At 42.2% G+C, this 144,179-nt stretch overlaps 4 protein-coding genes across 6 annotated transcripts; 2 read left to right on the forward strand and 2 right to left on the reverse strand.

Moving 5' to 3' along the window:
• Positions 1–7,438: 7,438 nt before the first annotated feature.
• Positions 7,439–40,732, forward strand: Gabrr1 (gamma-aminobutyric acid type A receptor subunit rho1). Of its 3 annotated transcripts, none has more exons than XM_048354603.1 (10): positions 7,439–7,801; positions 20,136–20,189; positions 23,238–23,344; positions 25,598–25,665; positions 26,517–26,740; positions 29,814–29,896; positions 33,944–34,084; positions 35,039–35,191; positions 37,466–37,662; positions 39,102–40,732. In XM_048354603.1, the coding sequence occupies exons 1-10, from the start codon at positions 7,680–7,682 to the stop codon at positions 39,393–39,395; spliced, it is 1,443 nt and encodes a 480-aa protein (XP_048210560.1). In that variant the 5' UTR covers positions 7,439–7,679; the 3' UTR covers positions 39,396–40,732. The 3 variants fall into 3 exon arrangements, with proteins under 3 accessions (XP_048210560.1, XP_048210561.1, XP_048210562.1); XM_048354604.1 differs by having other exon boundaries at positions 20,139–20,189; XM_048354605.1 differs by lacking the exon at positions 20,136–20,189.
• An 8,656-nt stretch (positions 40,733–49,388) lies between these two features.
• Pm20d2 (peptidase M20 domain containing 2) lies at positions 49,389–62,836 on the reverse strand. Its single transcript, XM_048353847.1, has 7 exons — positions 62,325–62,836; positions 60,126–60,274; positions 57,208–57,350; positions 55,797–55,951; positions 53,682–53,817; positions 49,793–49,900; positions 49,389–49,583 (listed from the first exon to the last, which is right to left on the reverse strand). The coding sequence occupies exons 1-7, from the start codon at positions 62,796–62,798 to the stop codon at positions 49,429–49,431; spliced, it is 1,320 nt and encodes a 439-aa protein (XP_048209804.1). The 5' UTR covers positions 62,799–62,836; the 3' UTR covers positions 49,389–49,428.
• Positions 62,837–83,313: 20,477 nt separating this feature from the next.
• Positions 83,314–105,906, forward strand: Srsf12 (serine and arginine rich splicing factor 12). Its single transcript, XM_048353849.1, has 5 exons — positions 83,314–83,454; positions 92,751–92,872; positions 94,102–94,209; positions 94,360–94,501; positions 105,014–105,906. Exons 1-5 carry the CDS (start codon positions 83,390–83,392, stop codon positions 105,381–105,383), a joined length of 807 nt encoding a protein of 268 aa, XP_048209806.1. The 5' UTR covers positions 83,314–83,389; the 3' UTR covers positions 105,384–105,906.
• A 2,909-nt stretch (positions 105,907–108,815) lies between these two features.
• On the reverse strand, positions 108,816–112,937 carry Pnrc1 (proline rich nuclear receptor coactivator 1). Its single transcript, XM_048353848.1, has 2 exons — positions 111,997–112,937; positions 108,816–110,634 (listed from the first exon to the last, which is right to left on the reverse strand). The coding sequence occupies exons 1-2, from the start codon at positions 112,534–112,536 to the stop codon at positions 110,191–110,193; spliced, it is 984 nt and encodes a 327-aa protein (XP_048209805.1). The 5' UTR covers positions 112,537–112,937; the 3' UTR covers positions 108,816–110,190.
• Positions 112,938–144,179: the final 31,242 nt, after the last annotated feature.

The following is a 144,179-nucleotide window of genomic DNA, read 5'->3' on the forward strand; positions in this document are numbered from 1 at the left end:
ATATGAACTAAGGTTTATAGTATTCTGGTTTGTTGACACTGCACTTTCCACATACTCTTAGAGCTTTGATGGCTCTATAATTTGGAGGGCTCCTCTATAAGTAAAGGCATTAAAGTATAGCAATTCAAACATGTCCAACAGCACCCAAGATATCTGTGGGAGATGCTGTTCTCTTCTCATTTCTAGTTTTAGACTAATGGAGGGAAAAAAATCCAAAATCCAAGTTATCTGATAGCATAGGAGTTTTCCAAACAGATTGGTCTCTCTCTCTCTCTCTCTTTCTCTCTCTTTCTCGCGCTCGCGCATCACGCGCGCGCTGGTCCAGGGGCTTGAACTCTGAGCCTGGGCACTGTCTCTGAGCTTTTGGGCTCAAGGCTAGTGCTTTACTACTTGAGCTACAGCTCCAGTACTGGCTTTTTGTGGTTAATTGGAGATAAGAATCTCACAGACTTTCCTGTCTGGTCTGCCTTTAAATCATGATCTTCAGATCTCAATCTCTCAAGTAATGTCTTAAGGAGCTCAAAAATAAACAAGTAGTGAGAAATGCTTCAAAGGAAAAGAGGTTGGAATGACAGTGACATCTACTTATGTGTGTGTGTGTGGGGGGGGGTGTCAGGAAGGGCTTCTATGAACAAGCAGTGTTAAGTCCTAAAGAATGATCAGAACACTGTGAAAGGGGTGGGCTAAACTGAGCTCATGGCAGGGCCAGGTGACTATGAGACATTCAAGTCCATGTTACATGTTGTCTAGTTAGGCAGGGATTGGATAGCGACTATGAAGTCTACCTTGTTATGCAGCTGACAGGAATAGAGGCTGGAATCCAAGTCATTGCTACCTTTCTTGAGATGGAAAGCAAAACTGGGGGATTCAATAGACTACCAACGGTGGCCTCATGGTTTTATCTAGGTAGAAATGGACTCATGTAGAGATTGATTTTCCTGCTCCTCATGGTTAAAAGCAGACATAAAGCCATCCTCTTGTGGAAATGAGAACAAACGTGATGGAAGAAGCTCCTGTGTCATTTGCATTTAATTTCTTCTCTTTGCCTCCTAAGGCCTGAACTACAGTAAGCATCTCACATTAAGACAAAATGTGAGAAACTTCATCTTGTATCCCACAGCAACCTTTTTCATCAATCTGGAATACTCACAAAGATGAAAAAAATAGAGAGAGGGAGAGAAGGAAGGATGGAGGGAGGGAGAGAGAGACAGAGAGAGAGGGAGAGAGGGAGAGACTAATTCTTACTAAGTAGGTCAGGATAGCCTTGAAATCATGATCTTCTGGCCTCTACCAAATGCTAAGACTACAGATGAGCACTAGAACACTTTATTCTACCTTATTTTTTTCAATCTTATTTATTGGTGTGTGAATGTAGCTATAGTTTCGATCTTACATGTCACTCAATGGTCCATTGTGTTAATAGATGCTTAGTCCTCAGCCTATGCTGCTATTGGAGGTGATAGAGCTTTTTAGAAGTGAGACCCAATGGGTGGTCTTTAGGTTATTGGTGGGTGTGCCTTTGAAGGGAATTGTGAAATCATAGTCTTTTCCTCTCTTTTTACTTCTCAGCCATGAAGTGAGTGGTTTTGTTCTTCTAGTCCCCCTTCATGATGTGCCACCAATGGCCCAAAACAACAAGGCCTAGTGATCACAAGCTGAAAACTTGTCTCTTTATGAGGTGACTGTCTCTATTGTTATAGTAACCAGAAGCCAACAAGATTATATGTATTGATTACAGCAACAGCTTAAGTTACAAGCTAGGTCAAACCATGATGCAGCTACATCAGGAATGGTTAGATAACTCTTGCAATCACTGTCTCATCAAATCCCTTTCCTTTGGCCTTTAACTTGTCCAAACCTGAAAGGTGCAGTTCAATGCTAGGAGTCCATGCTTAAGCACTGAGTTCAAAGCCATTATTTAGTTGATTTCTGCCCGAATCATTATATCTCTCCATCTAGTAGTTTTAGATTTGATGTTTTCTTGTTTTCCTAGAAGTGTTATTCACATCGTGAGGTTATTTACTTGAGCTGATTCTGTTTTCTTCATGTGTATGCTTAGAGCTATGAACTTTCCTCTCGGCACTGTTTTTTCTGTATGCCAGAGGTTCCATTGTGATGTATTTTCATTTTCATTGAACTTTCCAATTTCTTACTTAATTTCTTCTGTGCCCCAGGTGATGCTGGATATGAGCCAAAGGGGTGAGGTAACAGCTGGTGAGCACCTAGAGTCATTTTCTAAAACACTGTACACCTCATTAAAAGACAAAATTAACACTGATCTTGGGAGCATAAAAGGTTCAGTTTGCATTGTGAACCACAGTAGAATGCATAGGTAACAGAAAAAGTGAAATAGAAAACAGAAAGTCAGGAGTCAAGGATAAAACAGAGGACCTAGAACAAAAGTCAAAGGTATGGAAAAAGCACTCAGAACCTACAAACGAATTGGCAGACTCAGCCAAGAGATCAAATTTAGGAATAGATGGATTGATAAGGGAGGAAGTCAATACTAAAGGTGGGGTTGGGAATGTGGCTTAGTGGTAGAGTGCTTGCCTAGCATGTATGAAACCCTGGGTTCAATTCCTCAGTACCACATAAATAGAAAACGCCAGAAGTGGTGCTATGGCATTGAAAACTAATTCAGTAAAAATGATAACAGAGAACGTTCCCAATCTTAAGAAAGAAAATCTCAGCCACCTGACCGAAGCATACAGAACCCCCAGAAGACAGGATCCAAGAAGAAACACTTCTTGACACATCATAGCAAAAACATTAGACTTGAATAGGAAGGAGTTTATTTTAAATGATGCAAAATCAAAGAAGGGGCTATATTACAATGGAAAAGAAATCAGAATCTCTGCAGATCTCTCCACACAAACTTTCAACTCAAGGAGAGCCTGGACTAGTATAATCCAAGTTCTGAAGATAAACAACTGCCAACTCAAAGTAGTGTACCCAGAAAAGCTATCATTTACATGAAGGGAAGTATACAATTTGAAGAAAATAATCAAAATCAAGGAAATACATGAGACAAAAATCACTAGAAGACCAATTTAGTAAGTGTAGGAAAAATAAAGAAGCAAAATACAGGAAATCAAGAAAATGACAGGAAACATGACACATCTCTCTATAATAACTCTAAACATTAATGGGCTCAATTCCCCAATCAAAAGAGAGAGAAAAAAGATTGTATCAAAAACCAAGATCTATCCAATTATTTTTCTCCAAGAGACCCATCTCACAGTCAAAGATAAAAACAAACCATGAGTGGAGGATGGAAAAAGATCTTCCATGCAAATGCACCATGCATGAAGGCAGGAGTAGCCATATTGATATCTGATAAAATAGACTTCTCATTAAAATCAGTACAAAGAGACAAGGAAGGTCATTCATAGTAATAAGGGAATGACCCATTAGAGGAAAACACAATGGTCAATATCTATGTACCAAACAACAGAGCACCATGTTGGGGTTCAGCCTTGGCCTTGAGGGGGAAGGGCAACGGAGAGGGCGCCCCAGACGCCGCCCTTCCCCCAGCCCTGGGGGAATGCGGAAGCAGGCCACAATTCTCTGGGCCCGGAACCAGAAGAACTGGCTTTGCAACCAGCCCCCAAACTTTCTCGCCAGCCCATGTGCCCCCCAATCTCGCGGGCTTTCACCCCCGGGGTGGCGCTATCTAGGTGACGTTAGCTCATGATGGGGTCCTATGACAAACTCCCAGCCTATCGCCAGCTCTCTGGTTGATGACCCCTTCTCTTGTCACCTTCTACTATATCAGCTACTAGCCCCTCCCTTATTAAATCAGATTTGCTCTTGAAGCATCTCCGAGATCCGCGTATGCCTGGTTTTCTTCATGGGTAAGGAGGGGGTAAAGCGATCTCGTATGGCCATGTGTACCTGAGGTCTTTCCTGAGCCCCCCACTCCACTCTGGCCTTACCTGTGGGTCGGGTGACCAGGGAGAGGGTGAGAAAGGGAGCGGTTAGAGCAGAGCAGAGCCTGGATCTCCGCACCAGGGGAGGCAACCCGAGCCTGGCAGCACCAAAATAAATTAAGCAAATACCTCTGGACTTACAGAACAGGATAGTCCCAAACACAACAATAGTAGGAGATTTTAATACCCTGTTCTCACCAAAGAACAGGTTCACCAAACAAAATATAACCAAAGAAGCCTCTGAACTAAATGACACCATAACTCAAATGGACTTAGCAGACATCTACAGACTATTCCACCCAACAGCAACCCAATTCACACTCTTCTCAGCAGCCCATGGAACATTCTCCAAAATAGACTGTATTATAGTACACACAAAGAACCTAAGCAAGTACAAGACGATTGACATAATTCTTTGCATCCTATCTGAACACAGTGGAATCAAACTAGTTCTCAACAACAAAACATGCTTCAGAAGTCACTTGAACACATGGAGGCTGAATAACACACTACTGAATTACACCTGGGGCACAGAAGAAATTAAGTAAGAAATTGGAAAGTTCAATAAAAATGAAAATACATCACAATGGACCCTCTGGCATACAGAAGAAGCAGTGCCGAGGGGAAAGTTCATAGCTCTAAACACACACGAAGAAAACAGAATTAGCTCAAGTAAATAACCTCACAATGCAAATAAAATTTCTAGAAAAACAAGAAAACATCAAATCTAAAACTACTAGATGGAGAGATATAATGATTAGGGCAGAAATCAACTAAATAAAAACTAAAAGAAACCATACATAAAATCAATGAAACAAAAGGTTAGGTTTTTTTGGACAAAAGTTAATAAAATTGACAAACCACTTGCAAGATAAAAAAAAAAAAAGAGGAGAGGAAATTCAAATCAATAAGATCAGGAATGCCACAGGAAACATTACAACATACATCCAAGAAATCCAAATGATTATAAAGGACTACGTACTTTCAAAACCTATACTCACTAAAGTAGGAAAACTTAGCAGAAATGGATGAATTTTTAGAAACATACAAATTGCCAAAACTGAGCCAAGAAGATATAAACAGCTAAACAAGCCAATAACGTGCAACAAGAAGGAGGAAGTAATTAGAAATCTCCCAGAAAAGCCCAGGCCCAGATGGGATTCACCACTGAGATGTTTGAATATGAACTAATTCTATGAGATGTTTAAATATGAACTAATACCAGTACTCCTCAAGCTTTTCTGTGACATAGAAGCAGAGGGAGCAATTCTGAAATCATTCTATGAAGCCAATATCACACTCATCCCCAAACCAGGTAAGGATCCAACAAAAAAAAAAGGGAGCTACAGACCAATTTCTCTTATGAACACAGATACAAAGATCTTCAATAAAGTATTATCCAACAAAATACAGAAACAAGTTTTAAAAAAATCATACATTATGACCAAGTAGGCTTCATTCCACAGATGCCAGGCTTGTTTAACACATGCAAATCAATAAATGCAATTCACCAGGTCAACAAAGCCAAGGACAAGAACCACAAGATCATCTCAAAGATGCAGAAAAAGCCTTCGACAAAATACAACATCCATTCAAGTTAAGAGCTTTAGAGAAACTAGGAATTGAAGGGATGTTCCTTAAAACAATAAAAGCTACATATGACAGAACAATAGCCAACATTATGATAAATGGGGAAAAACTAAAACCATTTCCCCTAAAATCAGGAACAAGGCAAGGATGCCCACTTTCTCCACTCCTCTTCCATGTAGTTCTGGAATTCTTATCCAGAACAATAAGGCAAGAAAAGGACATAGAAGATTAATATAGGGGAAAAAAGAAAGTAAACTATGCCTATTTTCAGATGACAGGTAGCAGAGAGACTTGACAAGTGGGACCACATCAAAATAAATAGTTTCTACACAGCCAAGGACATAGTTACTGAACTAAAAAGGCAGCCAACCAATTGGGAAAGGATCTTTACCAGCAAAACATCAAAGATATAATATTGAATATTAGAATTGAATACATGAAGCTCAAGAAACTAATCCCTCCCTAACTTAATACACCAATTACTAAATGGGAAAGGGTGCTAAAAGACTCCTCCAAAGAAGTAAGAATGGCAAAGAAACACATGAAGAAATGCTCATCATCCCTGGCCATAAAGGAAATGCAAATCAAAACAACCCTGATATTCCATATTTTGAATGCAAACAACAACAAATGCTGGCTGGGATGTAGGGAAAAAGGAACCCTACTGCACTGCTGGTGGGAATGTAAACTAGTACAACTACCCTGGAGAGCAGTCTGGAGGTTCCCCAAAAAACTAAACATAGACCTTCCCTACAACCCAGCCATACTACTCCTTGGCATCTACCTTGAATATCATGAGCCAGGATATGATAAGGACATCTGCACATCCCTGTTCATTGCTGCCCTAGTCACAACAGCCAAGATATGAAAACAGCCCAGATGCTCCACAATAGATGAGTGGATCAAAAAATGTGGTACCTGTATACAATGGAATTTTACAGTCATTAGAAAGAACAAAATAATGGCATTTTCAGGGAAATGGGTGGAACTAGAACAAATCATGTTAAATGAGGTAAGCCAAGATCAGAGAAACAAATAGCACATGTTCTCCCTGGTATTCAGAAGTTAGATCTAAATTGCACAAATCACACAGGATTCTAGATACATACAATGAGACCAAAAGAGGATAGTCTTAGGAGAGAATCACAAAGGTGCTATACCCCACCACCTCTTCATATATATATATATATACACACACACATATATATCTATTGAATGAACTCCAAAGATATGGTAACAAAGGACTTTTTCTTAATTTGTTTTTTCTTTTTCTGATAATTCTATATTCTTTACCTTATATGTGGTGTATTCACATACACATCTGTGGGAGGGTGGGGGGAGGTCAGAGAATCCAAGGAAAAAGAGTGAAGAAGTGCAGCAGTGGAGCGCACTGAACATGGATGAAGTTGAACTATGCAACTCGGGGGTGGAGATGGGAGGGAAAGAATGGGAGAGAAGGAGGGAACAGATGACACTATATGAAAGGAAATGTACTTAGTACCTGACGTGTAAATGTAACCCTGCTTATATCACTTCTAAAATAACAATAAAAGTAAAGTTAAAAAAGAATAAACATAAAGGACCCTCTTTCCCACTTGCCTCTCAATTTCAGCCTCCTGGCCCATTCAGGTACCAGTGGGAGAGGTTAAGAGAGTCCCAGGAAGATGTGGGGGCAGGGAGCTCACCAAATCCAGCCCTCAGCAAAGCAAATAATGGCCGGAAGCTTAAAATAGATCAGGGAGGAGCTTGTTAGCCTGGCATGCAAAACAGTGCAGCACCTCTGGCCCGTTTTCATTTTGAAAATGCGTTAGTAGTTTTCACTTCCTTCTATTCAATGGACCAGATAACACAGACTTTCACCAATATATTCACTACATTTCATGAACTAATTTAGCCAAAATAATTGTTCCACAGGGACACAGGAATCCAACCTCAGTTCAGAAAATCCCTGCCATCTGACGTAGGAGGATTTATAGGTTTAGTGGAAATTGCTTTCTCCTGCTCGCCAGATTACATACTGCTGGTTGATTTTTTTTTTTTTTTGCACGAGTAAACATCCTTCTAATAAGGAACAGACCAATAATGTCTTAGGAGAGAAAAAAAAGAGCATCCGTTTCCTTCCTGCGATTTCTTGAGAGAGCAGTTTGGATTGGGAAATCCATGCGGGCTGTGCAGAATATGAAATTTGGCATCATCCTTTTGTGGTGCGGATGGGTCTTGGTTGCTGAGAGCCGAATGTCTTGGCCAGGAAGAGAAGCTCAGGAGATGGGTAAGAAAGGCAGGTGAGTGGACTCTGGGTATTGGGGATCCGTGGGAGACAGAGGGGTGCAGGAAAAGTGAGCACAAATCAAGCATCATTTCCAGCTTCCCTGTGTTGTGAGGCCTTTTTCGTTCTTTCCCTTTATGCCCTCCTCCTCTCCTTTTAAGAAGTTAGAATTATGTTTTCCTTTATAATGATGTTAGGTTGAATAGCATCATCCTCATAATAGTCTTAACTGCCTTATTAATTGTTCTGGGTGAAAGGTTTTTTCAGCGGGGGGCGGGGAAAACTTATGTACCATTTTCTAAAAAAAGAAAACCAAGGACAATTCTTTAATGGCTGCACTAATCGGCCAATTCTCAAATCACTAATGGGACTTACATCTGCGGGGACAATTTATTATTTCTGATGATGTCTGTTAGATAGGTGGGTCTCTTTTCAATCATAAAAAAAAAAAACTAATTAAAGACAAACCACCTTTCCAAGCTGTAGGGCTAGAAGGATCATGGACAGTCCTCTACCTGTAAGCTGGGAGGGGCAGGGGTGAAGCTGCCAACTTAGTACGTGCTGTCTGGTTCGTACCCACCGCAGAGCGACTCCCACAGGGAGCAACTCCCCTTGGCTCACCCTGCACGAAGGCCTCACCTGGGGGTTCCTGATTGGCCAGTGAGGCCTCGCACATCTGCTTGCCTGCATCATTCAATAACTAGGATGCTGGGACAAGCAAAGCCAGCACTCTGCCTTTACTGTTAAGGAGGGAAGGGAGTCCGTTGAGTTTAGTGTAGCAGCCTTTGTTCCCAGTGCAGCTCCAGCTTTAGACAGAAACATGATTTGGGGATGTTCAGTAACAGAAAAGCAAATCCAGCTTTGGTAAGTTGGGGGCTGTGGGTCTCCTCCCTCAAGGCTCCTGCCTCCTGGAGTCTGAGAGAACCTTCTACTGGAGACTACGGAACAGCTGGCTGTAGCTCACAGTACTGGCTCTGGCTGATTCTGTAACATCACAAATGTAGTCACTGGAATGGTAGTGGTGGTAATCAGTCCTGGTGCTGAAAAGGACCACTTGCTCAATTGCACTTCTAACATGATAGTTGAAAAGAACTAGTGTTTATCCTTGTCTTAGTCCCAGAATTAGAGAGTAAAATATACATGCTTTTTTTTTTTTTTTTTTTTTGGCCAGTCCTGAGTCCAAGACCCAGGACTGGCCAAAAAAAAAAAAAAAAATTGATTTTCAAGCCAGGTGTCAGTGGTTCACACCTGTACTCCTAGCTACTTCAAAGACAAGGCCAGCATGAGGCCATCTCAGGCAGGAAACTTTGCCAGACTGCCTTTCCATAATGACCAGCAAAAAGCAAGGCCCAGAGATCTACCCAGTACAACCAAAAAGGAAAAAAAAAAAAAAAAAAGGAAATAATCACTGTATCTTTCAGCATTAAAAGAAAGAAAGAAAAAAGGAAGAAAGAAAGAAAGAAAGAGCTCTTTGAAGGTTCAGGGTATGTAAAAGTTTAGGGTATGGGCTATTAATTGGGTCCACTTTTCATTTTTGAAACTTAGCCAAATATATCCAGAGCTTCCTACATTCTGTTCTATAATATGCCCCTGGAAAATGCCAGTCAGGCTCTGGGAAAGCAAAAGGATCCTACTGGAAGTCCAGAGAACCTCTGTCCTGTGTTCTCTCTATGCTAAGATTTATATTTACTGTGAAGGCTCAGAGGATCTGAAAGGTCTCAGCAGATTTCCACTTCAGAGTAATCTGTTGCTTGCACACTGTGGTAGATGAATGGGAAGAGTGCAATCTGCTCTATACCTGAGGGAGGCGAAGATGATGAAAAGCTGAATGAAATATATAAATGGTAGAAGGAGCAGAGATGGGGGAAGATGGAGTCGAGAACTCTGAGAGAGCTTGGATGGCCAGGGTTTGACTGGCTTCTGGGTAAGAAAACAGTTTAAAGTGAGTGTCTAGCAGACATTTGGATTGTGTGGTAACCAGGTGAGCAGGTTTGAGGATTAAAGAATACACGGAACTGCATGCACTCATAAGATATATGGAGCTACCTGCCCAGGCACTGCAAGTGATGTAAATTAGTAGCTCAGGACACTTAAAGGGAATCCTCAGAGGCAGTAGTAGGTGAGGTACCCAGAGCTGGCATGTCACATGAAATAAGAACAGGATCAAAGATAGCCCTCAGGGCTAGGAATGTGGCCTAGTAGTGTGCTTGCCTCACATACATGAAGCCCTGGATTTGATTCCTTAGCACCACATATATAGAAACGCCAGAAATGGCACTGTGGTTCAAGTGGTAAAGTGCTAGCCTTGAGCCAAAAGTAGCCAGGAAGCCAGAGATAGTGCTCAGACCATTAGTTCAAACCCCAGGACTAGCAAAAAAAAAAAAAAAAAAGACAGACCTCAGAGAAAAGCAACATTTAAGGAGTTAGAGGAGGAGAGGAGCCAGGAGAAAGGAAGGATCCACAGGTATAATCATAGCTGCTTATGAGGCTGGAATCAGGAGGATCAAGATTTGAGGCCACTCCTCACAAAAATTTTGCCAGACTTCATCTCAACAGAAAAAGCTGTCATTTCAGCTATGTGGAAAATATAAAAAGGAAAATCACAGTATAAAAAAGGGGACCAACTGGGTGCTGATAGCTCATACCTTTAATCCTAGCTACTGAAGAGACTGAGATCTGAGGAACACGGTTCAAAACCAGCTTAGGCAGAAAAGTCTATGAGACTCTTTTTTTTTTTTTTGCCAGTCCTGGTGCTTGAACTCAGGGCCTGAGCACTGTCCCTGACTTCTTTTTGCTCAAGGCTAGCACTCTGCCACTTGCACCACAGCGCCACTTACGGCTTTTTCTATATATGTGATGCTGAGGAATTGAACCCAGGGCTTCATGGATAAGAGGCAAGCACTCTTGCCACTAGGCCATATTCCCACCCTATGAGATTCTTATTTCTAATTAAGCACCACAAAAGCCAGAAACTTAGCTGTGGCTCAAGCGTTGAAGCATTAGCCTTTAGTAACAAAGCTCAAATACAGTTCCAGGCCCTGAATTCAAGCTCAGGACTGGCGCGCGCGCACACACACACACACACACACCACAAAAAAAAAAAACAAAAAAAAAAACAACAAGAAAGGATCAGGTTCAGGCTAGCCTGGGCAAAAAATGGGACCCTACCTCAGAAATAACTAGTGCAGAAAAAGCCAGAGATCTAGCTCCAATGGTAGAACATCTGTGTAGTAAACAGGAAGCTGAGTTAAAACGCCAGTACCTCCAAACAAACAAAAAATGTTAGAGAAAGAGGACTCCGTGAAAGTGAAAGCCAGGAAAGCTGAGAAGTGAGCACCGAGCGGACAAAGCAGAGTGAGAGATGCAGAGATATTTCTGTGATCATTACCTGGTGCTTGTTACAGCACAGTGACTTCGCAGCGACTAAATCCCTGTGAGACTGGCCCCGAGAGGAGGCATCTCAGTGGATCAGGGAGGGTTCTCAGAAGGACAGGGGATCAACAGGGGCAGGTCATACCAAAGTCAGAATTAAGTAGGTAGAAGATATAGCAACCAAGTGCCACTAATGACATCAACAAGAGACTGATGTAGTCGGGCACTGATGGTTCCCATTTCTGATCCTGGTTACCTGCCAGGCCAAGATTGGGAAGATTGCTACTTGAGGTCACCCCTCTCAACAAAGCACTGGATGTGGTGACACCTGTCTGTCATCCTTGTTATGTGAGAAGCCTAACACAGGCAGTTTGCACCCAGATGAGTGGCCAGGCAGAAAGCAAGACCCTATCTCAAAAATAGCCAGCAAAAACCAGGGCTAGAGGCATGGCTCAGTGGTAAGAGTGCCATCCTAACATATGTGAGGACCAGAGATCCACCAAAAACTAAAAATACGAGAGAGAGAGAGGAAAGAGAGAGAGAGAGTTGTAAGAAACCTGTGAACTGAAAGTATACTAGGTAAAGATAACAGAAACTTCAGTTAGTAGCGTTTTCTTGTCCCTTTGTTATCCAGAAAATTTGAACTATTGAGTCCTCACTCTGCTCTTCGGTCTTGTCTCGGCCTACCTACTGTCTAGCCCTCATCCTATAGTTTTCTAAGGCCTCTGCACCTGTGGCTCCCATGTTCACTGTACCCTTCTCTTTCTTCTCATTCTTCCTCATTTCTCATCTTCCTCTGGGATTTAGCAGAGAGGTTGCCTCCTCTGGCAAGCCCTCCTGCCCCTTGAGAACTCTACCTGTACCAGTAAAGAGCTGCTGGACATAGGGCCAGGCATGGTGGTGCACACTTATAATCCCAATGGTTTGGGAGGTAGAAAGGGGAGATCGCCAGTCAAAAATGTTACCATGACCTTATTACAAAGAACAACTTGAAGTGGTGATACAAACACCTGTTAATCTCAGCAAGAGGTAGAAATGGAAGGATCATGATCTGTGGCTGGACCAGGGCAAAATCAAGACTCTAACCTCCCCCTCCCAATATAAAAGGGCCAAAGGTGTGACTTAGCAGTAGAGCATTTGCCTCATGAGCACAAGGCCCTAAGTTCAAATTCTAGCACTGCCATTTTTTTAAATAACAGAAAGAAATGTTGCACATAAATATGTAAGTGAATCCTTACCTTTGCTATTCCTGTACTCATTCATTCATTCAACAATTGTGTCTAGATGCTGTACTCTGGGCTTATGAGAGCAAGGTAAGCAACATAAATCTCCTTTTCCCTCAATGGCTGGCAGCTTAGCAGTAGACAGACACACATCAAAGAATTCTTCCAGAATGTTAGCTCTTAAAGGGACCTTTGAAAACTTTCATTTAAAGATGAGATAACAAAGCCTGAAAAGGTACAAAAACTTGTGCCACAATCCCATTCCCTCCACTTCTCCACTTCCTGTGCTCTCCCACCATCATAAAATGGAAACAGAAAGCTTTTGGGCAGATAAAAAACTCAAGTGGACTCACGAGAAAATAATTTCCTAACTTAAAAGCAGTTGAATGTCAGTAGATAGGAAGAGTTGGTAAGTCAGAGCCGGGCTGGTCCTGCCTAGCTGCTCCCACACCAGCCATTGTCTGATCCTTTCACACCAGCAACAACTGTGATCCCCCTTGGATGTGCATATCTCAATGTCAGACAGTGGTCATGCTTCTTATGAACCAAGGACCTCAGAGAAACAAACCAACAGTGTGTATAGATGCATACCCATGTGCATCCACATGAATCCATCCACCAATCATCCACCTCTCTACTCATCTATCCACCCATCCAATCATCCATCCATTCACCATTCATCCATACATCTATTCATCTATCCAATCCATTCACACATCCTTTCATCCACATATCCATTTATATATGAAAGAAACATTAATTTTAGGAAATTTACTTTAAGAAAGAATGAGGCTGCTGAGTCTGAAGTTGCAAGGCAAGCTAGCAGGCTAGAGATTCTGGCAGGAGTTGATGTTGTTTTGAGCTAAGAAGCAGTCTTGGAACAAAATTCGTTCCTTGGGAAACCTTTATCTTTCCTGTTCAGGCCTTCAACTCATACCATGAAGGAGAATCTACCCAAAGCTTATTTAAATGTTATGAAGGCTGAAGTTTGGGTCAGGCCTAAGCAAAAGCATGAGACTCTATCTGGAAATTAACTTTTAAAAAGGCATAAAGGTGGGTTGGGAATATGGTCTAGTGGCAAGAGTGCTTCGTATACATGAAGCCCCGGGTTAGATTCCTCAGCACCACATATATAGAAAATGGCCAGAAGTGGCGCTGTGGCTCAAGTGGCAGAGTACTAGCCTTGAGGAGAAAAAAAAATAAAAGAAGCCAGGGACAGTGCTCAGGCTGAGTTCAAGGCCCAGGACTGGCAAAAAAAAAGGCAAAGGTCTAGGGGCATGGCTCAAGTGGTAGATCACTTGTCTAGCAAGTACAAGGACCCGAGTTCAAATTAAAACTACATGCAAATAGTCTGTGTGGAAGCCAACACCTATCTCACACCACCTTCAGCTAATTGGACTGGAGCTGTAAAGTGCCTTTCACCTCTCACACATTCTGCCTTCTTCTAGAATAGTCTTGAATTCTCTCAATGCCATCTTGTAACTCAATGCCTCATTTCCCAGCAGAGGACACAGATCAGGAGAGGAGAAATTTCCACGTCTCCCTTAGTCAGAAAAGCAAGTTCCAGACATGGTGCTGACTTCCTAAGTGAACGGTGTCACCCAGGAGCCATAGCAGAACCTGGAGACCAGCCTCTGTTCAGCCTTAGCTAGACAGCAAAGCAAGTGCAGGTATCTGATTCAGTCTTCTGTCTGAGTTCCCTTCTCCTGTGTCCACAGAACAGCTGCACCATCCTAGCTGTTCCTTCCAGTGAGTTCTACATGGTAACCTTTGCCCTTGTTCTGCCTCTTCTGAGCAACTCCTTTCCAGCATCTGCATGGCTCCCATCTCCTCAAGCCTCTGCTTGATTGTCATGCTCTCTGGGAAGGTTCTCTATAGAACAAGATCTTCAGCACCTACTACTAACCCCTCACTGCTTAACACAGCCCAGAAGGCAGGTGCCTCCCTGCTAAGATGGAGCCTGGGTATACATGTTCCTTAATAATTCCATACTCATTTACAGTAGTTATTCTAGGCAAGCCAAGAACCCATCACCAAACTCCAAGCCTAGTGTGTAGGTTGCCTCCTAATAGTGAGAATGCCAATGTGATCCAATGCATGCATACTTTGGGCATTGCTAAATGCTCACCATGCTAGACATGTCTGTGTAGATTCTTAGTCCACCAGGAGCCTTATCCCCACTAGGAGCTGTTCTGTTTGAGGACAGTTGTGCATGTCAGACCCTGGACAATGCACCTGGGACCCTGTCCAGAGACTTGGGAACAGTTTAGGAGATCTTGCTCAGTCCAGACAATGGTTGATATTACTGACCTGATCCAACCCTGCAATGTTCCAATGTTGCTTCTGTAATCAAGGTTCTAGAACATGATCAGAAATCTACGTGGAACATCTTTTCAGCTGTTTCTAGGATTCTCTTTTATCCTTTAGGAACATGAAGACAGTCCTGTCTTCTGGCCTCGTTCCTATAATACAGATTTTCTGTACTACAGAATCCTTAAATTTCTCACCTATCTTGGCCTAGGGCTTTAGCTCTGTTTTTTTTTGTTGTTGTTGTTTCTTTTTATTTATTTATTTAGTGTGTATGTGCTAGGCCTGGGGCTTGAACTCAGGGCCTGAGCACCGTCTCTGAGCTTCTTTTGTTCAAGGCTGGCACTCTACCACTTGAGCCATAGTGCCACATCTGGCTTTTTTTGTTTATTTGGTATTGAGGAATTTAACCCAGGGCTTCATGCATGCTTGGAAAGCACTACCGCTGAGCCACATTCCCAGCCCAACTTTATAGCATTGTCTTGAGCATGTGTTTGAATCTAGCTACCACATTTCATATTGGTTGATTTAACTTTGTGGAACACATCAATTTGTTCTCCTTCCACATTCTGTACACTTCTTTGTAAAGTCAACTCTACACCCTGCTTCGGGCTTTATAGACTAAGACAAATGACCTGAGGGGTAGTCACAGAGTGCCACACAGGGTGGCAAATACCGATCCCAATGAAAACACATGAAGAATCCAGTGGGAAGAATCCAGTGGAAAGGAGAAAAAGCAAGAGTGCTTCCAAGAGGAAAGATTATTTATCTGGAAGTCCATGGCAGTGGCTGTGGAAGACCCAATGTGAAGACTGGTGGGAAAGATGGTTCTAGATGGTCAGGACATAGGAGCAAAGAATAGACATGAAACAAGCAACTGCAAGAAGTTGGGACAGGTAAGAATTCAGTGTGTATCCTAAAAACTTAAGAAAAGTGAAGGAAGGAGTGGGTTGAGAGAGATGGTTGAGAATGTAGAAAGAGGTAACATTGATCGAAGTGCATTCTATTCATAAACTGCTTTGTTAGATGGTAACATAGATGGCACAACTAGTTAAAGATGATGATGATGATGATGATGATGATGATGATGATGATGATAAATTGGGACAGAGTGGCAGGGAGGTTGGAAAAGTGGGTGGGAGGCTTATAATTGTTCTTCTTACATGCCCAGCGGCTGTAGCCACTTTGGGGGTTTTTGATCGTGGAAGTGAGACATGGCACAGTTGTGATTTTCATTTCAAGGCATGGGTATAATGGTTGGGCTAAAGAAGGAGGCCATGGCAGGAAGCGACTGCTCCCTTGTGAGAAGTAGTAATGCATATGGCAATAGGGATGGGCAGGGCAGGATCAGGAGGGAGATCTTTTGGCTGAATGGGATGGCCTTGGCTGACTTTATGCACATGAATAAGTGCACCCTTCTGGAGATACATTGCCAAGCAGTCAGGCTGGGGCTACACAGGCTCCCATGCCCTCAGTGGTCCTAAGTGAGGTCAGAAGGAGAGGAAGGAAGCAAGGACCATGCCAGGACTACACAAAGGGTTTCATTAGCCAGTCCTTGCTTCCTTGTCACAAACGAAGGCCTCTTGACTCATGCTGGTAATCTCAAATACTCAAAAGGCAGAAATAGAAGAAAAGTTCAGGACTTGTCAGAGTTAGCCAAAAAAAGAAAAAAAGAAAAATACAAAGAAAAGAAAGTCGCTCAAGTGATAAGTGCCTAGAATGTGTGAGACCTTGGGTTTGATCCTCAGTACTGTGGGAAAGTTGTTTGATTTTGCTTTTTGTTTTTCCCCTGCTGAAGGTTTTTAGTCCACTTTTTTTTTTTGCCAGTCCTGGGGCTTGAACTCAGGGTCTGAGCACTGTCCCTGGCTTCTTTTTGCTCAAGGCTAGCACTCTGCCACTTGAGCCACAGCGCCACTTCTAGCCTTTTCTGTATATGTGGTGCTGAGGAATTGGACCCAGTGCTTCTACCACTAGGCTATATTCCCAGCCCTCTAGTTCACTTTTAAAGTCCTCACTGTATGTTCCTTAGTAAATTTATGAACTCTCATTGTTTACTTTTTTGTCTAAAATAAAACAAGGATTTTTGTGCGTGTGGTGGGGGAGTTTTCAGCTAGCCACTGGTGGCTCATATCTCTAATCCTAGCTACTCAGGAGGCTCAGATCTGTGAATCATGGTTGGAAGCCAGTCTGGGCAGGAAAGTCCATGACACTCATATCTCCAATTAACCAGCAAAAAGCCAGAAGTGGAGCTGTGGCTCAAATGGTGCCAGCATGAGTGAAAGAGCTAAGGGACAGCATCTATGCCCTAAGCTCAAGTCCCAGTACCACCATACATACATGCGCCTGCTCACACATGCACGCACACACACACACACACACAAAAGCATATGCGCATGCACACACAAACACACACTGTGTCTACCTTCTCTGAGATTATTATTTTGTGTGTGTGCATGTCAGTCACGGGGCTTAAAGTCAGGGCCTTAGTTCTGTTCCTAGGCTTTTTTGCTCAAAGCTAGCACTCTACCACTTTGAGCCACAGCTCCACTTCTGGGTTTCTGGTGGTTAATTAGAGATAAGAGTCTCATAGACTTTCTTGCCTGGGTTTCAAATCTTGATCCTCAGATCTCAGCCTCCTAAGTAGCTAGGATTACATGCATGAGCCACCAGTGTCAGCTTCAAGGAGATAATTTAATCAGCACCTTGAACTAGTATTTTGCAGGCGCTCTGCTATTGGCTGAATGAGCCCCTTGTCTCCATCCTCACAGGCCTCCATCCCTCTCTGCCATCTACATCTAACACACGGGTCTACAACAAGCTCCTGCTCCATAGATCAGAAGTTTTCTTTTTGTTTTTTTTTGGCCAGTCCTGGGGCTTAGACTCTGGGCCTGAGCACTGTCCCTGGCTTCTTTTTGCTCAAGGCCAGCACTCTGCCACTTGAGCCACAGCGCCACTTCTGGCCATTTTCTGTATATGTGGTGCTGGGGAATTGAACCCAGGGCCTCATGTATATGAGGCAGGCACTCTTGCCACTAGGCCATATCCCCAGCAGATCAGAAGTTTTATTCTAGCCAAAATGAAATGGGAGTTCAAACAATACACACTCTGCTCATGCCTATAATCCTAGCTACTCAGAAGACTGAGATCTGAGGGTCACAGTTCAAAGCCAGCCAGGGCAGGAACATCCATGAGACTTTTATCTTCAACTAAGCACCAGAAAACCCAAAGTGAAATTGTGGCTCACAGTGATAGAGCACTAGCTTTGAGCAGAAAAGCTCTGGGACAGTGCCCAGGCCAAGAGTTCAAGCCCCACAATGGAAAAGAAAAAGCACACTATTGTTTCATTCAGAAATCACCAATGTTATCCTAAATTATCTTGAGACATGTCTATTCTTCCTTTATAGCCTCCTGCTGGTTTATTCAATAAACACATGTAGAACACTGATTTTTGCAAGTTCCATGCTCACTTCTATGTGAAGGAAGCTCAGACCTTCCACACCTAACCACATTTCTGGCAGTGGGAGGCAAATCATCCAACAGAACAGTGGTCCAACTTGCCTTCATCCCTCCAAGTCAAATTTTCTAGGTCTGACTGCTGGCTGTATCCCTTTAGAAAGTTATTTAAGTCCTCTATGTCTTAGTTTCCCCTAGTAGAAATAATGGACACTGGAAAGGCCTACCTGACAGGGTGTTGTAAGGCATAACTCCAATAAATACATGTCCTATGGGGTAGATCACCCCGCAGATTAAGTAAGTATTCAGGTAGGGTTCACTTCCCTATTATTTGTTTCATGTTATATTTATTTTTTAACTTTAACACACATATCTGTGGCTGGGAAAAGGATGTTGGTGACATGAAAAACAAGAAAAATATTATAACTTGAATTTAAAAGCCAGTAACAAACAGCTCTGTCTGACTGTCTCTCTCTTTCTTTCTCCCCTTTAAGGATATATATAGGAAGGCAGAGATTATTTCTCAATTTCTTCCATCCCCTCCTTTAGTCTTAATCTGTTTTTCAATTTTTATGAATATGAAATAGACACATTTTCTAAAATATTCATTAGCAATAACAGAAAACACTTCCAAGGTCCTACTTCTCAGCGTCCTCTAGGCTAGACTCAGCTTGACAGGGACATGGCAGGGCGGGACAGCCCTCCCGCAGTCAGCACGCAGCTCTATTGCACACTGGCCCATGAGCTCATGTAGCTTGCTTCCTCATCAGTCTCCTTGTTCAGTCTCTTATTTCTGTAATCAGGTGTTCAGGCTAGGGCAATGCATGCCTTCCTTGTGTTGAGAGTTCACTGGAGCCAGCTTTGTGTAAGGTGGCTCCTTCCCCACTCCTGCTATGCGTGTGCCTGCCCCTGTTCTACTTTGCAACAGATGACATAATCCCCATGTAATCATCCTGATGTGTGCATATCTAGCCAGAAACAGCAGTGCTTCACTAATGATAATGGACTGCAAGGATTCCTCACAGAGAACAGGCCAAGTTCAGGGTGCCAACCTGGCACTCAGATGTCCCCATGGAGCAGGAAGCCACAGATCTTCCTACACAGAAACACACAGGTCCTTGGCATGGAAGAAGGAAGCAAATAAACAATAAATGCTTTGGTCTCTCCTCCTCCTGTTCCTTCTCTCCCCACTCCTGTTCCTCCTCCTGCTGCTCCTTCTCTGTTTTCTTCCATGCCAATAGACAGAGGGCAAGGATGCCCAAGAGAAAACAGTTTACCTGGCAATCTATTACTCCTCATAGTTGATGAGGGATTCAAGTTGTAATGTCAACCTTCAAGAACCCTCTAAAAAGCTAAGTGCGAGGGCTGGGAATATGGCCTAGTGGTAAAGTGCTCGCCTCATATACATGAAGCCCTGGGTGCGATTCTTCAATACCACATATATAGATAAAAGCCAGAAGTGGCGCTGTGGCTCAAGTGGTAGAGTGCTAGCCTTGAGCAAAAAGAAGCCAGGGACAGTGCTCAGGCCCTGAGTCCACGCCCCAGGAATGGCAACAAAAACAAAACAAATAAACAAATAAAAAGCCAAGTGCTGGTGGCTCACACCTGTAATCCTAACTACTCAGGAGGCTGAGATCTGAGGATCACAGTTAGAAGCCAGCCTGGGCAGAATGTAGGATGTCTGTGAGGCTATTATCTCCAATTAACCTTCAGAAAAAGAAAAAAAATCCTTTAAAAGAATAGAATCAATTTCAGGCCTAGGTGGAACATATTTTAAGACAGGGCTCTTCAAACTAGACTAAGTATTTAATTCTCCTGTCTCATCTCTTCACAAGGACTCAGAAAATGCTCAGAGAAAGGCTAAATGGACTTTTTGATGCTTCTTTTTCACATTTATTTTGATTCCATTTGAAACAAATATGGAGGGTAAAGATGCTTTGTTGATTTGAGTACCCAGACTGTCTCTAGAACGTGTCTATTTTTTTATTTTCATAGTAGACCTCAAAGACAGAGACGAGAAGCCCATGAAGATGCCCACAAGCAAGGCAGGTATGGCCATAAATGCACGCACCATTCTAAAGATGTTGCTTCTCTCCCTACTTCAATCCTAGTGATTTTTTTTTTTTTTTTGGCCAGTCCTGGGCCTTGGACTCCGGGCCTGAGCACTGTCCCTGGCTTCTTTTTGCTTAAGGCTAGCACTCTGCCACTTGAGCCACAGTGCCACTTCTGGCCGTTTTCTGTATATGTGGTGCTGGGGAATCGAACCTAGGGCCTCGTGTATCCGAGGCAGGCACTCTTGCCACTAGGCTATATTCCCAGCCCGAGGAGGAGATTCTTAAAGAGCTGTTTCCATCCACATGGAGAAAGCTAAGACTAGTGATTTTCAGCAGTGTTCCCAGGCCCCGCTCCCAGAGTCAGGAAGCAGAGGGTGAAGGGCAAGAGGAAGGGATCCCATAGGAGGGGCTCTGGTTCAGCTGGGTGAGCACTGTGGGTAGTGGTAGGGACTGGTACACCCCCCCTTCCTCCTTCACATCCATGGGCAGCTCAGTCCTTAATCTTCATTCACTGGTTCAGATCTTTCCCTGGGCAACCACTTTCTTTGCTACTTTAGGCTTCCTTCCTAAGGCTCCATAAGGCCTTCTTCCCTTTTGTTTTAACACTTTATGGTCATAAAAGTGCTTCCCACAGCTGGCATGTCAGTTAACTCTACACATCCAGTCCAGTCATCAAGCTTGAACTTTAATTGGTCGGAAAATCATGCTCTGAGAAATGAGTTGTGTAAATGTACACAGCAGGCAGTTGCAGAATAGAGACAGTAGCTTTTTCCTCAATGCTAGAAAGTTTCTTCAGGAAAGAAGATAGCAAAGGACAGAGAGGTGGGCTGAGCTAATGACAAAGAAGAAGTGTGTGCTTGTGGATGAAAATGCACTAGGGCTTTTCAACATTTCTCTTCTGACTACCATCCCTGTCACCTGCAATAATATCACCTGCAGTAGTATCTGGGACTCTGAACCTTGTTAGGGATGCAAATTCTTGTCCTCTTCCCAGAGCTACTGTACCAGACCCTGTAGGGGCCATGGAGGTTCAGGAATCTGGATGATAATGAGCTTCACGGGAGATGCTGGTGCACACTCACGTTTGGAAACCATTATCCTGGGGAAAAGGAAGTATGTGTTGGGTTCTCTACAGAGGAGATAGCTGATCAGCAAATGAGCGATATTCAAGGTTGCTGTTTGTAAGGGCAAAAGACTGGGGGTAAACCCAAACTTCTACCTCTCGGGGACATGGTTTATGAAATATCCACTCATGGACCACTGCAGTGTAAAAAGAATAAGACAAGCCAGTTACTTGTGGCTCACACCTGTAATCCTAGCTACTCAGAAGGCTGAGATCTGAGGCTTGCAATTCAAAGCCAGCACAGGCAGGAAAGTCCATGAGAGTCATCTCCAATTAATCAGCAGATAGTTAGAAGTGGAGATGTGGCTCAAGTAGTAGAGTAACAGCCTTGAGCAAAAAAAGCTTAGGGATGATGCTCAGGCCCCGAGTTCACGCCCTAGTACTAGAACAATAACAACCACAAAAAGATTAAGGGACTTGGTGTGGAAACAAATCCAAGGCTTATTAAGTAAAGGAAAGGCAAGTGGCCATAAAAGAGTTCATAATTGTGTGCAAAGAAAAGAGCTAAGAATATTCCTTTGTACTTACTTATTTCTATATAAGCAAGTCTGGACAGATAAACATGAAAGCAATAAAAGAAGTACCTGTGGATGAGGGAAGAGGGTGAATGAGCACATTAAAAAAGTGATGCCTTGCAAATATATTACCTATTTAGAAAAAAATTAAATATAAATAGCCATAGAGGCACTCTAGAAGCTGACTTCCATGGAGACAGGGTGAGCGGCTTTTGAGAAGGATAAGTCCATTCTCCTGTCACGGAGTGGCCAATGAAGATCAAGGACACTAGGTTCAGCCACATCCACTCATTCCCCCCAGCCCGGCCTTCCCCCAAATGCCTGAGGTGCCTTAGGGGAATTAATAAGACAGACCCATGCCTGTGATCCTTGCTACTCAGGAGGCTGAGATCTGAGGACTGCAGTTTTCTGAAGCCAGCCCCGGCAGGAAAGTGCACGAGACTCTTATCTCCATTTAATATTTTTTTTTTAAAGCTGGAAGTGGAGTAGAGGTGCAGAACCCTGAGTTCAAGCCACTTGACTGGTTACAAAAAAAAAAAAGCAGTACCAGCAGCTCTCAGTCTTGGTTGCTTATTAAAAGCCATTTAGGAAGCCACCCCTGGGCTGGGAATATGGCCTAGTGGTAGAGTGCTTGCCTTGTATACATGAAGCCTTGGGTTCAATTCCTCAGCACCACATATATAGAAAAGGCCAGAAGTGGTGCTGTGGTTCAAGTTGGCAGAGTTCTAGCCTTGAGCAAAAAGAAGCCAGGGACAGTGCTCAGAACCTGAGTCCAAGGCCCAGGACTGACCAAAAAAGAAAAAAAGAAAAAAAAAAAAAAAGGAAGCCACCCCTATCTCTAGAAGTTGCCATCAAGCCCAGGGCCTTGCACAAGCCAGGCAAGAGCTCTACCACTGAGCTCCTCCCCCAGCTTTTTTTTTTTTTTTTTTGCCAGTCCTGGGCTTGGACTCAGGGCCTGAGCACTGTCCCTGGCTTCTTTTTGCTCAAGGCTAGCACTCTGCCATTTGAGCCACAGCACTACTTCTGGCCATTTTCTGTATATGTGGTGCTGGGGAATTGAACCCAGGGCCTCATGTATACGAGGCAAGCACTCTTGCCACTAGGCCATATCCCCAGCCCCCTCCCCCAGCTTTGAGAAGCTTTAAATACAACCAGTTTCCAGGCCCGATTCCCAGACCCCCCAACATCAGAGACTTGAGACTGGATTCTGCTATTTTAAAAACACCTGTGTCATCTTGGATCATCTGGGTTGCTTATCCAGAAAATGGGAAAGGAAGAGGGGCTATCCAGTGGATAAAAGAAGAAAATAACATTCTGGGAAACTAATCAAGAGCAAGTCAGAATAGAAACATTTTTCATCCCTTTTGCTTGGAACATGTGGTCAACCTGTTTTTTCTTCTCACAGCCCAATTCTGAAACGAAGTCCTGACATCACCAAATCACCTCTGACAAAGTCAGAGCAGCTGTTGAGAATTGACGACCATGACTTCAGCATGAGGCCTGGCTTCGGAGGTAGGAGAGGCACACTCCGGTGCGGATACCTTTCCATCTTTCTTTTCTTTTTTCCTTCCTTCCTTCCTTCCTTCCTTCCTTCCTTCCTTCCTTCCTTCCTTCCTTCCTTCCTTCCTTCCTTCCTTCCTTCCTTCCTTCCTCCCTCCCTCCCTCCCTCCCTCCCTCCCTCCCTCCCTCCCTCCCTTACTTTCTTCCTTCCTTCTTTCTTTTCTTTCCTTTTGTTCTTGGTTTTGAATCCAAGGCCTCATACTTGTTCATCTTGCTTGCTGGGTGCTCTACCTCTTTTTTTTTTTTTTTTTTGCCAGTCCTGGGGCTTGGACTCAGGGCCTGAGCACTGTCCCTGGCTTCTTTTTGCTCAAGGCTAGCACTCTGACACTTGAGCCACAGCGCCACTTATGGCTATTTTCTGTATATGTGGTGCTAGGGAATTGAACCCAGGGCCTCATGCATATGAGGCAAGCACTCTTGCCACTAGGCCATATCCCCAGCCCAGTGCTCTACCTCTTGAGCCACATCTCCAGCCCTGCTTTCTAATAGTTGTGTTGGAGACAGAGTCTCTTGAACTTTTCTCTCTGGGCTGGTTTTAAACGGTGTCCTCCAGATCTCAGCTTTCTGAGCAGCTAGATTCTAGGTGTGAGCTACTGGCTTCTAAGATATCCTTCTGTCTGTCTGTGGTCAGGAAATTAAGCCCAGGGATTCTCTGGCTTTACTGATCAGACTTGTCCTCCTTGCCCTGTGTTCTGCTGAACACATTCTTAGGAGTGCCTATGGGCGGGTGGCCAGGCTAGGCTAGCCTGTTGTCCTTGAAGGCACTTCTGAGAAGGAGGACTCGAGGTCAAAGACCAGGCAGCCACAGCCCCAAACTGCCCCTCTGAAAATTCTCGGAAATTCAGTCTGAAAACCTTGAACTAAATTTGCTCTCACTTGGGAGCTGGCAGATGAACTCTGGGTACATGTGTGGGGACAGAACGTGGTCTGCTGCATTTAATTAAATGAAAATAGCTTGAGAAAATAATGACTGTGCAGATGAAGCTAAAGCCCTTTGAAGCTTAGCCTGTGGCTGCTGGGTTTCAGCCCTCTTAGTGTCAAATAGGGTTTTCTTCCTTATGGGTTTTTTTTTTTTTCCTGGAGAAAAATATTTGTTTTCCAAATCATTCTCATGTTTTAAAATTTTTTCCCCTGTCAGCCTTGCCCTCAAAACAAATAGGCTCTCAAAGGAGTTTCTGTTTACTCCATGATGGGCAGCTGTTGGATCCAACCCACCTTTCTCTCCATGGTGTTTGGAGTATGCCATGCCCAACCTGTATCCTGAAAACAGCGAGGAGAGATCAGGAACCTGCCATCTTTATTAGGATTTCTCCCTCCACCTATACTTTTTTGTTTTGTTTTGTTTTGCTTGCTTGTTCTAATACCATGGCTTGACCTCTAGGCCTTGCACTCTGGCTTAAAGCTGATGTTCTGCCAGTTAGCCATGCCTCTAGTACAGATTTTTGCTGGTTATTTTGGAGACAGAGTCTCATAGGCTTTTCTGCTTGGACTAGCTTTGAACCATGAACCTTAGATTTCAACCTCCTAAGAAGCAAGGATAACAGGCATGAGCTTTCAACACCAACCTAATAAAGTTTTTTATGGCCCAGAAATCACAACCAATCTAATGTTTCTAAGGCCATTGTGATATATACGTTTCCCCTATATGCTAGTCTATCACATAGCAAAGATGCAGGTGTGTGGATCTGACCAGTGACTTTCGGTTCTGGGTGCTATTCCCAAGCAATACCTTTCCCATGGCCACACAGAGCTGCTGGCTTCCATGATGAAAGAAGGTCAAATCAAAAAGGGTGCAAGCAGAAAATAAAACAAATGCCCTCATCTCAAGGATGTAATGCCTTGTATCAGACCCAGCTTTTGGCGTAGGTCTACATCATAGCTTTAGACAGCATTTGGAATCAAAGAAGAATGTCCTATAGTAACACCATCAGTTCAGAATAATCTGGATGATTCATAAGAAAACACTTTGTTAAAATTATTATTATTATTTCTACTATTAATATTAATTTGCTGGGCTATTCCAGGCAGCCAGCCCATGAGTCCAACTCTTTTATCTCCGATTCCCATAGTTCAAGTTTGCATGGCCCAAACCTCCCAATCTGACATGACTCTGAGGTACTAGGAGAAATGCCTCTTTCTCCTGCCTCTTGTAGAGTAAAAGTTCAAGGGGAAAGAATCCATGCTGTCATTGTGCCCTGTCCCCAGGCCCAGCCATCCCTGTTGGCGTGGACGTGCAGGTGGAGAGCTTGGACAGCATCTCAGAGGTGGACATGGTAAGCACTTCTCTGACCAGGGCTGTGGGCAGGGAAGGAGACTCAGACCACCCATCCCTCAGTACAGCATGAGTTCTACATTTCTGAAGACACTCAAGTCTCACAACTCTCCTGGGAGGTGAAAATTCCCACACTTGTTTTAGAGATGGCTCTGGGAGCGGTGTCACACTCATTGACAGGAGACAGAGTCAGATGTCAAATTTGATCACCTCCCCTCCCCTGTCTCCAGTACTCAGGATCTCACTGATGGGATCCATTCTCTGGGAAAATGCTCTCAGAGGTCATCTGCAGGGTAGGAAGAATGTCCCACCCACTTTTCTTTGATCTGCTCAGATCAAAACCAGAGCATCCAGTAACACTTAACCTTCAGGACTTACAGGTTTGGGTCCTCCAAGAAACCAACCCAAGACAAGCTTTCTAGCCCAGTGGTTTATTTGGGATATGATCTGGATGTGATCTAGAATAGACTGGGCAATGAGATGGGGAAAGGAAGGAAGTAAAAAGAGCCATCCATGCTCACAAACCTGTCACTCCTGTAGCCATTGTCCCACTGGGTTCGCCAGGGACTCAGCATGAGCATGATGAAGGGGTATGGGAGCTGGTCTGTTCACCCACCCACTCTTCCCACCCCAGCTGTGGGCTGCTAACAGGCATGAACCCTTGAAACTGTCAACTTGAGCCATAGATGTTGGTGGCAGGAGGTGCCCTGTGCAGAGTGAATGCCAGGGGAAGAGCCTTTGCTGCAGTTCTCCTACATCTCCCATGGGGAGTAATCACCAGGTGGATAGGGGTGAGGAATCTCCTGCTGACTCTGTGCGTGTGTCTGGGGTTCTCTGTCTGTCTGCCCCCAGGACTTTACGATGACCCTCTACCTGAGGCACTACTGGAAGGATGAGCGGCTGTCTTTTCCAAGCACCAACAACCTCAGCATGACATTTGATGGGAGACTGGTGAAGAAGATCTGGGTCCCTGACATGTTTTTTGTGCACTCCAAGCGCTCCTTCATCCATGACACTACCACGGACAACGTCATGCTGCGGGTCCAGCCTGATGGGAAAGTGCTGTACAGCCTCAGGTGCGGGGAAGGGCGCGTCCCCCTACCAAACCCCCTACCATAAGCACTGGCTGACAACAGCCACTGTGCTTTTGGGCTCTGAACATCTAACTTCTAACTCATCAGTAGCTGTCAAATTTGGTAACATCAAGGAAAACTAACTTTACATATGAGCAGGCATTTTAAAGAGCTATTCAATCTTGAAGGTACATCTGGAGAAATTTCTCAAGCTGATATTTATAGTCTATGTCCTATCCTATATGTATTATTATTGCGTATTATTTTGGCATTACTAGGGACTGCAGTCAGGACCCAGAGCATGCTAGGCAAGTGCTCAAATCAATTGATCTATGCCCTAGTCTATGTTTTAATTTTTTAAAATTTGGTGGGGTTTGAATTAGGGCTTTACACATGCTAGGCAAGTGCTCTACTACTTGAGCCATGCCTCTAGTCCTTTATGCTCTAGTTATCTTTGAGAAATGTTACTCAGTGTAGGAATTTCTTATATCTTTGATAAGAGAGTAAAATTCCTGCATAATTCGTTATTTCACTTTTGTTTTACTAACATAAACAGAAATGTCAACCAACATTCATCAAACCTATACGCATTTGTCAATCATGTAAATGAGACAATGCTTACAACATATTCTCAGAGTCAGATTTGTAAAAACTCCTAGTGGTTTTTTGTGTTTTTTTGTTTCCTGGTCCTGAGGTTTGACCCCTGGGCCTGGGCACTGTCTCTGAGTTGGTTGTTTTTTTTGTAAAATGCTAGCACTCTACAACTTGAGCCACAGCTCCACTTCTGGCTTTCTGTGGTTAACTGGAGATAAGAGTCTGAAGGATCATGGTTCAAGCCTGTAATCCTAGCTACTGAGGAGGCTGAGATCTGAGTGTAGAGGTACATAGCCAGCCTCAGCAGGAAAATCTGTTGACTCTTTTTTTTTTTTTTTTTTCCATTCATGGGGCTTGAACTCAGGGCCTGGGCACTGTCCCTGAGCTCTTCGGCTCAAGGCTAGTGCTCTGATACTTTGAGCCACAGCTCCACTTCCAGTTTTTGAGTGGTTAATTGGATATGAGTCTCACAGGGTAATTCTTAGGAATGAAGATTCCAGGGAAAACCAACTCAACATGGCTTGGGGAGAGCTGCACCTCTGGATGCGTCCCCCATGATGGCATTTTGAACCTTGGGAATAAAAATCCCAGAACTCCACTCTCCAAGATTGGCATCTAATTGCTTAGATTCCAAGCCAGGATGGGTTGGGGGATTGTTAGAAATATTCCTCTGGAGGGCAGGGAAAGAAATTTAGCTTCAAAATCTTTGGCTCCAAAGATAACACTGTGCAACTGAGGCAAAGACAGATCGGAGCATGTGAGGTATGAAAAAGAGCAGCCAGGAACCCACAAACACTGTACTAATGAAGAGCTTGATTGGCAGCACATAGGAACAAATGTGTGTGTGTGTGTGTGTGTGTGTGTGTGTGTGTGTGTGTAGCTTCACATTCCCTTAATAAGCTGCAACAATTAGTAAAAAGTAAAAGAAAAGGAAAAGCAGCTTTACCCCTTTGCCCTTGTCTATTCAAATAATTATTGTGCTCTGCAAAGAGGACAAAAGTATCTTAAAGCAAAACATCCTGGAAAAATAATTCTTGGAACATGGTTCCTCTGGGCACAAAAAAATGTTTGCAAAGGCCAGTGTTCTCGAGGGTGGCCACCAATCTTGAAGGGAACATCTGGAAGAACTCATTCTCTGAGGGATGCTCAAACATCTGTGCCATACTCACTTATATTTAATAAGCAGACCAACCTTGAAATGTCTGGGCCCAGCTGATAAAACAGTGGAACAGCAAGAATGGGATGAGCAAAGGTCTTATGATCCACCCAATCTCAGACTCCAAAGTAGCTTGGATTGTAGAACTGAGCCCCTGGCACCCAGCTGAGACTTTTCACCCATGCCTAATGATCTGAATTTGTTTGTTCTTTGATGCAGAAACCTATTTTCTCATGTAAATTCTGAAACAAAACAATTAGATGCTAGCAAGTGCTTGCAAACTGTATAATGGATCTCTCCATGGTTTCCATTGCTATGATCACCCACTAAAAATATTTATGCACTGATAGTGTTAGAAATATAAAAGTATCAACATGAAGCCAGGTCCTGGTGGCTCATGCTTGTAATCCTAGCTATGCAGGAAGCTGAGATTTGAGCATCATAGTTGAAAGCCAGCCAGGGCAGGAAAGTCCATAAGACTGTTATCTTCAATAACTACTCGGAAAAAGGTAGAAGTATTGCTGTGGCTCAAGTGGAAGAGTGCTAGCCTTGAGAAAAAGAAGCTCATGGATAGTGCTCAGGACCTGAGTTCAAGCTCCAGGTCTGTTACAAAATAACAACAACATTGCAGGGGAAACCAAATTTAGCAACTGGCATGACACACTATGGTGTACAATATTAAACATAAATGAAATCAGTAAAGAATGGAAGAAGTTGAATTTATTTAAAACAAGAGAAGCTTGCTCCTTCTTTTCTTTCTCTTCACTCTCTTTTTCTTCTGATACTGGAGTTTGAATTCAGGGCCTGACACTTGTTCATACAGCTTGCTTGCTTGGCTTGCTTGGTCAGCTGGTACTCTATCAATTGAACCACACCTGCAACCTGGCTTTTTGCTAGTTAATTAAAGATGAAGTCATGAGGACTTTTCTACCAAGACTGTCTTTGAACTGTATTCCTCCAGTTCTCAGCCTCCTGAATAGCGAGGATTACAGGTGTGAGCCACCAACGTCCAGCCTAGAGCTTCTTTTGAGAGACCTTATCATAGACTAGGGCTTTTATTTCACATAGTTACATTGATTGACACCAATTTTTCTTTAAAATACTTCAATATGCTAGAGTCTGCCTCATATAGATCCTTAGGTTAAGCAGAACTATCTGATCGTAGTTTAAAAAGGAAATCACTAATGGGCTTCTTATGTAAATTCTGGAATTACAGGAAGGAAGCAATTGTGTAGGAAGGAAGCAGGGATCTTTTTTGCTTGCTTTATCATGCTGTACTTGCCTGTGGCAGGCTCTGAGACTTGGATTTTGTGTTTCTGCTTCTAGGGTAACTGTGACTGCCATGTGCAACATGGACTTCAGCCGCTTTCCTCTGGACACACAAACGTGCTCACTGGAGATTGAAAGCTGTGAGTAGACCTGTGCTCAGGAAGCTCGGGCCCTACCATGCAATTCCAGCCTCTAGCTCTCAGTAGCAGGAACAATATTCATTTGTAGCTGTGTTTTTAAAGTGATTGTTGAGATTGAAGATACATAAGGGTAATTTTAAAGTTCAGGAACAAATTGAGACTAAAACCTGTTCCTGTCAGGGAACTTTTTCATTCCTGTGGCAATGGTTTGAAACTTTCTAGATATCCAAGAATTTTCACAGAGATTCATAGGCCGACTGCTTGGGGAGGGAAAGTAAACAGCTAAGAGCCCTTGGCCTAACTGCGCATGCCTGTTCCTACTCCCACGCAGACAACTCCATCCAGAGGGCTTTCTTTTCCTCTACTAAGCGCCATTTCTGCCAAAAAAAACAAAACTCTTGGCAACATAAAGCGTGGCCACGTCTATCCTATAGAACTGCCACTTGGAGTTTATGTGATTGTTGAGGTTCTTATCTCACAACAACTGGAAATTACCATGTGACAATTTTGGATATATATCTACACACTTTGAGAGTATTAACAAGGTATTTATACAATTGTATTGATAGTAACACTATTCACAACAGCTAAAATGTGGAAACTGGCTCAGTGATACCATAAGCACAACCAACAAAGGGAAAATCAGACAAATTAGACTTCATGAAAATATAAAAATTTATTATACCAAAGGACACCATCAACAATATGGGAGGAAATGTTTACAAACCATATATATATAATAAGTGATCAACATACAGAACATGAAAAAAACTTTTAAACAGCATCAAAACAATCTACTTAAGACATGGCAAAGGGCTTGAATCAATATTTTTCAGAAGATGCACAAATGGCTAAGGTGCACATGAGAACATGCTCAACATCACTAACTATGCTCTGTGAGCATGGCTCAAGTAGTAGAGCACTTCCTTAGCACGTGTGAGACCCCAGGTTCAATGCCTGGCTACATGCACACATGCGCGTGCATGCACTATTAATCAAATGCACCATTAATGCAAATCAAAACTATAATGAGGGCTGGGAATGTGGCTTAGCAGTTGTAGAGCACTTGCCTAGCATGCATGAAGCCCTGGGTTTGATTCCTCAGCACCACATAAACAGAAAAAGCCAGAAGTGGTGCTGTGGCTCAAGAGGTAGAGTGCTAGCCTTGAGCAAAAGGAAGCCAGGGACAGTGCTCAGGCCCTGAGTCCCAAGCCCCAGACTGGCAAAAACAAAACAAAACAAAATTATAGTGAGTTCCCATGCCACAGTCATTAGAATGGCTACTATCAGACAGCCAGGAACCAGAATTGGTGAAGCCATGAAGACATAGAAACCTTTGGAACTTTGTGCACTGTGGATTAGAAGGAGTGTAATGTTGCCTCTATAATATTTTAAATACTCAAAATAAAATTACCATGTGAAGCCAGGTGCCAGTGGTTCACACCTGTAATCCTAGCTACTCAGGAAGCTGCAATCTGAGGACTGCGGTTCAAAACCAGCCCAGGCAGGAAAGTCAGTGAGACTCTTATCTCCAATTAACCATCAGAAAACCAGAAATGGTGCTGTGGCTCAAGTGGTAGAGTACTAGTCTTGAGTTGAAGAGCTCAGGGACAGTGCCCAGGCCTAGAGTTCAAGCCCTACGACTGACAAAAAAAAATTACCATGTGACAATTTTGGATATATATCTACACACTTTGAGAGTATTAACAAAGTATTTATACAATTGTATTGATAGTAACACTATTCACAACAGCTAAAATGTGGAAGCAATAATGTTTACTGATGAATGAATAGACAAGTAAAATATGCTATGCACAATGGAATATTATTTTCTCTTAAAAGCAAGAGAATTCTGTCACAAGCTACCATATGATGGTAGCTTGAGGACATTATGCTGAGTAAAATAAGGCAAACACAAAACACAAATACTGTATGATTATACTTAGTCAAAAGTCACAGACAGAAAGTAGAGTAGTACTTGCCAGGGTAGGAAGTGAGGGGACACTGGGATGGTGGAAAGGATTCTGATGGTGACAGTGGCACAACATAGATTTAATACCAATGAGCACTGAAAAATAATTAGGATGGCAATTTTGAAGTTATGTATATTTTATAAAAAAGAAGCAATAGCACATATCAAAACCAGATCCCAGAAAGAGCCAGGTAGAGGCAGAGGCAGAGTAGCCAAGCTAGCTGTTCCATCCTTCATTCGCCAGTGTCTTCTCCCTTCCCCTCTGTCTACCTGAGCATTGGCTCTGACAGGCATAGTCTGGACTCCCCTCAGCTCCAGCTCACCCACACTGCTCCCTGGCCTTGGCAGTACTTGTAGTGTTAGAAGCCCAGTGCCCACTGTTGATTTAGAGCACCTTTATAAACCAGCATAGTAGTGCATCAGATGGCCCCTGGCTCCAGACATCTGGGACCAGGCAGTGTGTGGATGCCAACCAACACTGCACATAACAGGGGCCAAATGGACAACTGTTGGGCACTGAATGTAAGGCAAGGGTGTGGAAAACCCAGAACCAATGGAGGGACTGGTTATGTCTGGTGGCTCTGCACCTGTGCTGTTACTTTCCCTTCATCAGATCTCCTTGAGAAGGTTATAATCACCATCATTCAAAGCAGTGGAGTGGTTCAGCCATGCTGAAATACCAAGTCTTCTTCCCAGAGAGTCTTGTTTTTCCCCATAGCTAGGGAGCTTCTGCCTCCATTTGGAACAGAGCTCCTTCAGATGGAGGCTGTCAGAGTTCTACAGAGAGACAGAAAGGCTGAACATAACAAGATCTATGCTGCAAAACATTGGCTTGTGCATTGGGGGCTGTCTGCAGCACGATCAGCAGGGCAGGTGAAGGTTGTTCCAGGAAATCTCCATTCTGCTCTTAAGGCCTTTTACTTAAATCCATTGTAAATACTAATCACGAATACTGCAAAGTATATTCACAGACTTCTGTGAAGTCAGATTGAATAACAACAGGGCACTATAGCCAAGATGGCCCAAGGACTGTACCACCCATCACACAGGTGAAGGGCTAGGGGGCCACAGAAAGGATGGTTAAAGGTGGGCAGAGGGGGACTGGCAACTCCACTAGGTTCACCTCAGTTACGGCTGGGGAATTGGAGAGTTTGTGTAAGTCGACTATGAAATAACTTCACCTGAAGTGGGAAAACAGGGTAGGGGTGATACCAAAATGTGCTAATCACGGAGTCATTTTGACTTGACTCTGGGTGGCAACTGGCAGCCTGAAAAAAAGGTCTTTTCTGCTCCCATTTCTTCATGGGTTCTTCTTACTATAATGCAGACCATAAACCTAAGAGTAGGTAAAGGTATTTGCTATCAATCAGTGAATCATTATACTAGGAAGAAGAAAGAAAGGAGGGAAATGAGCTAGAAGCCTGTAGCTTGCATCTATATAATCCTAGCTATCTAGCAAGTTTTGATCTGGAGAATAACAACTTGAGGCTACCCCATGCAGAAAAGTTCACTGGACTCCATCTCCAAAAGGTAGCAGTAAAAAGCAAGGCTGGAACAGGGCTCATTTGGAAGCATAAAGTCCCAAGTTCAAATTCCAGTACTGCTCCCCCTCCAAAAATTCAAGAAAAAAGGAAAAAAAAAGAAATGTGCAGAATGGGTTATAAGACAGAACCATGTGACATTTGCTATTATCTCAGCATTTCTGACCTACAAAATAGCCATATCAAGACTAGGATTGTATGTAGGGCTTGCCTAGCGTACACAAGGCCTGGGTTCTATGGTACTCATGAGAAAAACCATTGGTTTAACTTAGTGAAGACAAGCTGGGTTGTGGGGCAAGCTTTTTTATAGGCATCCTGAGCCTTTTAACTTGGGAGTTTGCTCAGATGGCTTTTGGAAGACTGTGGAGTAGAGTTGTGTTTCTGCAATTGGCTTTGCTTTGTTTAGATGATGGTTTATTTACTTACACTATGTTAGCATAATCCGGGTAGAGTGGGAGATGAGGACACATAGCTCCTACATTGCCCACTGACAGGTCAGTCTTACCCATCTGATGCTGGCTCTCATTTTTCCAGATGCCTACACAGAAGACGACCTCATGCTCTACTGGAAAAAAGGCAACGACTCCTTAAAGACAGATGAGCGGATCTCCCTCTCTCAGTTCCTCATTCAAGAATTCCATACCACCACCAAACTAGCATTCTACAGCAGCACAGGTGAGGATGGGGTGTGGCTGTGTTGCGGAGCCTGCACGAGTCTGTGGCAGTCCATCCTGTTTTAGGAAAGCTATGACTTGGTTGTTAATGAACAGAGCCCAAATCACTTGCATTTGAAACCAAGACGGGAATCCCAAGTGAAATCTAGTGGGATACAAGCTTTAGTGGAAGTGGTAGGGTTGCTGTAGCTGTTGTTGTCGTTGTTGTTACTGCTGCTTTTTGCCTTAAGAGCCTTGATTTCTAACAAGCTCCCAGGTAACAAAGAGGCTGCTGAGCTATAAATTGTGTTATGACTAACAAGAAATCAAATATTATGGATCCAACTCTGATGCCCTACAATAGATGAGTGGATCAAAAACACATGGTATCCATCACAGTGGAATTTGACATAGCCATTAGGAAGAATAATACTATGTCATTTGCAGGGAAATAGGTGGGTCTAGAACAAATCATGTTAAATGAGGTTACCCAAGCTCAGAGACATAAACAGCACATGTTTTCTCTCATATGTGCAAGCTAGCTCTAAAATACACTGGGACATGATAAATTAGATAGGACTCTAGACATTTACATACAATGAGACCAAAGGAGGATACTTTTAGGAAAGGAGCACAAAGGCACAATACCTTTGTGCATTTTGTCATATAATATTTATTTGAAATGAACTCCAGGAGTGGAAACAAGGTTTTTTTCTTAAAAAAAAAAAAAAAGCTTAAATGACCTTCTTTAGGGGTTCACTTTGTGCTTAGGAGGATGGCTGAAAAAGTTTTGAGATGGATTCCCGCAGGTGGTGTGGGTTATGATACATGCCCTTCTTCCCTGCTTTTCCTCACTTCCACTCTGTCACGTTATGTATAGTTTCAGTGGACTCTCTAAGGCATTTATGAGTCCCTGAGTAAAACCTGTTTTATGAAAGCTGAGAAGCACACTCTCTTTTCTCCCTCTATTCCTCAGGCTGGTACAACCGCCTGTACATCAATTTCACGTTGCGTCGCCACATCTTCTTCTTCTTGCTCCAGACCTATTTCCCTGCCACCCTGATGGTCATGCTTTCCTGGGTGTCCTTCTGGATTGACCGCAGAGCTGTGCCGGCCAGAGTCCCCTTAGGTAAGGGACATTTCAAGTTCAAGTACACTGTCCAAGCATCAGAAAACATAAGGAATTCCTTCCACATAGACATCCTTCTTTTACAATTGGTCCTTTCCACATTCTAATTTGAAAATTCTCCAGGGTATTGATTCCCAGGGGAAAATCTCATAATGAAGACTCTATATAGGAGAACAGTTTCCCATCAGTGTCCATCTGGACACCCCAGCTTTAGTCTTGTTGGAGCCACATCCGGGGTGCAGAACCTGCCCTTTGGATGTTTTCTGTGCCCATCTGTAGAATGTATCATAGCCTATAACAGAGCTTGTTCTCAAAAGGTGCACCAAGGGACTATTTATCTGAGAGAATTTGTTAAATGATGTCTTGGGTTTCATCATACCTGAAGAAGAATTGGAATGGCTGAGGACCAAGAAACTACACAACACACACACACACACACACACACACACACACACACACACACACACACGTCTTGGTTATAGGTCTTGAACTTGGGGCCTGGGCACTGTCCCCGAGCTCTTCGTGCTCAAGGCTAGTGATCTACCACTTTGAGCTACAATGCCACTTCCAAGAAACTAATTTATTTTTGCCAGTCCTGGGGCTTGAACTCAGGGCCTGGGCACTGTCACTGAGCTTCGTTTTTGCTCAAGGCTAGCACTCTACCTCTTGAGCCACAGGACCACTTCCAGGTTTTTCTGTTTATGTGGTACTGAGGAATCGAACCCAGGGCTTCATGCATGCTAGGCAAGCACTCTACCACAAAGCCACATTCCCAGCCCCAAGAAACTACATTTTTGAGTTCTCCCAGTATTTCTTGGGTTAGAACCAAGAATGGCTACTTGCCATTAACTATGTCTTATTTATTTGTACAAGTGCTGTTGCTCGGACAGGTCAGGGCCTGCAAGGGAGTGTGTGATCCATCAGGTTTTAGTGAAAATGGATTGGATCTAGCCCTGAGGGTGACCCTAATCCCCTGTGAGTTGATGTTGGCCAAGCAAATGTTCTGAGCTTAATTTGAAATTCTGGGCAAATTTCCACAGACAGATGCCCTATCTTCTAATAGGTATTCTGTAACTTGAACAGCTTGTGTGCCAAGTAAATATGCATTTTAGTTTGAAACTCTCCTTTCCACAAATGAAGTTAACACCATCATCCTTGGTAAAATTGTGGGGTGGCTTCTGGGGAGGCCTGACAGGTGATAAAAATAAGTCAGAACTACAAGACTCTATAGCAGCTGTTATGAGAATAACTGAATCGAGGACTGGGAATGTGGCTTAGCAGTAGAGTGCTTACCTTGCATGCATGAAGCCCTGGGTTCGATTCCTCAGCACCACATAAACAGAAAAAGCCAGAAGTGGTGCTGTGGTTCAAGTAGTTGAGTGCTAGCCTTAGCAAAAAGAAGCCAGGGACAGTGCTCAGGCTCTGAGTTCAAGCCCCAGGACTGCTCCCCTGCCCCCCCAAAAGAATAACTGAATCGAAGCCAAGCACCCATGGTTCATGCTTATAACCCTAACTAACTCAGGAAGCTGGATCTAAGGATCAAGGTTTAAAGCCAGCCCAGGCAAGAAAGTCCTTGAGACTATTTGCTCCAAGTAATCAGCAAAAAGCCAGAAGTAGAGTTGTGGCTCAAGTGGTAAAGTGCTAACCTGAGCTAAAAGCTCAATGACAGTGTCTAGACCCTGAGTTCAAGCCCCAGGACTGGCACAAAAAACAAAAACAAAAAACCGAATTGAAAGAAACGTCTTAATGCTGCAATGTGTGAGGTCCTCTGCAGAGGGCTAAAGCAATGCAATGATATGATGAGTACTCGGGGTCTACAGAGGGGAGAATGTGGACATGATAAGCAGAGGACCAGAAAATTATAAAAGCTGAATCTTCCCCAAGCACTGGTGACTCACACCTATAATCCTAACTACTCAGGAGGCTGAAATCTGAGGACCAAAATTTGAAGCCAGATAGGACAAAGAAATCCAAGAGACATTCCCAATTAACCACCAAAAAGTCAAAATAGAAGTGTGATCAAGTGATAGAGTGGTAGCCTTTAGTGAAAAAGCTAAGGGACAGAGAGCCCCAGGCCCAGAGTTCAAACCCCAGACTTGCTTGACCTAAAAATAAACAAATAAAAACACCTGCTAAAACGTGAAAGTTGAGTAGTGTTTGCTGGACAGAGGGGAGGGAGGGAGATCTTCTAGTACCTGACAGCCAGACACAACACCATCTTCTATGTAGTCAAAACCAAACACATGCGTTCATTGCCCTCAATGTTTGTTGTAGGCATCACAACAGTGCTGACCATGTCCACCATCATCACAGGAGTGAATGCCTCCATGCCCCGCGTGTCCTACATCAAGGCCGTGGACATCTACCTGTGGGTCAGCTTCGTGTTTGTGTTCCTCTCGGTGCTGGAGTACGCAGCCGTCAACTACCTGACCACCGTGCAGGAGCGGAAGGAACGGAAGCTGCGGGAGAAGGTAACATACAGGGCCTGGTGCTGGCACTGTGGGCAGGTCTGAGCCTTTCTGTAAAACTGGGCCATGATACCACCTCCTTCACCCACTTCCTGTGAGGAGCAACCAGAATGGTGTGTGTTATAACAGTATGACATTTACTCTGGACTACATCTTCTACCTACTCTGAACCAGGAGTTGATCAGCAAATTTAAATGAGACATCGTTTCTATGGTAGTGTTAAGAGTTTAGTGAAAAAATATCAGGAAGAGGGAAAGGGAGGAGACAACTGAACATTGTGGACCAAGTTATTTATGAATATAGAGATGCAATGAAAGAATCCCTCAGGAACAAACTCCCCTTGTTCCAGGGGATTTTCCTTCAAATGTGCTCTCATCTGTCATCATTTGTCAGGTTATCTTTACCTTTTCTTCCTCCCTTCAGTCTGCAACTTGATGGAGATGGCAATCTCCTCTAGATTGTGAATATTGGCTAGATATTGGTATAGTATCGCATGAGATACCAGGTTATAGAATTTATTTTTGTCGATAGGTTTGGTTTTGGTAAAGCTAGTTAGAGATAATTTTTCATTAAAAAGATAAAATCTAGGAAGTAGAGCACTGGCCCTGAGCAAAAGAGCTCAGGGACAGTACCCAGGACCTGAGTTCAAGCCCCATGACTGACAAAAAATAAATAAAATATAAAATCTAACTATATAGTAGTAATCTATTACCCAAATAGCCACCTTTCCAACTACCACTCATGATAATGTGATCTGTAAGCATGTTTACCAAGGGCTTGGTGCCAGGCATGATAGCATATGCAGTAAAGCCAGTATTTGTGATGCTCAACCTCAGATAGCAAGGAAGTGCCTGGTCAGCTTGAGCTACACTGTGAGATGCTGTGTCAAGAAAAGGATGGCAGGAGAAACTAGAGTGCGTGTCAGTGGTAGAGTATGTATTTAGCATGCAGAAGGCCTTGGGTTCAATCCCCAGTAGTGGGTGAAAAAAAATAAGAAAGGAAAGGAAAAAGAGGATGGGGAGGAAAGGAAAACACAAACAACCCTTCACTGGAAGTGTCAAGTCCTCCTCCTTTAGGTATTTATGATCTTATGACATTGTGCTATTTGTTTTTTGTGAGTTGATATAGAGTCTTTAGTTGAACAAAAGTTGAATCTACTATTTTAGATTGTGTGTGTGTGTGTGTGTGTGTGTGTGTGTGTGTGTGTGTTGCTGGCGATCAAACCCTGGGCCTTATGGGGGGTTGCTAGGCCAGTGGACTGACAGAGTAACTGTTCGTAATGACACCATGATCATTTTAACTTGGAGACTAAAACCACAAAAAGACAGTCTAACACACACACACATACACACAAACACACACACACGATACCATGCTTCTGCAGGTTTCTGCGTGAGCAACAGTGCTGAGCTCACCTGGGTGTGTGCTTGCTGTCTTCGCAGCTCCCCTGCACCTGTGGGCTGCCCCAGGCCCGCGCAGTGATGCTGGACGGCAGCTACAGCGATGGCGAGGTGAATGACTTGGGCAGCTACATGCCTGAGAATGGAGAGAAGCCTGACAGGATGATGGTGCAGCTGACTCTGGCCTCAGAGAGAAGCTCCCTGCAGAGGAAAAGCCCAAGAAACAGCTACGTGAGCATGAGGATCAACACCCATGCCATTGATAAATACTCCAGGATCATTTTTCCAGCAGCATACATTTTATTCAATCTAATATACTGGTCTGTTTTCTCATAGATGCCTGTAATTCTGTAAGCCTCATACTCTTCCTGGTATGCACCAGAGAAATACCTGTAGGATGAGAAAGAATTAATGGTTAAAAAAAAAAAAACTCAGTACCCCCCTGTATTTTTATTATCTCTTGTATAGGTTTCCAAGGTTGCACTGACAAGACGCTTTTTGTGTATTGAGAACCTACTGTATATATAGCATTATACTAGGTGCTTCAGGAATATGTTACTATAGCAACTGATGCCATTATCCAGGGAAAAGCAGAATAACTGGGCTGTGGGTGCATTTGTTGTCCAACCTCTTTTAGACCTCATATGCTAATTCACATGAGTGATTTCCTTCATATGAGTGTCATTATAGTCTCTGAACTGGATGAAACTGAGCAGTACCTAGAGCTCATTTGCATGAAATCAGCATGGCCCTACATCTCCACCCATGCTTCTGTTCACGGCCTACTACTTCTTTTTATCTTCTCATGTTTAATGAAAGGCAATAATACTCATATGATTTTTATTTACAAGCTGCAATTCAAAGGTCTTACCTTTCATAGGAGAAGCTCTTTGAATTGGTGAAATCTCTTCTGACTTTGCTAGACATTTCTCTCTGGTAGTAAAACTTTGAAGACAGGATATATGTCTGTTATAGAGATCACTAGGGTACAAAACTGTGTTAAGTCTTCCATTTTGTATAAGCATCTATTTCTCCCTTGGAGCAGGTCTTCATTCAAAGTGACATGCTTTTTCAGTAATGTAATATCATCACTGCGCAACTTAGGGAAAGCCTAATTTGTTCTGCATGGCCATTTCAAGAAAATGTATAATCTGGGACTACCTTTGTAACTCATGAGAATAAGAAACACTCACAAAGTTCCTTAAGAGAACAAAAACATCAAAAAGCAAGAGAAACAGGAAGCTATCACTGGGCATCCGTCTGCATTTGTCCTCAGGGAATGCCAGTTTTCTATGAACCAGAAAACAGGGTCTCCTCAGGATTTAGAAGCCCCTGTGCCAGGCAGGGGCTGCCCAGTGGTAACTGAATATCACGGCATGGGTTCTAATTTGATGTATTATTTTAGAACAGAGTTCTTAATGCTGTGTATTTACATACTATCTAGATCAACCCCAACCAAACTTACCCAAACAAACTTACCCAAACAAATCTGTTATTCTTGAAATGTACTTTATTAAACAGAATTGTATACACAAAAATGTCTGTTTCATTTTGAAGTTACCTTGACTGATCATGAATAAATACTAAAATCATGAGAAAAAATACCTATAAACATAAATCCTAGATACAATGCAAATTCCCCCTTTTTGTTTTCTAGTAAAAGTTCATCAAAATAAGTTATGGGTTTTTTTTTGTTGTTGTTTTGTTTTTTGCTAGTTGTGGGGCTTAAACTCAGGGCCTAGGCACTATCCCTGAGCTTCTTTTGCTCAAGGCTAGCACTACCACTTGAGTTACAGCACCATTTCTAGCTTTTTCTGTTTATGTGGTGCTGAGGAATTGAACCCAAGGCTTCATGTATGCTAGGCAAGCACTCTACCACTAAGCTATTTCCCCAGCCAAGTTTGGCTTGTTGTTGTTTGTTTCTGGTAAACTCCAGTAGTAAAATTAACAACATAGATGAAATCATTTGGAACCTTAAGATATATTATTTTATAAACATTGCTTTTTCCATTCATATGTTATAAACAATCTCAAGCTTCTCATGAATATGGTTGCCACTGCCTTCTTCCTCATCACCAGAGCCTCTGAGTGAGTCATGGGGAAGGTTTGCAGGGCATGCTATCTACACTTCTAACTCTTTGTTGGGGACAACCCAGTATTTGAGCTAGCATAGAGAATGCTCTAGTCTGCTAGAACTTCCATAACAAAGCACCACAGACTGGGGAGCTCAGACAAAAGAAACATCACAGTTCTGGACACAAAAGTCGAAGGTGAAAGTACCAGTAGATATGGCTTCTGCCGAGGCCTCTCTTGGGCACTGCCTCCTTGCTGGTCCTCCTAATAGTCATTCCCTGGTACCATCTGTGTCCGGATTTCCACTTCTCTCTGGTCAAATTAATTCCACCTAGTTAAAATGACTTCATTAAACCTCAGTTACTTAAGGGTCCTGTCTCCAAAACATAATATTTGGAGTTAGGGCTTCAACATGTACATTTTGGGGGGTGGAGGGAGGGCATAACTATTCCATAACAGATGTCCATGGAAACTATTTGCTTAGTAGCACATCTAATATATCTTACAGGTGCTTATTCTCAAACTTTACCCCATAATCACACAAGACTGGTTTGGGAAAAGCTTATGAGCATTGACAGCCACAGTTGTGATTTTAAGGAATGATTAAACTCATATTAAATTTCTTTGCTACTTTTTCTAGCAATCCTCTAGTGTCATTTATAAGTATCTAATACTAGTATTGCTGGAAATAATTTTCATTAATATATTTCTCAAGATGCTACTTCACTTTTTTATTATTGATAGACAGTAGAGAGAAGAAAAGAGAGACCTACACAATGTGTTTAAGAACTTCAAATATGGGCTGGGGATATAGCCTAGTGGCAAGAGTGCCTGCCTCGGATACACGAGACCCTAGGTTCGATTCCCCAGCACCATATATACAGAAAACAGCCAGAAGCGGCGCTGTGGCTCAAGTGGCAGAGTGCTAGCCTTGAGCGGGAAGAAGCCAGGGACAGTGCTCAGGCCCTGAGTCCAAGGCCCAGGACTGGCCAAAAAAAAAAAAAAAAAAAAAGAACTTCAAATATAAAATAACTCCCTCTCTACTAAGGGATAATTTTGGATAAAACTCCATTACATATGAAGCCAACTATAGTACTTTATTATTACTGGCATGAACAAGAACACTTGGTTCATAGTTTTGTCAGATAGGAAGATGCCAACTGGCCATATTGAATTTTTTTTTTTTAATGCTGTAAAATACGCGTGACTAAAACCATGTCAGCTACCTGCTTGGTGGATGAGAAGACATTTCCTAGCACTGCCAAAAGGAAAGCAAAAAATACCCTAGGACTCATGTCAATGGTCCCAGTTCCAAACTCCCAGGAGAGCTAGGTCCAAGCATTTCACTGTTAATGGAAGCTTTCTCTCAAGAACTGAGCGAAGGCAGAAACTTGGGATGAGTATTAGAGCCATGGTGAAGATTTTTCTTGGTAGTCTATCTTGAGTTTAAGAATGACCAGAACTAGAAGGATCTTCAGACTTAAAAAAAAAAAAAAAAAAAAAAGAAGGCTCAACACTGGCTCATCATAAAAGACATACTTTTGTGACATGAAGGTGGAGAACTGAAAATGAGCTGTCTTCAATTTCGCTTTTATTAGCTGCTGCTAATGGAATGAATGGGTTTTGTTAGGCCACCCCCTGCCCCCAGGCGCTGCTTTCCTCCGGGAGGTGTGCTCCCCCAGGTCTCGGCCCAGCACCCTGTCACCCAGGTGACCCGCACCCCTGGGGGCCTCTTCTCTGAAGTCACACCCTGACTTTTCATGTGGCCTTTGTGGTGGCCAGGCCTCCTGTGCGCCCACATTCGCCCCAGTTCTGCCTGTCTTTCTAGATGTGGCCCCCACCAGAGGGTTCCCCCGCCTCCTTGGCTGGTCATGTCCCATCCAGCTTCGGGGACTCCTGAATTGGGAATCTGACCCTTACTCTAAAAGAGAACCGAGTGGACAGGGATGCCTTCCATCCCGTAACCCCTTTACAGTCACCAGACTCCCTCCCGGCCTTCCTCCTTCGACGGGTGCTGCGGGTCAGGCCCTTGGGGTGCCTCGAGTGCTCTCTAGGTGTCTGTCCTCTCACTCAAGGACTTCATAGTCAGTCGGTTAGGGCTTGGACTCAGGGCCTGAGCACTGGCCATGGCTTCTTAGCACTCTCCACATTCCCAGCCTTAAACCCAGGACTCTTGATTATAGTACTCTAAGACATTTGAACAATTTTTGCCATCACAATGGTAAATGGTAAGAAGTTCCATGAGCCCAATCCATGATTTGGCCAGCACATGTTCAGAAAACAAAAGGACAGGCAGAAAAGGACCAAGGTCCCAATAGTCCCTTCAAGAACACCCTCAGTAACTGAGCTTCCTCTACCTGGGCCCTACTTCCTAAAAGTTCCACCACTCTGATGCCCACATGAACTTTCAGGGCTTACTCTAGATTCAAGACAGCAAACTTTTATTAATCAAATTAGCTTTATTGTCATTTTAGGGGAAGAAATTTGTGCTTTGTGGATTAATTTCTAAACTCTTGTAATTTTTTCCCCACTAGATTATTTGAATCCTTTTTTGCCCAACCTTAACATTCTGGAACAAAGATATCACACTTAAGCCAAAAGTTAGTGGCAGAAGGGTGCTAGGCATGTTTCGACAGGCCTGCAATCCCAGGATGCTGAGAAAGATCATAAATTGGAGGGTTGGCTTACCTGTCCCTCCAATTATCATTTTCAAAAAAGGAAAAAGTGAGCTTGGTGGGACTGCTCACATCTGTAATCAGGAGGCTGAGATCCTTACTCAGATCAAAACCAGCCTAGGCTTAGTCTTAGTTGCCTATCTCCAATAAACTACTCAGAAAAGGCTGAAAGTGCTGGTGACTCACACCTGTAATCCTAGGTACTCAGGAGGCTGAAATCTGAGCAAGAAAGCCAGTCTAGGCAAGAAATTCCATGAGGCCCCTATTAACCACCAAAACAAGCCAGAAGTGGAACGGTGGCTCAAGTGAGAGCATTAGCCCTGAGCTAAAAAAATAAAGGCAAAAAAAATAGCCTCAGAGACAGCACCCAGGGCTTGAGAGTCAAGTCCAGGATGGGCCCCGGGCGGGGTTGGGAGGGGACAGTGGCAATCTCAGAAATTGGGGAACACAAATTCAAATATGTTTTGCAGAAAACACCTAAAGATAAAAAGCCAAGACAACCACTGCTACAGTATCCTCTTGCATCTAGGGACTGGCACTCTGCTACACATGCTCTCTTTCTCTCTCATATTCATACACACATACACACAAACACTGGACCTCTTAAAAATGACACAATCTCCTAGAGCGTGTTTTGTCTGGGATGTACCCAACTGTGGCTACAGATAACTGTTCCCCTCTGAGGAAGTATTATGGCTGAAAAATAACTCATGTTCCTGTTTTCACTGCACAACTGTCAGAGGGTAGTGGAGTGTGGATGCAGAAGCTTTAGGTTCACTCCTTCAACAGTGGCACTCCTCTCTTCTCAGGCAGTGAACACACTTGAGATTCTCACATCCTGTAATCCCAGCACTCCCAGCACTTGAGTGGAGGCAGAGGAGGATCATGAGTTTGAGGCCATCCTGGGCTACATAGCCAAACTCTGTCTCAAAAAAAAAAAAAATAGCTTAAGCCAGGCACCAGTGGCTCATGCCTGTAATCCTATCTACTCAGGAGGCTGAGCCCTGAGGACCTGAGGTTCGAAAGAAGCCTAGACAGGAAAGTCTGTGGGACTCTTATCTGTAAGTAAACACTAAAAAGCTGGAGGTGGAGTTGTGGCTCAAGTAGTAAGCATGCTAGCCTTGAGCAAAAGAAGCTTAGGGACAATGCCCAGGCCTGAGTTCAGGCCTCAGGAACACACACACACACACACAATACTCTCTGTGTCTAACTTTTACCATTAAGACTGTCATTCCTCAGCTTCTGAGCCTAGTAAAACAAATACTTAAACAAAAGGACTTGACTATTCTTATTAAAAATCTTGGGGGCTGCGAATGTGGCTTAGCAGTACAGTGCTTGCCTAGCAAGCATGAAGCACTGGGTTAGCTTCCTCAGTACCACATAAACAAGAAAAAGTTGAAAGTGGCGCTATGGCTCAAGTGGTATAGTGCTAGCCTTGAGCAAAAGAGCTTAGAGACAGTGCACAAGTTGAGTTCAAGCCCCAAGACCAACGACAACAACAAAAATCTCATAATGGAAACAGTATATGGCATTTATATAGGTGAAAGGCAAGACAACACCTATAATCCTGATGAACTAATTTAGAAAGTACAATGTATGAGTGTATTGGGTAGCTGGATTTTATCTTTGTGTATTTTACGTTTCATTTAAAAATAAGACAACTGTTATTAAACATACTGATGAACATTTTAGGTTTTTCATACTTTAATATGTATCTATAAAATATTACAAAACGATTATAATTTGATGGTAGCAGAGACTGCTTACTCAAAGGTATTAACTTAGGCATCAAAATGCATAATTCATTTATGTAACTGGCCTATAAAATGCTTGCTTCAGTAAATACAAAAATAAGGACCTCATCATTCCTCAATCTTATGAAATTGCTAGCTGGCACACAGGTAACACCTCACAATGAAAATTTGATACTCTGAAAGCAAATCTATGTAGGGTATAGACATCAATTAGATAGGATATTTATGTTAGAATTTTTGTTATAAATAGACTATGTAAGACATTAATTCATGTTAGAAATGTAAAACAAAAAACTATTATAAATGAGAGTATTAAAAAAACTTCATATCCGTTTCTTCTACTTAAACAGACTCAAGTGAGTCAGCTATTTTAAAACATTTTAGGAAGACGTTATCATTTCTAAGATGGTAGCTAGCTTTCACTGTTTCCTGGGTACTGATGTGGTTGAGGGGAGGTGTGTCCTGGAGGAACTCAGGGCCTCTTCTCTGGGTGCTGAGAAATATGCCCTTCAGCAAATGACATCCAACCCAAACATGGCATTGTAACAGGGAAAACTGCAACAGAATTACAAAAAATACTTTTGTGAGATTGTAGGAAATCACATGCTTTATGCTTACAGACGTATTCACAAAAATATGAGATGCTCTAGTTTATCCTAAACTGCCAATCTTATGAGAGCTACAAAGATGAGTTGTTAAAAGGGAAGTTTCCTGAATAGGTCATATAAGAACTTAAGAGTAAAAAGCAGTCCAAAAAGTTTTAAATAAGCTAGAAACTAGCTGCACACTCTTACATGGCATGTAGCAACTTAGTAGTTAATAGTATAGGTCGAACAATACAAATCCAAAAGTCTGAAATCCAAAATGTTTCGAGTGACATGATACAATGTGAGGGAAATGCTGGACTTCATGTGACAGTCCACATTTAGGTACACTAAAAATACTGTAGAAAATTATCTCCATGGTTGGTGTACAAGGTACAAATGAAGGATAAAGGAATTTGGTGGTTAGATCTGGGTTCTGTCTGTAGATATCTGGATATGCAATTAAAAAAAAATCCCAAACCAGGAACATTTCTGGGCCCAAGTATTTCAGGTCTCTAACACAGGACAGTTTTATACTGGTTTCATAGTCAAGCCCGCTTAAAGTTATCACTAAGAAAAACTATCTTTAGATTTAGATTATACTTAATATCTTTAACATAAATGTGATATTTGAGGAAGAGGTTTTCACTACAGTATGTGAATAAAGATTACTTTTGTAATAAATAAATATAATAATTTTTTTTCATAAAAACAGATCCCTCAAGCAGGGCTACCTATACCACTAATTTAGGTAAGAAACTAATTCACTACATTAAAATCTTATCCTTTTAAACTTTGAGAGCTTGTTTGGTGGTCCTAACAGGGGAGCACAGCTATTTGGATGCCTCTGACCAAAGACCAAGCTTCTTCTGTTGAGAAAAGCTGTCTTCTTCAATTGAATGTGCAGCTTTGGGAGGAAGGGGTCACTCCCCTAGCCAGCCAGATTAGCCAAATCAACCCTGGTGACCAAGTGGGTTTAACAGACATCATAGCTGGATCACCCTTGTATCTACTCATTTTAAGCTTTGCACTAAAGCCAGCATAGGCTTTTTAAAGAAATAAGTCTGGTTTTCTTGTATCTGAAGTAAAACTATCCCTTTTCTATTCTAAGTTGTACAAGAGATAGGTACAATTATAAATTTTGAACTTGTGATCATGATCTATCCACAAAACTATCTTAAACTTTGATGATTCTCAGCAAGGAAACAGTATTTACTCAAAAAGTATTGCACAGCCACAGGTGAGCGACTATCTATCTTAGATACTTAAAACACCATATGTGGGTTTTTTTGTTTGGTGCCAGTCAATCCTGAGGACTGATCTCAGCCAGGATGCCTTCCCTAAGCTTTTTTTTGCTCAAGGCTAGCACTTTATCTAGCACTTGACTAACAGTTCCACTTCTGGCTTTTTTGGTGCTTAACTAGAGATACATAAATAAGAGTCTCAGACTTTTCTGCCCTGGCTGGCTTTGAATAGTGATCCTCAGAACCCAGCCTTCCTAGTGTTGTGCCAAGTCACGAGACCACCACCAAGAAAACCACCGAGACTCAGACATTCCGAAATGCAATAGCAAGGCAAGACTTTATTCAAGCGGAGGCGCGGCCTGGGCCTTGTCCTACTCACCTACACAGCGGAGGTTAGGAGGCCGCCCCCAGCTGCGATTACACAGAGCTTATAAAGGTAAAAAACAAAGTTACAGCAATCAGGTGTTTAAGCAAGCAAGATTACGAGTACAAATCTGATTGGCTCAGGGCTCGAGGCATTCTAGGGGTGGTTAGAATTAAGCATTCCCAGTCGTTAGAGTTCTTGACCGGCTGGACCCTAATAAGCTTGCCCTGGGTTTGCTCACAGGGCCTGCTTATCTCAGGTTTACGTGGTAAAGTGGGGTTTGCGTGGTAAAGTGGGGCCTAACTTCAAAGTCTGGCTCTTCATTTCTCCCCTTCACTAGTAGCTAGGAATATAGGCATGAACCACCAGCACCCAGCTCATATGTGTGCATTTTAAAGACACTGATTTTAAATATACAATCCAGTGGGGGAACAGATAGATATAAAATCACAGAATCTATTAAGTGACAATAAAAGACCATCAAATATACTGGAAGAAAGACTTGTCTCCTTCAAAAATAATACATAAAATCCTAAATTTAGAAGTCTTCCTGGTCTGTCAACTTTCTGAAAACAAGCATCCATCGTTTAAGAATAGGAGCTACATCTGAGCACAAGGATGCTAGTTTGTAATCCAACCTGGGAGGCTGAGGCAAGAGGATGTTAGCCTGGGCAACAGTAGCAAAGCCCCATTTTGTTTTTTTGTTTATTTTTTTTTATTTTTTTTTATTATTAATTGAACATAAATTTTTTTTACAAGGTGTTGTGCAAAGAGGGTGCAGTTACATAGTAGGGCAGTGTGTACATTTCTTGTGATATCTTACAACCTGGCAAAGCCCCATTTTGAAAAGATAGATTAGATAGATATGTAAACAGAATCCTTATCTAAAAGGTGACAACGTTAACAATCAGGCACTTCCTTCCTCTTTTCATTCCCTAATCCCCAACTCCAATTTCAAAGACCAACCAACAAGGATAATCTAAAAGCTAAATCATTATAACAAATTTAGTACAGCCATTCAGGAAACTTTTGAAGTATGAGGGTAAACTACAATGAAGATCAGCTCCAGTTGGTTCCTTCAGACATAGGAACTGACCCCTATATTTCTGCACTTATTTACACATTTAGTGTGATAGAGCTCCACTGACTCACTGATATATAAAAAGTAAAAGGCAGGATTACACAGGAGAATCACAGTCTGATCTTACGCTACACTGTTACTATAAATGAAGAAATTTCTAAGCCAAAATATGTAATCAGATATTAGAAACAAACTGTCCTTACACTTAGAACTTAAATTTTGATCTTTGAGAAGACATTTACTACATTGTATCACAAAATCTGCACTTCACAAGTGTCAATTTCAGATGTCAAACTTACTGGATTTTAATCACAGCACATAGATTTATAAAATGTCATTACTGGTAATTCATGTATCATCCAGTTTAAGAAATGGCATCATATACCAATTCCAAGAATATTACAATTCCATCAAGTATAGATCTGCAAATTTTTTCATTCAAATTATGAGTTACTGTGTTTTCTCCACATTGTCCTTATTATCAAGTATAAAAAAAATCTGACTCCTTTAAAATTGAGAGAAGCATGTTTCTTCCATTAAAAAGGTTAAATTAAAAAAATCATTTCTTAACGATTAATAAGCACTAAGACTTTTTTATTCTACTGCATTTAAAAACTGTTCTTCTTGAAGTTTCAATTTAAACTCCTCTCTGATTCTTTCCAGCAACTCTGGTTTAAAAATAATGTCCAATGCAGTCATTGCCAGAGCTTTGGCCACACGCAAAGTATAGAACTGAGCATCCTGTGATCCTAAAAGGAAGAGAAAATAAATTAAAATATTTCCATATGTACTAAGAATTTATTAATTCCTTAGTTTACCCCTTAATAAACTGTCTCTCCACTGCCCATCATAACAAAGTATTTTCTATGTGATGTTAATGAAATGACAGGCTGAACTAGTTACTAGCTACTGATAGGGAGAGAGGCAATGTACAGGGCAGACATCTAACTACACTTACCTGCAGCTTCAGTGTACTGTTCAGTATGATTCAAGGCATTGGATCCAATGTAAAAATATGGATGAATTCCAGGAACCACAAAGGTAACATTTCCAAAGTCAGTAGATCCTTGAACACAATGAAAAGCATACTTTGTTACTATTTTTTTTTGGGGGGGGGCCCTAGGTGCTGTCCCTGAGCTCTTCAGCTCAAGGCTAGCACTCTACCACTTGAGCCACAGCACCACTTCTGGTTTTCTGGTAGTTAATTGGAGAAAAAAGTCTCATGGATTTTCCTGCCCTGGCTGGCTTTGAACTGTGATCCTCAGAGATCTTAGCCTCCAGAGTAGCTAGGATTTCAGGCATGATTCACCAACACCCAGCTGGTTAAATACTTTTGAGTGATGAAATCAAAACCATAATTCTATACTTAGTTAAGTTCTGTACCCTGTCAGGGCAGGCATAAAGACTTCTTGGCCGGTCATCCATGTCCTCAGGCCCTCACTGCCTCTGCTGCTCCTCCAGTCTCCATAGCGCTTACTAAGGTCCTAGACCGGCCTTGTCTATAGCTACTCCTACTTGTCCTCCAGTAGCACTGCACTGTCACCCTTTCTTCCCTTCTGTAAATTCAGATGGCCCCTTCACATTTATCTTGGAGGTAGACTCCTTGATCTGACCACAAAATACTAGTTATTCAAGATTCAATTCCAGGCCCTTCCTTCTTCTCATGTCATATTCTTTCTCAAGATTTCGGCCATTTGTATTATTTCAAATATCCACCAACTCAAAATTTATGACTAGTCCCTTCTAAGCTTCATGTTTACACATCCAGTTGCCAACCTGATTATCTCTTTTTGGTTGTCTTCCTGGTGGATCAAATTGAACATATGAAAGTGCTTGTTCTGCCCTACTCCACCAATCTACAATACCTCTCAAATATCTCAGAATCCTAACATTTCTCAGCACCATCACAGTATCTGTCCAGATCTACACTATCAGTTCTTCCTGTCTGAACTACTTCAGTGCTCTCCTAAAGGATTTAGCAACATCTGCATTTATCCAAATGTTTTCAGTCTTAACATGATCTGACATCATTCACCCTTTTAATCTGACCTTACACTACACTACTACTTCTTCTATACCACAGCTGATCTGTACTCTCAACAACCATGCTCTCTACCACTTCAGGACTTTTGCACATCTATCCCCTTGTCACCTACTATGATTTTCTAGGGAAGCCGGACTTCACTTCTGGTGAGGTCAAATTCTTCTAGCAGAGACTTCCAGGGTGTTATCCTTTTTTCTGTCACACCATTTTTCAATTTGTTTTCTATTCATTGGTTTATTTGGCTAAGGTATATCTGAAAAACTAGATTATGAACCTTGGTCAGCTAAGAAATGGTATTTTAACTACCATTATGCCTAGCTTCCACATGACTAATGAATAAAGCACAGTAATAGCAAAGCCTTATGCTCATTCAGGATAGTTGTTGAATGTTTGGCATGGGTCAAACACTGCAGGCAGACTACACAAGAATAAGTGGTAAGGGAATGAGAACAAATATGTAACCAACAGCAGCTAACATTTCTCTGGAATTACTATGGTCCAAACAAAATTCTAAGTGTCTCATACATATTCCCATTTACTTTTTTGTTCTGTTGTTTTGTTTTGTGATAGGGCCTCACTATGTAGCTCAGGCTAGCCTTAAACTTGAGATACTCTTGCCTCAGCCTCAAAGTATTATATGTACACTATGCCCAGTTTCTTCACTTACATTTTGAACAGTTCTCATTTTTACACAGAACTAAACCAAAGCTTACAGACCTCAAATAATGGTTCAGCTCATAGCTAGCTACTAGTCATGTGGTAAAGGCTATGGCCTGACTCTGCAGCTCTGTAAAAATGTACTGCTTCTGAAAATACTAAGCATTTGGTGCTAGAAATGGCTCCAGACATGAGATGTGCAGCGAGGTTACAGCAGTGAACAGGATAGAGAAAAGCTGGCTACATATTTTAACATCTTACTCACTGAGCTGGACCCTACAGTCCGCAAATCATACCCAACTACAATCACTTTTATTGTTTTTGTCTATTATATAAACCCCATCCCTGGATAGATCTGACAATGTATCTTCTCTCATACAGCTAGACTGCAGAAACATGCTAGGGTAAATATGCAGGACTATGAAGACTACCTTGACAATAAATTCATGGTCCATCTTTAGTGCTGAACTGAGCTGCTGATGTTGTTCAGAATAAACATACAACCTCTCTGATGTCCCTGGTAGCTCCCTTTCAGTCCTCCAGCCTGTGCCTAAGCTACAACATCTCCTAGGAAGATGTCTGAGAACTGCTATCCTCTTTCCAGAACACGTGTCTATATCTATTTCTCTCAAGGATTGCTTTAAAAAAATCTTTTCTTTCCCATATTTACACCTATTCTATTTTCCTTTAAGGCTGTCTTTGGAAAGAGAATCAACTTGCTTCACCAATTACTACAGTAGGTAGAAAAGTGAGATCTAGCCATCTGGTTGCACCAGGCTTTAATTATTCTCCACCAGACCAACTGAGTTTCTAACTGCTGGTCCAATGACCACTAGATCATACTTACTTTATTCCATATCAGCAGCATCTGACATGACGTATTCTCTTTCCCTTTAGAATTCCTCCATGACAACTTGATCCTAATTATTTGGCTTTCTCTGACTACAGTTCTCCTCCAGATCCCCGCCTTTCCCATAACCTTACTTGCTGTTGTTCCCACTGTTTCATCTTTGTCTTCTTCCTCTATGTACTGGGAAAACTACATCAATACTTAGGTTTTCAATGACCTCCCATACATTGACAAATCCTTAATTTCCAACCTACATGTCTTTTAGGGTTCTAGATTCAACAGGTCCACTTAGAATTCCTAGATTTACTATGCTAATACTTTATACCAACTCACTCAACTCTAAACTGCTTTTTCCCTTGGAAGTCTTTATCTCAGTGAATGACAATGACATATTAGGGATGAAAAAGGACTTTGTCAACGTTTTATTTTAGCAGATAGATTTCTAACTTGAAAAATATTAACACATTCTCATAAAAGGAAATGAAAACTTCAAATATAAGTAAGTTCTAATAGCTATTTGTTACTCTGTAGAATCTAAGAGTGTCCCAGATAACTAAGTATTTAGCAACCTGCTTACTGCAAGAATGAACACTCTATTTTCCATTTTAGTTGCGTACTTAAAAGTTAAATTTAGGGCTGGGAATATGGCCTAGTGGCAAGAGTGCTTGCCTCGTATACATGAAGCCCTGGGTTCGATTCCCCAGCACCACATATATACAAAATGGCCAGAAGTGGCGCTGTGGCTCAAGTGAGTACTAGCGAGCAAAAAGAAGCCAGGGACAGTGCTTAGGTCCTGAGTCCAAGGCCCAGGACTGGCAAAAAAAAAAAAAAAAAGTTAAAATTAAGCTGGGCACAGATGGCTCATGTCTGTAGTCCTAACTACTCAGGAGGCTGAGATCTGAGGACTGCAGTTCCAAGCCAGCCAGGACAGGAAACTCCACGAGATTATTATCTCTAATAAACTACTCAAAAAAGCTGGAAGTGGCGCTGTGGTATAGCACTTGCCTTGAGCAAAAAGAAGCTCAGGGACAGCACCCAGGAATTCAAGCCCCAAGACAGGAAAAAAAAAAGTTAAAATATAACAAATTTAAACTCTACATTATTTATAATATAAACCTAAAGTAGATGGCTATTCCTAAAAATAAGTTTGCTAGTAAGATATTATATAAGTTTCTCTAGAGTTCATTGGTTTCTATAAAGTTTTTGAAGCTATCATTAAGAACCTCCAAAATTGTTTCACCAAAGATGGCATTTCCCTTCTAAACAGCTCAATATATAACAAATGAACTTAATTACCTGAAGAGCCACTCAACATTGCATCTTCTGAAATGAATTCTATCCCCAGCTTTTCTCCATTCTCCATATAAGCTTTCCACAGGCTTTTATTGGGGAGAACATTGTAATAATCATGCGCCCCACCTTTTATTTCTACCTAATAAAATAATTACAAAACAAATTTTGAAATAAAAAACTTTAATTCACAAAGTTAAAAGTGGTAATTTTCTACTAAGAAGCCTTTTAAGCAAGAGTACTTTGTCTCTAGATATAAACTTTCTCAAATATCTTACCTTAAAACACACTTTTAATACTAAGAGTTCCTAAACCTCTCTGCTTTATGTTACATATGCACACACAATGTCACCAAGCTCTAAACTAGCCAGCAACTATTTCAGTCACCTCTGCGACTGAAAGATGTGAGGAGAGCCCAGAAATTTCCACTCTGATGCTAGAGGGCTAAAACCACATACTCTGAGGAACTCTGCTCCAGCTTTCAGTCTCCCAAAGAAAAAGTGCATCTGACATCTACATACAAACTGACAATGACACTAGTGCCTGGCATGAAAAGGAACTCTGGGAGAGATACAGAAGCTTCAGAGCAAAGGGCTGACAATGATTCTCATTCATCAATATAAACATGTGATGATATAGAAGCAGTGTACGTATACCCACTTAACACGGATTTATAGTTAGTTTCACTTAACTCAAAATGGGCACTGTATCCCCAAACTGTTAGCAAACGCTAGTCATAAAATAGTACAGTGTGCATTCCTTCTACTTTTGGCAACATCTAAGGTAGACTCAATCCACAAGCAAATCAATCAGCCAAAAAACAAGGACTATTAAAAGATTAAATAGATTTAAATCTAATAAGGCTTCCTTTAAGGGAATGGTATACACTTTAAAGTATTAGGTAATGGCAATAGTTTGTTTGTGTTTCATAAATACTTACAATTAAATAAGTACCGGAATAAATGCTTTGTCCTGTAATGCCTATGTAACTTCACAATTTTACATTAAATCTATACATATCTTTGCTGGTAAGTACTGGCATTGCAAGGCTTGTCCTTGGCTCCTACATTTGTCCAAGTCTGTATCTAGTCATTATAGCACAACAGGAGAGTTAATATTCTAATCTTTGCTGCTTACATTTCCCTGAGAGCTTTCATCCCTGTCCTTTACATACCCGAAAGTATGATCATACTTCAATGCTCAATACAGGTGTACAATCTTCCATAAAACCTTCCTCCTCTTCCTTCAGACCACTATTTCCTTCCTCAGATCCTTCCCGACTCCACCCACCCTACTCTTAGAACAGTATGCACACACTGACTGAGAATCATGGCTACTTTAAGACACTGCCACTACCTGCAGGCCCTTTTCTTGAAGAACAGAAAAATACCGAAGTAATACATATGTAGGCCAGGCTCTAATAAGCATTATCTCACTTAACCTCTCACAAGAACCCCATCATAGGTTATATTGTTATCCCTATTCTTCAAGGGAGAAAATGAAAGCCCAGAAATATTAAATAACACTTCTAAAGCTTCCCAAACTAGTAGAAGTGCAAGGTGTAAGACAGGCCAAGACCCATCTTTCCAACTAAACTACGTGCGAGATTCCTGCCCTGTAAAATCCTGAAACTATCTGATTTTACAGCACACATAGGATTCTTAGCTGTCACATTATAGTTTTTTAAATTAAATTTTATTGACAAGGTGATGTACAGAGTGGGTAGTTACATAATAAGGTAGTATCACATTATAGTTTAAATCAAGAAAACGCTTGACTGTGTCTATTTTAACTTCATTTCAGCAAGTCCTGAGTATTTTTATCACTATGTCACCAAAAAAGCAAACAAAAAACTTCTGTACCCAACTTACTGTAATTGCTGTTAAGTAAGAAGAACTATTGTAAGCAGAGTAAAATAGCATTAGCTAGTCAACCAACTCATTTAACACATGCAAGACATCACCCATGAAAGCAAGCCTCTGAGACAGATCCCCAGCAGCAAACACAGCAATGGCCACCAGTACCAAATGGGAGATGCAGGTTAGGTTCAGATCTAACAGTATAAGCAGCCCCACTCCACATATATAACTCTAATTATAATTAACTCTGAAAAATTCTTACTGTGCACCCTGTAGCCAAAGCCGCAGCTCTGAAGCAATCTTCTGCCTTTTTGGTCAAAACCTGAAGTTCTTTCATTGAGGGTGCACGGAAGTAATAAAGCAACTCAGAATAAGAGGGAATGATATTGGGTTTTACACCACCATTTTTTATTACACCTATAAAAAGAACCAAATTATTGGAATTAAGCTTGGTGATAATTTTTGTTTTGTTTTTGTTTTTGGGTTTTTTTTGGCCAGTCCTGGGCCTTGGACTCAGGGCCTGAACCACTGTCCCTGGCTTCTTTTTGCTCAAGGCTAGCACTCTGCCACTTGAGCCACAGCGCCACTTCTGGCCGTTTTCTATATATGTGATGCTTGGGAATCAAACCCAGGGCTCCATTTATAGGAGGAGGCAAGCACTCTTGCCACTAGGCCATATTCCCAGCCCTTGGTGATAATTTTTTAACTTAATATTCCTATAGTTTTTCAGTCAACAATGACAGGAACCCATGAATATTTTACAGGGCATTTAGTTATGGGAAAATACTTTTCATATAATTAGAAACAAACGCAGATCAAAGATCACTAAGTACTAGAAACCTTCAAAATACACATTTACTTCTAAATATACGGAATGAAGATTCATCTTGTCAAAGTAATAAAATGATACACAAAATCTAATTTCATATGATCTACATTAAAATATCTATTGTTCCTTTTAAAGAACTTAAGGGGAGGGCTGGGAATATGGCCTAGTGGCAAGAGTGCTTGCCTTGTACATGAGGCCCTGGGTTCGATTCCTCAGCACCACATATACAGAAAATGGTCAGAAGTGGCGCTGTGGCTCAAGTGGCCGAGTGCTATCCTTGAGCAAAAAAGAAGCCAGGGACAGTGTTCAGGCCCTGAGTTCACGGCCTAGGACTGGCCAAAAAAAAAAAAAAAAAAAAAAAAGAACTTAAGGGGAAAAATTGATAAAAGTACAATCACAAACTGACTTCAACTTACCAAAAAATCAGGCAAAGAATAGACATTAAACAATTTGCTAAATCATAAATAAACTAAAAAAGAAATGTGTGCTCCTAATACGTTATTAGTATATTTATATTATGGTAGTAGTACACATAATTTTTTTTCACATTTCTTTTTTATTCCTAGTCCTGAGGCTTGCACTCAGGGCCTGAGCACTGTCCCTCAGCTTCTTTTGCTCAAGGGTAGCATTCTACCACCTGAGCCACAGTACCACCTCTGGCTTTTTCTGTTCATGTTGTACTAAGGTACTGAACCCAGGAGTTCATGCATGCAAGGAAAGCAATCTACCACTAAGCCACATTCCCAGCCCTTCCAATCCTTTTTTTTTTTTTTTAAATCAGATAAGGTAATTATACTGTGTTGAAACATGTCATCATGTTATGGAAAGTATTAGACATTGCTACCATGAACTCTCCAGGTTGGTTTCATTTGATGCCGTAACACAGACAAATTGTTGTAGGCAAGAACAGCAGCATCCAAGGCATTGACTCCTTCCCAGGGGTAAGCAGCAGCATGAGATGCTTTCCCGTAGTATTTCACAGTCACACTAGGAGGCAAAAAAAATGACTGAAAACTACTTTCTCTGAAGTCTAATAACTATTATTCCAAACTAACTCACAGAACTGTGGAGATGGCTCAGAGGTAGAGCTACCTTGCCTAACATGCACAAAACATTACAAGGAACTTGTAAGACTTCAGGATAATTATTTCATATATATAATATAGTATATTATACATGACATATACATGTATATATCTTATACATGTATGTGATATGTAATATATGTATATTCATATATGTACATAAGATATATATTCATACATATATATATCTTATCACCACCATCTTGAAACTAGAATTTCATCAAAACTGTCAATATTACAAAATGGAAAAGTCCTACATGAAAATAGCTTTAGTACCATTTTTTTCCAAGTTCAAATCTATATAACTAAAGAACAGGGCTGGGAATATGGCCTAGAGGTAGAGTGCTTGCCTAGCATGCATGAAGCCCTGGGTTCGATTCCTTAGCACCACATTTATAGAAAAAGCCAGAAGTGTGGAGCCATGGCTCAAGTGGTAGGTAGAGTGCTAGCCTTGAGCAGAAAAAAGCCACGGACTGTGCTCAGGCCATGAGTGCAAACCCCAGGACTGGCAAAAAAAAAAAAAAACCCACAATAAACTATTAGAAAAAATGCTAGTGGTTGTTTTACATTAGCCATAGTATTTTTGCTTTAAATAGCATATTTAAAACAAAAAAGAAATTATTTTCAAGGAGAATTGTTTATAGTTTTTAAAAAGCAAAGACTAACCCTAGGGTGCTGGTGTCCTATGCCTGTAATCATCACTACTCAGAAGGCTGAGATCTAAGGATCACCATTCAAAGCCAGCCAGGGCAGCAAAGTTGGGGAGACTCTTATCTCTAATTAAGCACCAAAAAAAGTTGGAAGTGGAGCTGTGGCTCAAGTGGTAGAGCATTAGCCTTGAGCACAAAAGCTCAGAGACAGCACTCAGGCCTTGAGTTCAAGACTATCACCAAAACAACATCAACAAAAAAGAAAACAGTAACACACGCACATACGCACACACGCATGTGCACACACACAAAGACTAGAAACAACATATTAAGCTAAATTCTTCAGGAAGAAAAATCTTCCTTCAAAATTTAATTTAGAGCTGGATGTGGTGATGCAACCTGTAATCTCAGCATCAGGGAAGCAAAGGCAGGAAGATCTCAAGTTTGATGCCAACTGGAAAAATAATTTATGCAGGTAGCTATTTATGTAATTCATCCAAACAGTATTGAAAGGATAAGCCAAACACTAAGAAGAGGAGAGGACTGGGGCCAAGAAAGCTGATCAAGACTAAAAAGCTTAAGTCTAACTCTTGCAGTCTGAGAAGCCTGTGGACAGCTACAGGTCCCTGCCAGAGTAGAATTAGCAGGCATTTCTAATCCTTAATGTTTTCTTGAGCTGTTCAAGTATAATTATATTACCTCTGAACCAAAGCTAATTAAGTCTTCCAATTTTCAAAATGCCAATTCCTAGTAAAGACAATAAACATACCAAACTGTTAAAATGGCCAACCTCTAAAGCAAAACCCTGGTGAGAGATGAGACCCAAAGACCATCAACTGCTGGGATGGTTCTGCTGTTACTGCCAAGTTTCTAGGCTACACAGTGAAAGTCACTTAAGTCGCTGGGCAGTATAGACTAGGAGATACTAACTAGACCAAACAACTATGATGGTTAAAATTTCCAGTGTAAAAATTCAAGCCACTTCAATGATACAAACTTCTAGGTACCAAAAATGTGAGCTCCTCAACAGAAGGGAAAAAAGACAATATGGCAACAGGAAAATCTGAAAGGTATAGGATGACAAATTCTAATATATCTGCAGCTACTCAGATTCTATATTCTGAACTTTTAGGACATAATTTAGACTCTGCAAAGAACCAAATTAAAATAGATGAACTAGAGAAGTATATTTCTTCCCAAAATGAATAAAATTGTCGTCTAGTAATCTCAATTACAAAGAGACCTCCTTATCAAAGGATAGATGTTTTCTAGAAACCAGATTACTCTCAGAGTTCAAAACAAAACTTGAGCTGGGTGGGTTGGTGGCTCACACCTGTCCTAGCTACTCAGGAGGCTGAGATCTGAGGACCACAGTTCAAAGTCAGCCTGAGGAAAGTCCATGAAACACTGATATCCAATTAACCACCAAAAAGCTGGCAGTACAGCTGTGTTTAAGTGGTAGAGCACTAGCCCTGGGGGTGGGGAGGGAAGCTCAGGGACAGAGCCCAGGTCCTGAATTCAAGCCCTAATACTAGCACATGCACACAAACATACACATACAAACCAACAGAATATGAATATTACATGCTGCTTGTCATTCCTGTGCTTTTTAGGCACTCTTTTAAATTATAAACACAATTATAAACACAAGAAATCTCTAGTTGAGGGAGCTCCACCCAATGTCATTCAATGTAAATAAAGACATAACATCATTATCTTTCAATTTACTTTTTTTTATTTTTTCAGCAGGTAAGGGGAAAGGGTCTCAGATTGCTAAGGCTGCTCCAAACTTATGGCCTAAGTGATCTTCCTATGTCAGCCTCCCAAATAGCTGGAACTCTGAGGGATGGGGGATGAAATTGCACTCTGTTCTTCCTCCTGAATGCTGCAATTACAAGCATACACCACCACAGTCAGCTCAGTTTCCTTCTTAAATGTGTAAGTGTGGAGTCTTAGCCTCTGGCTTCGATATCAATGCTATCTACATCTGTTTTCCTTGTTTTCAAGTCTTCAACTGGATTACTTACTCATGTTCAGCCACATCCGGTAGATAAGCAGCATCCTCTTGGGATGGATGGGCCATAAAAACAACATCAAAGTCTTTAAAAGCACCTGCTTCAATTAGGTCAATTTTGCCACCACCATCTTCTTCTGCAGGGGTACCCAGGACAATTATCTACAAGGAAGTAGCTATGTCAGAGCCAAAGAACAATAACAAGTCCTAGTAGGGAAATATCAAACAGGTTCTCATATGTATTCACAATCTGCACTGAAGCCCTTAACTATGGACAGAGGTTTTGTTCATGGAAATTGTTACAGTGGGCATAAATATGTAGTGCTAAATTAATCACAAAATTTAATATACATTGGTATATTGATTTGGTGCAAAGTATATAGTAGAGACAGTATAGAAAGTTTTCTCAAATATTGTAACTCAACTGTATTTAATGACAAAGATGAAAAAAGCTGACTACTGCCTACTTAGTTCTTCAAACTTCATTAGGAGGTATTTGTTAAAGCTTGTCTATGCGTAAGCCTTTTTCATAAATATATATAAACATTCCCAAGCACCTTACTGGTAAGGAACTTTGAATAATTTGTTAGGTCCCCTCACAACAACCTTGTGAGGTAGGTGAGTGGTGGGATTTGATTTTAGGGAGGTGGTTCTGGGGAGTATGGTGAAGTGGCTTGCCCTGTGTCTCAGAGGTAATCTTCAGACAGAGCTGGGATTATCTCAGATGGATGGCCTGACCTTCAGGTTCCAATTCTGATTCTACTGGATTCAATTCTGAGCTACCTTCTTTAAAAGTCTTAACTCAATCCTTTATGGAGAGCATTAAACAAATCTTAATACCCATGGTTAAAAATGGCCAACTAGTACACAAACTTACTAATTCGATTCCACCAGTTCAACCAGGCAGATTTATTGGTCACCAAACACCTAATCAAACAAAAGAAAACTTTACAGAATAAACATTTCACTTTGATATTTAAGGTTAACTTCTTCAAACAGTTTTAAAAAGGAAAAGAAAAACTGTCAACTAATATACTTTCATGGTAATGTATAAAAAGAGCACAATGAGACACGCTTGAAAAAGTTTTGGTTTGCAAAAGAGTCTACTAAAATTCCATTTTCAGGTAAGACAACTAATTTATCTTTTCTGAGAACCATTTGAAATCAGAAGTTGTTGTCTCTTTCCAAGACCATCTTTCTTTCTTTAGAGCTAAAAAGCACCCAAACTCTTAAATTAAGCTGCTCTTTACTAGATCTTTGGCCCAAGAAATCTTGTTTCAGAACTTTTCATAAACACGGTCAAATCTCCATTTCTTCAGGATTGACTGCAAAGGCAAAAGGACATGCTCCCAAAGAAAACAAAACCTGACCAAACACAAAAGCAAGTCCCCAGACACAGAAAAGAGAAGGTAGCTTAAAAAGAAAAAGCCCCAAGAGAAGGAACTGTTATGATAAAACAAAAAGGTTACTGAGGTGGGAAAATGGACTAAAGAGTATTAAAATACATCATTTGTCTTCTCCTTAACCTGAATGGTGACGATTGAATCTTAGCTCACAGTATGAGGCATATCTGGAAAGACAGAGTAACACAAGATTAATCTTGCCTATATCAAACATAAACGACATCCACCAGTGTAAAGACCTGAGATTATGTCTTGTGACATAAAAATGAAGACTTCAGGATGAATTCATCTAACTAGTATGCATGCATTCACTTCTGCACTATTTTCTAGAGGTACATTTCTAGAGGTCTGGAAGTCCTGAAGACGGAAAACTGCCTACCAAACACCAAGAAATATCCAAACTGCTGGACCCAAAAAGATTTTTTTGGCGTCTATAAATGAAGTGTTGTAGGATTTCTTGTCCCAAAAAGGCAAAAGCAAAAGCAAACAAGAAACCCTAACTTTCTCCAGAGATCGCACAACCCTGCCAGCAAACTGCAGTTGCCTCATAGTTACCAAAAATAACTGGCACTGAAAAGCAGGCTTGGTTCTACGTTCTAGGCTAAGCGAGGCTCGTGAGATGGAAACAAACTGCAGGACGTCGCTAGTCCACCACACGGACTCCAGACCGATCCCGACCCCGATCGACCCAGGCAGAGGGGAGGGCCGCGCACGGAGCACCGAGCACGGTCCCCGGGGCCCGCCCGGCCACCGAGCACCGGCCCTGGAGCCCGCCCGGCCGAGGTGCATGGCCGCCCGGCCCCGCTCACCTTCACCGGCGGAGACGGTCCGGACAGACCCTCCAGGGCGCCCCGCAGGCCCAGCGCGGCCGCCGCGCCTACCTCGGCGATGAGGTTGTGGCCGCACGCGTGGCCGATGTCCGGCAGCGCGTCGTACTCGCAGAGGAAGCCCAGGCGCAGCGCGCGCGACGCGGCGGCCGGCCCGCGGGCCCCCGGCGGCTCCCACTCGGCGCGGAAGGCCGTGGGCAGCTGGTAGTGCGGCTGCACCGCCCAGGAGGCGGCTGGCGGCTCCTGCTCGAAGAAGCGAGTCAGCACGTCGTGGGCACGGTGCTCCTCGTACGCCAGCTCCGGCTCGCTCCAGATGGAGCGGCTCAGCGCCCCGAGCCGTTCCGCCGCCTCATCGATGCGCTCGGCCGCGCGCAGCTTCAGCAGGTTCAGCTGCTCCACCTCGGAGCGGCCGTCGCACAGGCCGCCCTCCACCGGCCGCTCTTCTCCCGGCCTCATCCTACCCGGACCCCCAGAGCCCCAGCCGTCCGCTCACGCGCCAGTCGGTGCACTCTGCTCCTGCGCCGGCGCTCGGTGGCCGCCGGTCCCGGAGCCCCGCCCCGGCCCCGCCCCCTGTGCTTCGCGAGTGGTCCTCCGCTGCTAGCGGGGCGGGACTTGCGATGCACCTGGCAGGTTCTCGTTCTCTGGATGAGGTGTGCATGTTCCAAAGTCTATTACTTTCCCATATTGTTTATTTCCCTAAGCAGCCGAAATGGACAGTTTTGAAAAACACTTTATTACTTTTTTCTAGAAATAATAATAAAAAAGTGAAAAGGTTTTTAGTTCTTAAAAGATGGTGTCAATCTACACGGTGTACCTAAAACACTGGGCTATAGACTCAAATACATGTAAGTATTCAGTGCTGCCCCTACTTTTTAAAAGCTGCCACTATTTTATGAATTTTCTCTTTTCAAATAAAAACTAATGTCTTAGAATGCCACCTGGGTTATATAGAAAGCTCTCCATATGCATTAGATATTATGTTATAGGCCATCTGCATAGAGTAGAACTCATAATTCAATCTCTCTTCTTCCTTCCTTCCTTCCTTCCTTCCTTCCTTCCTTCCTTCCTTCCTTCCTTCCTTCCTTCCTTCCTTCCTTCCTCCCTTCCATCTTTCTCTTTCTCTTTTTCTTTCTTCTTTCCTTCCTTTCTTCCTTTTTTTCTCTCTCTTTCAACTCCGGACCTGAGAGCTGTCCCTGAGCTCATTTGCTCAAGGCTAACACTCTACCACTTGAGCCACAGCACCACTTCAGGTTTTCTAAAGGTTAATTGGAGCTAAGAGTCTCCTGGACTTTACTGCCAAGGCTGGCTATGAACCGCCATCCTCAGATCTCAGCTTCCAGAGTAGCTAGGATTACAGGTGTGAGCCAAGAGTGCCTGCTTAAAATGGGTTTTTAAAAATCTAAAGCCATTTAGCTGGGAGCTATATAATCCCATCAGCTATAATCTTAGCTTCTTGGGAGGCTGAGATCTGAGGATCAGTAGTTTGAAGCCAGACTAGGCATGAAAGACTATCAGACTTTTATCTCCAGAGGTGTGGCTCTAGTGGCTGAGTGGCTGCCAGCCTTGAGCTTGTACAGCTAAGGGACAGGGCTCAGATCCTGAGTTCAAGCTCCAGTACACACACACACACACACACACACACACACACACACACACACACACACACACACATCCATAACCATTTAGAAGTCTGAGGCGAAGATGTTTTAGTTTGAGGCCAAAACTGAGACGCTGTCTCAAATAAAATAAAAATTAAAAAGATTTAAAACGTGTAATATAGAAAACCAAAGAGTTAAGCAAAAGATTTATATTAATATTCATGCTATTTCTGTTGAGAAAAGTTATTTTGAATAATAGCAGTTTCAAAATAAAATATATGACTAGTTTTATTTAGAATTGTAATTGATGCTGAACTCAAGTAATATGATATGTACAGCTGATATTACATCATAACCAGGTTTTAAATTACCCATTGAAGAAACTGAAGATGTCATACTCTTGTTTTTCTCCAGAGTAAGACAAGATGTCTAAAAAACCATTTTCAGGGATACTAATGTTAACATTGTTGAGGTTTATATTCTGAGGTTTCCACATATTGAAAACTTCAGTTCTTTCTACTTTTCCATCTCCTTCCTTAATTTGTCACAATGGGATTGGGTAAGACAAGAGTCAGATACAGGGCTGGGAATGTGGCTTAGCGGTAGAGTGCTTGCCTTGCGTGCATGAAGCCCTGGGTTCAATTCCTCAGCACCACAAAAACAGAAAAAGCCAGAAGTGGTGCTGTGGCTCAAGAGGTTGAGTGCTAGACTTGAGCAAAAAGAAGCCAGGGACAGTGCTCAGGCCCTGAGTCCAAGCCCCAGCACTGGCAAAAAAAAAAGTCAGGGATAGTGCCCAAGCCCAGATTGCAAGCCCCATGACCAAAAACAAAAACAAAAACAAAACAAAAAAAAGAGGAAAAGAAAGATACATCTTTTGAAAATAAGTGTAATGGAAGCTAACATGCAGGAAGTCTATAAACTTCCATTCTTACTACTTTATATGTGAATGTAGCATTCAAACTTGAAAATACTGCCTTTCTCAGTGAACACCTTATCTGAAACTCTACTCTTCAGACATAATAAAAATGTGAGATTAAATTCCTCGACCCACTCAACTGCACTTAATAAATCTTACTCTCACAAAACCCTCCCTGTCTCTATGATATTCAATGAGTTGGCTAAAAACCACGGCTCTGATAGAGCAAAACCAAGTGACATTTGTAGAGGACTTACTATAGGCCAGACGCTATTCCAAGTGCTTTGCATGTTGTAACACACCCAACCCTCATCCTTACCTATGAGGTTGCTAATGGGATTATTTATCTTTGTTCACAAGTATCCAGGGTTGCACAGCCAGTAAATAGTGGACTTGGTGTTATACAGGAGAAGTGTAGCATCATACTTTATTACTTGTGTAAATAAACATCTAAGCCCACAAATGTATCTACAGTAATTCTATTCACACTAGAGCCTGCAAAAATCACTCATCTGGAATACATTTTACTGCTGTAGTTCTGCCTGCTGACATCAATGGAGCCCATATTCATCTCCATGTGGCAGTGATAAACAACAACACGGAAGGGACACATAAATATTACACACTGCTGCTATTTATAGTTACCAATTAACAGAAACAGAAGGGACTTAGGTCTGAGATAAACTAAAAGGTTTTGTAAAGTCCAAGAATTCCAGAAACATTCCTTAGCCTAAGTAGCTTGATTTGATGCCTGATTGAATGTTCATGTATGAGGGAGAGTAGTACAGCAGAGAAAAAGGAAGAAACTGGGGTTTTCATTGTTAGCAGTTGAGGAAGTTGGAGTGATGGGAGAATGAAAAGCAAAGTGACCTCGATAGGCCATATGAAGAGGATGTGGGCACAGCTGTCAAAGAAAAGACTAGTGAGCTATCTTATACATAGCGGAAAATTAGAGGAAAATTAAATCATCAAGGGAGTGAATGACTTTGAGAAAGGATTTAAAGCTTCAGAAGTAAATCTGGAGAATAAAAACAAAAACAACAAGCAAAACTACAACAGATCTTTACTTGCTTTGGGTAGTGTTTTATTACAACTTGTTTTTAAGTCCTGTTTTGATTTTCTCAAATGACGCATGAAGTGAAGGCAGCTATTTTAAAGCCTCAAATGTCCTGGTACTTGGTGACTTGCAGCTCCCTTTGGCTTCCTTCCATCTTGCCAGTAAGATGAGCTGCTCTGTTCGCTACAGTCATTCCTGGAAATGAGGACAAACAAGCTTGTCTGACAGCCTGATTGCTCATGGTCTGTACACAACACTACAGAGGGTCTACATATCTCAGCTTATAAGGGATAAAAAATCTTTTCTCCAAAGCTGGGATTCAGGGAAATGGGTGGAGAATTTTATTGCTCTCCCATTCCTATTGACTGAGAATCTACAGCTTGATCCCAAGGTAGTGCTTGTGGTCCTTTCAGAGGTCCCTGTCTTGATCAGTCAAGCCATGCTTGCACCTTGACTTTGTGCATTCCATGATTAATAATTATATTTACTAAGCTGTGTACCAGTGGCTCACATCTATAATCCTAGCTACTTGGGAGGCTGAGATCTAAGGATTGGGGTTCAAAGCCAGCCCACCCAAGAAAATCCAGGGTCTCTCCCCCCTCCTCTCTCCTGCTCACATGTATGAAAGAAGTATTGTCTGTTCATGATGGATTCCTTTTCCAGTTTTTGTGTTATTCCATTTTTATTTTTAGGTCAGTCTTGATGCATTAGATTCAAACCACTGATGGCTATAGATTTTCCTCAGTGCTTTGAAGGGGGATGAATAGAGTATTATACCATACTCAGCACTATAAAGTTTCCTCAACACAACTCATACATTTCACTGTCCTCCAATGTCCTTCTCCATTTAACAACTGCATGATCTATTCTCTCCCCCAATCTCTTGTGCAGCAACTCCAGCTGGAACTAACCCCATTACCTCATTTCACCTTAATACCTCCCTCAAAATATTGTCACATTGGGGGTATGACTTTAACCTATGAATAGACATAGTGATACATGCATATATTCCCAGGAGGATGAGACAGCAGGTGAAAAGTTTGAGACTAGCCTAGGCCAAATGGTAAGACCCTGTCTCAATACATAACCTTCTAGTTTGTTATTGCTCTGTGTGTGTGTTTGCATGTGTGAGTGTATGTTGCTAGAATGTATATGTTAACACTTTACCACTGAGCTATAGGCCTAGTCTCCAGCATTTCTAGTTTGGTTTTGTTTTTCTCAGTACTGGGATTTTAGACTCAGAGGTTCCCACTTCCTATGTTTCTTGTTATTTATGCCAATACCAATGTTTGGATTAATTTTGAAGGAACTTGTGCATGATTTTAGGATGTGGGAAGGGAGGAAAATCTATCTCTGACAGGGATTCCATAATTGCTACTCAAGAGAGGATGGGAAGGAAATGGAGGCCTCTACAAGAACTACCTCCTCGTATCCAGGGCAATGATGAACATCCCATGGGAGAGAAGATAGATAAATGTAACTTGGTAACACAGGAAGGCTGAGTGAAGAATGCCCTGTTCCAACAGAGAAAAGGACCCTGTGGGTTTGCAAAGCTTCCTGTGATCCCTATATCACTAATTGTATTATCATGTGATATCAGGATAATACAAACTTCATCTTTTGTCTTGAGTATCTGGACCACTCTTCAGTTAGTTTTCATTAGGAAAAAAAATTCCACCTCCAGGAATGAGTTGGCTTTCATCAGCTTTCCACAGGGGACTCCTGATGATTCTCCCTTTAGGATAGCATCCTCCAAAGATGTCTGAATGGCTATGTTCTCCTTTAGAATAGCGCCAAGCTTGCTGATGGCCTAACACTTTTTTTTGAGCTGGTAGAACTCGTGTTTATAAAAGAGCATTTCCCATTTCACATGAACTCAGTATCTGCCCAAATGGACAGAAGTATGTCTTTTAGTTTCTCCTGGAGCAGTCTGAAGTTCACCATAAGAGTTGTGCCCAGTAGCTTGGCCTCCACCAGCCCACAGCAAAGGAGACCACTCCATTATGTCTGTAATCATCTCACACTGGCTAGTACACTAATACAGTTGGTCGAAAAGAAAGATTCAGTTTTTTAAAAAACTTACTGTTGTTACTGTCCAGTGATCCTGTACACCAAATCTTAATTTTAAAAAAGCATTTTAAAGTAAAATGTACACCCTGTAAATTCACATATTCTAAGTGTACAATATGATGAATTTTGGCAAAGATAGGCACCTGTGTAGTCAATACTTCAATCTAAGTGTAGTAGAACAGTTTCACCTCAGAAAGTTCCTCCTCCATGGGGCTGGGAATATGGCATAGTGGCAAGAGTGCTTGCCTTGTATACATGAAACCCTGGGTTCGATTCCTAAGCACCACATATATAGAAAACGGCCAGAAGTGGCGCTGTGGTTCATAATGGCAGAATGCTAGCTTAAGCAAAAAGAAGCTAAGGGACAGTGCTCAGGCCCTGAGTTCAAGTCCCAAGACTGGCCAAAAAACGAAAGAAAGAAAGAAAGTTCCTCCTACCAATCTGTACTTCCCAAAAAGCAAACACTATGTTGAGTGCTATTTACACCTACTATCTTGCCTCCTGAACTTCTTTTCTTTTAAATTTTTTTTGCCAGTCCTGGGTCTTGAACTCAGGGCTGAGCACTGCCTCTGGCTTCTTTTTGCTCAAGGTTAACACTCTGCCATTTGAGCCACAGTGCCACTTCTGGCCGTTTTCTATATACGTGGTGCGGAGGAATCAAACCCAGGGCTTCCTGTGTATGAGGCAAGCACTCTTGCCACTAGGTGTTATTTCCAGCCCTTACTGAACTTCTTACAAGTGGAGTTACAGCAAAGCACTGGTGGCTCATGCCTGTGATCCTCAGAAGGTTGAGATCTGGGGATCGATGGTTCTAAGCCAGCTCAGGAAGGAAAGTCCATAAATCTCTTATATCCAATTAATCACTAAAAAGCTAGAAGTGGAGCTGTGGCTCAAGTGGAAGAACACCAGCCTTGAACAAAATAAAGAAAACAACAACAAAAAACAAACTAAGAAACAGCACCTAGGCCCTGAGTTCAAGCCCCAGTACTAGTGTGCTCTCTCTCTCTTGTTTTCTCTCTCTCTCTCTCTCTCTCACTCTCACACACACACACACACACACAGACACACACACGCACACAGACCAACTTGTCAAATGACATTTTTGTTTTTGGTGGTGATGGTCGTGGGGCTTGAACTCAGGGCCTGGGCACTGTCTATGAGCTTTTTTTTTTTTTTTGCCAGTCCTGGGGCTTGGACTCAGGGCCTGAGCACTGTCCCTGGCTTATTCTTGCTCAAGGCTAGCACTCTGCCACTTGAGCCACAGCGCCATTCTGGCCATTTTCTGTATATGTGGTGCTGGGGAATCGAACCCAGGGCCTCATGTATACAAGGCAAGCACTCTTGCCACTAGGCCATATCCTCAGCTGTCTACGAGCTTTTTGCTCAAGTCTAGCACTTTACCTCTTTGAGCCATAACGCGACTTCTGGTTTTCTGGTTGTTAATTGGAGATAAGAGTCTTATAGACTTTCCCACCCAGGCTGGCTTTAAATCTTTTTTTTTTTAATTTAATTTAATTTTATTTTTTTATTAATTGGACATAAATTTTTTTACAAGGTGTTGTGCAAAGAGGGTGCAGTTACATAGTAGGGCAGTGTGTACATTTCTTATGATATCTTACAACCTGTTTTTCTATCCCTTGTCTAGGTCAGGTTGACATATATGCAATATACAATGTATCAAGAACATATACAGTATTCACAGACTTGGTCTCTACTGTCTCTCCGTCTCCCTTTGTTAACAGTCATATATCAGGGAGATCATGCCCCTTTGTTTTCTGTGTTCTAGGCTTGTCTCACTCAACATTATTTGTTCGAGTTCCGACCATTTCCCTGCAAATAACAATATTTCACCATTCCTAATCGCTATGTAGTATTCCATTGTGTATAAGTACCATATTTTTTGGATCCATTCGTCTGTGGAGGGGCATCTGGGTTGTTTCCATATTTTAGCTATTGTGAATTGTGCCGCGATAAACATGGTAGTACAAATGCCTTTTTGATATCTTGGATTTTGCTGTTTAGGATAGATGCCTAGGAGTGGTATGGCTGGGTCATAGGGTAGGTCTATATTGAGCTTTTTGAGAAACCTCCATACTGTTCTCCAAAGTGGTTGTACTAATTTGCACTCCCACCAACAATGGAGAAGGGTTCCTCTTTCCCCACAGCCCCTCCAGCATTTGTTGTTTCCTGAGTTCAGAGTATAGGCCATTCTAACTGGGGTGAGGTGGTATCTCAGGGTTGTTTTTATTTGCATTTCCTTTACTAGCAGGGATGTTGAGCATTTCCTCATATGTTTCTTTGCCATTTTTATATCTTCTCTTGTGAAGTCTCTCTTTAGCTCTTTTGCCCATTTCCTAATAGGTTTATTGGGCTTGGAGGGGCTTAGTTTTTTGAGTTCTCTGTAGATGACCGATATCAGGCCTTTGTCTGTTGCTGTGCTGGTAAATATCCTTTCCCATATCGTTGGCTGTCTTTCTGTTTTGGTGGCTATGTCCTTAGCTGTGCAGAAACTTTTTAATTTGTAGTAGTCCCATTTGTCGAGTCTTTCTCCTATTTGTTGTGCCCCTGGGACTCTATTCAGGAAGTTCCTTCCTGTGCCTAGAAGTTCTAGTGTCTTTCCTACTCTGTCCTTCAGTAGTTTCAAGGATTCAGGTCTGATGTTGAGGTCCTTGATCCATTTTGAGTTGATCTTGGTGCATGGTGATAGGCTTGGGTCTACTTTGAGTTTTCTGCATATGGCTGCCCAGTTCTCCCAGCACCAGTAGTTGAAGAGGCTATGTTTATTCCATTGTATATCTTTAGCTCCTTTGTCGAATATCAGTTGGCTGTAAGAGTGCGGTTTTATTTCTGGGTCTTCAGTTCTAATCCATTGGTCTTCCGATCTGTTTTTATACCAATACCATGCTGTTTTTGTTATGATGGCCTTGTAGTAGATCTTGAAGTCAGGTATTGTGATACCTCCTGCATTGCTTTTTTTGCCTAGAATTGCTTTGGCTATTCTAGGTTTTTTGCTGTTCCATATGAATTTATGGATTGGTTTCTCTATTTCAGTGAAGAATGTGGCTGGGATTTTGATAGGTATTGCATTGAATTTGTATAACAATTTGGGCAATATGGCCATTTTCACTATATTGATTCTGCCTACCCATGAGCATGGGAGGTCTTTCCATCTCCTTGTGTCTTCTTTGATTTCCCTTATTAGATTTTTGTAGTTTTCATTGAATAGGTCCGTCACGTCCTTGGTTAAGTTGATCCCTAGGTACTTTATTCTTTTTTTGGCTACTGTAAATGGAATTGTTTCCATAATTTCCTTTTCTGTTTGTCTATTGCTGGTGTACAGAAAAGCTGCTGACTTTTGTGGGTTGATTTTGTATCCTGCTACTTTGCCAAATTGGTTTATTAGGTGTAGGAGTTTGGGTACTGAGGTTTTTGGGTCCTTCAGATACAAGATCATGTCGTCTGCGAATAGGGATAACTTGATTTCTTCCTTGCCGATGTGGATCCCTTTGATGTCCTCCTCTTGCCTTATTGCTATGGCTAGGGATTCCAGCACTATGTTGAACAGAAGTGGGGAGAGTGGGCATCCTTGTCTTGTTCCTGATTTTAGGGGGAATGACTTAAGTTTCTCTCCATTTAATATGATATTAGCAGTTGGTCTGTTGTATATGGCTTTTATTGTTTTGAGGAATGTTCCATCTATTCCTGTTCTCTCCAAAGCTTTTAATAGGTATGGATGTTGTATTTTGTCAAAGGCTTTTTGGGCATTGACTGAGATAACAATGTGATTCTTGATTTTAGTTCTGTTTATGTGGTGAATTACGTTGATTGATTTATGGATGTTGAACCATCCTTGTGACTGAGGGATGAAGCCTACTTGGTCATGATGTATGATATTCTTGATCACTTTCTGGATCCTATTAGCTAATATTTTATTGAGGAGCTTTGCATCTGTGTTCATTAGTGATATTGGTCTGTAGTTCTCTTTTTTTGTTGGGTCTTTGCCTGGTTTGGGAATTAGTATGATATTAGCTTCATAGAACGAGTTTGGGATTTCTCCCTCCATTTCTATTTCGCGGAAGAGTTTGAGGAGTATTGGAATTAGCTCCTCACTAAAGGTTTTGTAGAATTCGTTGGTGAATCCATCTGGGCCTGGGCTTTTCTTAGTAGGGAGGTTCTTGATTACCTCCTGTATCTCACCGTAAGTTATTGGTTTATTTAGCTGATTTATTTCTTCTTGGTTCAGTTTGGGCAGTTTGTACTTCTCTAAGAATTGATCCATTTCTGTAGAATTATTGTTTTTTGCTGAGTAGAGGTTTTGGAAATAGCTCCTTAAGATTGTTTGAATATCGTGTGTACTTGTTGTAATTTTTCCTGTGGAGTCCCTGATTTTACGAATATGAGTCTCTTCTCTTCTTTTTTTTGTAAGTCTTGCAAGGGGTCTGTCAATTTTGTTTATTTTCTCAAAGAACCAGCTTTTAGTCTTGTTTATTTGTTGAATGGTCTTTCTATTTTCAATCAGATTTATCTCTTCTTTAATCTTTGTGATCTCTCCCCTCCTAGTCGTTTTAGATTCTGTCATTTCTTGTTTCTCCAGTTGTTTTAGTTTCATCGTGAGGGTATTCACCTGCTCTGCTTCCATTCTTTTAATGTGGGTGCTGAGTGCAATGATCTTGCCCCTCAGTACTGCCTTAGCTGTGTCCCATAGGTTTCTTTGTGATGTGTTTTCTTTGTCATTGTGGCTTATGAATTCGTTGATTTCATCTTTAATTTGATCTGTGGCCCAAGTGTTGGATAGCAGCGTGGGGTTTAGCCTCCAAGAGTGTGTATAGGCTCTGTGGTATCCTTTGTTGTTGAGGGTTACCTTTAATCCACTGTGATCAGATATAATACATGGGATGACGTCAATACTTTTGTATTTGCTGAGGTTCTTTGTGTGGGCTATGACGTGGTCTATTTTGGAATATGATCCATGGGCTGCTGAAAAGAAGGTGTATTGGGTCTCTGTGGGGTGAAAGGTTCTATATAGGTCTGTTAGATCCATTTGGGAAATGGTGTTATTTAGGTCCTCAGCTCCCTTACTAATCCTCTGGGTGTTGGATCTGTCTCTTGGAGAGAGAGGAGTATTAAAGTCACCCACTATGATTGTGTTTGCGTCTATCTTGCTCTGTAATTCTTTGAGAATTTGCTTGACATATGTCGGGCCTCTTTTGTTTGGTGAGTATACATTTATCACCGTGATTTCTTGATTCTGTATTTTTCCTTGTATTAATATGTAGTGTCCTTCTTTGTCTTTTTGAGTGGACTTTAAAGAGAAGTCAAGCTTGTCTGAGATCAGGATGGCTACACCTGCCGTTTTGGTGGATGCATTTGCTTGGTAGATCTTGCTCCATCCTTTCACTCGAAGCCTGTTTTTGTCCCTTGCTGTAAGGTGGGTCTCTTGTAGACAGCAGATGTCAACTTTTTGTTTGCGAATCCATTCTGCCAGTCTGCTCCTCTTTATCGGGGAGTTTAAACCATTTATATTTAAAGAGATCAAGGATAAGGGTGTTTTTTCTCCTTCCATTTTCTTGGTGGGCTGTTTTTTCTTCTTCTTTTTTTTTTTTTCTTCTTGTCTTTAGTGAGCTTGTGTTTCTGCTGGACTTTGGCTATTGAAGTTTCTTTCTGATTCTGTCTGTGTGTCTTTTACGATCTCTGTTGGGTGGGCTTCCCCTCTTAATATTCGCTGTAGGGCTGGTTTTTTATTCACATACTCCTTTAGCTCCTCTTTGGTGTGGAAAGATCTGGTTCTCCCTTCGAATGTGAACTCCAATTTCGCTGGATATTTGATCCGAGGTTGTAAATTGTTATTCTGGAGTACTTGGATGGTGTTCTTCCACTCGCTTCGAGCTTGGTAAGTTTGTGTGGATAAGTCGGATGTTATTCGAATCCTCTTCCCATTGAAAAAAGTTTCCTTCTTCGCTTTGGCTGAATTCAGAATTTGCTCTTTAATCTTGAGGTCTGTAGTCTTGAATATTATGTGCCTTGGGGTGGCTTTCCTGGGGTCTGGCCTGCCAGGTGTCCTATAGGCTTCGGTTACCTGGATGGGGTCCCCTGTGAGATTGGGGAAGTTTTCTGCAATAACTTTATTGAGAACATGATTAAGCCCTCTGCTCTGGTATTCGGCTCCTTCTTCTATTCCAATTATGCGCAGATTATATCTCTTGTCTTTGTCCATTAGTTCCTGGATTAGTCTTCCCTGAAGCTTCACCTTTTCTTGGAGTGTGGTCATTTTCTGGTTGTTGTCAGCTGCTTCATCGTCCAGGCGAGAGATTCTGGATTCTATATGGTCTACTCTTTGTGTCATGGTTTCAATTGCGGAGTTTATGGATGTCAGAGAGCTATTTATGGTTGTCATATCAGCTCTGATCGTGGAGATTTCTTCCTTTAAAGAGTTGTATTTTAAATCTATTTTTTCATGCATTTCAATTCTTAGGATGTGGAGATTTTCTTTAAAGGCAGCTTGCATTGTATCCATTTTTGCTTCCATTTCTTTAAAGCAGGTTTGCATTGTATCCAGTTTTGCTTCCATTTCTTTCTTGGCTTCCTGGGTGTCCTTCCAGATTTCCGCTCTAAATTCCTGGAATTGTTTTCTGATTTCATTTCTGACGCTTTCGATCATTCCTGTTAACATGGCCTCATTTGCTTTTTTAGTCTCCATCTCCTCTTCAGTCGTGCTGCTTTTTGGAGCTGGCGAGTTGGCTTGCCCTTTGATGAACTGAGTTATGTTTCTTTGTGATTTGCGCATCTGGAGATCTGGATGGCTTCTCAGGTTTGGTTTGTAGCTCCTCCCTCCCTCCTGTGTAGACGTGTCTACGGCAGCAGGTGCTGTCGCTGTGTCCCCGCCCACCAGTGCAGGGTACGCCTACCAGAGCGGGCGCTGTCGCCGGGGGCCCCGCCCTCCTGTGCGCTGTGCGTTCAGTGCAACAGGCACTTCGGCGGGATATGCCTCCCAGAGCAAGTCCTGGGTTGTTGGGTTGTGCTTGCGCCCTCCCACGAGTCCGTTGGGGGGGGTACGTGTGGGGCCCAGTGGGATCGACTGTCCGGGTGTGGCTTGGCACCTTCAGACCTCACCTCCGCTGTGAGGAGGGGGGACGTGATCAGGCTCAAGTGACCCTGCTGGGCTGGTATTGCCCACCAGCGCCTGTGGTTTTAGTTGTAAGAGTCTGCGAGGTCCAGGCGCCTCAGGTGGGGTTTGCACAACCGGCTGTCTCCTGGCCCCTGTTGGGAAGGGGGCGGGGCCGGTTCTGCCAGTTCAGGAACCTGTGGGGTGTTGGTGCTGCTGAGCCCTTCCCCTGCTAAACTGACTTCCCAGCGCCTGATGGGAGCTTCCCCGCCTGATTTGTGGGTTCTTTGTTCCCTCAGGGGTGGGGGAGGGGGGAGGGGGGCACTCACTTTTGCTGCTTTGTGTGTGTGTCCCTCGCAGCCGTTGGCCCTCCAGGGGTTGGCTAAGTGTCGTGGTGGCTTCCCTGGTTCCCGATTTCTGCCGTGCTGGGTTCCCTTGTCCAAACCCGGTGTGGACCCGAACTTCTCGTCGCTGCCGGTGTGTCTTGGTCCGCACCCTGCCTTGTGTCCGTGGGGTCTCCCCCTATATGAATTCTGCGCTCCTGGCAGCCTGTCTGCCGATCGCCGGGTTCCCCTTTCCCAGCCTGACCCTGTTTGGGCCAGGGTCGGCTGGAGGGGGGAGGGTGCCCCGGTGAATCTCCGGCTCCGTGTAGGTTTTCGGTTCTTCTTTTTTGCTCCTTTTTGTTTTCCTGCGTTTCTCCACTGCTTCTGGCTGCTGGTTTTGCTGGGTTCTTGATGGGGTGTTGGGTGTTGGGGTTCCCAGCTCACTATGCCGTTGGAGCGAGTTGGGGTGCCTCCCTATTCCATCGGCGCCATCTTTCTTCTCTCCTGGCTTTAAATCTTGATCGTCAGATCTCAGCCTCCTAAGTAGCAAGGATCACAGTGTGAGCCACTGGCGCCAGGCACCAAATGGAATTTAACAGAAAATATTCTATTGTATCTCACTTATTTTGCTTAGGATTCATCCACATTGGTCTACTTTTTAATATGAATCTAATGAGGATATACAAACATACTTGGTGGAACAGGAGCCCAACCCTCTTGCTTCCCATTGTCTTTCACTGACCTCCTGCTTTTCCCCTCTCTTACTCCTCTTCATATGGCAGTTTCACTATAGGAAAGCTCCCAGGATGAGTATCAAGGAGTTCTAGACCACAGAATGAGAGACCACTGCATCTTAAAAAAAATTATAATAAAGGCGGTGTACAGAGAGGTTACAGTTCTGTAAGTCAGGTAGTGAGTACATTTCTTTTTCGACAGTGTCACCCCATCCCTCATTTTCTCCCAGTTTTTCCCCTCCCTACCCTCCAACTGCATCTTCCAACAGTGCTCGTTGCCATCTTCCCTCCTTTTTATATTTTTCTTGAATTTCTTCATTGAATACACTGTGTAGTTGTTCCTTGGCTAATTGATTATTGCTAATTGCCACCTCGTAGTGCTCATTAATGTGTTCTTCTGTTCCCTGTATTTCCAGAAAACTGAGCTGTATCCAGCCAAACGCTCATACTGTGTACTTCAAATGTAGCTTGGGTGACAAATAGCATTTAAAATTTGACTTTACATTTTTCAGTGGTTCCATTAGGTGGGTGCAGAATTGGATAGTGAAGAAATAGAACATTTTTATCATCATAGAAAGTTCTGTTCAGCCAGTGCTAAGCCAGAAGCTAGATTCTTGAACATAGAAATATATTCCATACAAATCTCTATATCATTCTTCATCTTCAATGTCATGGATCACGGGAGGCTAAAAACCCCAACATTCTAGCACCTGGGGGGGGATTGCCCCACAATGGATAATGTTAAGAAAGGGTAGGCCAGGGCAACTCATTAGAGGAGAGCTAGCACCACCTGTTGGGGAAAGGCTTTATTCCTTTACTCTAACTACAATTTTATTTTCAATCAGTTCTAATTTTTCATGATGACACTCAAAACTGGAACTAATTAATCTGATTAAAATATACCAGTCTGCTGGATATAGTGGTATACACCTGTAAATTCAGGACTTGAGAGGTTAAGACAGGAGGATTTTGAGTTTGGAGCTAGCCACTGCAAGAGTCTCTCTCTCTCTCTCTCTCTCTCTCTCTCTCTCTCTCTCTCTCAGTATACATTATGGCAAGTTTTAATAAGTAAGTAAAAGATAAAAATGTTTTCTTTTTGCAATATTGTTTGTAAACTGTGATTGCTTCTTCTTTTTCCTCTTCTACTTCTTTTTTGGTGCTGGATTCAAACCCAGACCCTCAAATACACTAGGCAAGGGATGGAAAAGTGGCTTAGTGAGAGTGCTTGTCTAGTATGCGTTAAGCCCTGGGTTCAATTCCTCATTACCACATAAACAGAAAAAGCCAGAAGTGGCACTGTGGCTCAAGTGGTAAAAGTGCTAATCTTGAGCAAAGGAAGCTCAAGGACAGTGCCCAGGCCTGAGTTCAAGGCCAGGTCTGGCAAAACAAACAAACCACTAGGCAAGTGATATATTACTAAGCTATATCACCAATCTTGAAACTGTTTTCAGTGAAAAATATTGTTTTGTTTGCTTCTTAACAGTGAAATAATTATGGGGCTGGGAATATGGCATAGTGGTAAAAGTGTTTGCCTTGTATACATGAAGCCCTGGGTTCGATTCCTCAGTACCACATATATAGAAAACAGCCAGAAGTAGCACTGTGGCTCAAGTGGTAGAGTGCTAGCCTTGAGCAAAAAGAAGCCAGGGCAAGTTCTCAGGCCCTGAGTTCAAGCCCCAAGACTACAAAAAAACCAAAACAAACAAAAAAGTGAAATAATTAATGATAATATTAAATGAGACATGGCACTGATTTTCCTAAAATATTTTCAAACTGAAGTCTGTGTTAGGGACCAAATTAAGAAGGATGAGATAGAGTAATTGTTTTTAACATGTTAAGATAGTAATAGTTACTGCAAGGAATAATACATTAAACTTCACTGTAAAAGAAACTGTACTTGGGGGGTGCCAGTGACTCATGCCTCTAATACCAGTTACTCATGAGGCTGAGATCCAAGGATTGCAGTTCAAAGCCAGCCCAAGTAGGAATGCCCGTGAGACTCTTATCTCCAGTTATATGCCAAAAGAAGGTGGAAGTGGAGTTGAGGTTCAAGTAGTTGAGCATTAGCCTTGAACAGAAAAGCTCAGAGATAGCAACGAGGCCCTGAATTCAAGCCCCACAACTGGCACAGATGGAGAGAGAGTATGTGCAAGTGAGAGCACCAGCTATAGTTATCAAGGTGTCAGATTTGCCATGCGTATAATACTTGGAAACCCTCTGGCAATTTAGAAAGAGTGCCATCAGGTACCTAAAGAAATAATTTACTGGGGGCTGGGAATACGGCTTAGCAGTAGCATGCTTGCCTAGCATGCATGAAGCCCTGGGTTTGACTCCTCAGCACCATATATAAAGAAAAGGTCAGAAGTGGCGCTGTGGCTCAAGTGGCAGAGTGCTAGCCTTGAGCAAAAAGAAGCTAGAAACAGTGCTCAAGCCCTGAGTTCAAGCTCCAACAGGCAAAAAAAAAAAAAACCAAAAAAATAAAAACCCCACAAAACTGTTTTTGCTGACAAAAATTATAAGCAGGAAAGCCTGACATCTCTGCCTCTATTTTGTGTTTTCTTTCCGTCATTCTCTCTATAGTCTCTTGGAAACCACCTGGGACTCCAGGAAATAAAAGCTCAAAGGATAACTGCAAGGTCCACCCTGGGAGGGCTCCATGCAGATGCCCCTACTTGGTTAAGTCTCCACCCAGCTACCTGGGTAACTGGCATACCTGGAGGCAGTTACTTCCCCCTTCCAAGAAGTCACATCCTAATCCCCCTGGCCACACCTCCCTGCCCCTGCCCTAGATAAGGGGAGGTGTCCACCCCTTCTCTTTGGCCATATATCATCTGGCCCACAAGCTAGCAGTTGGGGAATAAACTTTCTCTCCTGCCTGAATACCATGTGGTAGTCTCTTTTATCAGCTACCTACTCCCGGGACCTTACAATAAGGTTTTTATAACCAAGAAATGAAATTATCTCTAAGTAACAGCTGAGCCTTGAAGGACAATTCACTCTCAAATGAGGTCAATTTCATATAATGATGAGGCTGCATCCTGGAGCTGGAGAAATCATCTCATGGGAACCAGATTGCTCCTCTCAAGAAATAGTTGAGTAAAAGGTTGGAAGTGGGGCTGTGGCTCAAGTGGTAGAGCACCAGCCTTAAGCATAAACAGCAAGAGCATCAGCACCCAAGTTCCAGCCCCACCACTGGCACCTGTACACACACAAAAGTCAGAAAGTACTAAAGGGTAAGAAGATAGTAAAGATCAGAGTACAATATCTTCACTTGAAAATTTTCTACAAGGAAACATACAGAGGGCTGGGAATGTGGCTTAGCAGTAGCGTGCTTGCCTAGCATGCATGAAGCCCTGGGTTTGATTCCTCTGCATCACACAAACAGAAAAAGTCAGAAATAGCGCTGTGGCTCAAGAGGTAGAGTGCTGGTCTTGAGTAAAAAGAAGCCAGGGACAGTGCTCAGGCCCTGAGTTCAAGCTCCAGGACTGGCAAAAATAAATAAAGAACATACAGAGAGCATTTTTTTAATTAATTAAATTTTGTTGACAAGGTGTTGTGCAAAAGGAGTACAGTAGCAGTGAGTACATTGCTTTTTTTTTTTTTTTTTTTTGCCAGTCCTGGGTTTGGACTCAGGGCCTGAGCACTGCCCTGGCTTCTTTTTTTTTTTTTTTTTTTTTTTTTGGCCAGTCCTGGGCCTTGGACTCAGGGCCTGAGCACTGTCCCTGGCTTCTTCCCGCTCAAGGCTAGCACTCTGCCACTTGAGCCACAGCGCCGCTTCTGGCCGTTTTCTGCATATGTGGTGCTGGGGAATCGAACCTAGGGCCTCATGTATCCGAGGCAGGCACTCTTGCCACTAGGCTATATCCCCAGCCCCATCCCTGGCTTCTTTTTGATCAAGGCTAGCACTCTGCCACTGAGCCACAGTGCCCCTTCTGGCTGTTTTCTACATATGTGGTACTGGGGAATTGAACCCAGGGCTTCATGTATACAAGGCAAGCACTCTTGCCACTAGGCCATATCCTCAACCAGTACATTTCTTGTGATATCTTACATTCTCGTTTTTCTTTCCCTTCCCTAGATCAGGGAGGCATATATACAATGCCCAGTGTACCAAAAACATACAGTAGCCACCTGGCATACACCAAAGGAAATTCACCTAGAACTTTAAATATAACGTCAACAATTGAGTTTGCTTATCCTTTCTTTTCTTTTTTTTTTTTTTTTGGTGCCAGTCCTGGGACCTGAACACAGGGCGTGGACACTGTGTCTCTGAGCTTTTTTGCTCAAGACTACCAGTTGAGCTACAGCTCTACTTCTAGCTTTTTGGTGGTTAATTGGAAAGAAGTTTCACAGACTTTACTGCTGCTAGCAATGGCTTTGAATTGTGATCCTCAGATTTCAGCCTCTTGAGTAGCTAGGATTGCAGATGTGAGTCACCTGTGCCCCACTCCAGGAACATTTTTAACTAGGTAGGTTCATGGTTTCACATCAGTTCCCATACAGGCCAGTGAGTTAGTTTTTCTTTAGATAACAATTTGCGGGCCAACCACCCAGCAGGTCAGTATCATTTCTTCATACAGTGAGTGTACTGGGTTAAATGGAGACCTCCAAAAAAGGTAAGTCTAAGTTGTAACACTTGGTTTGTATCCTTATCTAGAATAAGGGTCTTGAGGCTATAATTAAATATTTCAAGATGAAATCATTCCTATTAACCCAGCAGCACCCAAATCCAATAAGAATTGTTGTATGTAAAGATTAGAGTAATAGAACCATGCCCAAGGAATGTCTGGGGTCACTAGGGACAGAGAAGCAACAATTCTCCTCTAGTCTCTTCATAAGGAACAAGGCCACACTGTGATTTCCAACATCTGATCTCTGAAACTGTAAGAATTTCTGTTGTTTAAAGCCACTAATATTGTGACAATGTGTTATAGTAGCCTTAGTAAATCAACACAGAAAGGATTCTAAATGTTCCTATTACAAACACTGGCTCTTCTCCAGTCTCATTTTCTAGTTCTTCTCTGGCTGCCTCTTTTTATATCCTTTGCACATACCGTTCCCATACACCCACTGCTCTTCTCCATTCATGTATTCACCAGTTTCCATTGAAGAAGCAATCTCTTCAGAGAAGAGTTAGGTACTTTGCTATCCTTGCTTATCACTACATTTCTTTCTCAACAGCACAGCTTTCCCCACCCCCCTTTTTGGCAGGGTCTTGAACTCAAGGCTTTGGCTCTTAATAGTGCTCTACCACATGAGCCACTGTCCCAGCCTCTTTAAGTGTCTTTTGCCTAGTGTCTCCCTCTATGAACCTCCTACTGCAGACTCCCAAGTAATTCCTATCTGGTCCTAGCCTATAGTTCTTCTTATAGTATGTATCTTTAAAGGTAAATTATTAGATTCTATCTCCCTATGGGCTCCCTATAGCTCAGTAGACCTGGGTTTGATTTCCCCAAAGTAGGAGGAGGGAGAGGATTCTATTTCCCTGCCAGAACTATAAGTTCCACAGACAAACAAAAACCCCATAACACCCTGCCTCCCCTCACCATTGTAATTCTAGTCTAGTCCTCTGCTGTGCAAATAGCAATCTCTTTTGAATGAAGAGCCATTACAGCATTACATATCTGGGGGGATTTCTCTTAACCTTTAAGTGTCTGGGCTATGGTAGGTTACCACATCATTTACACTCCAAAGCAGACCACTTTTCAGAGAATGACCTAGCTACTGTCCCAATCATAAGTGAAAGGCTGGGCCCAATGTAGGAGCAAACAGCAAGCCAAGGCAAGAGGAAAACTAGGGTGTGGGCTAAAGCCTTTCAGATGCAAGGGTTTAAGACTGTTTTTACTGAGAAGCACTGACTTCTAACTTGAGTGTATGAATTAATTAAAGACAGGAGAAAAATCTTGGCATCCCAGCCTCAATTTTCTATCTATATCCTTTGCCCTGGGCCATCCTCTCGTCCTTTAATTTGTAGCTATATTGAAATCTAGAAAGGACCAGAACACCTGGAGGTCAAAATCACTTTCTGTAACAAGTACTATTTATCAATCCAGAGGGAATGAGTTACCATACCAAACCTGTGGGTGCACCCTATGACTGGAACTAATTAATAATTATAGACATCTTTCTTTGCCCCGTGTTTTTCTCCCTATTGAAACCTTAAGCAATTGTCTGTTTGGGGAAAGATGGGATGAAATGCTACCTTTCCCCCTTCCTTTCTAAACCTTTTACCATTTCTCCTCTTTGTTTGGCCTGTTGGGACAGTGGCTGGACTTGAACCATGGAATCCAGGTTTGGGACTAAAATCTCCTGTAACTTGGGGATGTGATTTGTTTAATTGCTGCTGCAGTTTATTTTTTATTTTAATTTTTTTTTTGCCAGTCCTGAAGACTGGACTCAGGGCCTGAGCATTGTCCCTGGCTTCTTTTTGCTCAATGCTAGCACTCTGCCATTTGAGCCACAGCGCCACTTCTGGCCTTTTCTATATATGTGGTGCTGAGGAATAGAACCCAGGGCTTCATGTATATGAGGCGAGCACTCTTGCCACTAGGCCATATTCCCAGCCCTCCTGTTGTATTTTAACTGCTTTCTTTCACATCGTGTAATTATTTGTTCATCCCTTTGCTGTCTATCCTCTCCAAGGGACGGCGCCTGCCTGTTCTTTGCTATATCCTGCACCTACAACAGTGCTCTCACTCCATCAACGCCCACCGTGCACCCCCCCTCCCCAGCTCGCCATCATTACGAGAAGAATCAGAGTGCTCTGTGTGTGTGTGTGTGTGTGTGTGTGTGAAGTAGGTGAAGTGGGGTGTGCTCCCTCACAGGTAGAAAAAGCTCAATTAGGCAAGAGGCCTAGCGACTGCAGGGTCATGGGCTTGAGGACCCAACTCCGGCCCCAGCGGCCGGGGCAGAGGCATGCTTTCGGGCAGGCTCGCCCTCATCCTGGCCACGCTCTTCCTGCAGCCCCATCGCCGGCGCCCATGCTTAGATCCCTGCGACCTCAGACCCTCGCCCGCCGCCGCCGCCGCCGCCGCCGCCGCCTCCTCGGAGATGCCCGCAGCCCCCCGCCCCGCGCGGTCGGTCGGTCCGAGCGCCCAGGCTCTGCGGCTGCGCGGGGCCGAGGCCGAGGGGAGGGGGTCGCGCCGGGGGCCGTCGGAGCTGCTGTGGCGGCGCGGCGGCGGCGGCGGCGGGAGAGCGAGCGAGCCCAGCGGCCGCGGGCAGATCCCGAGCGGACGTAGGAAGCGGCCATGTCTCGCTACACGAGACCCCCCAACACCTCCTTGTTCGTCCGGAACGTGGCCGACGCCACCAGGTGAGCAGTGGGCCCCGCAGGTGGGGGATGCGGGCGCGGGGCGGGGTAACGGCCGCCGCAGACCCGGATGAGGCCCGGGTGGCGTCGCCCGCGGAGCCGCGGACCCCGGGCCTCCACGGCTTGGGTGGGACGCGCGACCCCGCGCTCTCAGGCCCGGCCCCGCGGCCGGCGGGACGCCGGGAAACCCCTCTCCCGGGTCCCGCCCCGCCCCGCCTCCGGCTGGCGGTGCCTGCGCCGGGCCCCTTTGTGGCCTGGACTGAGGGACCAGCTGGGTGAGGGCCGGCTCTAACACCGGCGCACCTGGGCCTGGCGCCCAGACCCCCGCGCGCTCGGGACGCGGCGCACACCCGGCGTCGGGCCGTGGACCAACAGAGGGTTCCTTTAGAGTTGTGACGGCAGTGCGCACCCGTAGCGCGGTCTGGATAGACTCGGCTGGCTAATCTGGATGCTCAGGAGTCATCCATCCCCATCCTTTCCCGCTCTGAGAAGTCTCTCTGCCTGGTGTCCAAATGGACATCCTAGCAGTCACGAAGGGATTATGCCATGTCGCACCTTTTCTTTTAGGGCATTCCTCAGGGAATTGGAGTGGGGACCGCATTAAATACACGCTTTGATTTCATTGGCTTTAGCCCCACCCCCTGCTAGTTTTTCATTGTTATTGTGCCTAAGGGACTGCTGAGTTTTAATGACTTGATTGGGAGCTAGACAGATACAAATATATGTAGTTCTTGACTTCTTAACCATAGTTTACCTTTGTGTTATTTTTTTTTAAATTTGACCTTTACAAACTATAGTCTGAGTTAATAGAACTTGGTTAACAAGTAAAAAGATGCTCTGTTCCATCACATAGAAAAGCAAAATTTGTTATTTGGGTAAAATTTAAAAGGGGGCGGGGTTGGGGATGTGGCCTAGTGGCAAGAATGCTTGCCTCATATACATGAAGCCCTAGGTTCGATTCCTCAGCACCACATTTATAGAAAATGGCAGAAGTGGCGCTATGGCTTAAGTTGGCAGAGTGCTAGCCTTGAGCAAAAAGAAGCCAGAAACAGTGCTCAGGCCCTGAGTTCAAGCCCCAGGACTGGAAAAAACAAAAACAAAACAGTAAGAGATCACTTGAAGACTTAGTACCCACCAAGTATCTTTTTTTTGGTTGGTCCTGAGGCTTGAACTCTGAGCCTAGATGCTGTCCCCGAGCTGCTTTGCTCAAGGCTAGTTATCACTTTGAGCCACAGTTCCACTTCCTGTTTTTGAGTGGTTAATTGGAGGTAAGAGTCCCAGGAACGTGGATCCTCTGATCTCAGCTTCCTGAGCAGCTAGGATTACAGGCATGGGCCTCTAGTGCCTCGTTGCATCAAGTATCTTTAAACATGTTTATAGGTAAACTCCAATTCCCTCTCCCTGTCTCTCTCTCCCACTCTCTCCTTCCTCTCCCCCTCTTCCTTTCCCTTTCCCTCTCCCCCTCCCCTTCTCCCTCTTTCTCTCTTTCTCCTCTCATTTCTCTCCCCTCTTCCTCTCACTCTCCCTGGCCTTCTCCTCCTCCCTTTACCTCTTTATCTCTCTCTCCTTTTCTCTGTCCTCCCTCTCTCTCTTTCCCTTCTGCCTGCTCTCCCCTTTTTTGTGTGAACTTTCAGTTGGCTTTTCTGCTCAAGACTAGTGGTCTGCCACTTGAGCCACACCTCCACTTCTGGCTTTTTGCTAGAGATGAGATTTGTCTGCCCCGGCTGGCTTTGAACCACAATTCTCAAATCTCAGCCTTGGTAGGATTACAGGCATGGGTCATTGGTGCAGCATGGTTTCCAATTCTAATTGCTGCAGGAGCCAGCCAGGCGACCATAAATGAGCTAGTCTGTTAGGTTGTAAGGCACAGTAGAGGGCTGTGGGCAATAACAAAAAAGCACAAGTGCCATCTTAAGGGAAGAGAAATGGCTACTGAGCTCTCTATTGACTAAATAGCTGCCCTGCAGACATTTGGTACATTAAGAAATCTCTATATTTTGTGGTAAGCTTAATTATAATATTTTAGCATTTATTAAGTTAAATAGTATGAAATACCATGTTTGTAATTTAGAAGCTGTAAATATTGACCATTTCTTACACAGGTTAAAGCACATCTGGGTTGGGGATGTAGCTCAGTGGTAAGGAGCTTACCCAGCATGCATGTGGCTCGGGGATGAACCTTACACAAAAAGTCTTATCCTAAATAATAATATACTTCTGCATGTTACATCTAGCCTGGGATCTACATAATCCACTATTGAATACTGAGGCTGATGATGGAGATTTACTGATTTCCTTTTCTGTTTTCACTTTTTAGCACTGCCACTGCAGAGGTTATATTTTGGAGTTTGTATTGTATTAATGAAATAATTGCTAACATTTATTAAATACTAGGTGACAAGTGTTGTACTCAAAATTTTATATATATTATTTAGTTTTCACATTGGCCTGTATGATTTTTTTTTTGTCTCTTTTTGGTACTGGGGATTGAACCCAAAACATTGCAACACTCGTGAGGCAAGCACTTTGCCACTGAGCTACCTCCCAGCCCCTAGCCTGTATGTTTTTAACTGACTCTATACAGACAAAAGCATCAAGGCTTAACTAGATATATTTACATGTTTTATCTGCTACATATGTAGCAGGTGAGTGGTATTGACAGTTTTCCTAACAGTGATGACAGAATCACCATATATAAGCAACTTGTTGTACAAGTTGGGATTCAGTGTAAGTTAACTAGCATTATGACATCTTGACACATTTTAAGCTAGCTTGAAAATAATTGGGGGCTGGGAATGTGGCTTAGTGGTAGAGTGCTTGCCTACCATGCATGAAGGCTTGGATTCAATTCCTGAGCATCACATAAACAGCCTTGAGCAAAAAGAAGCCAGGGACAGTGCCCAGGCCCTGAGTTCAAGCCCCAGTACTGGCAAAAAAAAAAAAAAAGTAAAGAAAATAAAATAATTGGGCTAAAATTATTAAACAAAACCCAAAATCTTTTAAGATTATATATGCAGTATGATTTCGATTATATGAGAAAGAGGAAAAGATGAACCATATATAGAAAATGAGACTGGAAAGAAATCCAATGGGTGTTAGAACTTGGCTGATTTTTTTCAAACCTCCCCCCACCCCATCCCATTGGTCATGGGGCTTGAACTCAGAGCCAAGGTACTGTCCCTGAACTCTTTCACTCAAGGTTAGTGTTCTACTACCTCTTGGAGCCACAGCTCAACTTCTCATTTTCTGGTGGCTAATTGGAGATAAGAGTCTCACAGAGTTTCTTGCCTAGGCTGGCTATGAACTGTGAGCCTCTTGAATAGCTAGGATTACAGGCATGAGCCATCAGCACCCCGCTAGCAGCATTCTTTGATTATAGTATATAGTAGACTATATTTTAAGGAATAAAATTTAGCAACCTAGCTAGGATGGGACTTTTTCAGCCTGATAAAAGGTGGTTATGAAAAAAGTAAAGCTAATCTTATAACTTAAGAGAAGGTTGCCTATTCTGACAACCTCCATTTAGTATTTTATTATAGGTCCTGACCAGATAATAAAAGACATAAAAATTGGTAAAGTAGAAGTAAAACTAGTCTTGCTGGTTTGCTGCTGTTGTTTTAACACAGAAAACATCACAGACTTAACAGAAAAACTACAATGAATAGTTTAATAAGTTATATGACTACAAGATAAAATTATAAAAACTTTATTTCTAGGTATTAACAAAGATAAGTGAAAATAATAAAAATGTAATGACAGTTCTCATTACATTAGGATAAAAAGCATACTTAGGGAGTTGTGAGTGCTGTAATTCAAGCACTCAGAAGACAGGAAGAGTGTGAATTTGAAGCCAGCCTGGGCTACACAGCAAGAACTTGTCTCAAAAAAGGTAAACTTGGGAATAAACTTAAACCAAAAATATTGAAAATCCTTTGCAATAGCCTTACTCATGCATGTAGTCCAGGCAGACAAATCTGTGAGACTCTTATTTCCAATTAACCAGCTAAAAGCTGGAATTGGAGGTATACTTAAGTGGTAGAGTGCCAGCCTTGACCCAGACAAAAGCCTAAGTTCAAACTCTAGCACTGATCCTCTCAAAAAAAATCATTTGCCTTGAAAAGTATGATGCACTGCCAAGAAAAAATTTAAGTTCTTGGTACATTGGTAGGTATATCATATTCATATATTGGAAAACATATTATCATTTCTCTTCCAGCTGACTTATAATCAAGGAAATTCTTTTTTTTTTTTTTTTTTTTGGCCAGTCGTGGGCCTTGGACTCAGGGCCTGAGCACTGTCCCTGGCTTCTTCCCGCTCAAGGCTAGCACTCTGCCACTTGAGCCACAGCGCCGCTTCTGGCCGTTTTCTGTATATGTGGTGCTGGGGAATCGAACCTAGGGCCTCGTGTATCCGAGGCAGGCACTCTTGCCACTAGGCTATATCCCCAGCCCTAAAGTTCTTTTTTTAATGGAAACTGACATAATGATAATGATATGCCAGGATCTGTAAGAGCCAGGCACTGGTGGCTCATGCCTATAATCCTAGCTACTCGCAGTTCAAAGCAGCCAAGGAAGGAACATCTCAGAGACTCTTATCTCCAATTAACGACCAGAAAACTGAAAGTGGTGCTGTGGCTCTAGTGGGACAGCACCCCTGCCCAAAGCTCAAGCCCCATTACCGACAAAAAAAATCTGTAAGAGCCAAAATAATGTGGAAAAGAGGACATTAAAGCTGGAGGACTTAAACTACCTTACTTCTAGCTTTTAAAAGATTTAGTAACCATGGCAATGTCACAATTGGCCTACAGGTAGAGAAATAGGTCAGGAGAATAGCACCAAGAGTCTGTAAGTAACCTACACTTAACAAAGTTAATTGATTTTTGACAAAGGCAGCAAAGCAATCCAGTGGAAAAGGACAAATGGTGCTGGAACAACTGAATGGGGAAAAGCAAACTGCAACTGTATTGTTAGCTTACATTAAAATTCATCCTGGGTCACTGATCTTTTTTTTTTTTTTTTTTTTTACAAAGTAGTAAGCCTTTATTTTCTTGTTCTTTTTTATATTTAATTTATTTATTAATTGAACACAAATTTTTTGACAAGGTGTTGTGCAAAAAGGGTACAGTTACATACTAGGGCAGTGTGTACATTTCTTGTGATATCTTACGCCCTGTTTTTCTATCCCTTCTCTAGATCAGGTAGACATATATACAATATACAATGTATCAAGAACATATACAGTAGCCACGTGGCCACGCCCAAGAAAGTTCGCCTAGGGCTTTAAATGTAATGTCAATATTAGACAATATGTTGACAGTAGTCTTATATGAATGTACATACATAGCTTTTGAGCTATTTTATTCCCCTGAGAGGTCAATTTTGGGTCACTGATCTTTTGATGTAAAACATAAAACTAGAAAGCATACAAAATTATCTTTATGATCTAGGAATAGGCAAAGATTTCTTTTTTAAAAATTGAGTTTAAGTTACTACATATATTTCACAGTACACATTTTCACCTTCACAATGATGAGAATTATCATTCTACTCTACATAGCTTACAAAGTCTATGAACTTTAACAATAAAGCATTTCCTCCATTTCGGGTGATATGTACTTTTCCTTTTGTTTAGTAATATCTGTTCCCTCTTCCACTCCCATTCCTTCCTTGCCATCCCCACTCATGAGTTGCTTAGTTCACTTTCATCCATGCCCGATGTAATTGATGGTTGTCCTCTCTGTTATATTATTATTTTCACCCACTTTCCACTCATTCTGTGCCCTCTTCCCCGCTTCCCTTGGGTGTGTTCCTGTATGTCCCATATATGAGGTAGGGAATATAGAGTCATCTAAAAATAATAGGACATTTTCAGATGAGAACCTTTCTTTTCTTATCTTTGGAGTTCCTTGAGGTCCTTGAGTCTTGCTATTTGGTGCTTTTCTCCCACGGCTGTCCTCTTGTTTTTACTGTATTTTGGTATCTTGATTCCTGTTTACTTTGTTTAATCTCATTGCATTTTAAATCTCTAACACCTGCATATCAGGGAGACTGTTTGTCTCTCTGTTCTTGGCTTATCTCGCTCAACATGATTTGTTCTAGTTCCATCCATTTCCCAGCAAATGCCATTATTTTATCTTTCTAATGGCAGTGTAAAATTCCATTGTATATAGGTACCACATTTTTTTTAATACATTCATCTGTAGTGGGGTATCTGAGTTGTTTTTATATCTTGGCTATTGTGAACAGTGCAGCAATGAATATGGAGGTACAGGTGTCCTTGTCATATCCTGGTTCCTGTTGCTCAGGATAGTGGTATGGCTGGGTCTATGTTTAGTTTTTGAGGAGTCTCCAGACTGCTTTCCAGAGTGGTTGCACTAGTTTACATTCCCACCAGCCAGTGCAGTAGGGCTCCTCTTTTCTCCACATCCCTCCAGCATTTGTTGTTGTCTGAATTCAGAATATAAGCCATTCTTATTAGGATAAAGTGGTATCTCAGTGTTGTTTCTATTTGCATTTCCTTTATGGCCAGGGATGGTGAGCATTTCCTCATGTGTTTCTTTTGCCATTTTTATTTCTTCTTCTGAGAAGTGTCTATTTAGTTCCTTTGCCCATTTAGTGATTGGTTTTATTAGGTTTGGAAGGGGTAAGTTTCTTGAGCTCCCTGAATATGATGTATATTAGGCCTTTTTCTGTTGCATTGCTGGTAAATATTTTTTTTCCCAGTTGTTTGGCTGTCTTTCTAGTTTAGTAGCAATGTCTTTAGCTGTTCAGAATCTTTTTATTTTAATATAGTCCCATTTGTCTAGTCTCTCTGCTATCTGTTGTGCCCCTGGCACTCTGTTCAGGAAGTTCCTGCCTGAGGCAAAGATTTCATATAAGACAAAGAAAGCAGTTAGCATAAATGAAAAAAATATATATATATATACTGATACATTAGATTTTACCAAAATTACCAAACCACAAACTGAGAGAGAAAATATTCACAAAATACATCCTGACAAAGGATTTGTTTCCAGAACATACAAACTTTAACAACTTAACAATAAAAAGACAAACTATAGCAAGGCACTGGTGGCTCACACCTGTAATCCTAGCTACTCAGGAGGCTGAGATCTGAAGATCATAGTCCAAAGCCAGCTTGGGCAGGAAAGTCAGTGAGACTCCTTATCTCCAATTAACCACCAGAAAACCAGAAGTGGCGCTGTGGCTCAAATGGTAGAGTGGTAGCCTTGAACTGAAGAGCTCAGGAACAATGCCCAGGCTCAGAGTTTGAGCCCCGCAACTGGAAAAAAAAAAAAAAAAGACAAATGTTACTTAAAATGGACAAATCTGTTTGTGGTGGTACATACTTCATAGTTGTAAATTGTAGCCCTAGGGGAGACTAGGCAGGAGGATTGTGAGCTCAAGGCCAGTAGGGCTACATAGCCAGCACCTGTTTCAAAAAATGGTGCCTGTTGCTGTAAGGGATGATTCACATATTCAGGAGTACTTGAGAATCTTTACCCAACTCCCATAGGAGCAAGAACTGTGCTTTTGTTTTTTTGTTATTCCAGTAGAGCCTGGCACCTATTTGTTGAATGACTAGGTGAAAGAAAAAAAGACATTGTTGCTGTCCTTTTAAGCTAAGTAGGTAGTAGACAAAACTGTTATAGTAAGTGAATAAAGTATGCCATAGTAGTTTTGAGTGTGCTGACTATCATCTTGTGGCTATTTAGTCAGAGTTAGTTGAATTTTTATGTAATAACTGCTAAATCCTCATCTTTAGCTTTAATCAGTGATTTGTCTCCTAGTCTTGAGAAAAAAGTTAGTATAATTTGCATTATCAGTTTCAGTTGCTTATAGAACTTTTTTTTTTTTTTTTTTGGCCAGTCCTGGGGCTTGGACTCAGGGCCTGAGCACTGTCCCTGGCTTCTTTTTGCTCAAGGCTAGCACTCTGCCGCTTGAGCCACAGCGCCCCTTCTGGCCATTTTCTGTATATGTGGTGCTGGGGAATCGAACCCAGGGCCTCATGTATATAAGGCAGGCACTCTTGCCACTAGGCCATATCCCCAACCCCAGAAGATGATTCTTTTTTTTTTTTTTTTTTTTTGCTTATAGAACTTTTATGAATGTTCTGCCATCACTTTACTCATTTCTAAATCTGGAAGCTGCTTTTTCTTTTTTTCCTTTCTTCTCCCTTTTCAATCCAGTTCTTCTTCTTCAACTACTCATTCTTGTTGCTGACAACTTCTTTCTTCCATTTGCCCAAACTAGAAGCTTTGCAGACAAATCTGACTTCAGATATTTTCTCTGTGCAAATGTTTAAAGTAATCTAATTTGTTCTGAGCTTTGTGCCCAAATCTTGATACTGAATCCCAGTGATCTCCTGAAGCAGTATGTTTTAGTGGCTAATAATATGGACTAGGGTCAGAATGTAGAAGTTTTGTTTCAGATCTATGACTTGCTGGCTCAGTGACCTTAGGGAAAGATTAATCCTCACCAGTAAATAACTATAGGATTGTTCTGAGAATTAAGGGTCTTAAGGTGAGCAATGACTAGTACATAAATGACTGTAACTATCAGCTATTATTTCTAATTATTTTGTCTCTTTAATTAAATTGTAGCCCCACAAACACAAATAGTTTTATTCTTTAGTGTACTGTCTTACGTACTTGTAACAGTAGAAAGCATACGGGAGGCTGGAATTTCCTATTAAATTTGAAGATATACTAGTTACTTTGCTTTATAGTAAAACATTTAAGATTATTAGAATCTTAATTCTTGGTCTGTGTTTGGAGGATCAAAATGAATATAAACATAAAATTACAGTGAGGCAAATGAATGTGCCCTAATACAACTTGTAATAAGTCTTGTAGTGGGAGTAAGTTCTAAAGGTGGATGTACTGGGTCGGTGTTTTTGTTTTGTTCTGTTCGGTGGTACTGGTATTTGAACTCAGGACCTTGAACTTGCTAGGCAACAAATATTCTACAACTTGAGCTATGCCCTAGCCCCAACAGTCTTATTGAAATTGACTAACCTTAACAAACACCCAGAATGTTTGTAAAAATACCAATTCCAAATCCTTAATCCAGACTTTCCAAAGTAAGGGCTCTTGAGAGAGTGAACTAAAGAGCTGTTGTTGGTTTTTCCTTCTTTTTATCTTCTTTTCAAAATGTTGGGTAATTGTTACAATAATCAATTTTAGACAATGCTGGTCTAGACAACACACTTTCTTTTGAAAGTTTCAACTGGATTTCTGCAGGCAAAATATTTTAATCCAGCTATTTATATTTCTTTGCCTTATTTCTAAAACACTTCAGGCCTGAGGACTTGCGCCGTGAGTTTGGTCGATATGGCCCTATAGTAGACGTTTACATTCCACTTGACTTCTACACTCGCCGCCCAAGAGGATTTGCTTATGTTCAATATCCTTTATTTTATTGTATGAATGTGAACATACTACATATATGTGTTTAAATATATGTATATTTAGGAGCATATGAGATTAACATTGCCTAATTAAATGTGTTTATTTCTTTATCAGAAAATCTAAAGCAGTCCACAGTAGCTGGCAAGAGCCCCCAGTTTGAACCAACCTGTTAGCTAGAATCCAAGCATAAACCAAGCAGGCGATACAAAAGGCACCTAAAGTTCAAGCATCAAGGAGTAAAAAGGGAGGGTGGACACAGATATAAAGACCTGGAAGAGGGGAAGTCTTTATCAAGCGAAAGACAAAGTCAACTTTGAGACTTCGGCTTTCCTACATTTACTCAGAGTTCCAGAATCAAAGCCAAGTCTGATTTTTTTGATTCTTCATCTCTAATAAAGTCCATCTTGCAAGTCTTAAAGAGTAAAGGTCAAGGTTCAAGATCAAGTGACATTGAGGTAATTGCCAGTCTCATTTTATATTGCATTTCTTGAGCTTTTCTTGTTTGCTATTTAGAAAAAAAATCTAGTAAACAACCTCCTGAAATACATCTATTTAATTATTTTATATAGTTAATACCCAGTTAGGTTTAATATTACATAATTTATATACTTAAGGGAGGTTAGCTGTATATTTCCAATCAATGTATGTAATTCCAAATGTTTGAAAATTGTTTTATTTTTTCCTATATTTCTGCCCCAAGTACTAAACACAAGGAGTTGTATAAAATGGAAGGTTCAAAGGCAGATAACGTGTTTAAAGGGCCAAATTAATTTTTGTATTAGCTAACCTATTTGTACGATTTTGTTTCTAAGTGTTATAAATGCTATAATTAGAAAATCCTTTAATGAAAGTAATTTTAGTTTCAGAATAAAGGCTTGTTCTGCATGCTGATAATTTCAATGAAAACCCTAGTGGATCCTTTATCTGAAAGAAGGGAATGAATCCTCACAGTTTTTATAATGGTAGCCAATTTTGGATTATTTTTTCTCATATGTTATACACATATTACAGTTTTACTTATGTATATATTAAAAATCCAATATTTTGTTATATCTATTTTTATATTTACCATTTTATTTCATAGTAAGACATTTCTTTTAAAATAAAAGTCAATTTTATTCTGTTAGCGTAATAACAAGAACTTGTTTTTATCTACTAATTGCATTTTACATGTAACTAATACCTTAAAAATACTTTAATTGCTATATGATATTCATATTCAAAGTGTCCTTAACAGCTAGTCATATTTGAAGATGTTCGAGATGCTGAAGATGCTCTATATAACCTCAATAGAAAGTGGGTATGTGGCCGTCAAATTGAAATACAGTTTGCACAAGGTGATCGCAAAAGTAAGTGTGACTAAACATAAGATTTTCTTTATTTGCCAGAATGATAGAGCAATGAGTTTTTTTTTAATTCGGAATATTATAAAGTTAAATGGCTGTAACTATGGTTTTCAGACAACAAATTGTGGCATAAACCTTCTTTTCATATTCTAGCACCAGGCCAAATGAAATCAAAGGAACGTCACCCTTGTTCTCCAACTGATCATAGGAGATCAAGAAGCCCCAGCCAAAGGAGAACTAGAAGTAGAAGTTCTTCATGGGGAAGAAACAGGAGGCGGTCAGATAGCCTTAAAGAGTGAGTACTTGATACAGAAGATTGAAACTTTATTTTCTACTGTTCGTAGAAAACACTTTACAGCTGCTAAAACTGGCCATTTGAATCATTTTGTTTAGTGGACATAATCAATTCTTACAAGATATGCTCCTTATCTGTCATACATTCTTTTGTTTTGTGCTGGTCTGGGGGCTAGGTGCTGTCCTTGAGCTTTTTTGTATGAAGTTAGTATTATACCACTTGAACCAGAGCTCTACTTTTGGCCTTTTTGGTGGTTGATTGGAGATAAGAGCCTCACAGACTTTCCTGCCTGGGCTGGCTTTGAACCTTCATCCTCAGATCTCAGCCTCCTGAGTAACTAGGATTACAATTATGAGCCACCAGTGCCTAGCTCTCCAGTTCTGAATTTTTTTTTTTTGGCCAGTCCTGGGCCTTGGACTCAGGGCCTGAGCACTGTCCCTGGCTTCTTCCCGCTCAAGGCTAGCACTCCGCCACTTGAGCCACAGCGCCGCTTCTGGCCGTTTTCTGTATATGTGGTGCTGGGGAATCGAACCTAGGGCCTCGTGTATCCGAGGCAGGCACTCTTGCCACTAGGCTATATCCCCAGCCCCTCCAGTTCTGAATTTTACTCATTATTTTTGAGATAGGTCCTTCCTTCACCCTCCCTCCCTCCCTCCCTCCCTCCCTCCCTCCCTCCCTCCCTCCCTCCCTTCCTTCCTTCCTTCCTTCCTTGTCTCCCTGCCTCCTTCCTTCCTTTTTACCTTCTTCCTTCTCTCTTTTCTTCTTTCCTTCCTGGAATGTGCCTGGGCTCAGTCCACCTATGTTAGGTTTTCCAGTAGCTAGGTTAGCAGATATGTTCTACTGAGTCTAGCTCTTCTTTTTTTTTTTTTGGCCAGTCGTGGGCCTTGGACTCAGGGCCTGAGCACTGTCCCTGGCTTCTTCCCGCTCAAGGCTAGCACTCTGCCACTTGAGCCACAGCGCCGCTTCTGGCCGTTTTCTGTATATGTGGTGCTGGGGAATCAAACCTAGGGCCTCGTGTATCCGAGGCAGGCACTCTTGCCACTAGGCTATATCCCCAGCCCAGTCTAGCTCTTCTTTGAGAAGAGGTCTTGTAAATATTTTTCTGCTCATGCTTGCCATGAACCTCAACTCCAACAATCTCAGCCTTCTAAGTAACTAGGATATCAGGTATGAGCCACCAGTGTTCAGCTTCACTTAGATTAGTAAGAGATAAGAGCCTAATTTCAATTTTCTACATGCTGATAAGAGGCTGCCTTTATCCAAGTTGTGTTGTGTTGAGAATCTGATGAATATAACTGTTCCTTTGGTCTGGTCTATATGTCTGTTATTGTGCCAGTACCATGTTGTTTGTTACCATAGCTCTTTAATGTAATTCAGAATCAGATACTGTAGATTCTTACAACATTTTGTGTCAGAATTTGCTCAACTTTTTTTTTACCCCCCCTCAGAATTGCTTTAGCTATTTGGGTTTTCTTTGCTTACATATAAATTTTAGGATTTTTTTGTGTTCCTGTAAAGAATGTTATAATTTCGATGAGTAGTACATTAATCTGTATATTGTTACATTTGGTAATATAGCTGTTATCACAATATTGGCTGATTATGAACATGAGAGATCCTTTTCATCTTCTGTTGTCAATTTCTTCAGTGTTTTATCATTTTCATTATAGAGTTCTTTCATCCCTCTTGCTTTGGTTTATTCCTGGCTTTTTTTGAGGCTGCTGTCAATGAGATTGTTTTCCTGGCTTTTTTCCAGCAAGTTCATTGTTGGTGTATAGAAAAGCTAATTACATCTGGATATTGGTTTTGTATCCAGTTACTCTGATGAAACTGTTCATTAGAATTTCCTGATGGAGTCTATGATCATTTATGTATAGGATCATGTCTTCTGCAAATAGGGTTAATCTGACTTCTTCCTTTTCTATTGTATCCCTTTTTCCTATTTGTATACTATCTCTTTTTCTTACCTATTGCTGTAGCTAAGAATTCAAGCACTATATTAAGAGTGGGAAGAGTGAACAATCTGCATTAGAGGAAATGCTCTCACTTTTTCCTACTCAGTTGTATATAGATTCATTCTATACAGCCTTTCTTGTGCCAAGGTATGTTCCTTCTGTTCTTAGTTTCTTTAGGGCTTTTGTCATGAAGGATATTGAGGGGTTTTTGAGTCATTTAATTATAGTTGATTTTTAAAAGTTATTTAAGACTGGGTACTAGCTAGGTTATTCTATATTTTCTTATTAGTAGATTGAATGGGTGTGGTTCAGTAGTCAAACATTCAATTTCAGTGCTTAAGAACCATTGTAAAGACCTATTCTCCACTCTTGGTGAGGAAACTTGGCTACAAAAGCTATTGTAACCAGTAAAACAACCTGTGTGTTGGTTTTTTTGTTATTGTTGTTATATCTTGAACTCAGGATCTGGGTGCTCTCCCTGAGATTTTGTACTCAAGGCAAATGTTACCATTTGTAGCCACATCGCCACTGCCAGTTTTCTGGTGGTTAAGTGGAGGTAAGAGTCTCATGGGCATTCATGCCTGGGCTAGCATTGAACCACGATCCTCAGATCCCAGCCTCCAGTAGCTAGGATGACAGGCATGAGCCATAGGTGCCCAGCTGCCCTTGTGTTTTGACACTGACTAATGAAGACTGTTCCACACTGTTGTTCCAATACCTTTAGTTGGATGTGGAAGCAAAGATCTGTCTTCATGTTCTAGGAAGACATTTGTTAACCATGGTGATACTAGCAAGGAGATAGGAGGATAGCACTAATAAATAATACATAGTGTACAGTTATATAGGGAAGGAAAAGATGGCAGCAGCTGAACCATACAAAAGCGGTTAATAAGACAGGGGAGTGAGATAAGTAGGAAAGATCTAGTTAAGAGACAGAAAAAATTGCTACACAGAAGGTTGAGCGCTGAAGACAGGTTCAGAGACAGCTTGAACAGAAAAGTTCATGAGACTTATCTCCAACTAACCAGCAAAATCCTAGACTGGAGGCATGACTCAAGTGACTGAGTGAAAACAGTAAGTTCAAGCCTCAGTACTAGCACACACACACAAAAAATAGCAACAAAGCAAAATGAACTTATAAAACAAAGAATTCTTTGGGGTATGTGTGTGTGTGTGTGTGTGTGTGTGTTTCCTCTCTGTGGGGTGCAAGAGGCTGTGTATATCACATAATTTAATTTAGAGGGACTAGGTGCAAGGCTCTGATACACCCAGCAGTCACTGCATGGAGCCAAGTGACAGATCTCTGAGGCTAATCTTATCTGTGTTACTTGGAGTTAATGTCTCTGGTCTTGTCTGCCTCAACTAGCTTCAAAGTTGATCCTCAGATTTCAGCCTCCTTAGTAGGATTATAGGCATGAGTCAACAGTGCTGAACAATCTAATCCTTCTTGCCACTCCTTTGAGCATACTACTGAAAACAATCTAGACATTTACTGCAGTGCCCATCAAAATCTCAATGGTATTCTTTTTTTTTTTTTGGCCAGTCCTGGGCCTTGGACTCAGGGCCTGAGCACTGTCCCTGGCTTCTTCCCGCTCAAGGCTAGCACTCTGCCACTTGAGCCACAGCGCCGCTTCTGGCCGTTTTCTGTATATGTGGTGCTGGGGAATCGAACCTAGGGCCTCGGGTATACCGAGGCAGGCACTCTTGCCACTAGGCTATATCCCCAGCCCTCAATGGTATTCTTCATAGCAATAGAAAAGTCAACCCTAAACTTCATATGAAATCATGAAAAATTCAAAATAGCAGAAGTAATCCTAAGCAAAAACAGGATGTTGGAGGTATCACAATACCAGACTACAAATTATATACAGAACCATGACGACAAAAAGTTTGGTATTGGCACAAAAACAGACATTAAGAGCAATGGAACAGAATAGAAGATACAGAAATAAAACCACACAACTACAGCCATCTGATTTTTTGACAAAAGAGCCAAAAAAAAAAAAAACCCAAAACAAAAAACAACTTTACCCGAAGAAGATAGTATCTTCAACAGATGGGGCTAGGGTAACTGGTATCCCTGTGAAAAAGACTAGGCCCCTATTCTTTACCCTATATAAAAACCAATTCCAAATGAGTCAAAGAACTCAAAGTAAAACCTTAAAACTACTACGAAAAACATAGCAAAAACTGGGAGACATAGACATAGGTAATTTTTTCTGAATAAGACTACAATAGCATAGCAAACAGGAGCATAAATTGGCAAATATGATGTCATCAAATCTAAAGTTTGTGAGCATCGAAGAAAATAATTACCAGAATCAAGAAACAACCCATGGAATGAGAGAAAATCTTTAGCAACAAGCTATAAAGGTTTAATATCTACAATATACAAAGAACAAATGGGCAAACAAATAGATGACAAATTGTTCACATCCTTAGCAATCATGGAAATGCAAATCAAAATGATACTAAGATTTCATCCTACCCCCAGTCAGAGTGGCACTATTCAAGAAAACAAATACTGACCAGGTGCCCATGGCTCAAGCCTATAATCCTAGGTACTCCTTAGGCTGAGATCTGAGGATTGCAGTTTACCCATGTGAGACTCTTATCTCCAGTTAACCACGCAAAAACCAGAAGTGGTGCTGTGGCTCTCAGTAGCCTTCAGCACAAAGAGGTTCAAGGACAGTGCCCAGATCTAGAGTTCACAAAAACAGCAACAACAGATACTGATAATTATGTGTGTGTGTGTGTGTGTGTGTGTGTGTGTTGGGGGATGGGAGGGGGAGACTCCTATACACTATTGGTAGGGATGTAAACTAGTGCAACCACTATGGATATCAGTAAACTACTGCAACTACTATAGAAATCAGTATGGAAGTTCCTCAAAGCAAAACCAGATGTTTTAGACATTCTACTCTTGGTCATATATCCTAAGGAGGTCCAGTCAATATACAGGAAAGACAGTTACATACCCAGGTTTATTGCAGCCCTGTTCACAATAGCCAAACTCTGGAATCAGCCACATTGCCCAAAAGAGCCAACAAGTCAATAAAGAAAATGTGTGTGTTGTATTAGAACAGTCAAATGGGGTGTGTGTGTGTGTATTTGCCAGAGAAAAAAAGGAAATGTCTGCTGGGTGCTGGTGGCTCACATCTGCAATCTTAGCTACTCAGGAGGCTGAGATCTGATGATCAAGGTTCAAAGCCAGCCCAGGCAGGAAAGTCTATGAGACTCTTCCCGCCAGTTAACTACTAGAAAACTGGAAGTGGTGCTGTGGCTCAAAGTGGAAGAGCACTAGCCTTGAGCAAAAGAGCTCAGGAACAGCGACCAGGCCTTGAGTTCAAGCATCATGTCCAACAACAACAAAAATAGTCATTTTCAGGAAAATGAATGGATCAACAAGGAAAGAGATTAGCCAGACTCAAAAAACAATAATCAGGACTGGGAATGTGGCTTAGTGGTAGAGTGCTTTCCTAACATGCATGAAGCCATGGGTTCAATTCCTTAGTACCACATAAACAGAAAAAGCTGGAAGTGGTGCTGTGGCTCAAGTGGTAGAGTGCTAGCCTTGAGCAAAAGCAGCTCAGGGACAGTGTCCAGGCCCTGGGTTCAAGTCCCAGGACTGGCAAAAAACAAAAAAACAATCATCAGATATTTTCACTCATTTGTTGGAATATAAACGTAAAGTGATAATAGTAATGGTAATGAGACAAATGTAACCAGGTGGCTCATGCCTGTAATCTTAGCTACTCAGGATGCTGAGATCTGAGGATCAAGGTTCAAAGCCAGACAAGGCAGGAAAGTCTGTTAGACTCATCTCCAGTTAACCATCAGAAACCTGAAAGTGGAGCTGTGGCTCAAAGTGGTGGAGTGCTAGCCTTGAGCAAAAGAGCTCAAGGACAAGGCCCAGGCCCAGAGTTCAAGCCCCATAACTGACAAAAAAAAAGTAAACTGTAGGACTGAGGTTTGCAGCTATCCCAGCAGGAAAGTCATGAGATGCCATCTCCAGTTAACCAGCAAAAAAGCCAGACTACAGCATGACTCAAGCTGTACAGCACCAACTATGATCAAGAAGGCTGAGCAAGAGCGCAAGTCTGAGTTCAAACTTAAAAAAAATTGCAAGAGGGGATATTAAGGACTGAGAAGGTAGTGTGAGAAGGGAAGGAGACAGAGAATTAAGAAAAAATAAAATTAGCTATGTGTGGCGATACATACCTGTGATCCCAACACTTTAGGAGGCTTAAGCAAGAGGATCAGAACTTTCTGGCAACCCTGGGCTACATAGTGAGTTTGAGGCTGGCCTGGGCTACATAGCAAGACTCTGTTAAAAAGAAGGAGGAGGAGAAGGGAGGAGAGAAGGGAGAAAGGAGGAGGAAGAGGAAGAAGAGAGAAAGAGAAAGAAAACAACAAAGTTCTCTCTTCTCTCCTTTAAGGGGCACTGACAGGAACCTATTATGCCAGTAGCTTCAGGGTCAGGCATCCTGTATCATCAACCACTGAGAATACAAAGGCAGTTATTTGTTTGCTGAGGGCTGTTCAGGAGAGGTTATTTAACTATAGAGAAAAGTTGAGTCAAAGATGTAGAGTTCCACTTGGTGGGAAACTGGAGTCAAAAGGGAAGTGGATGCCACTTCCTAGCTGGGCAAAGCTCTGGGAGTCAAATAACTGGAAGATAGAGACTAGTGGATTGTTCTGCTGCCATGGAGTATCTCTAACATTCCCCAGAAAGCATCTTCTTGTTGCAAGATAAACACTGAGGAAAATAGAGAAGCTGAAAAAGCAGACAGATTTGTCCTCATCAGATTAAGAAAACCCACTAATACTAATCTGTCCTATTTTTTCTTACTTAAACTTCATATTTTCCTCTCCCCTTTATTTATCTTGAGACTTTTAAAACCAATGATCAATTTAAATTTTATTTTATAAATCATTTCTTTTTTCTCTTTGTTTTCATACTTGCCCTCTTCATTTGCTATGTTGTTTTTCTAGTTTACCTTGTGCTGCTTTGCTTTTTTGTTTATTCATTGTTTTGTTTTTTCAGTAGTGGGGCTTGAACTCTGGGCCTGGGCACTGTCCCTGAGCTTTTTTGCTCAAGACTAGCACTCTACCACTTTGAACCACAGAGCCACTTCTGATTTTCTTGTGGTTAATTGGAGACGAGTCTCATGAACTTTCCTGCCTAGGCTGGCTTTGAACTGTGGTCTTCACTCCTCAGCCTCTTGAGTAGCTAGGATTACAGGTGTGAGCCACCAGCGCCCAGCACTGCTGTCAGTCTTTTTGTTGCTCCTTTGAGCAATAGGTAGTCTGTCTTGTTATCTTATTTCTTATTTACTCTTTGGCTTTGGTTTCCAGCAGTTTTTCTGTGGTGTGCCTAGTATAGTTTTATTTATTCCACTTGAGGCTTATTGGAGGTTTTTGGTTGCTGTTTTTGTGCCTGTCCTAGGGCTTGAACTCAGGGCTTGAGAGCTGTCCCTAAGCACTTAACCTATTGAGCCACAGCTCTACTTCCAGCTTTTTTGGTAGTTACCTGGGGATAAGAGGCCTCAGGAACTTTTTTACTCAGGCTGGATTTGAACCACAATCCTCAGACCTCAACCTCTTTAGTTGCTGGGATTACAGGTATAAACCCTTGGGGCCCAGATTTCTTGAGGTTTTTTTGAACTCATGAGAGGATGTCATTAGATTGAGCAAATTGTAAGTCATTATCGCTTCAGATATTGCATTGAGTCTTTCCTTTTAACTATGTGACTATGTGCCACATATTGCTGATATTCTGTTCTAGATTTCTTAAAATTTCTTTTCTAGTTGCATTTCAATACAATGGTTTTCTAATGATATTTCAATTTACTATTTTTCTACCATATCTAGATTGCTACAAAGTCTATCTAATGACTTTACTTTCAGATATATTTTGTTTTTAATGTCAGGTTGTGTTTTAAAAAACCTTTTTAATGGGCTGGGAATATGGCCTAGTGGCAAGAGTGCTTGCCTCTTATACATGAAGCCCTGGGTTCGATTCCCCAGCACCACATATATAGAAAACGGCCAGAAGTGGCGCTGTAGCTCAAGTGGTAGAGTGCTAGCCTTGAGCAAAAAGAAGTCAGGGACAGTGCTCAGGCCCTGAGTCCAAGGCCCAGACCTGGCAAAAAACCCCAACACTTTTTAATAGGACTGGGGTTTGCACTCAGGGCCTCTTCACACTTGCTAGGCAGGTAAGTGTTCTACCATTTGGCCATACCTCCAGCCTATTTGTTTCTTTTTATAGATTCTAGCTTGTCACTGAAATTCCTTGTGCTTTCTAATTTTTTTCCCTTGAGCATATGAATCAAAAGTTTTACATTCCAGTATTCAAATCACTTTGGTTATGTTTCTTTTGTCTTTCACTTTTCTTTTGTTCATTTTCCTTTTGAGTCATTTGTGGGTTTTGGTTTTTTTGTTTTTGTCTGTTTTTCTGTTTGTTTTTGAGATAGGGTCTTGATATAGGCTAGGCTGGCCTGAAACCTGTTATATCCTAGGCTAGTGCCAAACTCATAATGGTCCTACCATGGCTTCATGAGAGCTGTGATTAAAAGCCAGGAGCCAGGCACTGGTGGCTCACACCTGTAGCCCTTGCAACTCAGGAGGCTGAAATCTGAGGATCACATTTTGAAACCAACTGCAGCAGGAAAGTCTGTGAGACTCTTATCTCCAATTAATCACCAAAAAGCCAGAAATAGAGCTGTGGCTCAAAGTGGTAGAGTGCTGTCCTCGAGCAAAAAATTACACACACACACACACACACACACACACACACACACACACACACACTCTCTCTCTCTCTCTCTCTATAAGCTAGGCATGGTGACATGTGTCTGTAATCCCACTTGAGATAGGAGGATCTTGAATTTGAGGCCAGCCTGGCAAGACATTGTCTTACGGAGCCAGGTCCCAGTGGCTAATGCCGGTCAACCTATTTATTCAGAAAGCTGATAGCTGAGGATTGTTTTCAGAGCCAGCCCTGGCAGGAAAGTCCCTGGTATTCTTATCTCCAATTAACTACCAAAAAAGCTAGAAGTGGAGCTGTGGCTCAAGTGACAGTACTAGCCTTGAGCATAAAAGCTCAGGGACAGCATGTAGGCCCTGAGTTCAAGCCCCAGGATCTGCACAAAACAAAATTAAAGGGAAAAAAGGGAGAATGCAAAAGAAGTAGTGACATTGTCCAAAAAGAACTGTACTCTTGCTGGGCACCAGCGCCTCACATCTGTAATCCTAGCTACCCAGGAGGCTGAGATCTGAAGATTGAAATTCATAGCCAGCCTGAGCAGGGAAGTCTGTGAGACTCTTATCTCCAATTAACTACCATAAAACCAGAAGAGGCACTGTGGCTCAAAGTGGTAGAGCAGTAGTCTTCAGCTGAAGAGCTCAGGGATAGCACCCAGGCCCAGAGTTCAAGCCCCATGACTGACAAAAAGAAAAAAGAAAAGAAAAAGAATTGTACTCTTTACCTGACTTATATAACTGCAACCCCTCTATCACTTTTATAATAACATTTTTTTTTAAAGCTGGGTGTGGTGGTACATGTCTCTAATCCCAGCACTTTGAAGGCTGAGGATCTCAAGCTCAAGATTAGTTTGAACTACACAGTGAGACCTTTCTCCCAAGAAGCGGGGCAGGCAGGGTGGATAAGAAAGAGTAACAAGGTGAATTTGATCAAAGTATATCATATGAATGCATGGAAACATCAAAAGGAAGCCACTTTGCACAATTAATACACACTACTAAAGAGAGAAACAGGAAGGGAACAACACAAAATATTATAAATTTTACTTAGGTTTGAGCTGTGTATAACCTTGTTTCTTTTAGAACTAGGATGTAACTCAGTGGCAGAGCACTTGTGTAGCATGTTTACTATTAGTTCCATCCCAAATGCTGAAAATTAAACCAACAAGTAAATAAAATTGTTTCTTGTGGTTTAGTTGGTCAGACATTTCATTGCTGTGGCAAATATGTGAAAGAAATAGCTTACTTAGAAGAGGAAGGATTTATTTTGGCTTGCAGTTTCAGAGGTCTCCATGTGTGACTGGCTGGGTGCATTTAGGTCTGTTTAGGTATGGAGGAGTGCAGTGTAGGAAGCATGTGGCAGAGGCTGCTCACTTCATAGTAGAAAGGAAGCAAAGGGAAGGAGTAGGGGAAAATACATCTTTCCAGCACTCGCTCCCAGTGATCTGCTTCCTCCAAGTCCCCACCTCTTACTTTTACCACCTCCTAGTAATGCCATTATTTATACATCAAGGGATTCATCCCTTGATGGTTAGAGCACTCATGATCCAGTCACTTTCCAAAGGCCACCAGAAGGCAACCAGGTCCCCAATACCATGAGTCTACAGGGGACAATTCATAGTTAGCATATTTAGTTCATATTTAGCATATTTAAATTTAGTGAGAATATAAATGCCTGAAAGTGTTATTTCTTGCTTTTTTATTATTTCCTGAAGTTTCCATATTGAAAGCGTTATTTCTTAACCTGCTGTTTCATGTGAAATATGTGCTCTAACTTTGTGGATGTTTGCAGGTCTCGACACAGGCGATTTTCTTACAGCCAGTCTAAATCTCGTTCCAAATCACTACCAAGGCGCTCTACCTCAGCAAGGCAGTCAAGAACTCCAAGAAGGAATTCTGGTTCTAGAGGACGGTCAAGGTCAAAGTCCTTACAAAAAAGGTCCAAGTCAATAGGAAAATCACAATCAAGTTCACCTCAAAAGCAGACTAGCTCAGGAACAAAATCAAGATCGCATGGAAGACATTCTGACTCTATAGCAAGATCCCCATGTAAATCTCCCAAAGGGTATACTAATTCTGAAACTAAAGCACAAACAGCAAAACATTCACATTTTCGGTCACATTCCAGATCTCAGAGTTATCGTCATAAAAACAGTTGGTGAACAGCAACTGAAGCACTCACTACATAGTCTTTAAGTTATGAAACTTCTGATTATGTTAAATAAAAATTCTTCAAGGCTTACAAAAATGAGTTGATACTACTTGGGCATGTGAAAGAATAAAATCGCTGTAGTTTTGGATTAATAAATATTTCTTATCAATTTAAGGGCTCACACCACAAATTATGATGTTTAATGTCACCATTCTATGGACTTTGTTCACATTATAGCAGGAGGGTACTTTTCCAAATGAATGGGTAAAATGGAGTCAATTTGGAAAATTTCACTGAGTAAATATTGATAGTACCTTTTAACAAAAATATTTTTGACTCTAAAGCATTTTTCATTTAAAAAGTATTATGCATATAGCAGACTTATACTGTTTGACACATGGTTAGCTGTGTCATTTGTTTAAGCTTAGGCCAATTCCTAGTTGGTAGCTGAAATTTATAATCTTCCAAAATTTCAAAAAGTAGAATTTATGTAAGGAATAAGTATTCAAAAGATAAATTATCTTTGCGCTCAAAGATGATTTCATTTTTATTGGATAGATCAGTTGACATTGTTATAGATTATATTCACTTAAGACATGAAAACACTTTAGAGATGCTGGATTTTGCATGGTTTGAGACTGCTTCTCTAAAAATCATGGTATTCAAAACTCACAAATCCAAAAATATTCATGTTAAGCCTTACACATTCAAAGATTAGTACATTTTATATAAAATAGTATTTTATACCATTATTTCTACATACATATTTTCATTTGCTTATTTTTTCTTTTCAGAGCTCTAGCTCAGTACTCTATATATAGAATGTCTTTTTTTAGATTAGTACCTTGTATTAATAAACTCAAAACTGCATCTTCAAAAGACAACTTTTCAGTATTTGAATTTTTTTGCAGTCTTTTAGTTTTTACTGTGCTCACTTTTAAACCAAACAACTTTGTTGGCATTTATTGCTTTTGTAGTTGGAACTGTAAATTTCTTTTAAAATGTGTTTGTAGTTTACATTTTTCAGAGTTTTGTTAGACTTGTGGTAAAATGGTTTTGCATATTATTAAAGGGGATATATTTATAGAGCTCTACTTGTATACCTTGTTGAATTATATTATTGAAACTTTAAAGTTAGTCCATACAGTCAATATTTATAGCTAAAGTGCTTAAAGGAAAAAAAAAAACCTGTCCTATATTTTTAGTATATGAAGTCAATGTTGCCTCTGTTTGTTTTGAATATCCATTTCCATTGTTCTTTGCATTTGTAAGAAACCTTACAAAATAATTTGTATGCTAGCAATATTTGGACAAATAACAAATTCATGTATATTGTATTTTCTGGATAGATTCTCACTAGTCATAACAAATTTTATTTCATAACTACAGCTCTGAAGTGTTTAGCTGTAATGAAAGCTATAAAATTATGTGACACTTGAAAATTTGGAGAATCTGAGTATATGTATTTAATATATTAACATATTGATCATAATTTTATTTTCTAAATAATGGGTTCACACATACATCGTCATTTTAAATAGTAGTTAGGAAACTGGTAATGTAGCTCAGTGATAGAGCACTTGGCTACATGGCTGTCTTTGGGTTTGATTCCCAGCACCATAAAAATTTGAATAATCAATTGTGTTTTTACTGTGCACTCACAAATGAACTCTTATTAAAAGTCAGTAAGGTTGTGTTCCAGCACATCGTTTTTTCATTTGCCTTTGACTTTATAAATTGCAAGGCTGTTCAGCAAGATACACTTTGGTTTGAGTGGAAAAGGTGGAATGGTAATGGCCCAAAGTGTTTTGAGCATTTACAGTGCACTTGACACTGCCCCAAAAGTTTTAATCATCATGAATATTATAAGGCAAGGTAAATACCATTCCAGATAAAGAACCTGGCATACAGAATGATTATGTTGCAGAGCACGCATTGTAACTGAAGAGCTGGGGAATGGCTGGGGCTGAGTCCTCTCCCGGACAGCTATATCATTATAATCTTTTAGGAAGAGCAAGTCTCTTTGATAGACCTTTTGTTATAACAATGCTTAGAGTGAAAGAATGGAATTGAGAATTGTCTGTAGGTCTTAATGAAAATGGCCTTGATACTAGGTGAAAACAGATTGGCTGAATATGTTAGAAAATTGTCTTTTAGAAATATCTTTTTTTTTTTTTTTTGCCAGTCCTGGGGCTTGGACTCAGGGCCTGAGCACTGTCCTTGGCTTCTTTTTGCTCAAGTCTAGCACTCTGCCTCTTGAGCCACAGCGCCACTTCTGGCCGTTTTCTATATATGTGGTGCTGAGGAATTGAACCCAGGGCTTCATGTGTAAGAGGCAAGCACTCTTGCCCCTAGGCCATATTCCCAGCCCTTCTAGAAATATTTTTAAGATTCACTTTGCCAAATGATTACTTTTGCAATCTTAGTACTTGGAGGCCAAGACAATATCTTGAGTTTGAAGCCAGCCTGGGCTACATGAGAGAAACTGTTTCAAAAGAAAAGGAGCCAGGCACTGGTAACTTGCCTGTACATTCTAGTTACTTAGGAGGCTAAGATCTGAAGATTAAGGTTTGAACCAGCCCATGCTGGAAAGTCTGCGAATCTTGTTTCCAATTAACCATCAAAAAGCCAGAAGTGCAGTTGTGGCTCAAGTAGTAAAGCACCAGCTTTGAGCAAAAAAGCTTAGGAACAGTGTCCAGGCCCTAAATTCAAGCCTCAGGACCAGTGTAAAATTTTTTAACAAAAAAGTTGTTTCTTAGGCCTTATATATAGCATAAGACCATCTGTGAATGAAGATGTTTCCATCTTAGATATCAATGATGGATTCCTTTTATGTAAATAAAGGTAGTTCCCACCTACTTTAGGGATACTACCTATCACTATTTATTCAGGAAAACAAGTTCAACTCAAGGATGTCCTGCTGGGCCTTGGTGGCTCACACCTGTACTCAGAAGGCTAATATCTGAGGATTGCAGTTTGAAGCCAGCCTGGGCAGAAAAGTCGAGATTTTCCAATGAAACTACTCAGAGAAAGCTGGAAGTGATACTATGGCTCAAGTGGTAGAGCACTAGCCTTGAGCACAGAGGCTCAGAGATAGTGCCTAGGCCCTGAGTTCAAGCCCCACAACCAACAACAAAAAAGTACTCTGTGTGAGCATGGTGGTCTGGTCTTTGCCTGTGTGATCCCATCACTATAATCCTAGGCATTAGTGAATCCCAGATCAGATTGGGTTATGTAGCTACACCCTGCTTCGAAACAAGGAAGCACTATAGCTTTTAATATTCATTTGAAGTTGCTAGGCAAAAGATATATAAACTTTCCCAAGCATAACAAGGTAAGATTCTTCTATTCAAGCTCCAAATTAACCCAGCATTCCAGGCTTATTTGGGAAGGGGAAAAAGACAAAGGTATCATTTTTCTCACCTAAATCAACTTACAGACTCATGTACTATTCCTGCATGGAAATATTGGCCAATTATTCAGAAATACTTTATGAGCCACACTTTAGCTTTGTCTAATATGACAATTACCTATTGTTGTAAAATTTTCTTGGAAATACAAATGTACATGCACAGATGCACACACATTATTAAAAGCCTGGTCTCCCACAAAGTTCACTTACTCTCAAGCTTTAGTTGTGTGTCTTTGACTCACATCTGTAATCCTAGCAACTCAGGATGTGGCTACTGAGATTTGTGGTTCAAAGCCAGCTAGGGGGTAGAAAATTTGCAATACTGGATCACCAATGAACTAGTAAAATAAGACTGAAGGCTCAAATGGTACAGCAAGATAGCTAAGGCAGAGTTTGAAGTCTTGAGGGGGTAAGCCTTTGGTACTGCCCTCCTCAGAACCAAATCCCCAAGTATTATATTTTTTCAATTACACTTGCCTTGGTTGAGGTTAATGCCAATATAGGAAACCCAAGTATTTCAGTCACTGAAGAGTATGACATGGTTAAGTCAATGCTACTTAGTAGGTGACTTAAGTTTTGTAGAATTAGCATGAAAATAAGGCATAAAGCCAGTAGAATGGAGCCAGTAAGTAGTGCATCCTTGTGACCTTAGCACTTGGGATGTTGAAACTGAAGCCAGACAGGATGACCCAATAAACCACTCAAATCTCACAAGATCTTTTGATCAGACATTCAAACTTGAGAAACAGTCATACACAAAGAGTCAAGACTTTTTTTGGGGGGGGGGGAGGCCAATTATTATTTTATAATTTGATTACAACCAATTTTGTTGGCATTAAATTAGAAGCATTTTAAATTTGTGAAAAAATGGCTATACCAAAACCAGCAATTATGTTTGGTAAAAATGGGAATAGTTTTCCAATAGTTACAGATTAGATGGCAGAAATCAATTTAAGGAAACACAACCTCATGTTCACAATGATTGTGCCACAAATTTAAACTTCAGTAGTGCATTAGTAAACTTCACATTTAGATTTTCACTTTGAGATTTGACAGCTGTTTCTTAAAAAGAAAAACAGTACCATGTGCAAATAAATCGGTCTTCCATGTGCCTTAGCACATAAAATTTCTCCACTGTATATATACAAAACACCTACCACGTTGGCAGGGCAAAATACATACTTTCATAACAAAACTATAATGTACCTCTCAAGTATGAACAATATACACATAATACATGGTATACAGTATTTACAAAATATAAAATATAATACAAGCTGTATGTAACTTTTTAGCTCATCTTGTGCACTGTGTTGCAACAAGGCAAATTTCCATTTCTGTACCTATTTTAGAGTCCAGAAATTTGGGGAATACTGTTTTACATACATATTGGAATGTGAACTCTTTAAGTTTGAACTTTCAGGAGCGTTTTTAAGTGCACGGCCATCAGCTCCCTATTGGGGTTGGCATTCTCAGCAGTGTTTCCCATCCAGTGACTAGGAGGCTTTGGAAGAACACTAGGAGAAGGTGGATCACTGAACCTTGCCCCAGCGTAGTTTTCCTTTTGGCTTCCTTCAGTTAGAAATGCTGATTTCTTCAAATTAGTACTTTTAATGTTCTCAGTATTTTTAAAAGGCTTTTTCTCCTGCTTCTGAATTCTATCAGGCATATCAGAATCCTGTCTGAAGTTATTTTCATTCCTTTTTGCAGAGGTCATCTTGGTTAGTGGCAAATTATGTCTGCTTTTCTGTCTGTTTATCTTTGGTTGTTCACACAAGTGTATACCATACACAAGCTGGCCGTGGGGAAGGGCAATTTTCTCTGATTTTCCCATCTTTGATTTAAAAACCTACAAAGATAAGAAACACAATCGTAAATATAGCTTGAAAATAACCATCAGTTAAAAATCTAACATTGTTTCCTGGAAACTTATATTCTCCATTGCACTAATCATTGACTATCCCAGCATGTAAGCCCCTTGTTTGGGGCTAAAAATGAAATCACCTGTTACCAGTGCACAAACCGGTCCCCAAACCTCAAACGAATAATTTAAAACTCCAAACGAATCATCTAAATCTTCCTACAACTGTAAGCAATAGTAAAAGAGAAGTGTTTGTCCTGCCCCTTTCAAGTTCAACCTCAGGGAATTTAATTTGTCTCACTTACCTTAATCACCTTTTAAAGGGGAGTGAACTTGAGATCCTGGGAAAACTAGATCTCTGGGCAATCTGGAGAACGGAGAAACTTCATTGACTAAAAAACTTTGTCTACCCCAAACATTGATTTTATCAAACCATAAAAATATAAGGCTTGGAAATGAAGACGGCTCTTTAAGGAAATAAATACAGAGAGATCTAGTTTTTCCCTAGAGCACAGCTCAATCACTAATCTCAAACCACTCTTAACGAATAGCTGTCTGGTAATTTTCACGACATTATTAACGTTATTGAAATTAAGTTCCTAAAACGTTGTACTTTGATAAGTCGTTTTAAACATTTAATCTGGTTTGCGTTTTGGTCCTTTGCATCCAAATCCCAGTCACAGAAGTTATTTGCCTAACATCAATTTCGAAAAAGCCCAGGCCCTTCGCAAAGCTCCGCCGGGGAAGTGGGTAGCAGCAGACCCGGCCAGCGCCGGGCAGGCGGAACTCGGCGTCCGAAGCTGCCAACTTTGGAACTTGGGAGTGGCCGAAGTGGGTCAGGCTGTGGCGGATAGAACCGGACGCGGGGCCAGCCAAGTCGGGGGCCGCTGGCGGCTGCACCCTTTTCCCCACACCGGAGCATTAGAACCAATCCAAAGGCTCTACAGAGGAGTCAAGGAGTGCCAGCGTCTCGAGGTCTGCCGCTCCCACCCAGCCTCGCCACCTTCATAAGCGCCCGAGCGCTCCGCACGTAGCGCGCTGACGTCAGCCCTCCCGCGGGCCCGGGCGCCGCCCTCCCCCTCCGCCGCGCGCGCCCCGAACGCCGAAACCCCCTGGAACGCCGCCAGCCTTCTAAATCGGGGCTGTTGCTGGGGCCCAGGCGCTCACCCCATTGGCTGGCTCCCGGAAGCCAATCAACAGCGCCAGCGCAGGCCGCCCCTCCCCCCCCACCAGCGGGCGTCACGGAAACTTCCCTCCCGAGTAAACAGCCGCCCCCACCCCGCCCCCACCCCCGGTCCTCGGTCCCGGGCCCCAAACTCCACCGTAGGTCCCGGTCCGCGCCGCCCTCACCTCTCTCTGGGACGGGGGTAGACCGGGCTCCGCCGGCTGCAGCGGCCCGGGGACAGGGCTCGATCCCTCCGTTCGGGTGGCCGCCGCAGCACCCAGGGCCGAGGCAGCGGCCTGGCCCGAGCCCTCCTGCGATGCGCTCGGGCGGCTCGCCGGACTCCGACCTTCCTCCAGGCTCGGCCGGTGCTGCTGGTACTGGTGGAAGCGGCTGGGCAGCTGCCCCGCCGGGGAGGCCCGCACCTTCTTCTTCCGCCGCTTCTTCGGCGCTGCCCGCGGGGTGCCTCCCGCCGGGGTCAGGCTGCAGTTGGGCAGAGCTGCGGGAGCGCGAGGCTGGGGGGTGAGGCAGGGGCCGTCTCCCCCCAGGAAGTGCGGGAGGAAGAGGGTCGGGGGCAGCGCTCGGGGGTCCGGGATCCGGGGCACGGGCGGCGGAGCCGTGGTTACCATCGGGAGGGCCCCGAAGTAACCGCGGCCGGAAAAGCCGAGCGGCGCCAGACGATTGCCCAGAACCAGCGGCTCCCGCTGCGGGACGGAGACGACGGTCATGGTGCTAGGAGGCAGGTGGCTCTGCGGGACGGGGAGGAGGAGGAGGAGGTGAAGCCGGGGGTCCCAGGGTGGCGGCGGCGGCTGCTGCTGAAAAAGCTAAAGGAGAGCGCGGACCGGGGCTCGGGCAGTGGCGGCGCAGCAACAAATAGCTCAGCCCGGGTTCCGAGTGTTGTTATCAGAAGCTCCGCCCCGCGCCCGCCCGCCGCCCTGCGGGAGCCCAATCTGCACGCGGCGGGCGCGGCCACGCCTCTCAGGCTCCGCCTCCGGCTGCTCGGGGGCCGGACTCCTCCACAGGCCACCCGCGGCAGCCCGGCACAAAGAGCGTGCACTGCGCAGGCGCAGCCAACGGGCCCTTTCGGGAAGAGTCACCCCGCGAACAATGAAGTTGGGCTTCGGTCCCAGTCCCCCGCCCCCGCCGCGCCGCGCTCCCCACCCGCAAGTCGGGGCTGGCTGGGCGCCGCGGGCGGAGCGGGAGTCGGGAAGCCTCCAGGCTTGCTTGATGGTCCTCAGCTACTGACCTTGGCGAAGTATCTTTTTTGTTAGCTTGTTTCTAAATATCCATTCTCTAAGTCCAGCCCAACAAAATTATGTGTTTTTTTTTTAATAAAAGATTTCAGAGATCAGAAGAATTTCTTTCTTAGCCGATGGAGATCAGCCTACATTTAAGCAATGTAGTTAATGAACTGTGTCTCCTGGTTTGTTTGTTTTTTGTTTTTTTTGTTTTTTTTAAATCAGCGCTGCGTAACCATTAGGTTTTTAGAAACTGGCTTCGCAGTGTACAGAAAGTTCACAAATCTGTAATGTGGGTGTTAGAAAGGCTGCAGAAGAGTTAAAAGACGGGGATGGCCGCATTACAGGACACAGGAGGCAGCGGCAAACCAACTGACTTTTTTGAGGGAGAAGGTGAAATAGCCTGCTACACGCAGGGTTTTCTTTTGTTGTTGTTGTTATTTAATGGGAGGTTAATCAAAATCCGCGCACACAGCCGGACACAAAAATTGTAACTATCATTTTTTAAACATGTTCCTTTTGAAGTTTAAAACAACCCTGATGAGTGTTGTATTTTATCCTCATTTTACAGAAGAGCAAACCAAGCCTCACAGAGGCTAAAAACAACATTGGAATCAGAACTCCAGTCCAGATCTTACAAAACCAAATTTTTATTTATTTTTGCCAGTCCTGGCCCTTGGACTCAGGGCCTGAGCACTGTCCCTGGCTTCTTTAGCCTTGAGGCTAGCACTCTGCCACTTGAGCCACAGCGCCACTTCTGGCTTTTTCTATATATGTGGTGTTGAGGAACTGAACCCAGGGCTTCATGTATATGAGGCAAGCACTGCTGCCACTAGGCCATATTCCCAGCTCAACACAAGACCAAAGTTTTATCACCACTGATTATATAGGCATCACTAATCCTCAGGTTTGTTGTTCTTGCCAGTCCTGAGGCTTAAACTCTGATCCTGGGTGCTCTCTCTTGAGCTTCTTTGTATTCAAGGCTATGCTCTTCTACTTGAGCTATAGCAACTACTTGGCTTTTTCTGAGTGATTTATTGGAAATAAGAGGCTCAAGAACTTTCCAGCCGGACATCATGCCTGTAATCCTAGCTACCCTGGAGGCTTAGATCTGAGGATCATGATTCAAAGCCAGCCTGTGCAAGAAAGGCCGCTAGACGCTTATCTCTAATTACTCAGAAAAAGCCAGAAGTGGTGTTGTGGCTCAAGCAGTAGAGTGCTAGCCTTGAGCACAGAAAGGCTCAGGAGCAGTAGCCTAGTCCCTGAGTTCAAGTCCCAGGATCGGCAAACAAACAACAAAAACAAAGTTTCTTCTTGGGCTGGGATGATTGTTGGATTTTATCTTTTTTGATAGGTTTTACTCATTTTTTTGTTTGTGACTGTACATAGTACTCATGCTCATTGAATGAATGGGAATCATAGTTCCAGAGTTGGAAAAAAAAAAATCTTACAAAGCCTTTCAACTACTCAGGTCTGTAAATTGAAATTAGACTTGGAAACTTTTAAAGAAAATGGTCTGGCTAGAGTTGGTAAGGAAAAGCAGGCAGAAAATGTTGAACCTCTGAGGGGAATGAAAGTTATTTTTCTGTCTTTGTAAAATTCTCTACTTCAAGCACCCTCCATGTGTTCATCTCATTTCTTTTCTTTTCTTTTTTTTTTTTATTGTGGGTCCTAGATCCTGAACAAATGGTCTAGGCACTGTACCCGAGCTTTTTTGCTCAAGGCTACCATTCTACCTCTTGAGCCACAGCGCCACTTCTGGCTTTTTGGTAGCTAATTGGATATAAGAGTCTTTGACCATCATCCTCAGGTTTCAGCCTCCTGAGTAGCTAGGATTACAAGCATGAGGCACCAGCTACATTTTATTCTCTCTCTCTCTCCCTCTCCCCCCCTCCCCCCCTCTGCCAATCCTGGGGCTTGAACTCAGGGCCTGGGCACTGTCCCTGAGCTTCTTTTGCTCAAGGCTAGCACTCTACCATTTGATCCACAGCACCATTTCAGGCTTTTTCTGTTTATGTGGTACTGAAGAATTAAACCCAGAGCTTCATGCACACTAGGCAAGCACTCTACCACTAAGCCACATTCCCAGTCCACTACATTTTATTTTCAGTGTAACACTTTAGAGACGGTTCTTACGTGATGTAAATAAATTTTCTAAATATGAACTATCTTCATCAGGAGTCACACAGCGAGTCAGGGACTTAACTGCCCGACTCCCCATGCTAGTCCAGAGTCCTTTCCACTATATTCCAGCATAGCTTGACTGGGGCTATCATATCCCTGCTCTAGAGACTCAAGCTTCAAGGAGCTGCTAATTGGTACTGTTAAGACATTAGGGACTCCTTAAGATGAACCAAATACATTTGAATTCTGAGCTTGTGGGTCAAGAGGGAGAAGGGATGCTATAGTTTGAGTATGAAATTTTCCAGTAGGCTCATGTGTTGGAGCTTGGTCCCTATTTTGGAGGTATAGAAACTTTAGGAGGTGTACCTAGCTGAAGGTGGCAGGTCCTGTAGGGATGTGACTTTGAAGGTTATATGGAGCCCTCAGTCTCTCTCTCTGCTTCCTACCTGCCACTAGTAGTCAACATTAGTGTGCAGTGTTTTTGCACACTTAATTTACCTTCTATCACACAGTCCCATTGCCATATGGCCTGGTTCAAGCTTATGGAACCAAACACATTGAGAAAAAAGTAACTAATAGGATGTTATTGCCATAGGTTGAAATTATTATCTTTTTTCCTGAATATGTTTATTTGTATTGTTCTAAATTTCTTTTTGAATTTTTTTGAATTTTAATATTTTTATTCAATGAACAATGTGCCACAATATCCATTATCACACATATATGAATAATTCATAAGTGAACATGAAATTCATATCTTAATTATCCCTATAGTTACCCTTTTCCAGAGTTTCAGTAATTTAATGATTTTTCCCATTATTCAGAGAATACTTTGTTAGTTTCTGTAGTGAAATTCACATAGATAAATACCTTATATACTTAATACAATTGGAAAAATATTTTAAGTTTAAAATTTGTAGTGCAGTATAGTTATTTAACTATGTACGATGCCAATTCAACACAGTAGAGAGTGAGATACATTTTTTCCAATGTTGATAACACAGCTAAAGTTTCCAAATGTTCAAATTACGTATATACACATACCAATATAATTATATTTATCCATATAAATACCAGTAATAGCAGTACATTCTGCTTTAGTAGTAACAGCTTTTCCAGGTTCGCAATCATCTGAACCTAATTCTAGAGACATCTAGCATACTCCATGAAAAAAAAAATCTCAGAAAGCTGTTACTGTTGTAGTACTTGGCACCATTTAAAAAAATTAATTTCTTGGGTTGGGAATGTGGCTTAGTGGCAGGGTGTTTGCCTACCATGCATGAAGCCCTAGGTTTGATTCCTCACTATCACAAAAACAGAAAAAGCCTGAAAATGGTGCTGTATCTCAAGTGGTAGATTGCTAGCCTTTTTTTTTTTTTTTTTTTTTTTTGCCAGTCCTGGGCCTTGGACTCAGGGCCTGAGCACTGTCCCTGGCTTCTTCCCGCTCAAGGCTAGCACTCTGCCACTTGAGCCACAGCGCCGCTTCTGGCCGTTTTCTGTATATGTGGTGCTGGGGAATCGAACCTAGGGCCTCGTGTATCCGAGGCAGGCACTCTTGCCACTAGGCTATATCCCCAGCCCTAGATTGCTAGCCTTGACCAAAAGAAGTTCGGGGATAGTGCCCAGGCCCTGAGTTCAAGCCCCAGAACTGACAAACTATAATAATAATAATTTCTTAAGTTTTGCCTAAGATTTCATAGGTATTATTATAGAATTATGAGTGTGATCCATTGAAATCCATCCCAGAGATAAGAATTTAAAGGCATTATTTAAGATTTGATTTTACTTTTCTGGCCTAGGGCCCCAAAGATGGTATGACACAGCTCTGTAAAGAAATGTACTTTCCTGCTAGAGAAATGGCTCAGCAGTAAAGCACCTGCCTAGCAAGTGCAAGGCCAAGTTCAGACCCCAGTACTGCCAAAGAGAGAAAGAGAAAAGGAGGGAAAAGAAAAGAAAAGCACTTTCTGAGCCAGGTACTGGTGGCTCATGCCTATAATCCTAGGTACTTAGGAGGCTGAGATCTGAGGATTGTAGTTCGAAGCCAACCCTGGGCAGAAAAGTCCAGTTAGCCATTCAAAAACTGGAAGTGGAGCTGTGGTTCAAAGTGGTGGAGCACTAGCCTTATGCAAAGTTGTGCCTTTCTTGCTTGAGCCTTCTGACAATGCTATCATTTTATATATTGATCCAATTTTTCAATCTTGTCATTCATGGAACTTTGAATTTCTTACCTGATGCCTCTCCTTGTAGTATTCTATATTTTTATCAAGTTTCACTTGACCAACCTAATATTAGTTTCTTATCATTTTATATAGACCTGAACTCAATGTTTTTGCACACTAATTTAGCCTCATTAGGTAGTTATAATTAAAAGAACCACTGAAAACTTTCATAATATAGAGATAAAGTATAAAAGGGATAGACTTTATAAGATAGGGGTAGAATCTACACAGTGAGCTATGTTCAAATCATTGTCTTAAACACACACTACTGAGTCTTGCTTCTACTTGGTCATTGTGTGTCCCCAGCTAATTAACTGTGGAATCTTCTTTCTACCTAGTGTTTATTAGTGTCAAATGCTATGCCTCCCCACCCACCCTCCCAATTGGGTCTCATTAAGTATCCCAGCCTAGACTAGAACTGAGATCCTCCTGCCTCAACCTCTAAAGTGCTACCATAGAGCTATTCCTGGGACTTGAATTCAGGGCCTGGGCTCTGTCTCTGAGCCTCTCTGTGCTCAGGGCTAGTGCTCTACTACTTGAGTCACAGTACCACTTCCAGATTTTTGTGGTACTGATGAACCCAGTGCTTCATGCATGTTAGGCAAGCCCTATTCACTAAGCCACATTCCCAGCTTCTATCTTTGTGTTCTTTAGAGTTAATTTTTCCTCAGGCTTTCCTGGCTAATTCTCAGGACTTTCTATTCATCTCTCCCTACTTTGATAATTATGATCTTTATAATGACAACATCAGTCTATTCTATAAAATAAATTTTGCCATATACTTTGCAGAGGAGATTCGTTCTACAGGTAGAAAACAAAGAAGTTGGGCATCAGAGACTCATTCTTGTAGTCCTAGATACTCAGGATAATCTCTAATACCTGACATATCTGAGAGGTAAAAAACAAACGAACAGAAAAAAACCCAAACCCAGAAGTGGAAGTGTGGCGCAAATGGTAGTACAGCAGTCTTGAGCAAAATAGTTTTAAGGCGTTCTTGAGTTAAGGAGGCCTTGGGTTCAAGCCCCAGTACACACACACACACACACACACACACACTACACAGCACACAGGCTTATGGATTAAATCTCTAGTACCACAAAGGGAGAGAGAGAGAGGCAAAGAACTTGTGAAGTTAAAGGAGAAAGTAGGAGAGTTGTGAGTACAGGGCCAAGGCTACATGGAAAATTCAGGGCCTGTCAGGACTAGATAGGGAGACCTGGTCTCAAGGAATAAAAAGACAGAAAAGGTGAAAACAAAAAAAATGAACCAATGGCTTCAAAGTTACTTAGATAAATAACTAGTTGGGGGCTGGGAATATGGCCTAGTGGCAAGAGTGCTTATAACCAGTTAACCTCAGATTACTTCCCCATCTCCCGCCTCAGCTTACCCCAAAGATAATATCAGGTAGATTGAAACTATCCCCATTTGTGTAATTGGCTACTATCTCTGTTGTTTTCCCATGTCAGATAATGTGATTTTGATTTTCAGTCTAGTCTGTTGGGGCCTAGAATAGGAACCCTAAGGGAAGGAAGAAAAGAAGCAAGGAAGGCCTGAAGGAAAAAAAGAAGGATGTGGGACTCATTACAAATAATTAAAGGTGGTTTTATCTTAAATTTCAAGGATTTTAATTGTCTGCAAAAGCAGGAGGAGGGGGGGGGGATAAAGACCAAATATATTTCCTGTTATGCCACAAGTACAGACTAAATAAGGATATTTTCACTTGGACCTTTCATTTTCACAAAGTTGGAAAGCACACATTATTTAGGTTTCAATTCTAACATGAAGTCATTTAAAATATTCCATTTTAAAATGATTAGTTTTCAGTCAAATATGATGTTACAAACCTGTAATCCTAGTACTAATGCTGAGGCAGTAGGATTGATAGTTCAAGACCAGCTTGGACTATACAGTGCTATTGGGTCTCACAAAAAAAAGTATTTTTCCCAAAATAATTTTTAAAAATTACACATTAAAAAATACAATACTGCGCTTGTGCCCTCATGATCCTTAAGCAACTCATTAGTTATTTTAATCATTCCATTGAGCATGACATCTATCTATGTAGTTATGTACCTACCTATCCACCTACCTACCCACCTACCTACCTATCTACCTAACTGCAGTCCTGGAGATCAAACCCCCCAGTACATTGCACATCAAGGCAAATGCTACATCCCAGTCCAACCATGGGGTTCTTTTTGTCCTTCTGCTTTGTGTCTCAGCTTTCTTCCTTTTTATCTTTTCATTCTGTCATTATCATCCTTATTTCACGTCCCTTCCTTAAATATTCATAGTATGGAATGGAAGCAATTCTTTCGTTGTTGTGTTTTGTAATTTAAGCTCCTTGTAATCCTGAAGATGGCCAAGCCCATCACTGTAGATCAAGTCAGCAAACTAAATGCTGTGCCTAGTTGTAGAAGGCTTCTGTAATATGCATGCCTGGTTCAATCCCTAGTGCTGCAAAAACAAACAAAAACATGCCAATTTGTGTGTGACAATGCATTTTGTAGGATAATTGGCAGATTTTTCTTAATAAGTATTCAGTGTTTTCTTTTATACAGATTTTCAAATAGAGAAAGGCAGAAGGCCAGAAGAGAATTACTTGTTTGTAATTTATAAAAAAAAAAAAATTGAGCAAAATTAGGTCTTAATAAGAGAGTGAGCGAGAGGGAGCGAGAGAGAGAGAGAAAAAGAGAGAGAGCACCCCAGTTGTGTTAGTGCATGTCTGTGATACCAACACTCCAACAAAATGATTGAGGGAGGAAGATCACAAGTTCAAGGCCAGTGTGGTCCATTCCAGGCCATCTTGGGAATAATGAGACCCTTAAAAAAAAAAATCAACAGCAATACTAATAATGACAAAGATAGTTTCTTACTTTGTTAAGGTTTTTTGTTGTTGTTTTTTTTAACCAGTCCTGGAGCATAAACTCAGGGCCTGGGCACTGTCCCTGAGCTTTTTGTTGTTGTTGTTCAAGGCTAGCACTGTGCCACTTGAGCCACAGCACCACTACCAGCTTTTTCTGTTTATGTGGTACTGGGGAATCAAACCCAGGGCTTCATGCATACTAGGCATGAATGAAATCCTAATCCCCTAAGTAATGATAATAGGAGACTTTGAGAGGTGATTAGTTCATTAGAGAGCCCTTATGAATGAGTTACTGCTCTCCTCTAGAGAACCAAGAAAGACCCTTCAGCCTTTCAAAATGAGAGGATATAGCAAGGAATCAGCAGTAGAATGGTTGTGTATCTTAAATGGCAGAGTGTTTGCTACCGAATAAGGGAGAGGCTCTGAGTCCAATCCTCAGTACTGCCAAGGGTGGAAAAGAAGGAGCCAACAACTCTGAAAAATGCCTTTACTAAAACCACCTATAGCACCCTGATTTTGGACTTTGCAGGATACAGAACTGTGAGACACAAGTTTCTGTTATTTAGAAACAACAGTAGATCTAAAATGCAACTGGATATGATAACTTATACAAGGCTATATGCATTTACATAAAAAAAACTGACTAAAGGAGGATACACTAGAGGAAGAACATCTAAAATACTATTTATGAAATGAATTCCAGGAAATGGAAATATGTCTTTTTTTTGTTTTTTATTTTGAGGGGGGGGAGAAAGGGAGGACACAGAAATGGAGGGAGAAAGGGTGAACAAATGTAGTCATTGTATTTCATATACACTAGGTAAAAAATAACTATACAATTTGTAGGTAGGGACAACAGGGAGAATATAGGGGAAAGCAAAAGAAGGGGTGACATTGTCCAAGAAGCATTATACTCATTACATGACTTACAGAATCATAACCCCTTTGTACAACTCCTTAATAATAATAATAAAAATAAAACTAGATGGGTGCCTGTGGCTCATACCTTGAATCCTAGCTACTCAGGCTAACATCTGAGGATCACAATTTGAAGCAAGCTCAGGCAGGAAATTCCACGAGACTCTTATCTCCAATAAACTACCAGAAAACTAGAAGTGGAGCTTTGAGCAGAAGAAGCTCAGGGTCAGCACCCAGGCTCTGACTTCAAGCCCTGGGACTGGCACATACATGCACCATTAAAACAACAGGGCTGGGAATGTGGCTTAGTGCTGGAGTGCTTGCCTACCATGCATGAAGCCCTGGGTTCAATTCCTCAGTACCACATAAACAGAAAAAGCCAGAAGTGGTGCTGTGGCTCAAGTGGTAGAGTGCTAGCCTTGAGCAAATAGCTCAGGACAGTGCCCAGGGCCAGAGTTTAAGCCACAGGACTGACAACAATCAAACTGAATGCTCACTCCTCTAATCCAAGCTATGAAAGGAGGCAGATTCAAAGATAGCTCTGGCTCTCAAATCTTAAACTATTATCTTCATTTAACCAGGCATACCTCCAGTAGGTAAAGTGACAGCCTTAAACAAACAAAAACAAACAAAGAACTTGAGGTCCTGAGCTCAAGCCCCAGTGCCAACATGCACTTCTGTTTCTCTCTTTCTCTCTTTTCTCTCTCTCTCTCTCTCTCTCTCACACACACACACACACACGCACACACACATCAACATTGTAACATACTATAAACATGGAAATTGAACAATGAAATCCCCCTTTGTATAGCAAATATAAGCTAAGTAAATGAGTGAATATAATAAACCACAAGCAACAAGAAAACCCCAATCAAGATTTGTGTTTTTTTTTTTTTTGTCATAGCGGAAAAGTTACAGTACATTGCAAAAGCTACCTAATATGGTACACACACACTACAAGATGAGCCGGAAATGTACTCATGTATAAATAGGCCACTCAGGCCTCTTTTTGTGTTATAAAGCCACCAGGATTCAATCATGGAGCTCCACACTAATTAACCTTACCCATTCCTATTCTGTAGGGTCCAAAGGTCCTACTTCTAAACACCAGAGTCCGATTAAGTATCCACACTCTTAGTACTTCACAATGGGAATTATATTGCAACAGGTGAAACCCTGAGAGACACAGCCAAACTATAGAACTGGGTGAATCAAGGATTGACTGGAGCCAACTAGTGGCTTCCCATTTCAAAGAAGGCCTGTGCTAAGCCCCTCATTGAACTCCTTTACTTTCTTGATTCTTTGCAAATAAACTGGAAACTCCCTCCAAAAATAGATTGGAGGCAGTGAGACAAATGAAAATTAGTGGTGAGGTATAGAGTTAGGTAATTCAGAGGAAATGAGACGTTAGACCTGGGAAATAAAAGCGTAAGATCTGCTAAATGGGCCAAGCTAGGAAGTCAGGCAAGGTTGGTATCAATTTTGGTGCCGCAAGTTGGTGAAAGAATTTACCAAGACAAGAAGCAAAAGGCAATTAGTATATGGCAAAGGGAAATAGACTGTTAAGAATCAGGGTGTATTTCTTCACTTAGCATGAGGGTTGGGGCAGGTCTATTAATGCAAAGCAAAGTAAAAAGAAAGCAAAGGCACCCTCTCTGTTAGGACAGTGACTGGACTTAAGAAGGAGTGCTGCTGCACTGTAGGTCCTAAGACCTTTATTGGAGTTGTAGAGGAACACTGGGTTATGTGTCTTTAATTCTTAGAGACTGGGATACATGTCATCAACTCCTACAAGTCAGGGACGTGGCCTCAGATGCTCAGGCTGGGGCTGTTATTTTCTGTAGGCACCATGTGCTATAGGTCAGCAAGATCCTGCTGTATGTCTGCAGTGGGATATAAGTCCAACTGGATATGATTCCAATATGGTTCTGATATGGTTTTCAGCCATCAGGTTTCCAAACTCTCCCCAACTAGCACCTATGTTAAAGGTGAGAATTATGAAGGTCAGGAGATGTGAGCAGAGGAAAAAAAACTCGTTCCTATACTTCCCACTCTGTCTGACTTGGAGAGTCATAAATGATCCTATTGATAGGGATATGAAAATCCAGACAGAACAATCCTAGGAAAATATGGTTTGTAAAATTTTCATGTTCTTTATTTTAAAGTGAAATGAACAGAAATTCTTGTTTTATCACTCAAAGCAGAAGAATCCTCAAGCTACCTTTTATTTGCCTTTGAACTATGATACAAAAGGCATTCTTTCCTACTCTTGTTCAATGTAAATCTGTTTAGTCATTCTGGTTATCTTTGATTATTTCACTTGACACCTTAGAAAATAAGGGAAAAATTACTTCCAAGAAGTTTATATATACCCTGCCAAATTTCATTATTTTTCAGGTCCTAGGATAGGCAATTCAACCTATTCCTTTAGTCAGCTAAAACTTCTGTAAGGAAAATAGTATATTTCATTTTTTACAAAATATTGCAGTGCCCCAATTTATACAGTCTTTGACTTTAAACTGGTAAGAAAGAGTAGAGTAGACTCTAGAATTCTTTCAACTAAGAAGTTACAAAATGAAGCCAGGTGCTGGTGGTTCATGCCTATAATCCTAGCTACTCAGGAGGCTGAGATCTCAGGATCACACTTCAAAGCCAGCCTGGGCAGTTAAGATACGGAGACCTTTATTTCCAATTAACCACCAGAAAGCCAGAACACAACATGGAGAACCAAAAGGGTGTTTGGAATATAGAGCTGAAGAACAAACACAGCCACCTTCAGAGAGAAGCTCAAAAGCACTTGTGATGTTGATATTTTGCCAAGTTTTTTTTTGAGATATTGATTATGACTTGAAGCCAAACATGACTCATTGCTATAAATGATCATCTAAAATGATGTCATTAGCTTTCTGAGTTTCAGGGGAAATAAGAGGATGATAGCCTAACTAGGATGGTAGTTTACTGGTTAATTCATAACACATATTGTGATTTGTTTTTAAATATTGACATCCGTATTTCTTTTCCCTTCCCTTCTCTTTCATTCCCTCCTCTCCCATTCCCTCTTGTTCTCTCCCTTCTCTTCCCCTCCCCTGTTCTTCCCCTTCCTCTCTTTGTCTGTCCTTCCCTTCCTATACACTTGCCTTTCCTTCCTTTTTCCCCCTGTGCAAGTACTAGGGCTTGGTTTATTTACTCAAGCCAGGTGCTTTCAGATAAATGGGATCTAGCTGCCTGGGCTGGCTTTAAACCTATATCCTTAGATCTCAGTTTCCAGAGTAGCTATGATTGTATGCATGAATTACAATGCAGGCCCCATCTTTCCTTCTTTCTTGACAGACTTTTGCTATCTAATCTAAGCTAGTATTGAACTTGGGCTCTTCCTCCCTTGGCATCTTGAGTGCTGGGATTGTAGTGAGTGCTACCACACATACTTGATAACTATATGTATTTGGTACTGGGGTTTGAACTCAGGGCTTTGTTCTTGCTTAGCTTGCTTGCTTGGCTGACACTCTTTTACTTGAGCCATAGCTCTAGCTCCAGATAAACAGATTTTTGAGGATCAAATCAACAAAGAGAAATTGTTAGCTCAATAGCCTCCCTCATAGCTTAGAATGCTCTTTCCCTACAACACTAGGCCCATTTAGTAAATAAATAGCCTCTACCTTCCTTTCCCTTGAGATAGCACTCCTTTGGAGCAGCTATAACCATATAAGGCAGAAAGATCCCCTAAACCTCATAGGTCATATAGGTTAATTGAGATGGCACTCCTTTGGGGCAGCTGTATCCTTATAAGGCAGCAAGATCTCCCAAACTTTGGAGCTTATAAAGGTCACCTAACACAATAGCCAGCACTACTTCTTTCTTGTGAGAAGGGGTCTTCAAGTCCCTTTGCTGGCAATAAACTTTTCTTTGTTCTTTGTACCTGGATGTCTGCCTGGTTTTCTGGAAAAGTCTAATTTACTGTAACAGAAGTAAAAGGAACTTACAGGATGCAAAAATAACAGAAGGAAAATTCTGAATCCTGTGTTAGCCAGCTTTCTGTCATAGTGACAAAATACCCATGTGGACAAAATCACCTTAAAAGAAGGAAAGGTTTATTTTGGCTCATGGTCTCAAAGGATGCAGTCTGTGACCACTTGGCCCTGTTGCTTTGGACCGGTGGTGGCAGAATATCATGGGGAAAGTACTTGGTGATGGAAGTGTGTGCACTTTGTGGCAGCCATGAAGCAGAGAGAGATAGAACAGGGCCAGGCTTTCTGTTTCCCCTTCAAAAGCATACTCACCACTGACTGTGCAGGGTAGCAATGACTAGCTAATGGGAATTACTAAGGGATGGTCAATATTACTGGACTGTATCTATTTTTTTTTCCAGTCCTGGGGCTTGAACTCAGGGCCTGGGCAATGTCTCTGAGCTTCTTTTGCTCAAGGCTACCACTTGAGCCACAGAGCCACCGGCTTTTTCTGTTTATGTGGTGCTGAGGAGTTGAACCCAGAGCTTTATACATGCTAGGCAAGCACTCTACCACTAAGCCACATTCCCAGCCCTGGGTTGTATTTTAAAGAACATTAAATAAACAACATATGAAGGGTAGGAAAGAAACAAGTAAAAGAATTTAAAGGCTGCCTAGGGAAGAAGGGAATATATTAGAACAGTGGGATTCCTAGATTTCTGGTGTTGTTTTAGGTCTTGCAATACTTTATTTTACTTTTAAAAGGACAGGGGAGGGTGTGTGTGACTCAGAAAACATGGCTATCAAGTACTATGCTCTGAGTTCAAAGCCTAGTACCACCTAACAAACAAACTGAAAAACAAACAGTGAGATAACACTCCACATCTAAAAAGCTGGCTAGACTTAAAAAAGACAGAGTCCCTTGGGAAGCTGATACAGGAGGCCTGGGAGGTTAAGCCCAGCCTGGGCTACATAATGAGAACCTACGGAGAAGGGGAGGAAGACGAGGAGGAGGAAGAGAAAGAGAAGAAAAGAGAAAGAAGAAAGCAGATAACACCAGGTACTGGTGAATGTTAACTGTTATAAAAGTGATAAATACAGACAGAAATGATTTATTTATTCTTTTGTTTGTTTCTTTTTGCTAGTCCTGGGCTTGAACTCATGGCCTGGACACTGTCCCTGATCTTCCTGAAGACTAACACTCTACCAATTGAGCCACAGAGCTACTTCTGGCTTTTTCTGTTTATGTAGTACTGAGGAATCAAGCCCAGGACTTCACGCATACTAGGCAAGCATTCTACCACTAAGCCACATCCCCAGCCTCACAAAATATTTAATTTGACTCATGGTTTCAGGGGGTTCAGCATTGGCTAGATCCATTGCTTTGAGGTTGCAGTGAGGCAGAACATTGTGGTGAGGAGTGAGAAGTTACCAATCTCAGGGTTGCCAGAAAGCAGAGGCAGAAAGGGACCAGGCCACTGTAGAACCTTCAAAAACATTCTCCCAGAAGCCTATCTCTTCAAAACTAGGCTGCCACCTTCCCCCAGCAATCCATTCAAATTTTGAGCCCATTAATGAATTCAACCATTTGTTAAATGTGCTTCTCTAATCTCCAGAAACACCTTGTTTGAAAGCACTAAGCAGTCTCTCAATCCAGCTCATGGCAACCATCACTGTGAGAATATGGCAGAACCAGAACCCTCATAGATCTGGTTATAAAATGATTTAGTTTATATTTTACTCAAAATTTTAAGTAGATTTATTATGATGCCACACCTCCACAATTTGATATAGACTCAAAGAGAACTGGAAACATGCATGTAAAAATGCACAAATATTTTCTGGAGGAGGGGATGTCATATTTGCTGGGGATCAAATGTTAGCTGTAGCTGCTAGGCCTCAAGCACTGCTAGATCCTCAGCCCATTGTACATAAATGTCCATAGCAGCATTATTTATAATAGTAAATAAATGGAAAGAACCCAAATGTCCTCCAACTAATGAATGAATAAACAAGATATGCTACATAATGTAGTAGGATTTGTCAATAAAATGGAATGGAATGCTGATGTATGCAACAACTTGATGAAACTTGGAAAAGTTGTACTTAGTAAAGGAAGCCAGAAATAAAACAAAATTTCACTTATAGGAAGGTTCAGAAAGGGAAATTTAAAGACATGAAGTAGACCCATGTTTGCCAAGGGACAGGAATAAGAAGTGGGGGAGTGACTTCTAAGGGAGAATATAGTCTCTTTTGAAGTTCTAAAAAATGGAAAATAAAATGGATTTGATGACCACACACTACTATAAATATAACAAAATCTTTTTTTTTCTTTATGAGTGCTGGTCCTAGGGCCTGAACTCATTACTCACGGTTATCACTCTATCACTTGAACCATAGCTCCACTTCCAACTTTTTGGATGATTAATTGGAGATGAGTCTCACCAACTTTCCTTCTCCAGGCTGGCTTCAAACAGTGGTTCTCAAATGTCAGCCTCCTAAGTAGCTAGGATTTTAAGTGTGAGCCATTGGCACCTGGCTAAAAATTCTTTTAAATTCCAAACATTAAAAGAGCAAATTTCAGGGTATGTAAAGATTCTCTCAAAACTGCCATATTAAAATTCCGGCCTCTGGGCTGGGGATATGGCCTAGTGGCAAGAGTGCTTGCCTCATATACATGAGGCCCTGGGTTCGATTCCCCAGCACCACATATACAGAAAATGGCCAGAAGTGGCGCTGTGGCTCAAGTGGCAGAGTGCTAGCCTTGAGCAAGAAGAAGCCAGGGACAGAGCTCAGGCCCTGAGTCCAAGCCCCAGGACTGGCCAAAAAAAAAAAAGAAAGAAGATGGCGCCACCACAGTAGGGAGGCACCCCAACTCCCTCCAACTGAATAGCGAGCTGGGAACTCCAGCACCCAACACCTCATCAAGAACCCAGCAAAACCAGCAGCCAGAAGCAGTGGAGAAACAGGAAACATGTTAGGTCCTCTCCCTGAGGGCTCCATGCAGATGCCCCCACCTCATTAAGTCTCCACCCAGTTACCTGGGTAACCTGCAGACCTGGAGGCAGTTACCTCCCCTTTCCCTGAGGTGACCTCCTAATCCACCTGGCCACACCCCTTGCCCCTGCCCTAGATATAAGGCGGGGCTGGGTGGGGGTCTCTCTCTCTCTCTCTCTCTCTCTCTCTCTCTCTCTCTCTCTCTCTCCCCCTCTCCCCCTTCTCTCCGCCCCCCCCCCCCCCCCCCGGCCATGGATCATCTCAGCCACAGGCCAGCAGTTCGGTAATAAACTTTCTCTTCTGCCTGAATACCGCATGGTGTTCTCTTTTACTGGCTACCTACTTTAAAAACCTAACAAAACAAAAAGGAGCAAAAAAAGAAGAGCCTATAAAATACACGGAGCTGGAGAATCTCCGGGGTACCTCCCCCCACTAGCCGACCCTGGCCCCAACAGGGCCAGGCTGGGAAAGGGGACCCAGCGAATGGCAGACCGACTGCTGAAAACCCACACTGGGAGCGCCAAGTCCAGACAGCAGGACTCCACAGACCCCAGGGAGAGCGCGGACCAAGACACACGGAAGCGACGGGAAGTTCAGGTCCGCATGGCCAGGATTGGACATGAGCGGCAGGGAAACCAAGCAACATAGAAGGGGAGAGCCCGGGCCACCACCACGACCTTTCACCACACCCCAGCACTCCACCCCCGAAGGACCAACGATGGCGCAGGACACACACACAATCCAGGACCAGTGAGTTCCCCTTCCCCCCAATGGGAGACGAGGTATCAGAGACCCAAACCCTACAAAGAAGCTAGAACTCCCTACCTCCCCCTCCCCGCCTCAAGGGAATAAAGTCCCCCAAATCAGGGGGCAAGATCTCATTAGGCTCTGGGAAGACACAGGAGTTAGCAGGGGAAGGGTGGAGCAGCACCAAGGCAGCAGATGAGCCGGAATAGGCCGCACCGGCCCCACCCCTTTCCCGACAGGGGCCCAGGGACTGCAGGCATTGCAGGCCCCACCCGAGGCACCTGGGCCGCGCAGACACTTGGTCCCACTGGGGCCCACACATACTGGCCCCCACAGCAGACTTGCGAGAGGGCGCAAGCATACCCCAACAACCCCGGGCTTGCTCTGGTAGGTGTACCCTGCACAGGTGGGCAGGGCCACAGTGGCAGCGCCCACTGTAGTGGGCGCACGTCGCACAGGTGGGTGGGTCCTCCGGCGACAGCACCTGCTCTGGTAGGCGCACCCGCAAAGGAGGGCAGAGCTCTCCAGTGGCCGTGCCCACTTAGTTTGGCACATTTCGCACAAGTGGGTGGGCCGCCCCTCAACAACACCAGCCCTGGAGTGGTCCACACAGGAGGGCAAACTGCCTGAGAGGTGAGCTCCTCTGACCAAGATACAGAGTGGAAAAAAGAACCAAAGAAAAGAAAAGCCTCCAAGCCACGCTGAATCAGCGACCAGCAAACCCCCACCAAGGGCACGCTAGGGTAAGCACAACAGAGTGGCAGGGCACTGTCCTGCAGAGAAAGACACAGAACCTACCCACCCCCAAGAGCAGGGAGAGTGACCACCTCAGCAACAACCGAGAAGGTCACGCTCACCCATTGGGAAGCAAGGTTCAACAGCCAAACCCAAACCCAGAGCTAGGACACCAGGACACAAGGTTCCCACTGACAGACCAATGGGAACCAACACAAAGCCAAACCAGGGAAGCCACCCACAGATCTCCAGATGTGCAAATCACAAATAAATATAACACAGTTTATCAAAGGGCAAGCCAACTCGCCAGCTCCAAAAAGCAGCACGACTGAAGAGGAGATGGAGAATAAAAAAGCAAATGAGGCCATGTCAGCAGAAATTACGGAAAGCTTCAGAAACAAAATCAGAAAACAATTCCAGGAGTTTAGAGTGGAAGTCTTGAAGGACATCCAGGAAGCCAAGAAATAAATGGAAGCAAAAATGGATACAGTGCAAACCTCTGTTAAAGAAGACCTTCACATACTGAGAAGTGAAATGCATGAAGAAATAGATTTAAAATGAAACTCTTTAAAGGAAGAAATTTTCACGATCACAGCTAATCTGGCAACCATAAATAGCTCTTTGACATCCATAAACTCAGCAATTGAATCCACAGCACAAAGAATTGACCATATGGAATCCAGAATCTATCTCTTGGATGATGATGCAGCCGATAAGAACCAGAAAATTACCACACTCCTAGAAATGGTAAAGCTCCAGGGCAGACTAATCCAGGAGCTAGTGGACAAAGACAAGAGATATAATCTCCGCATAATTAGAATAGAAGAAGGAGCCGAATACGAGAGCAGAGGGCTTCAACATATCTTCAATAAAGTTATTGCAGAAAATTTCCTCAATCTCACAAGGGACCCCATCCAGGTAACCAAAGCCTATAGGACACCTGGCAGGCCAGACCCCAGAAAAGCCACCCCAAGTCACATAATATCAAGACTTCAGATCTCAAGATTAAAGAGCAAAATTTGAATGCAGCCAAAGCTAAGAAAGAAATTGACTACAATGGGAAGAGGATCCGAATAACAGCAGACCTCTCCACACAAACCTACCACATGCGAAGAGAGTGGAAGAACACCATCCAAGTTCTACAGGCCAACAAGTGCCAACCTAGGATAAAATATTCAGCGAAGTTGGAGTTCACATTTGAGGGGAAAACCAGATCTTTCCATAGCAAAGAGAATCTAAAGGAGTATGTGAATAAAAAAAACAGCCCTACAGCGAATTCGAAGAGGGGAATCCCACCCAACAGAAATTGTACAGGACACATAGACAGAAACAGAAAGAAACTACAATAGCCAGAGCCCGATGGAAAGAGCAGCTCACTAAAGACAAGAAAAAAAGAAAAAAGAGGAAAAACAGCCCAACAAGAAAATGGAAGGAGGGGCTGGGAATATGGCCTAGTGGCAAGAGTGCTTGCCTCGTATACATGAGGCCCTGGGTTTGATTCCTCAGCACCACATATACAGAAAATGGCCAGAAGTGGCGCTGTGGCTCAAGTGACAGAGTGCTAGCCTTGAGCAAAAAAGAAGCCAGGGACAATGCTCAGGCCCTGAGTTCATGGCCTAGGACTGGCCAAAAAAAAAAAAAAAAAAAAAAGAAAAAAAGAAAATGGAAGGAGAAAAAACACTCTTATCCTTGATCTCTTTGAATATAAACGGTATAAACTCTCCGATAAAGAGGAGCAGACTGGCAGATTGGATCCACAAACAAAAAGTTGATATCTGTTGTCTACAAGAGACCCACCTTACAGCAAGGGAAAAAACAGGCTCCAAATGAAAGGATGGAGCAAGATCTTCCAAGTAAATGCACCTACCAAAATGGCAGGAGTAGCCATCCTGATCTAAGACAAGCTGGACTTTTCATTAAAATCAACTCAAAAAGACAAAGAAGGTCATTACATTTTAATACAAGGAAAAATCCAGAATCAAGACATCACAGTGATAAATGTATACTCACCGAACAAAAGAGGCCCTACATATGTCAAGCAAATTCTCACAGAACTACAGAACAAGATAGACCCAAACACAATCATAGTGGGTGACTTTAATACCCCACTCTCTCCAAGAGACAGATCCGACACCCAGAGGATCAGCAAGGGAGCTGAGGACCTAAGTAACACCATATCCCAAATGGATCTGACAGATCTATACAGAATCTTCCACCCTACAGAGACCCAATACACCTTCTTCTTAGCAGCCCATGGATCATACTCCAAAATAGACCATATCATAGCCCACACAAAGAACCTCAGCAAATACAAAAGTATTGACATCATCCCATGTATTATATCTGACCACTGTGGAATAAAGGTAACCCTCAATAACAACCGTTACCACAGAGGCTATACACATTCTTGGAGGCTAAACCCCACAGTGTTACCCAACACTTGGGCCACAGACCAAATTAAAGATGAAATCAACGAATTCATAAGCCACAATGACAATGAAAATACATCACAAAGAAACCTATGGGACACAGCTAAAGCAGTACTGAGGGGCAAGATCATTGCACTCAGCACCCACATTAAAAGAATGGAAGCAGAGCAGGTGAATACCCTCACGATGAAACTAAAACAACTGGAGAAACAAGAAATGACAGAATCTAAAACAACTAGGAGGAGAGAGATCACAAAAATTAAAGAAGAGATAAATCTGATTGAAAATAGAAAGACCATTCAACAAATAAATAAGACTAAAAGCTGGTTCTTTGAGAAAATAAATAAAATTGACAGACACCTTGCAAGACTTACAAAAAGAAGACGAGAAGAGACTCATATACGTAAAATCAGGGACTCTACCGGAAAAATTACAACAAGTACACACGATATTCAAACAATCACAAGGAACTATTTCCAGAACCTCTACTCAGTAAAAAACAATAATTTTACGGAAATGGATCAATTCTTAGAGAGGTACAAACTGCCCAAACTGAACCAAGAAGAAATAAATCAACTAAATAAACCAATAACTTACAGCGAGATACAGGGGGTAATCAAGAACCTCCCAACAAAGAAAAGCCCAGGCCCAGATGGATTCACCAACGAATTCTATAAAACCTTTAGTGAGGAGCAAATACCAATACTCCTCAAACTCTTCTCTGAAATAGAAACAGAGGGAGAAATCCCAAACTCATTCTATGAAGCTAATATCATACTCATTCCCAAACCAGGCAAAGACCCAACAAAAAAAGAGAACTACAGACCAATATCACTAATGAACACAGACGCAAAGTTACTAATAAAATATTAGCTAACAGGATCCAGAAACTGATCAAGAAAATTATACATCATGACCAAGTAGGCTTCATCCCACAGACACAAGGATGGTTCAACATCCATAAATCAATCAACGTAATTTACCACATAAACAGAACTAAAATCAAGAATCACATTGTTATCTCAGTCGATGCCCAAAAAGCCTTTGACAAAATACAACATCCATACTTATTAAAAGCTCTGGAGAGAACAGGAATAGATGGAACATTCCTCAAAACAATAAAAGCCATATAAACAGACCAACTGATAATATCAAATTAAATGGAGAGAAACTTAAATCATTCCCCCTAAACTCAGGAACAAGACAAGGATGCCCACTCTCCCCACTTCTTTTCAACATAGTGCTGGAATCGCTAGCCATGGCAGTAAGGCAAGAGGAGGACATCAAAGGGATCCACATTGGCAAGGAAGAAATCAAGCTATCCCTATTTGCAGACGACATGATCTTATATCTGAAGGACCTAAAAAACTCAGTCCTTAAACTCCCACACCTAATAAACCAATTTGGCAAAGTAGCAGGATACAAAATCAATCCACAAAAGTCAGCAGCTTTTCTGTACACCAGCAATGTACAAACAGAAAAGGAAATTATGGAAACCATTCCATTTACAGTAGCCAAAAAAAGAATATAGTACCTAGGGATCAACTTAAGCAAGGACGTGACAGACCTATTTAATGAGAACTATAAAAATCTAATAAGGGAAATCAAAGAAGACACAAGGAGATGGAAAGACCTCCCATGCTCATGGGTAGGCAGAATCAATATAGTGAAAATGGCCATATTGCCCAAATTGTTATACAAATTCAATACAATCCCTATCAAAATCCCAGTTACATTCTTCATTGAAATAGAGAAACCAATCCATAAACTCATATGGAACAGCAAAAACCTAGAATAGCCAAAGCAATTCTAGGCAAAAAAAAAAAAGCAATGCAGGAGGTATCACAATACCAGACTTCAAGCTCTACTATAGAGCCATCATAACAAAAACAGCCTAGTATTGGTATAAAACCAGATCGGAAGACCAATGGATTAGAACTGAAGATCCAGAAATAAAACCACATACTTACAGTCAGCTGATATTCGACAAAGGAGCTAAAGACATACAATGGAATAAACATAGCCTCTTCAACTACTGGTGCTGGGAGAACTGGGCAGCCATATGCAGAAAACTCAAAGTAGACCCAAGCCTATCACCATGCACCAAGACCAACTCAAAATGGATCAAGGACCTCAATATCAGACCTGAATCCTTGAAACTACTGAAGGACAGAGTAGGAAAGACGCTACAACTTACAGGCACAGGAACTTCCTGAATATAGTCCCAGGGGCACAACAAATAGGGGCGAGACTCGACAAATGGGACTACTACAAATTAAAAAGTTTCTGCACAGCTAAAGGACATAGCCACCAAAACAGAAAGACAGCCAACCATATGGGAAAGGATCTTTACCAGCACAGCAACAGACAAAGGCCTAATATCTGTCATCTACAGAGAACTCAAAAAACTAAGCCCCTCCAAGCCCAATAAACCAATTAGGAAATGGGCAAAGGAGCTAAAGACAGACTTCACAAGAGAAGAATTAAAAATGGCAAAGAAACATACGAGGAAATGTTCAACATCCCTGGTAGTAAAGGAAATGCAAATAAAAACAACCCTGAGATACCACCTCACCCCAGTTAGAATGGCCTATACTCTGAACTCAGGCAACAACAAATGCTGGAGGGGGTGCGGGGAAAGAAGAAACCTTCTCCATTGTTGGTGGGAGTGCAAATTAGTACAACCACTTTGGAGAACAGTGTGGAGGTTTCTCAGAAAGCTCAATATAGACCTACCCTATGACCCAGCCATACCACTCCTAGGCATCTATCCTAAACAGCAAAACCCAAGATATCAAAAAGACATTTGTACTTCCATGTTTATCGCGACAAAATTCACAATAGCCAAAATATGGAAACAACCCAGATGCCCCTCCACAGATGAATGGATCCAAAAAATATGGTACCTATAACACAATGGAATACTACATAGCGATTAGGAATGGTGAAATATTGTTATTCACAGGGAAATGGTTAGAACATGAACAAATAATGTTGAGTGAGACAAGCCTAGAACACAGAAAACAGAGGGGCATGATCTCCCTGATATATGACTGTTAAGAAAGGGAGACAGAGAGACAGTAGAGACCAGGTCTGTGAAACCAAATATTGCTTGTCAAATGGTATTTCCCACAGGATTCCCACAGCGACCCAACCCTATGTAACTAAAACCAAACAACTACTCAACATATAAAGGTGAAAAATTGACCTCTCAGTGGAATAAAATAGCTCAAAAGCTATGTATGTACGTTCATATAAGACTACTGTCGACTTATTGTCTAATATCGACATTACATTTAAAGCCCTAGGCAAATTTTTTTGGGCGTAGGCCACGTGGCTACTGTATAGGTTCTTGGTACATTGTGTATTGTATATATGTCTACCTGACCCAGGGAAGGGAAAGAAAAACAGGGTGTAACATACTACAAGAAATGTACACACTGCCCTACTATGTAACTGTACCATTTTGCACAACACCTTGTCAAAATTTTTTGTTTAATTAATAAATAAATTACAAAAAACAATTCCAATGCTGAGAGCTGGGAATATGGCATAGTGGCAAGAGTGCTTGCCTCATATACATGAAGCCCTGGATTCAATTCCTCAGCACCACATATATAGAAAAAGCCAGAAGTGACGCTGTGGCTCAAGTGGTAGAATGCAAGCCTTGAGCAAAAAAGAAGCCAGGAACAGTGCTCAGGCCCTAAGTTAAAGCACCAGGACTGGTAAAAATAAATAAATACTAAGGCTCATTGAGTTGGCAAAGTGATCTGTTAGACACAGAAATACTCTCTTTCAAAGTGAGAAATTCAGTGGTATGGTGTCAAGCTACATGGGAGGAGGGGAAAGAGGAGAAGGAGGAGGAGGAGGAGGAAAGAAATTGGGATTAAATCAAGGTGAGAAATTCTCTTTGGCTTCTCTATCAATTCATTCATCAGTTATATCAATGTTGAGTTTACTTGAAATACTGTATCATCCTTCCCTAATCAACGATGTACTGATTAAGGTAAAAAAAATCTCTGGAACCTTTTGAATTTTAAACTTGAAAGTAGATCTTCTCTGATTATAAATGATGGGGAACCTGGAATGGTAATCCCAGTTTATATAAGTAGGTAGTCCTACTTGGTTACAGATAAGAAAACCATTTACCTGTTTCAGACAACAAATGACTGGCACAGTTGACTTATGCCTAGAATCCTAGCTACTCAGTGGCTGAGGTTTAGGATCACTGTTAAAAGCCAGCATGGACTAGAAAATCCACGAGACTGTTATTTTTTTATTATTAATTTTTTTCTTATTGTTCTTTTTTATTTTCTTTTTTATTGTTATTGACAGAGAGGTTACAGTTTCATATGTTAGGCATTGGGTACATTTCTTGTACTGTTTGTTACCTCCTCCCTCATTCCCCCTCCCCCCTCCCCTTTTCCTTCTCCTCCCATGAGTTGTTCAGTTGGTTTACACCAAACTGTTTTGCAAGTATTGCTTTTGGAGTCGTTTGTCTTTTTATCCTTTGTCTCTCAATTTTGGTATTCCCCTTCACTTCCCTAGTTCTAATACCAGTATATACAGTATCCAGTGTAATCAGATAAGATACAGTGATAGTGCGGGTACAACCACAGGAAGGGGATACAAGAGGATCATCAACAATAAAAGCTACAGTTCCACATGACATGTTGAAAGTAATTACAACAGTGATATAACACTCGTTTCCATAACATGGAGTTCATTTCACTTAGCATTATCTTATGCATTCATAGGGGCATAGCTATTAGGCTCTTGTGATCCTCTGCTGTGACTAGCCTAAACCTGTGCTAATTATTCCTTATGAGGGAGACCATAGAGTTCATGTTTCTTTGGGTCTGGCTCACTTCACTTAGTTTAATTTTTTCCAAGTCCTTCCATTTCCTTACCAATGGGGCAATATCATTCTTTCTGATAGAGGCATAAAATTCCATTGTGTATATGTACCACATTTTCCTGATCCACTCGTCTACTGAGGGGCATCTGGGTTGGTTCCATATTTTAGCTATGACAGATTGTGCTGCAATGAACATTGTTGTGCTGGTGGCTTTAGTGTGTTCTTGTTTGTTGTCTTTTGGGTAGATGCCCCAAAGTGGGGCTGCTGGGTCATAGGGAAGCTCTATGTTTAGCCTTCTGAGGAATCTCCATACCACTTTCCAGAGTGGCTGAGCCAGTTTACATTCCCACCAACAATAAAGTAGGATTCCCTTTTGGCCACATCCCCTCCAACATTTATGGTTAGTTTTCTTGATCTATGACGTTCTTACTGAGGTGAGATGGAATCTCAATGTTGTTTTGATTTGCATTTCTTTTATGGCCAGTGCTGTAGAGCACTTTTTCATATGCACGAGACTCTTATCTATAAAAGCTATCCAAAGGCCGAAGTTAGAATTGTGGCTTAAGTGGTAGTGTGCTAGTTTTGAGTGATAAAGCTAAGGGACAGTGCCCAGGCCCTGAGTTCAAGCCCCATTACACACACACACACACACACACACACACACACACACACGACTATAAGCTTATAATTTTCTGTGTCCTAAAGTGTCGGGGTTTTTAGCCCCCTGCACTCCCCCGACCCGCAGGAGAGACGGGGACAGGCACGCCCCGACCGGATGAGCCAAGAAAGGAGAAGGGTCGGCAGGCAGCCTGCACCCAGCCCTTCCTCACTGGAGGACAATCACATGGCCTGGGAGTCAAGTCAGCACAAGATCTCGTTTATTGGGGAAGTACATGCCACTACTATAAGGCACAGGAGCCAATCAGGTCCAAGATCGGCAGGAAGGGGAGGGATGAGCTGTCCATCAAGGGCAGAAGAGCCAGGGCATCACAGCCAGGGCATCACAGCCCACAGAACCGCCTCTGGGTTATAACCAAAGACACTTGTAGCAGCTGCGTGTTGTTAGGAGCCACCATTTAGCCACACGTGGTCCCAAGACTGAGAAACAGGCAGGGCCAGCTAGTTGACTTCCAGGTGTGCCCCACATCTCCCTCTTTTTGTTTTATTGGGGGGGGGGAGAGATTGACACTCAAGAGGGAGTCCTGTTACTGCGCGGGGCAGCTGTCCTCGATGGAGCTCCTCAGCACCCAGCAGCAGGTCACGTCTTCGACGTTCTCGGGGCCGCCATTTCCACGCCACACGCTCCCACCGGGGCCCCACAGTTGGTTGATGAGCAGCTGCGCATTGTCCCATGCCAGCGCCCGCAGTGCCATTCCACACCATGCGCTTCCTCGCGGGCGTGCCGGTCCCCAGTGGCGCCACCACTCACCGCTCGCCTGCTGCCAGCTTGTGGGAGGCTGTGTCCCACACCAGGCCACTATTGTTCCAGGGGCAGATGCTCTTGAGGCGTGTGAACTCCCTTGCATTTGTTTGCTCCTGGGCCCGGCCGGCCCCCTTTCCTCTTGCCCTTCTGGCTGCTGCTTCTCCTCTTGGTGGTCTCCTCCTGGTCCTCCTCCCGCATCTTGTTCCTCTGGCCAGCTCCAGTGGGCTCTGCACCACTCCTCCAGGCAGCCAGGTTCAGCTTTCCACTCTGCTCCTCCAGTCCTGCTGGTTCCATTCCACTCTGCTTCACACCCCTCCTCTCTCCTTTTCTTCCTTAAACAGTCTTCTTTGTTCATTTTCCTGTCGTCTAAAGCTTAATGTGATATTGCCCCATCTTTTCAGGGATACCCTTACCTCGGAACTCGCTTGGCCTGGCTCAACGAATTTCACTTTTAGTGTGAGATTGCCCCATCTTTTTGGGGATACCCTTACCTCGGGTCATCTAAAGCTTAAACCTACGCTTCCTCATGTCCCTGTTCGGGCGCCGTTGTCGGGATCTCTAGACCTCCCCACACTCCCCCGACCCGTGGGAGAGACGGGGAAGGCACGGCCCGACCGGATGAGCCAAGAAAGGAAAGGGTCGCAGACCGCCAGCACCCAGCCCTCCCTCACCGGAGGACAATCAGACGTCCTGGAAGACAAATCGGCGCAAGATCTCGTTTATTGGGGAAGTACATGCCACTAATATAAGGCACAGGAGCCAATCAGGTCTAAGATCGGCAGGAAGGGGAGGGATGAGCTGTCCATCAAGGGCAGGAGAGCCAGGGCATCACAGCCCACAGAACCGCCTCTGGGTTATAACCAAAGACACTTGTAGCAGCTGCACGTTGTTAGGCGCCGCCATCTTAGCCACATGTGGCCCCAAGACAGAGAAACAGGCGGGGCCAGCTAGTTGACTTCCAGGTGTGCCCCACACTAAAGCTATTAGTGTAATTTAAAAGAAAAACTATAAGTAAGCCTTGCTTTGTAGAAAAATGATAATTATAGCCTTTTGCACTATAGAAGGTATATCTTTTAGACGGATTTGAAGATCAGTCTCCTAAGTGGTAAAACAAAACAAAATGGTCCCACATATACAGTTCCTGCTTTCAAAGGATTTATGGCTTCTTGGGGCCATTAGCTCATGTGAACAGCTTTATGAAACAATAACATGAAAAGCAAAAGCTTTTGATGTATATTTAAAAGATCACTGGAATCCACTTACTCAGTGTTCATTTACTAAACTCTTCAAGTACCTTCCATGTATCAAAAACTATATTAGACTTGGGGGTTTGCTATGTTAGGTCCCAGGACCTAAAATGGCAGTTGTAAGATCCACCCCCGGGAGGGCTCCATGCAGATGCCCCCCACCTGTTTAAGTCTTCACCCAGTACCTGTGTTACCCAGGTAACTGGCACACCTAGAGGCAGTTACCTCCCCCTTCTCTGAGGTCACATCCAATCCACCTGACCAGACCTCCTGCCTTCCCTATATAATCTGGCTCAACAGGAGTCCCTGCTCTCTTTCCTTTTCTCTTCTTCCTTCCCCTTTGTCTCCTCATGCCTCCATCTTGTGTGGGCTTGCAGTTTTCTTTCTCCCCAATAAACTCTTCTCTGCCTGCACCATGTGGCAGGTTTCCTTTCCTGCAAACCTTACATCAGTGTAGAGTAATAATACAAAAGATCTCACAAGCCAGTAAAGGACTAACTGTAGCAGATATAGAAAATTTATTTTCTTTCTCTTTCTCTCTCTCTTTTTTGTCCCTGAGCTTCTTTTGCTCAAGGCTAGCACTCTACCACTTGAGCCACAGTGCTACTCCCAGCTTTTTCTGTGTATGTAATACAGAGGAATAGAACCTAGGGCTTCATGCATGCTAGACAAGCACTCTACCACTAAACTACATTTCCAACCCTGTAAATTTATTTCTTAGCATTTTAGAGCAAGCCTTAGAAACTTCCAAGTACAAAGTTTGGATCTGTTACATGTTTACTAATGTGTTCCAGCTCTTCCTGATCTGAGAACCAGCTCCTCCCACAAATACCTAGCTGGTTGCTTTTCATCGTTTCTTTTGTTCAGCCCAGGCACTAAGATTTGCTCATAAATTTACCCTAATGTCTTGTGATAGGGATAGGGGCAGGGGGCAAGGGGAGATGTCAAGGCTGCAATTCTGGGCCTCATGAATCCTCAGGAAACTTTCTATTACTGAGTTAAACTCTCAGCCCCATACCCTGATCTTAACCTGTTGAATCTCTTTACCGAAAGTGCATGGTGTGATTTTGACTTTGTTTCTTTTTTTCTTTTCTTTCTTTCTTTTTTTTTTTTTTTTGGCAGTCCTGGGGCTTGCACTCAGGGCTTAAGCATTGTCCCTGGCTCAAGGCTAGCACTTTTAACACTTGTGCCACAGTGCAATTTCTGACTTTTTGTATTTATGCGGTGCTGAGGAATTGAACCCTAGGGCTTCATGCATGCTAGCAAGCACTCTACCACTAAGCCACATTCCTAGCCCCTCTTTCTTCTTAGTCGTGGGGCTTGAACTCTGGGCCTGAGCATTGTTTCTGAGTTCTTCAGCTCAAGGCTAGAACTCTACCACTTGAGCCACAGCACCACTTCTGGTTTTCTGGTGGTTAATTGGAGATAAGAATCTTACTGACTTTCCTGCCCAGGCTGGCTTTGAACTGCGATCCTCAGATCTCAGCCTCCTGAATAGGTAGGATTACAGGTGTAAGCCATTGTCACCCAGCTCTTTCTTTCTTTTAAAAATTTCATTGTAAAGGTGATGAACAAGGGGATTACAATTACAAAAGTAAAGTAATGACTACATTTATTTTTTTAAACACTGTGACTCTTTCCCCTATTTTCTCCTGCTTACCACTCCTTACTCTCCTCCCCAAGTAGTAAAGTTCATTTCAAATATAGTGTCTAGTGAGTATCATTGTTACATTAGTTTATCCCATGTCCCACTGTTTCTGTGATTCTCTTTCCCTTGCACAGATTATATACAAGACAAAAGGTACTGAAAACTAAAATAGAAAGAAAAAGAAAAGAAAGAACTGCATGCAGGACATAAAAAGAACTTCTTGTTTCCAATTCTTGGAGTTCATTTTGATATGCTTCATTATATATGGTCCCATGCACTTAGTGATTGGGCTAGTGTGATTCCCCTGCTAAGAATATCATAGACGTATTCTAGTTATTACAAATGAGGGAGCAACCTATATTTCTTTGGGCCTGGCTTGCTTCACTTAATAGAATTTTTTCTAGCTCTTTCCATTTCCTTATGATTGGGGCAATTATTCTTTCTGATGGAGGCATAGAACTCCATTTTGTATAAATACCACATCTTCTTGATCCATTCATCTACTGAGGGGCATCTGGGTTGGTTCCATATTTTAGCTATAGTAAATAATGCTGCAATGAACATAGTTGTGCTGGTAGCTTAATATGGCCTTGTTTGTGGTCATTTGGGTAAATGCCCAGGAGTAGGATTGCTGGGTCATAGGAGAGCTCTATGTTAAGTCTTTTGAGGGCCCTTCATACTGCTTTCTAGAGTGGTTGAACAAGTTTGCGCTCCCACCAGCAGTGTAGTAGTGTTCCCTTTTGGTCACATCCCCACTAGCATTTCTTGTTACTAGATTTCTTCATAATGGCCATTCTCACTGGGATGAGGCAGAATCTCAATATTGTTTTGATTTGTTTTGGAGGAATTTAATTTTTGGAGTGCTAAGTATATTTTAGATATGAGGCCCTTGTCTTTTGTATGACTAGTAAAGATCTTCTCCCAGTCTGTGGGTTTTCTTTTTATCTTGCTAGCTATGTCCCTTGCCATGCAGAAGTTCTATAGCTTAATGCAGTCCCATTTATCCAAACCTTCTTTGATTTGTTGTGTTGTAGGTATTTATTAAGAAAATTTTGACCTGTGCCAAGGAGCCCTAGTGTTTCTCCTATTCCTTCCTGTGATGTTTTCAGGGGATCTGCTTTTCCTCGAGGTCTTTGATCCATTTGAAATTGATTCTGGTGCAGGGTGATATATATATATATATATATATATATATATATATATATATATAAAATTAGATCCATATATATATATGGATCTAATTTCGGTTTTCTATACATATATATTTATATATCCAGTTCTGCCAGCACCATTTTTTGAAGAGGCTGCCTTTCTTCCATCCATTTTTTTTGGCTCGCTTATCAAAGATTAGGTTCATTTCTGGGACTTCAGTTCCATTCCAGTCATGGTGTGATTTCTTTCCCTCCCATTTCTAGGATATCAAGTCTACTCCCTTTTATCGCAGACCAACATACTTCTGCAATCTTCCTGCTCAAGGCTGTAAGACAGAATAGATAGATAGAATGTACATATATATGTAGATACAATGTATAGAACACTATACATTACTGAATGTTTGTGCTAGTTAAACAAAGAGGCTGGAGGTCCAGAGGGGGAGAACTTGGATTCTAACCAAATATTAGGGTCTTGGGGTCCTACAGGGCTCTCAAGCAGAGAAGATCATTGTTACTGCGATAACAACAATGGTTCTAGGATATCCATTTTCAGAATGAAGTCAGAGATCCTCTAAAGTCCATGAGATTGTCTCTTTCCCAGTTGCCATTATGAGGTTACATTTCAACCCAGACACATCACAGCAAATTGAATACTAAAGTACACACAAAATTCAGCTGTCTTCCTTCCATGAAGCTGGACAGAAGAGATTTGTAAGAAGTCAATGCTATTCTTTTATTTTTTTGCCAGTCCTGGGGCTTGGACTCAGGGCCTGAGCATTGTCCCTGACTTCTTTTTGCTCAAGGCTAACACTCTACCACTTGAGCCACAGCACCACTTCTGGCTTTTTCTGTTTATGTGGTACTGAGGAATCAAACCCAGGGCTTCATGTATGCAAGGCAAGCACTCTACCACTAGGCCTCATTCCCAGCCTCAAGAAGTCAATGCTATTCTTTTCAGCAATTGCTTTGGAGATGATAGCTATGATTTAAATATCAATACATTTATGCAAACATATACCATATGTCTATATTTGTTTTAACATTAAACAGTAAATATGATTTTAAAGTATTTGTTTTAATCTAAATACAACAGTGTTAAAACCCATGATTAAGAGAGAGCTTTGGGGATCACAACAATTTTTAAATATGTGAGGGGGTTCTGAGATTTGAAGGTTTGAAAACTACTGCCCTAGGGCTAGTCTTGGTCCCCATCGGTTCTTCTTTTCCTTCCTCAGAGACCTCACCAAGACCTGTGGCTTCACCTACCTCCTCCAAACTGGTACTTGCTGTGGACAGCACACGAGCTGCTATGTGCTGCTCTGTAAGGACCTGGGACCTGGGAAACAGGATTCCTCCTAAGAGTTGAACTGGATAAATCCATATATAGCAAACATGACTACCTGGAAGAGCCTGTCTTTATGAAAATTCTAGGTTCCTTTCACTTCAAGGTTACTGAAGATTTTATATGGAATCAGACAACCAAAAAGAAAGCAAAGTAATATGATTAAAACAACAACAACAACAACTCTGTGTATGTGTAGGTATGTGGGTGCATCATATAAACATATTTTATTCTTTTAAAAAATCAATTAAAATCCGGAATAACCATTTTATAGGCCTTTGAGAAGTGTTTATAAATCTGGTCTTGGGAAAGAGGAAGATAGAATGTAAGGAAAAGTTCCCTTCCTGCTGGGAGCACACCTGTAACCCTAGCACTTGGGAGGCTGAGCCAGGAGGATCACCAACTCAAGGCAAGCCTGGGCTATCTATGTAAGGAGACCCTGTGAAGAAGGAGAAGAAGCAAGAAGAAATTCTTTTCAGCTC

Source organism: Perognathus longimembris, chromosome 9, assembly GCF_023159225.1.
Source record: "Perognathus longimembris pacificus isolate PPM17 chromosome 9, ASM2315922v1, whole genome shotgun sequence".
NCBI classification, from domain to species: domain Eukaryota; kingdom Metazoa; phylum Chordata; class Mammalia; order Rodentia; family Heteromyidae; genus Perognathus; species Perognathus longimembris.

Bases quoted from the DNA above. Each gene is read 5' to 3' on its own strand.
- Pm20d2 (XM_048353847.1), bottom strand. From the start codon at position 62,798: ATGAGGCCGGGAGAAGAGCGGCCGGTGGAGGGCGGCCTGTGCGACGGC. The intron at 57,351-60,125 runs GTAAGTAATCCA...TTTGCCTCCTAG, and splicing joins CCGGATGTGGCTGAACATGA to TGTGACTGTGAAATACTACG. The intron at 49,584-49,792 runs GTAAGTGTAGTT...TCTTCCTTTTAG, and splicing joins ACAGTACACTGAAGCTGCAG to GATCACAGGATGCTCAGTTC.
- Pnrc1 (XM_048353848.1), bottom strand. From the start codon at position 112,536: ATGACCGTCGTCTCCGTCCCGCAGCGGGAGCCGCTGGTTCTGGGCAAT. The intron at 110,635-111,996 runs GTGAGGGCGGCG...TTATCTTTGTAG, and splicing joins TACCCCCGTCCCAGAGAGAG to GTTTTTAAATCAAAGATGGG.
- Srsf12 (XM_048353849.1), top strand. From the start codon at position 83,390: ATGTCTCGCTACACGAGACCCCCCAACACCTCCTTGTTCGTCCGGAAC. The intron at 92,873-94,101 runs GTATGAATGTGA...CTTAACAGCTAG, and splicing joins TCAATATCCTTTATTTTATT to TCATATTTGAAGATGTTCGA. The intron at 94,502-105,013 runs GTGAGTACTTGA...GGATGTTTGCAG, and splicing joins CGGTCAGATAGCCTTAAAGA to GTCTCGACACAGGCGATTTT.
- Gabrr1 (XM_048354603.1), top strand. From the start codon at position 7,680: ATGCGGGCTGTGCAGAATATGAAATTTGGCATCATCCTTTTGTGGTGC. The intron at 25,666-26,516 runs GTAAGCACTTCT...GTCTGCCCCCAG, and splicing joins GCATCTCAGAGGTGGACATG to GACTTTACGATGACCCTCTA. The intron at 29,897-33,943 runs GTGAGTAGACCT...TCATTTTTCCAG, and splicing joins CTCACTGGAGATTGAAAGCT to ATGCCTACACAGAAGACGAC.